The sequence below is a fragment of the Oryctolagus cuniculus genome, chromosome 6 (assembly GCF_964237555.1).
Source record: "Oryctolagus cuniculus chromosome 6, mOryCun1.1, whole genome shotgun sequence".
Lineage (NCBI taxonomy): Eukaryota > Metazoa > Chordata > Mammalia > Lagomorpha > Leporidae > Oryctolagus > Oryctolagus cuniculus.
Genome location: NC_091437.1, coordinates 2,161,981 through 2,298,849, shown reverse-complemented (window position 1 = coordinate 2,298,849; position 136,869 = coordinate 2,161,981). Strand labels below are relative to the sequence as shown.

The 136,869-nt window shown below is 55.7% G+C and overlaps 8 protein-coding genes, 1 long non-coding RNA gene and 1 other non-coding gene across 27 annotated transcripts; 6 read left to right on the top strand and 4 right to left on the bottom strand.

Moving 5' to 3' along the window:
* Window positions 1–1,830: 1,830 nt before the first annotated feature.
* On the bottom strand, window positions 1,831–8,435 carry LOC100343881 (olfactory receptor 2AG2-like). Its single transcript, XM_070075966.1, has 2 exons — window positions 4,228–8,435; window positions 1,831–3,226 (listed from the first exon to the last, which is right to left on the bottom strand). The coding sequence occupies exon 2, from the start codon at window positions 3,197–3,199 to the stop codon at window positions 2,261–2,263; it is 939 nt and encodes a 312-aa protein (XP_069932067.1). The 5' UTR covers window positions 3,200–3,226; window positions 4,228–8,435; the 3' UTR covers window positions 1,831–2,260.
* An 8,703-nt stretch (window positions 8,436–17,138) lies between these two features.
* On the top strand, window positions 17,139–21,001 carry LOC127485500 (olfactory receptor 2T27). Its single transcript, XM_070075967.1, has one exon. The coding sequence runs from the start codon at window positions 18,299–18,301 to the stop codon at window positions 19,235–19,237; it is 939 nt and encodes a 312-aa protein (XP_069932068.1). The 5' UTR covers window positions 17,139–18,298; the 3' UTR covers window positions 19,238–21,001.
* A 2,404-nt stretch (window positions 21,002–23,405) lies between these two features.
* LOC100352638 (immunoglobulin-binding protein 1) lies at window positions 23,406–24,977 on the top strand. The gene is made up of 2 exons (XM_051828562.2): window positions 23,406–23,504; window positions 23,726–24,977. Exon 2 carries the CDS (start codon window positions 23,772–23,774, stop codon window positions 24,666–24,668), a length of 897 nt encoding a protein of 298 aa, XP_051684522.2. The 5' UTR covers window positions 23,406–23,504; window positions 23,726–23,771; the 3' UTR covers window positions 24,669–24,977.
* Window positions 24,978–32,026: 7,049 nt separating this feature from the next.
* Window positions 32,027–37,979, bottom strand: PGBD2 (piggyBac transposable element derived 2). Of its 7 annotated transcripts, none has more exons than XM_070075965.1 (5): window positions 37,717–37,921; window positions 36,710–36,897; window positions 35,198–35,507; window positions 34,963–35,023; window positions 32,027–34,145 (listed from the first exon to the last, which is right to left on the bottom strand). In XM_070075965.1, exons 4-5 carry the CDS (start codon window positions 34,977–34,979, stop codon window positions 32,384–32,386), a joined length of 1,779 nt encoding a protein of 592 aa, XP_069932066.1. In that variant the 5' UTR covers window positions 34,980–35,023; window positions 35,198–35,507; window positions 36,710–36,897; window positions 37,717–37,921; the 3' UTR covers window positions 32,027–32,383. The 7 variants fall into 7 exon arrangements, with proteins under 7 accessions (XP_069932066.1, XP_069932065.1, XP_017195325.3 ...); XM_070075964.1 differs by having other exon boundaries at window positions 35,198–35,399; window positions 37,717–37,908; XM_017339836.3 differs by lacking the exon at window positions 36,710–36,897 and having other exon boundaries at window positions 35,198–35,399; window positions 37,717–37,979.
* A 21,969-nt stretch (window positions 37,980–59,948) lies between these two features.
* Window positions 59,949–67,342, top strand: LOC100355677 (L-amino-acid oxidase). Its single transcript, XM_070075738.1, is given in 8 exon segments — window positions 59,949–60,594; window positions 60,932–60,969; window positions 61,079–61,184; window positions 61,872–61,944; window positions 62,331–62,463; window positions 62,869–63,455; window positions 63,458–66,027; window positions 66,780–67,342. Coding segments are annotated over 7 exon segments (1,596 nt in total). The 5' UTR covers window positions 59,949–60,180; the 3' UTR covers window positions 63,703–66,027; window positions 66,780–67,342.
* A 155-nt stretch (window positions 67,343–67,497) lies between these two features.
* LOC103346383 (uncharacterized) lies at window positions 67,498–70,559 on the top strand. The gene is made up of 2 exons (XR_011389627.1): window positions 67,498–68,884; window positions 69,854–70,559. It is a non-coding gene; the product is annotated as an uncharacterized lncRNA (long non-coding RNA).
* TRNAL-CAA (transfer RNA leucine (anticodon CAA)) lies at window positions 67,665–67,770 on the bottom strand. The gene is made up of 2 exons: window positions 67,733–67,770; window positions 67,665–67,710 (listed from the first exon to the last, which is right to left on the bottom strand). It is a non-coding gene; the product is annotated as a tRNA-Leu (tRNA).
* A 1,668-nt stretch (window positions 70,560–72,227) lies between the features above and the next one.
* ZNF692 (zinc finger protein 692) lies at window positions 72,228–79,495 on the top strand. The gene is made up of 11 exons (XM_008252448.4): window positions 72,228–72,808; window positions 72,930–72,961; window positions 73,162–73,425; window positions 73,701–73,749; window positions 73,842–73,937; window positions 74,170–74,388; window positions 74,474–74,551; window positions 74,967–75,045; window positions 76,090–76,204; window positions 78,808–78,907; window positions 79,030–79,495. The coding sequence occupies exons 1-11, from the start codon at window positions 72,630–72,632 to the stop codon at window positions 79,322–79,324; spliced, it is 1,506 nt and encodes a 501-aa protein (XP_008250670.2). The 5' UTR covers window positions 72,228–72,629; the 3' UTR covers window positions 79,325–79,495.
* A 327-nt stretch (window positions 79,496–79,822) lies between these two features.
* ZNF672 (zinc finger protein 672) lies at window positions 79,823–97,266 on the bottom strand. 9 transcript variants are annotated; one of them, XM_051828568.2, is made up of 4 exons: window positions 87,805–92,058; window positions 83,145–83,250; window positions 82,787–82,831; window positions 79,823–82,187 (listed from the first exon to the last, which is right to left on the bottom strand). In XM_051828568.2, exon 4 carries the CDS (start codon window positions 81,826–81,828, stop codon window positions 80,425–80,427), a length of 1,404 nt encoding a protein of 467 aa, XP_051684528.2. In that variant the 5' UTR covers window positions 81,829–82,187; window positions 82,787–82,831; window positions 83,145–83,250; window positions 87,805–92,058; the 3' UTR covers window positions 79,823–80,424. The 9 variants fall into 9 exon arrangements, with proteins under 9 accessions (XP_051684528.2, XP_051684527.2, XP_051684529.2 ...); XM_051828567.2 differs by having other exon boundaries at window positions 79,823–82,113; XM_051828569.2 differs by having other exon boundaries at window positions 82,787–82,827.
* Window positions 97,267–97,587: 321 nt separating this feature from the next.
* Window positions 97,588–121,221, top strand: SH3BP5L (SH3 binding domain protein 5 like). 4 transcript variants are annotated; one of them, XR_011389626.1, is made up of 8 exons: window positions 97,588–97,745; window positions 98,111–98,693; window positions 105,368–105,430; window positions 105,558–105,686; window positions 107,535–107,696; window positions 108,763–108,936; window positions 114,339–115,253; window positions 117,954–121,221. XR_011389626.1 is itself a non-coding variant. In XM_070075963.1 (7 exons), exons 2-7 carry the CDS (start codon window positions 98,511–98,513, stop codon window positions 114,576–114,578), a joined length of 951 nt encoding a protein of 316 aa, XP_069932064.1. In that variant the 5' UTR covers window positions 97,588–97,745; window positions 98,111–98,510; the 3' UTR covers window positions 114,579–115,924. The 4 variants fall into 4 exon arrangements, 3 of the variants coding, with proteins under 3 accessions (XP_069932064.1, XP_002723793.1, XP_051686764.1); XM_070075963.1 differs by lacking the exon at window positions 117,954–121,221 and having other exon boundaries at window positions 114,339–115,924; XM_002723747.5 differs by lacking the exons at window positions 114,339–115,253; window positions 117,954–121,221 and adding an exon at window positions 109,347–110,787.
* Window positions 121,222–136,869: the final 15,648 nt, after the last annotated feature.

The window sequence follows — 136,869 nt, the reverse complement described above, 5'->3', positions numbered from 1 at the left end:
AGAGGTGGGTGTACACAGACTGAACCCGTGGCAGAAGGCCCAGACCCCAGGGGCTTTTTTGTATCTTATGTGGGCTAGGAGTGGGGGTGTGGGGCAGCAGGCAGAGGTGAATTCCCACACCTGGGAAGAACGAGGGGCATGTGAAACCAAACTGAGATGCAGGGGACAAGGGATAGAACCCTACTTCATCTCTTGGGCAATGAGCTATAGTGGCTGAGGCTTATGTCTTTGTCCCATAAAACACATTTCACTCACACTTCAAACATATCCTTGGGCTGTCACTTCTACCACACTTCCTGTTCAAGTTGTTTCCACTGAACGGCATGAACTCTGTGTGGCTCAAAACGGGCATCTCTGTATTTCAGGATTTTCCTCACACTGACAGCAAAGCAGAGCTTCCTGCCCATGCCTGAGACACTCCTGACTGACCTCATCTCCAGTCAGGGCTGGCCGAGCCAGCTGTTCCACAATCAGCCTGGTTTGCCATGTTCAAACAACCAGAACAGCAAACCCACACTTCTGCTTCTCAGCAAGATAGGCAACAGCATCCAGATGTGCCCTCGTGTGTGTGTGTGTGTGTGTGTCCACGCCAACAGGCTTCAGGACATCAGACACCAGGAAGCGCCTGAACACATCAAGAGGAAGAAGCCTTGAGACACAGGAGGGGTGTGGAGGGGGCATGGTCATCAGTGCAGGGAGTAGAAAGGATTGCAAAGTTCCCAGCACACAGAATCGAGAATGTCTGCGGTGATGGATACGCCCTGTACCCTGATCTGATAACACACAAGGAACACAGGCTTTGAAATACCACATTTTCTCCCTCAACACGCACAATAATTATGTGCAGTTAAAAGATCAAGAGGCAAAACTGGGTCCGTAGCTCCTCTTTGAGTCTGGATTGAGGGGTGATTTCCCTCAAAATTAACTCTCAACGTGCCCCCAGAAAGCAGCTGGACTGCGTTTTAGTTGAGTTACACAGCAACTTGTTGAATTGCTCGCCCAACCTTCTTAAATGAGAAACTCTCAAACAAAACACTACCCAGATCTTCCCCATTTGCCAGATGTGAGCCTACAACATTCCTTTTAATTACACACAGCTGAGACGAGGCTCCAACGGGCTCACTGGAATTTTTCTAAGCCACCCACACTGTCTTTCTCACACCTCACATTTGCTATTTGCTTTCATGGCAAAAACAAGTAAACAGCTATAAACTTGCTCAGAACCTCAACCCTTTCCTTTGGGTAACTACACTGTTAAAATGTGAAAAGTGAGTTCTTTCTATGAATACTGAAGCTGTTCTGACATTTAAAATGCAAACAGTGCAACAAGAGTCCAGCACAAGACCTGCCTCACGGTGCTGCCTGCACGTGGCACACAGCTAACACTGTTTGCCATGCTGCTGCTGTGTGCCTGGCCAAGGACTAACACTGCCTCCTGGGGGGACAGCAAAGCTACTGGACCCCAAGCACTCATATTTAGGAGACGACCTCTAGGGCTACAACCAGACCAAAGGCAGTATTAGACCAGGCAGTACTAGAACCAAGAAGGAAGTGGGCACTTAGCGCAGTTAGTAGCCGATGTCCTCGGCCTCCCAGATACAATGCAGGCATTGCTCTAGATCCTGGGAAAGAGCAGCAAACGCACAGAGACCAGGCCTGGCCTTCTCCGATGTTACTCTTCACGAGACAGAGCATGACAGCAGGAGTGTCAGGAAATGTATGTGCTGATCCATGAGGTGAAATAACAGCTCCTGGACGCCATGTACACACAGACACACACTCACATACACATGCTCCATAAAGCTCATGGAAAGTAGGAGTAAGACAAGCTTTTTGGTGAAAATTTTTTTTTTGAAATTAAAGCATAATATTTTGGGGGGATACACATTGTTCATGAAATTTTGAAGACCCATCTTGTGCCTGTATATATGCCAGGACCTCCCCAAAACCCCACAACCAAATAACATCACATCATTTAATATGAACTATGAGACAGTATAGCACATCCTGAACTATATCACATAACATCAGTTCCACACACTATAGAAACATACAGTGCAGAGACCCAGGTGTGGTGCAGCCACTATTAGTTTCAAAACTGACCATGTCACCTTCCTGCCATCTCAGCAGGGTCTCTAAGGTCATAGGTTCCCAACTGTTATCACACTCAGGGAAACAAACACACCTGATGCTAAGTGTACGCCCACGCAGTATTTGCCTTTTGGTCTAGGGACACGTGTGTTTGCCAAGTGTTCCCAGGCTATTTTGAAACGAGCTGTCTCCCCAGGGCCTTCTTCAGAGCCCTCACTACTTCCTTGTTGCGGAGACTGTAGATCAGAGGGTTCAACAGGGGCGTGATTACGGTATCAAGTACAAAGAGATGTCTGTCCAGCTCTGGGGAAAGAGTAGAACTCGGTGTCATGTAGATGACCATGGCTGGACCAAAGTAGAGACTCACCACAGTGAGGTGGGAGGAGCAGGTGGCCAGGGCTTTGTTCCTCCCTTTAGGGGAGTTCATGTGGAAGACAGTGAGGAAGATGAGGGCGTAGGAAGCCAGGATGAGGCTGAAAGGGATCAGGAGCAATACTGTGCCCGTGATGAGCACCACTTTCTCATAAACGGAGGTGTCCTCACAGCAGAGCTTCAGGAAGGCCATCACTTCACAGAAGAAGTGCTGAATCTCTATGGAGCCGCACGTGGGGAAGTGCATTACATAGATGGTATGGGATAAGGAAGCAAGAGAACTCCCCACCCAGGTCATGGCGACCATGAGCAGGCAGACCCTGGGACTCATGAGCGTGCAATATCTCAGTGGGTTACAGATGGCCACGTAGCGGTCATAGGCCATGAGGGTCAGGAGGACACTCTCTGCTGCTCCTAAGGTCAAGTAGAAGAACATCTGGGTCCCACAGCCGACCTTTGAGATTTGTCGCGTCCCGGAGAAGAAGTCAGCAGCCATCTTGGTGACGGTGGATAAAGTCAAAGTCAAGTCCATGAGTGACAGCTGGCTGAGCAGGACATACATGGGGGTGTGGAGCTGGGGTTCCAGCAGGATGAGGGTGATCAGGGTGGCATTTCCAGAAACAGCAGCAACATAAGTCAGAAGAACGATGGAGATGAGAAACTCGGGGTGCCTGGAGTTGGAGAAGAGCCCCAAGAGGACAAAGCTGACGCTGGCTGTCTTGTTCCTGTTCCCCATCCAGGGTTTTAATTACCTGAGCTGATTCTGATGAGAGTAGGAAAATAAAATGCACCTTAAGGCTTTGTGAACACCCTACATCTTATTCAACCTTTCTCTCTGATTGTTATGGAGATTTAAATAAAGCCAGAGGTCTGGATATAAGGAAATGTTTTCTGCATGTTTTTTCCTGTATTCAGTCATTTTCAAGTGACAACTGAGGGGGACAGATCATGGTACCCGGTTTACACAGCCAACACAGGAACTGGGGTGTTTGTGGACCACAGCATTGTTCCTGTGGAATGCATTTATCATTTCACGGAAAGTCATGGTTGTAGCTGCCTGGTGTTTGCTGGGACTGTGAGACTGCCAAGACCCCAGACATGCCGGCCACTCTATGCCGTGGCCAGGCCAGGAGTGGTGGAGGTGATGTGAGATGAGGAGTGAGATCAGACTGCACAGCTGAGTGTGCTGCGCCTCACCCTGTGCTTTGGAAGGAGGCTTCGCAAGGCAGTGAATGTCAGCGATGATGTTGCCTCGACTCCCAGAAACCTAAAGACACAGCAAAAAGAGCCCCAAAGTTCCAGATGCCTTGCAAAACAAGCTAGATTTCCTACACATAATGTATTGATCCTTCTCTCTGCATATGAAACACCCACCCTCTCCACAAGACTTCCAATTCTCCTCCCCGTGTTTTCCTCTGACTCGATCCTTACAGGATTCTCCCAAATCCTGCTCACTCCTGGGTCCTATCAGACTTGGATCAGATGTGTCACTTGACATCATCTTGCAGGGGTTACACACTCCAAGCAGCACTTGGGAAAGATAAGCCAAGGGAGGAGTGGGCGGAGACCATGATGCACTGCTGTGCCTGATTCATAATCACCGCCAGTGGAGGAGAGGTTTGAGCACTTCCCATGCCCTGCCCAGAATCCTCCCTAAGCAAGAACCTACTCACAAAGCACCTACTGAGGCCCCAAGCACCTACAGATCTTTCCACTTACCAAGCACTTACTGAGCACTTCCTCGTGCCAAGCATGGATACTCACTATTACTCCACCATGAGAGCAGGACCACCTCTGGGGAGACAGCATTCATCAGAATACCAGGCAGGGAGTAGGCAGGCAGGCACACAAAGAACTCCCTGCAGGTGTCATGAGCACGGCGACGGAGGAGCGGAGGTTCTGTAACTCCGTCATGTACCTGTTTCAGATGAGGTGCACGTCAGGGAAGGTAACTCTTAGAAAGCATCCACTCGGGACCCAAAGGAAGAAAAGGCACAAGCTGGCCACTATGAGGACCAGAGGGGAGGGAAGCTCCATGGCCCTGACCTGGGGCTTCTGTGGGTGGCACCTAGAAGAAAGTGGAGGACACGACTTGGTTGGGATTTTTGCTCACTTCCAAAATACCTTAATGAAGGTGCCTGGTGACCTGAAGCCCTGGTTTCCTCATTTGGGAAGCGCATACAACAAAACAATGCTAAAAGACAACAGATTCTGGCCACATGCTGGCTACCGGAATCCTCCACACTGGAGTCCTCCTTCATTGTTCACAAACAACTCTGAGTGGGGGCAAAAGCACAGAGGGCAGCCCACTCATCCCACAGCACACAGCTCCTGACCACCCAGGCAGGGTTCCAACCCATGCAGTCTGGTGGCAGAGCCCCTGCACTCAGCCACTCAAACACCTGCATGATGTGCGTTGCCAGCATGGGATGAGCAGGTGCTTACACAGCATGGGCCACAGAGCCTGGGCAGCAGTAGCGGTGATGGCCAACACTCTCACTGTTCTCTGTGAGTACACAAGAGGGTGTCCTGGCCACGTGCATCACAAGGCAAGGTTTGCTCTGTAGGCGTCAGCCTTGCCAGGAACACTCTGCCTCTCCCCTCGCTCAACCAGCCTATACCTGGATCCTAAGTAGTTTTTCCCATGTTCATCTGGGATAAAACAGCAAATCAAGAAAGGATTTTCTTTCCACTGCATTTCTGTCTCTTCTTCCTGAATCATAACTGCCAGGCCTGTGGTCATCAAAGCTGACTCACGTTAACCGGGAATGTGGTCCAGATGGCATCCGAACAGAGCAATGTACAGAGTCAGGACATGGCTGCCCACCTGGTATGCCGGACATGGCAGGTGGCAGGGAGACCAGAGCGAGGCTGTGAGGCTGAGATAAACACGCAGAGCGAGACTGCGGCTGGCAGCACCCTGCGTGGTGCCCACACGCTCTGAACGGCCCCTGCCTTGGTCAGCACTCCCACCACCCCTGAACAAGGGCTGCTCCCCCAGAGGAGAGACTGGCACTCTGGCACATGATCCGGCCATGCTGTCCCCAGGGAGCTGACCTCATACTTCTCACTCAAGCCCGCAGGGGCAGGCCCTGGGGAGGCGCAGAGACGCACTCTTCCCCTCTGGGCATGAGCTGAGGCTGGCGAGGCAGGAGAACTCGCAGTGCTGGGTGGGTGCCAGGCAGCACCTTCCTGCCTGACCATGCTGTGCCCATGCCCCAGGCACAGCAGGGAGCGCACGCAGGGGATGCCGATCGCAGAGCAGCTATCTCGGGGGAGCGTCCTGGCCCAACAAAACCCTCAGGCGTTAATTATTCCAAGTCCCCAGACCAAGCTGCCGCCATCAGGCAAAAAGTCACACACATGCCTGTGCTCGGGTCTGGACAGCCAGACAAGCGGTCATGGCCCTGCCCCGGCCCGTCCAGCACTGCTCCATGCCCGCCCTTCCCACCCTGGTCAGCCGTGGATGCCTAAGCAGAGACGCGGTGACTACAAACTGTCCTCCTCGAGAGTGTAAGGACAGTGTCAGGCACGTTGATTAGACAACCTGAGGTGGGTGCAGGGAGAGAGAGATGATCTCACTGATGCACTCTATACTTTTTCTAAAGGACATCTCCCTTACTCCCTGAAGTGTCTCTCTTCCTGTATTCAGCTCTGGGCTCTGCTCCAGTGGTTTCCATTTCTCTTTCACACACACACACCCCTAACCACCACCTCGCACATTTTCTGACTATTATCAAACATTGTAAACTCTTTAAAAAATACTTTTCATTTGGAAATATCTTAAAGGCACAGCCTGTTGTATAGAAACCATAACAGATGAACAAGAGATGGGCCCTGCAATGAACAGCCCCAGCAGGGAACGCTGTGGTGGAGTAAGTGGGTGAGGAAAGAGATCCAAGGAAAGCTACCTAACTTTTCTGAGAGCCCAAACCATGGACTGAGGCTACGAGTTATGAGACTCCTGAAAACAAACCCAGTGGCCCAGGAGGCTGAGGTGGCCCCTGGAAAGAAGAGCAACAGATGGAAATAAGGTTACACTGCTATAGACAACGACAGAGAGTCCCACAAGGTCACTGAAAATGTTGATTATTAAAAAACTATGGGGCTGGCACCGTGGCACACTTGGCTAATCCTCCACCTGCGGCACTGGCACCCCAGGTTCTAGTCCCGGTTGGGGCGCCGAATTCTGTCCTGGTTGCCCCTCTTCCAGTCCAGCTCTCTGCTGTGGCCCGGGAGTGCAGTGGAAGATGGCCTAAGTGCTTGGGCCCCTGCACCCACATGGGAGACCAGGACGAGGCACCTGGCTCCTGGCTTCAGATTGGCGTAGCTCCAGCCATAGTGGCCATTTGGGGGTGACTCAACGGAAGGAAGACCTTTCTCTCTGTCTCTCTTTCTGTCAAATAAATTTTAAAAAATTTTTAATTTTAAAAAAAAACTATGCATGGGTTTCCAACACTTTGTACCAAAGTGAACTTATATTTTAATTCTATTTTCTGCAGACTCTTTTTTTTTTTAAAATGATGATGAAATCAGAGCAGACCTATTGTCATGTTTAATCCCAGTGAGAGTCAAGTTGGGAATTGATAATTTCTTTTTCTTTTTTTTACAGAGGATCAGTTTAGTATGCATTAAGTAAGGATTTCAACAGTTTGCACCCCCATAGAAACACAAAGTGAAATATATTGTTTGAGTACTCGTTATAGCATTAAATCTCAATGTACAGCACATTAAGGATAGAGATCCTACATGAGGAGTAAGTGCACAGTGACTCCTGTTGTTGACTTTACCAATTGACACTCCTGTCTATGGCACCAGTAATCTCCCTATGCTCCAGTCATGAGTTTCCAAGGCTATGGAAGCCCTCTGAGTTCTCCGACTCTTATCTTGTTTAGACAAGGTCATAGTCAAAGTGGAGGTTCTCTCCTCCCTTCAGAGAAAGGTACCTCCTTCTTTGATGACCTGTTCTTTCCACTGGGATCTCACTCACAGAGATCTTTTGCCAGAGTGTCTTGGCTTTCCATGCCTGAAATACTCTCATGAGCTTTTCAGCCAGCTCCGAATGCCTTTAGGGCTGATTCTGAGGCCAGAGTGCTATTTAGGACATCTGCCATTCTATGAGTCTGCTGAGTATCTCACTTCCCATGTTGGATCACTCTCCCCTTTATTTACTCCATCGGTTAGCGTTAGCAGGTACTAGACTTGTCTATGTGCTCCCTCTGACTCCCAGTCCCTCCACCATGACCAACTGTGAACTGAAATTGACCACCTTGAACAGTGAGATGGCATTGGTACATGCCACCTCGATGGGATTGAATTGGAATCCCCTGGTATGCTTCCAACTCCACCACTTGGGGCAAGTCAGCCTGAGCATGTCCCAAATTATACATCTCTTCCCTCTCCCATTCCCACTCCCATGTTCAACAGGGATCACATTTCAGTTAATTTTCAACACTTAAGAATAACTGTGTGATAATTACAGAACTAAACCAGTCATATTAAGTAGAACAGATAAAAAAACTACTAAGAGGGATAATGTATTAAGTTGTTCATTAACAGTCAGGGCTATGCTGATCAAGCCACCGTTTCCCATAGTGTCCACCTCACTCCATCAGGTTTCCCTCTTGGTGTTCAGTCAGTCGTCACCGATCAGGGAGAACATATGGTATTTGTCCCTTTGGGACTGGCTTATTTCACTCAGCATGACGTGTTCCAGATTCCTCCATTTTGTTGCAAATGACTGGATTTCATTGTTTCTTACTGCGGTATAGTATCCTAAAGAGTACATATCCCATAATTTCTTTATCCAGTCTATCGTTGATGGGCATTTAGGTTGGTTCCAGGTCTTAGCTATTGTGAATTGAGCTGCAATAAACATTAGGGTGCAGACCGCTTTTTTGTTTGCCAATTTAAATTCCTTTGGGTAAATTCCAAGGAGTGGGATGGCTGGGTCGAACGGTAGGGTTATCTTCAGGTTTCTGAGGAATCTCCAGACTGACTTCCATAGTGGCTTGACCAGTTTGCATTCCCACCAACAGTGGGTTAGTGTCCCTTTTTCCCCACATCCTCGCCAGCATCTGTTGTTGGTAGATTTCTGCATGTGAGCCATTCTAACCGGGGTGAGGTGAAACCTCATTGTGGTTTTGATTTGCATTTCCCTGATTGCTAATGACCTTGAACATTTTTTCATGTGCCTGTTGGCCATTTGGATTTCCTCTTTTGAAAAATGTCTATTGAGGTCCTTGGCCCATCTCTTAAGTGGGTTGTTGGTTTTGTTTTTGTGGAGTTTCTTGATCTCTTTGTAGATTCTGGTTATTAACCCTTTATCTGTTGCATAGTTTGCAAATATTTTTTCCCATTCTGTCGGTTGTCTCTTCACTCTCCTGACTGTTTCTTTTGCAGTACAGAAACTTCTCAGTTTGACGCAATCCCAATAGTTGATTTTGACTTTGACTGCCTGTGCCTCCCGGGTCTTTTCCAGAAACTCTTTGCCTGTGCCAATATCATGAAGGGTTTCTCCAATGTTCTCTAGTAACTTGATGGTGTCAGGTCGTAGATTTAGGTCTTTAATCCATGTTGAGTGGATTTTTGTGTAAGGTGTAAGGTAGGGGTCTTGCTTCATGATTCTGCACGTGGAAATCCAATTTTGCCAGCACCATTTATTGAATAGACTGCTCCAGGAATTAGTTTTAGATCCTTGATCAAATATAAGTTGGCTGTAGATGTTTGGGTTGATTTCTGGTGTTTCAATTCTGTTCCATTGGTCTATCCATCTGTTTCTGTACCAGTACCATGCTGTTTTGATTACAACTGCCCTGTAGTATGTCCTGAAATCTGGTATTGTGATGCCTCCGGCTTTGTTTTTGTTGTACAAGATTGCTTTAGCTATTCGAGGTCTCTTGTGCCTCCATATAAATTTCAGCACCATTTTTTCCAGATCTGAGAAGAAGGTCTTCGGTATCTTGATTGGTATTGCATTGAATCTGTAAATTGCTTTTGGGAGAATGGACATTTTGATGATGTTGATTCTTCCAATCCATGAGCATGGAAGATTTTTCCATTTCTTGGTATCCTCTTCTATTTCTTTCTTTAAGGTTTTGTAATTTTCATCGTAGAGATCTTTAACGTCTTTGGTTAAGTTTATTCCAAGGTATTTGATTGTTTTTGTAGCTATTGTGAATGGGATTGATCTTAGAAGTTCTTCCTCAGCCATGGCATTGTCTGTGTATACAAACGCTGTTGATTTTTGTGCATTGATTTTATACCCTGCTACTTTGCCAAACTCTTCTTTGAGTTCCAATAGTCTCTTAGTAGAGTTCTTTGGGTCCCCTAAATACAGAATCATGTCATCTGCAAAGAGGGATAGTTTGAGTTCTTCCTTCCCAATTTGTATCCCTTTAATTTCTTTTTCTTGCCTAATTGCTCTGGCTAGAACCTCCAGAACTATATTGAATAGCAGTGGTGAGAGTGGGCATCCCTGTCTGGTACCAGATCTCAGTAGAAATGCTTCCAACTTTTCCCCATTCAATAGGATGTTGGCTGTGGGTTTTTCATAGATTGCTTTGATTGTATTGAGGAATGTTCCTTCCAAACCCAGTTTGCTTAGAGTTTTCATCATGAAAGGGTGTTGTATTTTATCAAATGCTTTCTCGGCATCTATTGAGATAATCATATGGTTTTTCTTCTGCAGTCTGTTAATGTGGTGTATCACATTGATTGTCTTGTGCACATTAAACCATCCCTGCATACCAGGGATAAATCCCACTTGGTCTGGGTGGATGATCTTTCTGATGTGTTGTTGCATTCTATTGGCGAGAATTTTATTGAGGATTTTTGCATCTATGTTCATCAGGGATATTGGTCTGTAATTCTCTTTCAGTGCTGCATCTTTCTCTGGCTTAGGAATTAAGGTGATGCTGGCTTCATAGAAAGAATTTGGGAGGACTCCCTCTTCTTCGATTGTTCTGAATAGTTTGAGAAGAATTGGAGTTAGTTCTTCTTTAAACGTCTGGTAGAATTCAGCAGTGAATCCATCTGGTCCTGGGCTTTTCTTTGTTGGGAGGGCCTTTATTACTGTTTCAATTTCTGTCTCAGTTATGGGTCTGTTTAGGTTTTTGATGTCTTCCTGGTTCAATTTAGGCAGGTTGCATGTGTCCAGGAATCTATCCATTTCTGATAGGTTTCCCTGTTTGCTGGCATACAAGTCCTTGTAGTAATTTCTGATGATTCTTTTTATTTCTGTGGTGTCTGTTGTTACATTTCCTTTTTCATCTCTGATTTTATTGATTTGGGTCTTTTTCTCTTCTTTTTTTAGTTAGTTGGGCCAATGGGGTGTCAATTTTGTTTATTTTTTCAAAAAACCAGCTCTTCGTTTGGCTGATTTTTTGTAGTATTTTTCTTGATTCAATCCTGTTGATTTCTTCTCTGATTTTAATTATTTCTCTTCTCCTACTAGATTTGGGTCTGGTTTGCTGTAGGTTTTCTAGATCCTTGAGGTGAATTGAAAGCTCATCTATTTGGTGTCTTTCCAATTTCTTGATGTCGGCACCTATTGATATAAACTTTCCTCTTAACACTGCTTTTGCTGCGTCCCATAAGTTTTGGTATGTTGTGCTGTTATCCTCATTTACTTCCAGAAAGTTTTTGATTTCTCTTTTGATTTCTTCTATGACCCATTGTTCATTCAGGAGCATGTTGTTCAATCTCCATGTGTTTGCGTATGCTCTAGGGATTCCTGAGTTGCTAATTTCCAACTTCATTCCTTTATGGTCTGAGAAGCTGCATGGTATGATTCTAATTCTTTTGAATTTGCTGAGACTTGCTTTATCGCCTAGTATGTGGTCAATCCTAGAGAAGGTTCCATGTACTGCTGAGAAGAATGTAAAATCTTTAGCTGTAGGATTGAAAGTTCTGTATATATCTGTTAGATCCATTTGGGCTATAGTGTCGTTTAAATCTACTGTATCCTTGTTGATCTTCTGACTGGATGATCTGTCTATTTCTGAGAGTGGAGTATTGAAGTCCCCCAGTACTACTGTATTGGGGGTCTAAGTCTCCCTTTAAGTCCGTTAATAAATCTTTTAGATAAACTGGTGCCCTGTAGTTAGGTGCATATACATTGATAATTGTTATATCTTCCTGTTGAATTGATCCCTTAATCATGATATAGTGTCCCTCTTTGTCTCTCTTAACAGTTTTTGTGGTAAAGTTTATGTTGTCCGATATTAAGATGGCTACGCCCGCTCTTTTTCATTTCTGTTGGCATGGTATATCTTTTTCCAGCCTTTCACTTTCAGTCTGTATGGATCTTTGTTGGAAAGATGTGTTTCTTGTAAGCAGCAAATAGATGGGTTTTGTTCCTTAACCCAATCAGCCAATCGGTGTCTTTTAACTGGACAGTTCAGGCCATTCACGTTCAAAGTGACTAATGATAAGTGGTAACTTTGCCCTGCCATTTGCCAAAGATAAGTTCTAATATATGCTTTGAATTCCCTGTGATCTTTTGCTGTGAGGTTTCCTTCCTTGGTTTCCTTCCTTTACCTTCTTTCATATTGATGACCGTGTTTCTGTGTTTCTGTGTGTAACACATCTTTAAGCATCTTTTGCAGGGCTGGACGAGTGGCAACAAATTCTTTCAATTTCTGTTTGCAATGAAAAGTCTTTATTTCAACTTCATTCACAAATGATAGCTTTGCAGGATATAATATTCTGGGCTGGCAGTTTTTCTCTCTTAGTACCTGGGCTATATCTCGCCATTCCCTCCTAGCTTGTAGAGTTTCTGATGAGAAGTCAGCTGTGAGTCTGATTGGAGATCCTCTGAGAGTAATCTGACGTTTCTCTCTTGCACATTTTAGGATCTTTTCTTTATGTTTCACTGTGGAGAGTTTAATTACAACGTGTCGTGGTGAGGATCTCTTTTGGTCGTGTTTATTAGGGGTTCTGTGAGCTTCCTGTACTAGGATTTCTCTGTCCTTCTCCAAACCTGGGAAATTTTCTGCTAATATCTCACTAAAAAGGCCTTCTAATCCTTTCTCCCTCTCCATGCCTTCAGGAACTCCTAGAACCCAAATGTTGGGTTTTTTAATAGTATCCTGAAGATTCCCGACAATATGTTTTAGATTTCTAATTTCCTCTTCTTTTCTTTGGTCTGACTGTATCCTTTCCTGTTCTCTCTCTTCTAAGTCCGATATTCTCTCTTCTGCTTCACCCATTCTGTTTGTAAGGCTCTCTATTGTGTTTTTCATTTGATCTATTGAATTATTCACTTCAGTCACTATCACAGTTTCCTGCTGTACTAGTTGTTTCGTTTCATTTTGATTCCTCCTTAATATTTCATTTTCACGAGAGAGATTTTCTATCTTGTCCATTAAGGATTTGTGTAGTTCCAGAATTTGTTTTTGAGAACTTCTTAATGTTCTTATCAATTTTTTGAGATCTGCTTCTTGCATTTCTTCTATGTCATCATCTTCATAATCTTGAATTGGGGTGTCTTTTTCATTTGAGGGCGTCATGGTGACTTCCTTGTTTTTATTACCTCGGTTTTTGCATTTGTTATTTGGCATATTGGAGATATTTGGTTTCTTCACTGTGGTGCTTTTTCTTGTTATACTATGACTCTAGATTAAGTGGACTATCTGTTTTTGATGGAGCCTTAGGGCTTGAGATGGGTGTGGCCTGAGAGCTCTGTTTGGTGTGCCAAAGGTGACACTCCCAGGTTAGGCGTGGTAAATCTCTCTCTCTCTCTCTCTTTCTTTTTTTTTTGATTCAAAAGGGAGGTAATTCCGCACAGCTCGCGTTCCAGCACTGGTGTGTTGAGTCTGCCGCTGGTGTCCCGAACTGTGGGCTCCCACGCTCTCCACGCAGATCCGCTGTGAGTCACGCGTTCTGGAAGAGTTTCTTCTGCTGTTTCCTCCCCTACTCTTCCTTGAACCTGCAGTATCTCCACTTTTATTAAACTATCTCTCCCCAGACTATCAGTGTGCTCCCTTCCTATTCTGCCATCTTGCCTCCGGGAATTTTTCTGCAGACTCTTTGACTACCCTGGCATTCCCAAGAGCCAACTCCAGAGCTCCCAGTCACAGTTCAGTTCCCTGGGACATCTCAGGCCCCTCCATCAGAAATGGCTCTAATGCATGCCTTGGAGGCCCTGCCTTTGATCCTCTGCCCCGCACTCACTCCCCCAATTCCATGACAAACAATAAGCCACTGTCCATAGTGGGATGTCAATGTGTCTACCCGAATAACGTCCACAAAGCATACACTAATGTCATCTATGAACTGAGTTTCAACATCTCTCCTGTAAAGGAACTCCCAAAGTAACCACGGTTCAAACAGGCACTGTTAAACAAGCATTCCTGCAATCACTGACCCTCGGAGTATAGCCACAGGCCCTGAGATACAGACACTGAGGTACAGAGCTATGCACTGAGGTGCCGGCGAAGATGTTGTATAGGCCTCAGAGAAGTGCCTCTTGTTTTTAAATCAAGCATGCAGCTGTTTAAATCTTGAAAGTGATGGAAGAACTTGTGACGACCATTAATGATGACCTCACTGGGGTCTTGGGAGCACTGTGAGGATTCACTGAGACAACACAGAGACCTTACACGAGTTCCAAGTCTTAGAAAACGCATCATAAGTTAGTTATTATTATTTATGTTGTTGTTATCCCTGCCTTAAATAGAATAGACTGCATTGAAAGGCAGCTAAAATCAACAGAACAATTCGATCAAAACTAAAAACTGGGTATGCGAAGCGTGGTATGACTGTGAAGAGTGGAAATAAATCCCCTCCTCCAAAAAGGATTTGCATCCCTAGGACGTTCCTCACCTTATCTTATTTCCAGTCATGCCAGCGACATCATCCTATATTTGAAGACAATTACAATGCCTGGTTAACTTGCTATTGGGATTTCAGAGTTAAAGCTAATCCTTGAGTTTATTCAACAGATATCAGTGTTAACCTAGCACACATCCAAAGGTGTTTCTGATTGAAAGCATTTATTGGGGCCAGTGCCATGGTGCAGTAGGTTAATCCTTTGCCTGCGGTCCCAGCATCCCATATGGGCGCTGATTCTAGTTCTGGCTGCTCCTCTTCCAATCCAGCTCTCTAATGTGGCCTAGAAAAGCAGTAGAAGATGGCCCAAGCCCTTGTACCCCTGCACCCAGAAGAAGCTCCTGTCTCCTGACTTTGGATAGGCGTAGCTCCAGATGTTGCGGCAATTTGGGGAGTGAACCAGTAGATGGAAGACCTCTCTCTCTCTGTCTCTACCTCTCAAACAAATAAATAAATAATCTTTTTTTAAAAAAGAGCATTTATAAAATACACTGCATGTACCTGGCTACTTAATGCTTACACACACCCAAACAATCACTCCCACATGTACAATCTGGTGAACCAAAGAAATTACCTCTTTTTTTAAAAAAAAATATGCAATACTTCACGAATTTGCATGTCATCTTTCTTTTTTAAAAAAAAGTATTTATTTTTACTTGAAAGTAACAGTTACAGAGAGAGGAGATGCAGAGAGAGAGAGAGAGAGAGAGAGAGAGAGAGAGAGAGAGGTCTTCCATCCGTTGGTTCACTCCCCAGATGGCTGCAACGGGTGGAGCTGTGCCGATCCAAAGCCAGGAGCTAGGAGCTTCTTCTGGGTCTCCCACATGGGTGCAGGGGCCCAAGGACTTCAGCCATTTTCTACTGTTTTCCCAGGTCACAGCAGAGAGCTGGATCGGAAGCAGAGCAGCCTGGTCTTGAACCAGCACCCATATGGGATGCTAGCATTGCAGGAGGTGGCTTTACCCACTATGCCACAGCGCCGGCCCCATGCATGTCATCCTTCTGCAGACACCATGCTAATCTGTATCATTCCAAGTTTAGTATATGTGCTGCCAAAGTGAGCAGGAAAGCACCTCTTAAAGATGAGTCTTTTCCAACTCGAGGTATACCTGAGGTTGAGGGCAGGTAGGAGGAAGGCAGGTGGAGGTTTCATTTTCCTATTGGTTATTTTGGAAACAAAACAAATTCAGGGGCCGGTGCTGTGGCATAAAGGGTAGAGCCGCCACCTGCAGTGCCAGCATCCCCTATGGGGGCCAGTCCAAGTCCCAGCTACTCCTCTTGTGATCCAGCTCTCTGCTATGGCCTGGGAAAGCAGTAGAAGATGGCCTAAGTCCTAGGGCCCCTGCACCTATGTGGGAGACCCAGAAGAAGCTCCTGGCTCCTGGCTTTGGATTGGCCCAGCTCCAGCTGCTATTGCAGCCATTTAGGGAATGAACCGGTGGATGGAAGACCTCTATGTCTCTGCCTCTGCCTCTCTGTAACTCTGCCTTTCAAATAAATAAATAAATAAATCTTTGAAAAAAAATTCAGTGGGAGCAGTTTGAACAAAAAATCCAGGGTTATCTGCAATTAGGAAAAAAGGTGTGGGTTACTGTCCTGAACCTCAGGAGCTACATGACTTTGAATATCGCTCTTTCTGAAATGTTGAGATGACAGAGCATAGTCTCCACCTCACATCATGCTCCTGAGCACACAACAGGAGGTACGTGAAAGCATGGCTCAACTGTACGTTCCAGAACAAATGCAACGTGTTTTCCAATCTCAAATCTCGACTGCAGCCCCACCACATTCCCATGTGCAACTGGCTCAGAGCAGACCTGGAGCAGGCACCCAGGACAATCAAAGGATCTACAGGGACCGGAGAGGGCTTCGAGTCCGTGTTCACTGTGTCTCTTGGGGAAACACAACATAGAAAGGCCAGCTAAAGGTCCTTGTCACTGCAGAGAACTGTGCGGAGAAATGAGTGCCTCCATCAGCTAGATGAAATCCCAAACTATGGAGAAAAGCTTTGCATAAAATCCCACCTAACAATACACAAATTTTCTCATATAGATGGCAAGAAGAAATCATAGCTTCTGTCTACCTGACTTGATGGCCCCCAAGAAAATGGACAAGAGCCAAGACATGCATAGGTTGTCAACCCACATATCCATAGATTTGCCCAGGAAACCAAGGTAAGATGAGGGGGAGGGGAGCCAGTCTCCTTGACCCAAAATCTGTCTTCATTGTATTCAACGTGTGTCATTAGCAGCCTTATTTCAGTGGAGTCAGAAGTCGGTTCTTTGGACTAAGATAAAAAACATTTCACAAACAAATCCAAAGTTTCAGATTAGCTTCTGTTCTGTAAGATGTTTTTACATCGCTGTGAGTTGCCCTTTAAATGACTGCCTTTGAACTAGAAAAAAGGAACAACCCTCATCCTCTTTCTCCCCACTGTTGAACTGACTCAAAAGTGATCCATTGAGGAAATTTCCCCAAAGTGATCAACTTTACAAAACAAATCTTTAAAAATAAGGAAAACTCCAGTAGTGGCCATGGATTATGGGCTCCTCTGGCCATGTGATGTCCATGAAGGGAAGCAGGCTCCACCTGTCATGTCACCCATCAGAAGCTGGGGAGACCCATTTCCCCAACATCAGTGACACACTTTCTGTTCAAATACATTTTCCTCTTTCTGAAAACGATCAGGAAAATCAGACTTTGCTTTTTCTCTGAAAGTGAAGGTGAAAGGAAAAGAAAATTACAGGAAACATGTAAAAGAGGTGACAGCTCACTGGGAAAGGGAAGCCAAAAGAAACAGAAGAACAGTAAAACACCAGGTCTAGCAAAAGAAAAGTGGGCCGGCATGCTGGATACTGAGGCTTACTTCAAGTCATAGATTCCACCCGAAATCAACTGCTGTCAACTGCTATCACCAAGCAGAACGTTGTTCTGCTCTTTCCAGCACCTTGCAGACCGACTGAAATGATCATTTTCCTGACAGTCCTGAAAACTGCTGATCTGCTGAGACACGGACACACCCAAAGCATATACTGACCACGTGCATATGTGCAGACCTGCTTTCAAGGCATAAAAGCTAAATGTATCTCTTTTAAATGGGTATACTTTTAAAGTTTCAAGGAAATTCATAAATATACAAAGCTGTAATACATGAATACTTCACGTATGCTGTAGATGCTAGAAATCTCTACATAATTTTAATAAACTAATAATGTAAAAGTTACACTCAGATTTCTAAATATCCATCCCTTCCTTGTGCAGGAAAGTGAATTACTGTATACTGACTTGCAGCATCTTGTTTGTCCCCTCAGTGATGTGCAAGTAGAAGAGTTAACGTGAACAAGCTGAACACAACTCAAGACATCATTTATAGGAGAGCTCTCACAGTAAGTTGAGGGAATGTGGGAGACCCAGGCCCTTCATGGGTACAGATTCGGGTGGTCCAGGACCAATCATTTAGAGCTTTTGTGACTCATAATTTCTTTATCACCAAGTAACAGGAAGATATCAATGACTGGGGATTAAGAGGGAAGCTGACTCTTAAGGCATCCTTTAAGCCTGAACTTTAAGGGTATGACAAAAATACAATTAATTTGGAGAAGCTTTGTATCAGGCAGGCCCAAGGAGAACCCCAATGATCCTGCCCACTGGTCCCCAAGCCTTTGTGCAATTTCTCCCCAAAGGCTGGACCCATTCATTCAACAATGCTGACCCTAGGTTCAAAAAGACCAGGACTTCCATCTTTCTCTCCCTTTCCCCTCTTTATCTTCCTATCTTTCCTGAAGGAAGCCATATTGTACATGGTGCCTTGTGCCACTCAAGTGCAGGGACTGAGAGACCTCCCGCTAACAGCCAGCCAAGAACTGAGGCTCCCACCCCAACAGTGCACAGGGCTTAACTGAACACTGATGGCAGGTAAGCTGGGTAGCAGCCACTGGAGCACTTCTGAACTCCCCCACTCTCACGTCTTTCCAGGCACGACTAATCTCCACTACAAGCAGTCATGGACAGCAGGAATAAGTCTTCAGACACCGACTTCATCCTCCTGGGCCTCTTCCCTGGCATGAACCACGTCACCCTCCTTGTCTCTGCCATCCTCCTGATCTACACGGTGGCTCTCACTGCAAACTCTGCACTAATTCTTCTGATCTGGGTGGACTCTCACCTCCACACACCCATGTACTTCCTGCTCAGCCAGCTGGCTCTCATGGACCTGACCCTAATCTCTAGCACCGTGCCCAAGATGGCAGCCGACTTCTTCTTGGGGCAGAGAAACATCTCACGGGTGGCCTGTGCAGCTCAGATCTTTTTCTTTCTGACTCTAGGCATTGCTGAGTGTATCCTCATCACCTTCATGTCCTATGACCGGTACGTGGCCATCTGCAACCCTCTGAGATATGCCCTCCTCATGAGCCAGAGGGTCTGCCTGCAGATGGCCGCCGTCTCCTGGGCTGGGGGTGCCTTTTTATCACTGGCACACACTGCCTACGCCATGCACTTCCCAATCTGTGGTTCCACAGAGATTTCTCATTTCCTTTGTGAGGTCATGGCCATCCTCAAGCTGGCCTGTGAGGACATCTCTGCCTACGAGAAGGCTGTGGTGGCGACCAGCATTGTGGTGCTCCTCATTCCCCTGTCCCTCATCTTGACTTCATACGTGCTCATCTTCCTTGCTGTTCTCCGCATGAACTCCCCTGAGGGCAGAAATAAAGCCCTGGCTACCTGTTCCTCTCACCTGGCTGTGGTGAGCCTCTACTTTGGCCCGGCCATGCTGGTCTACATGAGGCCAAGCTCCTACCACAGCCCCAAGCTGGACCAGGTCCTCTTCTTGTTTGGTGCCATCCTCACCCCCATGATGAACCCCCTCATCTACAGTCTGAGGAATAAGGAGGTGGTGGGGGCTCTGAAAAAGGCGCTGGGATGCTGTCCAACCTCACTCTAGACCACAAATATACGGCAAACCTTAGCCACGAGCTCTGTTTCAGCTCAGTCAGCCCTGTTGGACGTCGAGGCCTCTGGTCATGAGGTTGAAACTGCAATGGCACCACTGGCTCCATGGATTCAGGACACACAGACGTAAAACTGGTGGAATGTGCTGTGGCCATTCAGCCCGAGTATGCTAGGTTCACACTCTGGGACTATGATCCTCAAGGAGTGGGCATTCCAGAGTTGATGATGATGGTGACAGTAGTGGTGGTGGTGCCAACGGCATTGCTGTGGGTTTGAGGGGAGTCACTGTGGGAGGAGTAGTGATGGTGATGAGGTTTTGCCAAGAAAAGGATGTGAATCAGCGATGCTTTATTCAAGGAGATATGAATCAAGTCTGGTCGAGAAAGGTCAACCACGACAGAAAGTCCAGAAATGTTCGTTTCCAAACTCTCCTAAAGTGAAGGTGAAAGCTTAAGAGTGTAAAATGAAGGGGCTTTATTAGATGACATCTACGGCATTTCTAAACCTACCCAAAAAACTCATTTTATTTTTAAATACCATGCTGCCTCTTAAATTATTTTGTGTAATTGTCCTTGTTACCAAAAAAGAATATAAAGACCTTTTAAGTTTCTTTAGTTTTAAGAATGCAAAATTATATCAGGCTTGATGGAAATGGAAAGTTATATGCAGATTTACTACTCGTAGATTGCATCTGAGTTTTTTTTGTTTTGTTTTGTTTTTACATTTCTATCACCTCTCTGCCATGTAGTGAATTAACATTCACATTTCAGGAAAGGATAATAAGGTGAATGTGGCTGAATCTACACGTGTAGAAATATTACCATTCCAACACCTGGCAGTGTGAGCATAGACTGCAACTGAATTTAACAGTTCACTGCCGCACCCACCACTAGTTGACTTGGTTGAGTGACCGAATTAGAGAATGGAAAGCTATTTATATGTCATTAGAAATCCAGAAGATTCGCTGAGGAACATGGCTTGCTAAGAATATAACAAAGGACTGAGAATTAGAAAGAATACCCTTAAGTCATCCTGAAATTCCTCTCCAAGAGATGATTGTATTTAAATTCAAAATATGTTGGGCATGGTGGTGGGGGGGGGGTATGTGAAAGAAATATTTTGATCTAAAAATTAATATGTAACAAGCAAAAATTTCTAGGACATTCTTCACATAAGAGATTACTGTAAATTATCCATGCAAAGGAGAAATGAATGTGCCATAAATGGCATATGGCAGGTAGGGCTGGGGGAGGAGTATAAACCAGGGTTCTTTCTGATAGTGGTTGGGTATATAAAAACAATAACGTTTGCTCTACCCCTTAGCACGCACGCAGGTATCAGCCATCATTTCCATTTCTGACAATAAACCTGAGTTCCTTGCACTAAATTAAAGAAAAAACGGGGCCGGCGCCGCGGCTCACTAGGCTAATCCTCCGCCTAGCGGTGCCGGCACACCGGGTTCTAGTCCCGGTCAGGGCGCCGGATTCTGTCCCGGTTGCCCCTCTTCCAGGCCAGCCCTCTGCTGTGGCCAGGGAGTGCAGTGGAGGATGGCCCAAGTGCTTGGGCCCTGCACCCCATGGGACACCAGGAAAAGCACCTGGCTCCTGGCTCCTGGCTCCTGCCATCGGATCAGCGCGGTGCGCTGGCCACAGCGCGCTGGCCGCGGTGGCCATTGGAGGGTGAACCAACGGCAAAGGAAGACCTTTCTCTCTGTCTCTCTCTCTCACTGTCCACTCTGCCTGTCAAAAAAAAAAAGGGGGGGGGGATAGTTTATATAAAGTCTGACCTGTCGGATTAAAAGCATGCTTAAAGACCCAGGCTAGCACTGTCTCAGGGAAGTGATGCCATGGTGTGTGCAAGGCCATGATGATGTTGATTACGTCTCATTAACCACCTGCAGCACTTTGTCCCATCCCATCAACCCACATGCAGGTGCAGCAAAGCAGGGGGTGGATTCCACTGGAACGGGATTCACCCGGAAAAAGGAAGAAGAGCCACGTGTCTGACTCGCTTCTGAAGTCTGTTGGCTTCACACAAACAAAATTTTATATATGCCCTCTTCTGCCAAGCAAGGACAAAATAAGGCTTTGATGTATGTACTTGTTTTTAAGAAAATAAAAGAGAAAAGAAAATCACCAGGAAAAGATCTCTTGTCACCAGGGTCTTGGTGGAAAGGAGGCGCAATCAACTAAGTTGGCAGTGAAGAAAGACAAGGCAGTCCCAGAAGCCCGGAAGAGCCTACTGCCCAGCCAAAATCTCCACAGCCAGCAGTTACAGGGGAGGAAGCAGCGGTTCCCGATATAATTGGAAATCTTTCTTTAGAAATGTCTCACGAAGGGGCTGGGCTGTGGCGTGGCAAGTAAAACCGCTGCTTGTGGTGCTGGTATCCCATATGGGAACCAGTTCCAGTCCCATCTGTTCTACTTCCCATCCAGCTCCTGCTAATGGCCTGGGAAAAGCAGCAGAAGATGGCCCAAGGGTTTGGGTCCCTGCCACCCATGTGGAAGGCCTGGAACCCTGGCTTTGGATTGGCCCAGCTCCAGCTGTTGTGTCCATTTGGGGAAAGAACCAGCAGAAAGAAGATTCTCTCTCTCTCTCTGTCTATCCCTCACTCCCTCCTTCACTCTCTCCCTCTCTCTCCATTACTCTGCCTTTCAAATAAATAAGTATATCTTTTTAAAAAGGAGGTACACAAATGCATGAAGACTCGTTACTGCCCAGAGTATCCTAGGTCCAGAGGTCTCAGTATCGCCCTGAGATTTTCAACTCTCTTAAAAAGAAGAAAGAAAGAAAAAGAACTGTTTGATGAGAGAAGATAGTTATTTTGTGCAACTTCATTACCTAAAGTCCTAAAAAGGAGATGCTTCAAAATATAGGAAACATCAAACAAAAACCTGCCACTTCACCCCACATACACATATGCACACCCATTGAAAAAGCAGCACACGACTGTAAATGTAAAATAGGATAAATCATATAGGACTTCTAAGATGGCCAAATAGAGAGAACCAGCATTCCACTTCTCCCCTCCTCCTACAGAGAGAAGCAAACAGTAAGGAAATGGCATACTTTGAGGTCAGTATCCCAGGGTGGCCCTGGAGCCCAGCAGAGACACACGGACATCTCTAGGGCGGGGAGAACTGGGGTGGCAGTGGAGAGAAAAACACAGCACGCCAGCAGCCACGGCCCTGGCCCCGTGACAGGGGAAGGGGCACCGGGGAGGTCCCTCACAGGCGCCGTCTGCGGACACTGGCAATGCCACCTCAAAGGGATCCACGGGCACCGCAGGTTTGCAGCCCAGCAAGGCGGGGTGGGGGCACCTGGAGCGCTCCCGGCAGCTGTGCTCAGAGAAGGAACGCACACCTTCTTGTCAACCCCCCCAGAGCGCGGGCCCCGGTCAGTAGGGGACAGAGGGCCTGCGTATCCCATCTGCGGGACCCGAAGGTATTCCACTACATCAGGAAGAACCACTCGGGCCTCACAAAGCCGAGTAAACGGAGCAGTGCGGCCGCGATCCCAGAGCCCTGCCTGAGACAGGCGACGGGGGGCTGGCACAGCGCGGGACTGCGGCTCCCCGGACCCTGGAACTCAGAGCCCGTCCCCGTACTGCTCTCCCTCTCCTGCTGCCCCGAGCAGCCTGTACCAACACGGCCCCCACACCCGCGCCAGCCACGCGCGGGCAGGTGCTCCCGCACACCACGGCTGCGGCCTGCTGGTGAGGGCGCGCGTGACCCGTCCGTCACTGATGCCACCACCACCAGCCCTTGGGCGGGGCCGGGACCCCACGCCCTTGCCAGGGCTGCCATCGGCTACACAAGGACAAAACGCCGAGACTACGGCGAGATGTCCAGCTGGAACCCAAGCACAGCGGCCTAGCAGACTCGCCCACGACACACCATCTAGGAAAGCCGCGCTCTGCAGGGACCGAGACGGGGCTCTGCCACCCTCGTCAACGCGGGGACAAGGCCGCGGGGCGTCCCCCAGGAGCGGGGTGACCTGGCCAAGCGCGAGAAAGGGGAGCCCACGACCCCCGAGTACACGAAAGCAGGACGTGGGCGCCGCGTGGCGCGAAGGCGCCCACCGGGTGGCGGGGCGCTCCCGAGGCGCCTGCACTGGGACGACGCGGGGGCTCGGCGGGCGCGGGGACGCGACTGCGCAGGCGCCAGAGGCCGGCCCGGCGGAAGCGAGGGCGCCACGCGCACTTCCTGCGGCGCAACCGTCGGCCTGCGGAGCGGCGCCGGGCGGGAGCGGCTCTCGAGGTGAAGGCCCGCGCCGCGGCCCGCACCCTCCCGGCCCCCTCGCGCCCGAGTGCCCCCGCCACACCGGGCCTCGGGGCCCGCGGGGCTCGGGCGCGCCTCGGGCTAAGCGTGCCTGCTGGCTGGTTGGTTTGGACGGAGGCCTTGCTCTGCGGCAGGCCGTGTGCGGGGCCCGGCGCGCCTTTCCCGTGCCTGCCTTCGCTCACCTGACTCTTCTTTTCCAGTTACCTGTGACCCGGAAGTGAAGCCCCGGCCAGCCTCCGCCGCGAGATGGCAGCGTCCGCGGACAAGGCCCTGCCGCTGCGGCTGCCCGAGCTGTTCGAGGCCGGCAGGCGGCTGCTGGAGCAGGCGGAGGCCGCGGCCGAGCCCAGCGGTTCCCAGGCGGTCCAGGACGCCGTGGCCGAGGGCTTGGAGCTCCTGGGGAAGGCCGCCGACATGCTGTCGCTGCTCGACCTGTTCAGCCGAAACGAGGACGTGGAAGACATCGCCTCCGCCGACCTCAAGTACCTGCTGCTGCCGGCGCTGCAGGGCGCGCTCACCGTGAAGCAGGTGCGCCCCGGCGAGCGTCTGGCCCACCTGCAGCAGGCGCGGGAACACTTCCTGAACTACCTCACGCAGTGCCGGCACTACCGGCTGGCCGAGTTCCCGCTTCCTGGAACCCGCGCCGGCGCAGCCCAACGCAGTGCCGCTGCGCCCCCCGCAGCCCGGCCTGGCCTCGAGGCCATGGCGTCGCAACGCGAGGCTAAGATAGAGAGGTACAGGCAGAGGAAGGAGGCGGAGAGCAGGCTGGCCGCGCTGAAACGCGCTGTGGAAAGCGGGCAGGCAGCGGACGAGCGTGTCCGTGAGTACCACCTCCTCCACCTCCGGAGGTGGGCGGGTATCAGCTTGGATGAGATTGAGAGCATTGACCAGGAGATGGAGATTCTGCGAGAAAAAGACTCCGCAGGAGAGGCGGCGGCGCCTCCCGCATCTCGCCAGGAGAGGCCTCCAGTGAAGCCCTTCATTCTCACTCGCAATGTGACCCAAGCTAAAGTGTTCGGAGCCGGTTATCCGAGTCTGGCAACCATGACCGTGAATGACTGGTACGAGCAGCATCAGAAATTTGGAGCGTTGCCAGATCAAGGAATAGCCAAGGAGACGCCAGAGCCCTCTGACACCGAGAGCTGACTGAAACACTTCAGAACCTGCAATGCAGGTTCCGCTCAGCTTACAGTGAGCTTACATCCAGATAAACCCACTCTAAGTTGACAGTATCCTAGAGCAGCAAGATACAGGAAGACAGGAGGAGGAGCATGGTGAGAACACCACAGAGCAAGGGGTGGGGGGTGACTGGAAGGGCACCCAGGCTAGGGGCTGTGGCAACTGACAGGTTGCTTCCCAAAACTGAGGGGACTGCAGAACACACCGGCCCCACCAAGGAGAACCATGCAGTCCCCTCCCTGGGCTGCTGCCTCAGCTCTGTGAAACAAAGGTAAAGGCTGTAATCTTGCTTTGCATTTAATAAAGTGTCATTGTGCAGTTGTGTCCTAGATGGTGAGCCAACAGTCTTGTTTTTGGTGTTATGGTGTATTCCAGTTTATCACGGGGAAAGAAACAAGTACTGAAAAGGTAAAATTATACAATTTTTATATAATTATTTATATATGAGAAATTTATTCTAAAAATTACTTAATAAATTGCTGTGTGATTTCTCTTTGAAAAATAATAAGCATCCATTCTACTGCAAAAAAGTAGGAAAATAACTCATAATGTGAATGAGAAATTCAGCACAGAGACTGAAATCTTGAGAAAGAACCAAACAAATCTGGATTTCAGAAAGTCAGATTTTAAAAGTCCAGTTGAAAACTTCCAGGACGCTAAACCACACAGAAGGACTGAGCTTGAAGCCAGATCTTTTAAAATATCCCAGTCAGGGGCTGGTGTGGTGGTGCACAGGGTTAAGCTGACACCTGTCACGCAGGCATTTCCTATTGATGTTGGCAGTGAATTAAGTTTTAGTTCAGGTTCTTTTCTCCTGCAGATGTAGAAATACTAAGCAGAGACTGGTATTGCATGTAAACAGAAAATGAGAAAGTGGAGAAATAAGCTTTCATTCACAAGTGAGTGTGGGCTGCTCTACACAGAAATACGCAAAGTGAATGGGCCAAAGAGTTGCTGATAAGTGGGAGGAAAACTGAAAATGTTACCTGTGGTTGGGAAGGTCTGTCTGAGGGCAGGAGAGTGAAAAAGGTACATTGGAGAGGGGCCAGCACTGTGGCGTAGTGGGTAAAGCCACCGCCTGCAGTGCCGGTATCCCGTATGGGTGCCGATTCAAGTCCTGGCTGCTCCAGTTTGGATCCAGCTCTCAGCTATGGCTTGGGAAAGCAGTGGAAGATGGCCCAAATCCTTGGGCCCTTGCAACCACGTGGGAGACCTGGAAGAAGCTCCAGGCTCCTGCCTTCGGATCAGCATGGGTCTGGCTGTTGCGGCCATCTGGGGAATGAACCAGTGGGTGGAAGACCTCTCTTTGCCTCTGCCTCTCCTTCTCTGTCTGTGAAACTCTGACTTTCAAATAAATAACCTTTTTTAAAAATTTTTTTTTGCCAGGCAGAGTTTGAGAGAGAGAGAGACAGAGAGAAAGGTCTTCCTTCCATTGGTTCACTCCCCTAATGGCCGCCAGAGCTGGCACTGCGCCGATCCGAAGCTAGAAGCCAGGTGCTTCCTCCTGGTCTCCCATGCGGATGCAGGGACACAAACACTTGTGCCATCCTCCACTGTACTCCCAGGCCGCAGAAGAGAGCTGGACTGGAAGAGGAGCAACCGGGACTAGAACCCCGGGGTGCCGGAGCCACAGGCGGAGGATTAGCCAAGTGGACCATGGCGCTGGCCCTCAAATAATCTTTAAAAAGAAAAAAAAAAGGTACATTGGAGAACCAAAAAGGCACAGAACCGCAGTACCTCTAAGCAAGATCCAAGATAGAAAGGGCACACTCTTGCCTTCCACCTCCTCATCATCTCATTAATCCAGGTCCCAGATGTAACAGATACATCATGAAAAGGTGAGAAAGTGGGAGGCTTGTGACTTCTGGGTCCACAGACAACTGCCTGCCTGCTTACAGTATATCATTGTGAGTGCCAGTTTGAGTCCTGGCTGTACCACTTCAGATCCAGCTTCCTGCTAAAGCACCTGGGGAAGCAGAAGATGGCCCAAGTGCTTGGGCCCCTGCAACTACGTAGGAGACCCAAAAGAAGCTCCTGTCTTCTGGAATCAGCCCAGTCCCAACCGTTGTAGCCATTTGGGGAGTGAACCAATGGATAGAAGATCTCTTTCAAGTAAGTAAAAATCTTTTTTTAAAGATTTTATTCGAAAGGCAGACTTACAGACAAAAGGAGAGGCAGAAAGGTCTTCCATCCAATGGTTCACTCCGCAAGTGGCCGCAAAAGCTGGAGCTGGGCCGATCCGAAGCCAGGAGCCAGGAGCTTCTTCCAGGTCTCCCAAACGGGCGCAGGGGCCCAAGCACTTGGGCCATCCTCTACTGTTTTCCAGGCCATAGGCAGAAAGCTGGATCAGAAGAGAAGCAGCAGGGCCACAAACCAGCACCCATGTGGGATGCCAGCACTACAGGGGGAGGCTTAGTTTACTATGCCACAACATTGGCCACAGCAAAAACCTTTTTTTAAAAAGGGGATGGCCGGTGCCACGGCTCACTAGGCTAATCCTCTGCCTTGCGGCACCGGCACACCGGGTTCTAGTCCCGGTCAGGGCACCGGATTATGTCCCGGTTGCCCCTCTCCCAGGCCAGCCCTCTGCTATGGCCCGGGAGGGCAGTGGAGGATGGCCCAAGTGCTTGGGCCCTGCACCCGCGTGGGAGACCAGGAGAAGCACCTGGCTTCTGGCTTCAGATCAGTGTGATGTGCCGCAGTGCGCTGGCCACGGTGGCCATTGGAGGGTGAACCAACGGCAAAAAGGAAGACCTTTCTCTCTCTCTCTCTCTCTCACTGTCCACTCTGTCAAAAATTAAAAAAAAAAAAATTAAAAAGGGGGGGGAATAATAGTTTCTGGGGTCTTCAGGGTACCATTAAATGAGCAAATGTTCACATTTGGGGACACAGAAGGCTAAGGGGACAGGCACAGAAAACCCATTCACTGTAAGAACAGCTTGGAACTTTCCCGGCCTTGGAGCAGGGGTGTGTATCTAGGGTCAGGCACAGTTATTGGAAGAATCGCTAGAAACTTGCTCAACCTTGGAGCAGGTGTGTACAAGCAGGGCAGGAGAGATGTGGGGCCTCAAACAGAAAGACCAGATGAAAATCTAAACCATGCCATGTTACAAACTTCAAGAGCGCAAGACAATTCTAAAAGTGCCGAATCACATTTAGGTGAGCCATCCCTGGACTGAGGGCAGATTGCTCAGCAGAAACCTTGCAGACCAGGAGCAAATGCAATTACGTATTCCAAGATCTGCAAACCAAGAATATGAAATCCAGCAAGAATATCCTTCATTTCTGAAGGAGAAATAATTTCTAAGACAAACAAAAACTGAATTCATCACCACCAAGCTGGCCTCACAAAAAAAGTGTTTAAGGGGCTGACACCGTGGCACAGAGGTTAAGGTGCTGCTCGAGACACTGGCACCCCATACCGGACCGCTAATTCAAGTCCCAGCTTCTCACTTCTGTTTCAGCTCTCTGCTGATGTGCCTGGGAAAGCAGTAGATAATGGCCCAATACTTGGACCCCTGCAGTCCACGTGGGAGACCCAGATGGAGTTCCAGGGTCCTGGCTTCAGACTGTCCCAGGCCTGGCTGTTGTGGCCATTTGAAGAGTGAACCAGCAAATAAGGCAGACACAGAAAGGTCTCACATGTTCTCCCTCATAAGTAGAAGCTGAAAAGTCAGTCTGAACATAGAGTAGTGATTGCCAAGGCTAGGAAGGGTAGGTGGGGAGGGAGGCATTAGGGGCTTGGATAACAGCTACCAAAACACAAATAGAAGAAATACGTCAGTGTCCAAGGCACAGTGGGGTGACCGCAGTTCACCATAATCTAGTATATATGTTATGATTAACTAGAAGAGAGGGCCTGGAAGGCTTCAAACACAGAACACATAAGGAGATAGAAATGGTAATGACCCATATTTGATCAGTACACAATGTTTATATGTGTTGAATGTTGAAATATCACACTGTACCCCATAAGTATACAATTCTTACATGTTAATCCAAATTTTTAAAGGTTTTTTATGCATCTAAAATAAATAGAGTGGAAGGGAATCTACACAATGGGGGAAAATATCTGCAATTCCTTTAATAAGAGGTTAATAGAATATATAAAGAATGCCTACAACTTAACAACAAATAATTTTAAAATGGGCAAAGGACTGAATAGACATTTCTCTAAAGGAGATGTAAAAATGGCCAATGAGCATAAGAAAAATATCACTAATGAACAGCCAATTGTCAATCAAAACCTCAAGGACAACGTCTCATACCTATTAGGATGGCCACTGCCTACAGAAGAGAAAATAACAAGTGCTGGTGAGCGTGTGCAGAAGCCAGAGCCCTGCAGGTGGGAACGGAAAGTGGTGTGGACGCTGTGGGGAACCATGGAGGCTCCTCAAAAACTTTAAAATAGAACTGAGATAGAAAGATGCAGTCGTCTCCTACTGGGGACAGGTGCAGAGAACTGAAAGCTGGGTGTGGACGGGAGATTTTCCCATGTGTGTTCACGGCAACATATTTACATCAGCCACCAGGTGTCCCTCGACAGGTGAATGCACTAAGAAAATGCATCATATACCACACAGATGGTTTAGCCTGTAAAAGAACAGAACCCTGCCATGTGCCACACATGGCTGAATCTCGAGGGCATTACCCTAGGTGAAATAAGGTAGGATTCCACGCACGTGCGGTGTCTGAAGACTCAGTCTCACAGAAGCAGAGCAGGATGGGGCTGCCAGTGTTGGGGAAAGGGGAAAATGGGGTATTGTTCACAGTTTGTTTTACGAGATTTGGGGCAGACCTCACTAAGCTGCCTCCAGAAAGGGACAGAGTTACACTCCCTCGGGTACTACGGGAGTCTGCCGGCTTCCCGGCCCCACAATGCCACTGATGATCTGTGACAAACGCATCTGATGAAAAACGGGTATCCAGGACTGCTTGTGACGTCACAGTTATTGCTCCAGGGTCTCACCCTGTCCATTCTTCAACATTTGACTTTTTATATAGCACTGCACTTTTTTTATGCCATCTATGTGTTTATGAGGTCTTTTTCACTTTGGGTATCACAAATGTGATTTAGAGTATATTTTCCCAATGTCTTTGCATTTTAATTTTGTTAATGAAAATAAATCTCACAGCATTTTAAAAACTGCTGATTTCCATCTACTTGAAAGGCAGAGAGAGAGAATGAATATCTTCTATCACTGAATACCTCTCCAAATGCCCACACAGCCAGGGCAGGGTCAGGCCCAAGCCATGAGCCCAGAGCTCCATCCAGGTCTCCCATGTGGGTGGCAGAAGCCCAAACACTAAGCCATCATCTGCTTCCAGATACATCAGCAGGAAGCAGAGGAGCTGGTACTGACCCAGCACTCTGAGACGGAATGTGTAGGTCTCAAGTGGCGGTTCAGTCCATGGCAATACAACACCCACCCCAATCTTTCAGCTGTGTATCGGTAAACCTACTGATGGGTCCTCTTTTATCTACTGTTATTAAAAAAAAAGTTCTTACCCAGAAAGAAGACATTCAACATGCTCTCTTAGATTTTACACTATTTCTCTTTTTGGTTTTGGTTTTGTTTTTTTAGGATTTTATTTATTTATTTGAGGGGTAGAGTTACAGACAGAGAGAGGGGAGACAGAGAGGTCTTCCTTCCACTGGTTCACTCCCCAGATGGCCACAATGGCCAGAGCTGTGCTGATCTGAAGCCAGGAGCCAGGTGCTTCTTCCCGGTCTCCCAGGCAGGTGCAGGGGCCCAAGGACTTAGGCCATCTTCTACTGCTTTCCCAGCCCATAGCAGAGACTGGAATAGGGGCCACCGGGACTAGAACCGGCGCCCATGTGGGATGCCGGTTCCACAGGTGGAGGATTAACCTACTGCACCACGGCACTGGCCCTGCATTATTTCTCTTTCATTCTTCATTTCACCAGGTTTTCATACATAAAAATATTCCCTTGTCCCAAAACATTCCCCTTAAACACGGGAATTTATAAAGGTGGAATTTAAAGCAGTGGTTAAATACATGTAATTGTCAATAGCCACCCACCTGGGAGGAAAAATAGATTCTTACATCATGCTGGTTATAAAAATGGATTCCACATGAATACATGTGTATAAGAAAAATATCTTTATCAGGAAACATGAATCCTGCAGCTCTAGTTCTCTGAATAAACACATAGCAAGTTACCTATCCCTGGAGTTTGACAGCCTTGGCTTAGCGCTCTAGAAGTGTTAGAAATGTGAACAGAAATCCTTCATCATGTTATACTTTTTTTTTTTTTTGACAGAGTAGACAGTGAGAGAGAGAAACAGAGAGAAAGGTCTTCCTTTTCCATTGGTTCACCCCTCAATGGCCTCTCTGGCTGGCACACCGCGTTGATCCGAAGCCAGGAGCCAGGTGCATCCTCCTGGTCTCCCATGCGGGTGCAGGGCCCAAGTACTTGGGCCATCCTCCACTGCCTTCCCAGGCCACAGCAGAGAGCTGGACTGGAAGAGGAGCAACTGGGACTGAATCCAGAGCCCCAACCGGGACTAGAACCCAGGGTGCCAGTGCCGCAGGCGAAGGATTAGCCTATTGAGCCACAGCACCAGCCCATGTTATACTTCTTAACCATCGCCTCCATCTTAATCACAGGGAAGCATGTGGTTCAGTGGGTTAAGCCACTGCTAGGGATACCCACATCTCCTATCGGAGTGCCAGTGTGGGTCCTGTCCGTGCTTCTGATCCAACTTCCTACTAATGTGCAACCTGGGAGGCAGAGAGCAGCCCAAGTTCTTGGGTGCCTACTACCCACCTGGGAGACCCAGATGGAGCTCTTGGAACTTGGCTTCAGCATGGGCCAGACTTGGCTGTTGTGGCCATTTCAGGAGTAAACCCACAGATGGAAACTCTCTCTGCTTTGCTCTTCGTCACTCTTCCTTTCAAAGAAATGAATCTTGGGGGCTGATGCTGTGGCGCAGCAGGTTAAAGCGTTTGCCTGCAATGCCAGCATCCCATATGGGTGCTGGTTCAAGTCCCGGCTGCTCCACTTCCAATCCAGCTCCCTGCTAATGTGCCTGGGAAAGCAGCAGAGGATGGCCCAAGTCTTTGGGCCCCTGCACCTATGTGGGAGATGTGGAAGAAGTTCCTGGCTCCTGGATTGAGATCAGCTCAGCTCCAGCCATCATGGCCATTTGGGGAGTGAACCAGCAGATGGAAGACCTCTCTCTCTCTCTCTCTCTCTCTCTACTTCTCTCTGTAACTCGTGTCTTTCAAATAAATAAAATTTAAAAAAAAAAAAAAACAAATAAATGAATCTTTTGAAAAAATTGTTAAATCATGACATGCAATGGTAAAAGATTTTTATTGTTCATGCAAATTTTTCTTTGATAATCTTCACTGGGAACTCAAATACATCCCAAAGCAAGACTTTTACTTGAATAAGTTTAAATAAATAACAGTACAAAACACAGATTTGCTAACACTTAAGAGTATTAATGTAAATATTAATGACATCATGCATCATCATGATAGAACACAGTAAAACACAGCACTGTTTACAGGGTAGGAGGAAATACAAAACCCAGTCGGCAGGGATTCGGGTCTTTTCTCAACACAACTGGGTCAGAAGTGCTGCAAGTGGTGCACAGAAATGCTGCAAGTATCTCGCCATGACCACAAAGTCCAACAAGCAGGCCAAGGCGTCACCGAATGTGGTACTCCCGGAAGCACTTGGCATGGACACCCTTCTGGCATTTCTCACAGCGGGTGTTGGTCTGGGAGTGGCAGAGGGCGCACCGGGTCCTCTTGTCCTGGTGGATGATCCAGTGCCCGATCATATCGAAGCGGCTCTCCGTCTCCAGCCGCCTGCTGCGCCTGCCCTGTGAGGACGTGTCCGCATTGCTCTCCAGGTACACGCAGGCCACGTATCTCCGGAAGGCCAGGAGGTCCACCTGGGCGTCCTGGCAGCAGATCCTGTGCAGCTGCCACGCGTTGTTGAGGGCGGCATCAATGACGTAGCCGATGAAGCTTGAGTACCACTTCATGCCGCGGATCTTCACCTTATACTTGGCGATGTTCTGGTCCATCCGGCCGACGCCTCCCACCTTCTCCTGGTACAGCTTCACCAGCGACGGCTGGTGCACCTGCGTCCGCGTCTTGGCCGCCCCCGCGTGCCGGCTGGTCAGCCTCACTGGCTCTATGCCCACGGCGTTGGAGCAAATGTTGACCACGCGGCTGTCGTGCCAGCGGCACATGATGATCTCCTCGCTCTCGTCGACTTTGTAATCGAATGAACCCCGCTTCATTTTCTTCAGTTCCTTGGGGTCTTTGAGGGGGCACTGCTCAGTCCTGTACTCACGCACGGTTCCTGTGGCCTTCACTCCCTTTCTCCTCAAAATGGACATCAGTTTGACACTTGTAAAGACCTTGTCAAACAATATGTGGTAGGGCAGAAAGCCGCGCTCCTGCAGCGCGTCCACAAACTTGATGACCATGCTGCCGCCGAGGTCCAGGCCCCTGCCCGGCTTTGTGAACAGCGTGCCCTGCGAGGGCTCGAACCACACCAGGTAGCCCCGGCTGGTCGTGCCGCACCAGATCTTGTAGCCGAGGCGCACGGGCTTCCCGGAGCGCAGCCGCTTGGACCCGCGGTGCCCGAAGTACTCGCACATGGACTCCCCGAAGCTGTAGAACTCCTCCAGGGGCGCGTGCTTCTGGAAGTTGCCGTTCATGCGGACGATGAGGGGCCTGACCTTGGCAAACCTATCGCTCTCGTCCAGCTCGCTGTTATCTGCAAAGTGCAGGTAGGAGAAGACCAGCTCGAACCTGTCCCTCCTGATGGCATCAGCCACGAGATGGTGATGCGAGTCGGGAGAGGTTTCCCAAAACATCCTTCTCCTCGGATAGGAGACGTAGCCGCTCAGGATCAAGATGCCCAAAATACACTTCAGCTCCTGGGCCGTGACGCCCAGGTTCACGTTCTTCTGCCAGGCGTAACGATTGGTTTCGTCGACAATGAAGTTAATGGTTCCTTCGTCAAAGAACAACTCAAAGAGGCCCACAGGACTCAGCTCCTGGCTTTTGAGGTCCTCCATGTGAGGATCCGAGGCCGGCCAGCTGCCGAAGTCCGGCCGGATGTCTCTCTTGGTCCACACGCGCTGCGGCTCCGCCCCCGCCTTCTGCCTCTCGCCGGCCGGCTGCAGCTCTGGGGCTCCGTCCTCCTCGCTGCTGCCAGAGTGGTCGGACACCACAGAGGCGTGCAGCACGCTGCCCGGCAGCTGAGCCCCTGGCCGGCCGTCCTCGTCCCCCGAGTCCTCGTCTGTGAAGTCCCCTGAGGCGTTGTCGGGTGGGGCGATGAAAATCTCCTCCCTGTCGGGGCCAGACTCCTCCTCCTCCAGGGCGCTCAGCACCTCCAGCAGCTTAGCGGCCCTCGCCCTGCGGCGGGCCCCGCTCCCAGAAGTGACACCTCTGCAGCAACAGGAAGGGTCAGGAGGGCCATTCCCAGAGCCAGGGCTGCGTCCAGCGGCAGCCTCACAGGCCTGGCAGCACCAGGCCCGGCACCAGGCCCGGCGCGGGGCCGAGCAGGGCAGGCTTTGGAGGCGGAGGCCATCTAAGCAGGCATCTGCTTCCTTTCCTGCTTTACAAATTGGCGCTGAACCCGGGGGCTGCTGTCAGTCATCAGCCCGGAGAAGGGTGACGGCCGCGGGATGCCGGTCACTGGAGCAGTGCCCACTGCTGTCCCCCGCCTGGGCCCTCGCTGGGCCCCTCCAGCCCTGGCGTGAACCTTGCAGCGCACCAGGAAGTGCTGACCCACTCCAGCCTCCCCTCCCAACGCTGACTCCGCCATCCCCGGGGCTGACCTCAGGGACACAGCGATGTGCCCACCTGAGCTGTGCGTGGCCAGCAGGGGAGGGGAGAGCCGAGAGCCTTTCTGTGGGCCCAGGAGCCGTCTTCACACCTACCCGGCCCAGCCGCCTTGGCTTCACAGGGTGGATTCAGGCCCACAGACCAGGGCTTCTGCGGCCCTAACGTCCCAGCCCCCGCTCTCCCCAGACTGTCAACCCTGTCTGCACGTGGCTGTCCCAACCCTGGCCATGGAAACCTGCTGTGTCCACCATGTTCTCACGTCTGTGGACACATGGGTGCTGCACTCCCATCAGCCTCGCCTTCTGTCACTCCCTCTCCCTCCCCCACCCCTGCCTGCCTCCTTTATTAAGCCCCGTGGACACCAGCGGTTTAGTGAGACGAGAACCAGGGGCTAACAACATCCCAGGCACACTCCTACCTCGAGGCTGAGGCCATGGTGAACTTGGAAGACGAGGCTGCCCTGCCCAGAGTCCACGCATCTGTAAGACAGTGAAAGTCCACTTCAAAGCTCACGTCTCCACCAGCGGCACAGCGGGGTCTTGCCCACCACTCACGGACGAGCACAGGAGCCTCAGGGCCCCACCGCCAGAGGGAGGGGCTGGGCAGACACAGGAAGCAGCTCCCGGTCCTCGCCGGCGCCTCAAACAACATACCTGGGCACCTTCTCGCAGTCGGCACCGCCGGGGCGTCTGTCGTGTCCGTATCCGGTCCTGGGCACCACGGAATGGCCGCCGCAACACGGCCGCCTAGCTGCCAATTCCAAACGCTTTCCCAGACGTCGCCAGATGCCCCGGGAGACAAAGTCGGCCCTGGGTGACGACGGCTGTTCCAGATCAGCGCTGCCCGTGGAGCTCCCTGCGAGGGCAGGAAGCCGTGACGCCACCACGTCCAACACGTGACAGTGAGCTTCCCATTCTAGACGAGCGTCATCAGCTCTGTGGTAAACAGTCATGTGCGGCTGCTCTGTTACAACGAAATCCTAAACTTGTAAAGAACTAATTATGAAAATGCAAAAATAAAATATGTACATGACCCCAGAACAGGGGAGTCCTTCTTGAAGGAAATACCTCAACTTAACTCTACACCTAACTTCATCGTACGTCCAACAGCTCCGCAGAGCTGGTCTCTAAGACAGAGCCCAGAGACACCCCCACCCACTGGTGCTTACAGCCCTGCGCCCTCCTCCTAAGCAGGCCGCCCCGCTCACTGCTGACAGACAGTGCGGCCCAGTGGTGGGAGCAGACGCCCAGGACTGGGGCTCCTAAGCTGCTCGGTCTCTGCCCTCGGTCACTCCAGGAGGTCAGCTGCCGTCTGAGCCGTCGCGGGCAGGGGCCCTGAGCCACCGTGCAGCAGCCCTGAGGACCCCACCAGGTGGGGCCCCGGCCGCAGGTGCCTGTGTGCTCTTGGGCTCCTAAGGGGTGGCAGCAAGGCCAGATCTGCACAGCGAGGGAGGGCAGGGCAGTTCCCCGAGGAGCGGATGACTGGGCAGGGCCACAGGAAGAACAATGCCTGAGTGTGGGGGGGACAGCACCCCAGAGAGGATGAACAGCACAGGAAGAGATGGCTAAGCCGGCCGGGCCACAGGAGGAACCCGAGGGACAAAGAAGTCTGGAGCAGCTGGCAGGGCCCCGAGACTCCATCCAGGGCCCCGAGGCTCCATCGGAGACCCCCAGGCTCCATCGGGGACCCCAGGCTCCATCCAGGGCCCTGAGGCTCCATCGGGCACCCCAGGCTCCATCGGGGACCCCAGGCTCCATCCAGGGCCCCAGGCTCCATCCAGGGCCCCAGGCTCCATCAGGGACCCCAGGCTCCATCCAGGGCCCCCAGGCTCCATCAGGGACCCCAGGCTCCATCCGGGCCCCCAGGCTCCATCGGGGACCCCAGGCTCCATCGGGGACCCCAGGCTCCATCCGGGGCCCCAGGCTCCATCGGGCACCCCAGGCTCCATCGGGCACCCCAGGCTCCATCGGGCACCCCAGGCTCCATCGGGCACCCCAGGCTCCATCGGGCACCCCAGGCTCCATCAGGCACCCCAGGCTCCATCGGGGACCCCAGGCTCCATCGGGGACCCCAGGCTCCATCCAGGCCCCCAGGTTCCATCGGGGACCCCAGGCTCCATCAGGGACCCCGTGTTTATCCTAAGAGCGTGACTGCCAGGTCCATACCTTCAGCAAGCTCCTCTGACAGGCAGCACAGTGTGCAGATGGAAGGCCAGGCCAGGAGCACACAGGCAGAATCAATGAGACAACGGAGGCCGGCTGCAGGCTGAGCTCGGGCTCCATGGGCCTGGGCCACCGAGAAGCCCGGCTGGAGTCACACACAGATCACCCAGGGAGCAGCCCAGAGCCAGCACCTGAGAGGCCAGGGGGCCTGGTCAGGGCAGAGGCCAGGGGGCCCAGAGGACGCTCACACCTGACCAGGACCCTGGCAAGGAGAAAGCACCCAACTCGGGGCTATGCTATGCTCAGGCCCTTGGGGAGAGGGCAGGGCCTGCTGGGCACAGATGCTGGGCCACCAACAGCACGGCCGACTGGCAGACCGGCTCCAGCAGGCCCCGAGATGACCCCGCTGGCGAAGCAACCCGCGACCCGCGACCCGCGTGAACCGCAGGTGGGGAATTCTTTGCACTAGCCTTGCAACTTTATAAAATTATTTCAAGATGAAAATTATTTTTAAAAAGTAACTTATAAATGTAAATCCTTCAACGCCAGATGCAAACCGGCTCAGGAGAGGCCAGTGTGGAACACGGGTAGCCTGCCTACTGCCCATCTTGCATCAAAAGAAAAACAGGAAACAGAGTCCCAGGGATGCCAAAGAGGGGAGGCAGCAGAAGGCCGGACGCCCCGCTCTCCGTAGCCAGGCCCCGCCCCACAACCCCGCCCCCCGTGTTCAGGCCCGCCTACAGCACCCACCTCCTCGGTCAGGCCCCGCCCCCGCCTGCGTTCTCCGTAGCCACACCCCCCAGCTATTCCTCTCCAGCCAGGCCCCGCCCACATCTTGAGCTGAGCCCGGCCACGCCCACCCACCTTGACTGCCCAATGTCCATCCCGCCAAGGCTGGACCCGCCCCTGCCCCGCCCCGCCCCGCCCCTTACTCCGCCAGCCACGGCCTCACGCCGGGAGCGCCCCCTAGCGGCCCCGGAGCTCGGTGCTCGCAGGCCCATTGTCCTCACCGTCCGTGCGCCGCCACAAGGGCGGACGCTGGGCGCCGCCGAGAAAGCGCAGCGCCAGACGCCGCTGCTCCCGCACTCAGGCCAGGGCCTCGCTTGCGGCGCAAGCGGCCCGACGCCTGCCCGCTCCGGCCAGGGAGAGACGCGCAGCCATCGCTGGCACCAGGCGTCGCGGCCGCGCAACGTCCGGCACAAGAGCGCTCGCGGCGCCTCGGCCCGCCTCCGGCCACGCCTCCTCCGGGCCACGCCCCGGCCCGCGCGACCACCGAGACGGCCGGACCTCCGCGGCGCCTAGAGGGGACCCGGAAGTGCCTCGGAGCCGGGCGCCCTAGCGGCAAGGAAGCCCCTGGAGGAGGGGCGCCGTCCGGCTTCCCCGTCCCGCTTTCCCTCCCGAGTCCCAGCCCCCGTTGCTGGGGCGAAGCGGGGTCGCGGAGGAAGGCCTTTACTGCGGGGGGCGGTGCTTCCCAAGCGTAGTCCCCAAATGACAGCAGCATCACCCTGGAGTTGGTAGCCTGCAAGCCCTGGGCCCGCACCCGGAGCGGGGCGTGGGCGTCCGCTCCCTGCAGGCCCTGCAGGCCGTGGCGGTGCCCCCGCCGCTGTGAGGCGGCTGTCCAGGCCTGCGTCTTTCTTCCGTGGCGGGGGTCGCCCGAGAAGTGCGGAGAGCCTTGACACTCAGAGCCGCCCGAGATCAGCGTTGGCCGGGGGTCCCTGCGTTTCCTCAGCCCCTGGCTTCCTGTATTCTTAGTTGCTGAGAATCCGACCTTAGGCTGTGGGCCTGGAGCTCCCGGGCGCCCTCCTGCCTGCTGAGTGGCAGCAGCCCGTCCCAGGCCACCAGCTTGTGCGACCCCCTGGGGAGTCACTGTCCCCGGGAACCTGGCAGCCCGTCCCAGGCCACCAGCTTGTGCGACCCCCTGGGGAGTCACTGTCCCCCGGAACCTGGCAGCCCGTCCCAGGCCACCAGCTTGTGCGACCCCCTGGGGAGTCACTGTCCCCCGGAACCTGGCAGCCCGCTGCGTACCTCCAGCCGTGGGCTTCCCGAAAAGCTAGAAAGCTTTGCCTAGACAAAGCCCAGAGCGAGCTCCGCAGAAAAGGCGGCAGTGCAGGGTCTGACCTGGCCCTCCACCCTGGCACGGAGGGGTTGTTTGCCTGTTCCGGGTAAAGTGTGTGCCGAAACTCCTGGGCCATGGCTGGTGGAGCAGAGACAAAGGCTCAGCCCTTCTCAGCCCTCATGCAAGAGTGGCCCGGCCGCTGGGGTCGGGGCCTCCTGCCGCACGTTCCGCGTGTTCCGTGGATGTGCACGCGGCAGTTGGTCACCCACCTCTGCGGATTTCTCTCTGAACAATGTGGTCTGGCCGTAGGTTCGTATTCTGCCTCCTCTCTGTTCTGCGCCTCTTTTCCTAAAGATGCCCATGTGCGGAATCCATTCAGCCAGGGGGATGGAGGGCCAGCCGTGGGAGGGCGAGGGAGCCGTGCCAGTGAGGCCGGGCCTGGCTCCTAGCTCCTTGCTCCTGGCACCTGTGTGTGCCGTTCGTTCATTCGGCGAGTGTTCCCTGCGTGCCCATCCTGAGACAGGCTCTGCTCTGGCACCACTGCTAGAACAGAGCAGAAGGCAAAGACAGGAAACCCTGAACTCCAGCGAGAGAGCGACAGGAAACAAGTGAGTTTACCCGGGTGGACGTGCTGACCAAACCCCGGAGTCAGGGAGAAGGGTCATTGCTGGGGTTGGAGAGAGAGGGCAAGGGTGCGAGGCCGTGCGGGGACAGTGGGTCTTGTTACAGCCTTGCAGGGCTAAGGAAGTGGGAGCCCTGATCCCGTTAGCGTGCGGTGGTTGGGCCGCTTGGTCACCTGACTTTTGGTTGGCCAGCCTGGATGCTGGAGAGGCCAACACTTACTGTACAAGGTGGAGACCGGCCAGAGCCTAAGACGGCGCTGGTTTCACTCACAAAGGGGATGATCGTGGCAGAGGGCGTGGAGAATGCACTGTGAGTGCTGTGACTGGGGAGGCCACATGGGAAGGTCGTGGCCGAGGAGGAAGCAACGCACAACAAGGGGCAACGCGTGCAGAATTCAAGCAGAACTGCAGGGGCAGAGAGAACGGCATCTGGGAGGTCTCTGAGGTGGGAGCAAGCCCGGGTCACCCAGACTCGGAATGGCTGGAGCCGAGGGCAGAGTTGAGGTCGCTCAGACGCAGAATGGCTGGAGCCGAGGGCAGAGTCGAGGTCGCCCAGGGGCAGAATGGCTGGAGCCGAGGGCAGAGTCGAGGTCACCTGAGGGCAGAGTCGAGGAAAAGCCTGGGGAGGGTGGGCTGAGGCGGAGTAGCTCCTCTGGAGTGAAGCTGATGCGCTCAGGTCTGGTGTCTGCCGCGTGCATGCACGTGTGTTTGCTGTGCGGATGGACGTCTGGCACAGCAGGGTGAGTCACCCCTTGCAACACTGGCTCCCCCTGTTGGAGTGCCTCCTTCAAGCGCTGCCTGCTGTGCTTGCCACCCAGCCCCCTGATGATGGGCCTGGGAGGCCGTTCCTTGGCACCCACGTGGGAGACTTGGAGGGAGTCCCTGGCTCCTGGCTTCTGCCTGGCCCAGCCCTGGCTGCTCTGTTGCAGTTAACTGAAGAGTGAAACAACTAATGAAAGCCTCTCTCTCTCTCTCTGTGCCTTTCAAGTAAAATAAATCATTTTTTAAGTTAATAAAAAGATCAGCACTGCATCTAGGTGTTTATGGAGTTATGAAGAACCCACATAACCGTTTCTAGTGTACTACTTTGAATTAAGCTACATTAATGATTTAATGTCAAATCCTTTGAAAAAAAGTTTCAAAATTTGGTGTAAAGTAGGGGAAAGAACTGTGTAATAGGAGTTAGAAAAAATTAAGGCAGAAGTCTTAGGAAAAACATGCATGTTCTGAAATCATCTGTGATTGAGAAATAGGCTGAATAAGTTTTATAAAGAAAAATTTTGTAAAACTATTAAAATGAAGTGCATTATGTTGTAAAAACTACTTACAAAAATGCAATTAGAGATACTTAAGGAGAGAAAGGACTTGAATGAAACTCGCACATTTGTTTACTTTGCTTCTCATGTATGAACCTATGCACGTCTAGGGTGAGATTTTACCTGTAAACATTCTCATGTCTGTCAAACTAAAGAATATTCATGGTATGGTTGATGCTGTTGCTGAATGATATTCAGCCGAAGTTCAGCTACAAATCGCTTTATTTACATGAAGGTCTTCAACGTCCACAGCAAAATCACAGCCTACCCAACAGTTAAGAATGCCAGATGCGGCATAGTGGGTAATGCCACCGCCGGCAGTGCTGGCTTCTCATATGGCCACCAGTTCAAGTCCCAGCAGCTCCACTTCCGATCCAGCTCTCTGCTATGGCCTGAGGAAGCAGTAGAAGATGGCCCAAGTCCTTGGGCACACACACCTGCGTGGGAGACCCAGAAGAAGCTCCTGGCTCCTGGCTTCAGGTCGGTGCAGCTCTGGTCATTGCAGCCAGTTGGGGAGTGAACCAGCGGATGAAAGACCTCTCTCTATCTGTCTCTCCTTCTCTCTGTGTGTAACTCTGACTTTCAAATAAATAAATAAATCTTTTATATATTTATATATATACAGATATATATAAAGAATGCCACATACATGACGCAAAGTTGTGTAGAATCATAGATAAGTCACTAAACCGTAAAGATGTCATATTTACAAGAACAAGTGATTTTTGGCAAGATGACCCAGGGGAAAGAACCAGAAGCTAGGTGTAGTTTTAGGCTAGGCTTTCATGATGAATGGGCACAGGGTAAGAAGAGGTACACTGCTCAAGTGGCTGCCTGTTTCTTGAAGCTTGCTTGTTGTGAGTGACACTGTGGGTGACCCAGTGCTGATGGAGATGGGATTGTGGGGACACACTGTGCACTATGTGGCTCTCATGCTCTGTGTCAGGAATTACCATTGGTGGAGAACACCCGGGGACAGTAGTTGTCCAAGTACTCTTGTTAGAGTTCTCCAGAGAAACAGAGCCAGCAGGATATGCACACACACACACGCACACACGTGCACATGCACACACGCATGCACACACATGTGCACATGCACACACACACGCACACAACATGTGCACATGCACACACACGCACACACATGTGCACATGCACACACGCACGCACACAACATGTGCACATGCACACACACACGCACACACACAATTTGTATCTGCCAAGAGATTTAGCACGAGGCACCGGCTCATGAGATCACAGTAGCCAAACCTCTGCCGTCTGCAAGCTGACAACCCAGAGAAGCCAATGGTCAGTCAGGTCCCGGTCTAGGTCCAGGTCCAGGAGCCAGGGAAGAAATCCCAGGCCAGGGGTAGGAGAGGACAAGTGGCCCAGCCCAGGCAGTCAGACAGGGAGCAAAGTGGGCAAATTTCTCCTTCCTCCACCCTCTGTCCTATTTAGGATCTCATCTTCTGGGATGTTGCTCTCCATGCTGGGGAGGGCAGTCCTCCATACTGAGTCAACACCCTCCCAGGCACACCCAAAATCATAATTCATGTGGGCTTCCTGGGGCCAGGCACGTTGGCGCATGAAATTAACCACTCAATCGTTCAACATAATATGTGTCATGTAATGTCAGGAGTCCAGCGTCTACACTGGTAATGTATCATCAGCTATGCCAAATGGAATGCACCTGAGTTTGCCTGCTCGTTTGTGCAAACAAATAAAATGGGAAAAGGCACTGAGTGTATGGCACATGCCCTCCAAACAACATGAGCTGGAAACCCTACCGTCAGTGCCGCGGTGTAGACCAGGGAGCCTGATGGAACCCTACCCTCAGTGCCGCGGTGTAGACCAGGGAGCCTGATGGAACCCTACCCTCAGTGCCGCGGTGTAGACCAGGGAGCCTGATGGAACCCTACCCTCAGTGCCCGCGGTGTAGACCAGGGAGCCTGATGGAACCCTACCCTCAGTGTCGCGGTGTAGACCAGGGAGCCTGATGGAACCCTACCCTCAGTGCCCGCGGTGTAGACCAGGGAGCCTGATGGAATCCTACCCTCAGTGCCCGTGGTGTAGACCAGGGAGCCTGATGGAACCCTACCCTCAGTGTCGCGGTGTAGACCAGGGAGCCTGATGGAACCCTACCCTCAGTGCCCGCGGTGTAGACCAGGGAGCCTGATGGAACCCTACCCTCAGTGTCGCGGTGTAGACCAGGGAGCCTGATGGAACCCTACCCTCAGTGCCGCGGTGTAGACCAGGGAGCCTGATGGAACCCTACCCTCAGTGCCGCGGTGTAGACCAGGGAGCCTGATGGAACCCTACCCTCAGTGCCGCGGTGTAGATCAGGGAGCCTGATGGAACCCTGCCCTCAGTGCCGCGGTGTAGACCAGGGAGCCTGATGGAACCCTGCCTTCAGTGCCGCGGTGTAGACCAGGGAGCCTGATGGAACCCTGCCCTCAGTGCCGCGGTGTAGACCAGGGAGCCTGATGGAACCCTGCCCTCAGTGCCCGCGGTGTAGACCAGGGAGCCTGATGGAACCCTACCGTCAGTGCCGCGGTGTAGACCAGGGAGCCTGATGGCAGGTGTTTGGACAGTTGGAGTGTTTCCCTCATGAGAGGATTGATGCTGATTTTGTGGGGCTGCAGGCTGCGAGTTCGCCTTTGCTCTCTCTCACCCGCTCGCTGACGACCTGAGATGATGCAGCAAGCAGGCTCCCACGAGAAGCTGACGCTCTGATCTTGGGCTCCCAGCCTCTAGAACCAAGGGAAATGAATTTGTTCTCATTGCGAATGGCCCAGTCTGTGGTTTTCTGTCAGAGAGGTGTAAGACAGACCCCATCCACATTCAGAAGAGTAAATGGTTCTTTTCCATGTCTCCAATTCTGACAAAGCACACGAAAAGGATTGAAGTGAACGTCAAGAGTATATCTTCCAACATGCCCCTTATACTAAAAAGGTGCGTAAAAGGTATTTATCTGAAGTTCACGTTGTTTTAAAAGATTTATTTATGTGAAAGTCAGAGTTGCAAAGAGAGAGGAAAAGACAGAGTGAGAGAGTCTTCCATCCACTGGTTCACTCCCCAGGTGGCCTCAATGCAGGAGCCAGGAGCTTCATCCGGGTCTCCCACATTGGTGGCAGGGGCCTGAACGCTTGGGCCATCTGCTGCTGCTTTTCCCAGTCTATTAGCAGGGAGCTGGATCAGAAGTAGAGCAGCCAAGACACGAACCGGAGCCCCTACAGGATGCCAGTATCACAGGTGGCAGCTTACCCTGCTACAGCATGACACTGGGCCCTGAAGTTCACACGTAGCCGAGTGTCCTACAGCCCATTGCGTTGTAGCATCCTTACCTTTAGGGAAAGACAGGAGTGAGGCCTGCACTGCTGTGCTGCCAATGGACAAGCAGGGCCCAGGGCAGAGGCAGAGAAGCCAGGAGACCTCGGAGGCTGCAGGGGTGAGAGGGTGGGTGGGGCCAGGCGGGGCCCGGATGTGCTCCACGAGCACAGCTTTGGATTTGCTGATGTGAGTGCATGAGAGGCAGCCAGGACAGCCCCCTGTGGTTTTTTTTTTTTTTTTTTTTTTTTTTTGACAGGCAGAGTGGACAGTGAGAGAGAGAGAGACAGAGAGAAAGGTCTTCCTTTTGCCGTTGGTTCACCCTCCAATGGCCGCCGAGGCCGGCGCGCTGCGGCCGGCGCACCGCGCTGATCCGATGGCAGGAGCCAGGAGCCAGGTGCTTTTCCTGGTCTCCCATGGGGTGCAGGGCCCAAGCACCTGGGCCATCCTCCACTGCACTCCCTGGCCATAGCAGAGAGCTGACCTGGAAGAGGGGCAACCAGGACAGAATCCGGCGCCCCAACCGGGACTAGAACCCGGTGTGCCGGCGCCGCAAGGCGGAGGATTAGCCTAGTGAGCCGCGGCGCCGGCCCCCCCTGTGGTTTTTAAATTATTATTTTTAAAATTTATCTAAAGGGAACAGATTTCTTGCATTTCATATAGACAGCTTTGGGAACATAATGATGTTTCCCACCCTACCCTCCTGGGTTTGATTTGAACAATTGAAAGTATGGAGGTGCCATTCACTAGGGAAGATGGTGACAGACAAGCAGGTCGGGGCTCGGGTGGGCAGAGACCAGGAGCTGGGCTCTGCATGTTCCAGATGACGCTCGATACCACTGGTCATCAGACACAGACAAGTTCAAACCCACTCTCTGGGTGAGTCGGGAGCTGCTGCCTCACAGCGGTCAGAACAGCTATCACTAGAATAATAACAAGCACTGGTGAGGAGGTGAGGGAGTGTGTGCACGCTGTGGGCGGGAGGTCGATTACTGCTGCCATGATGGGAGAAACGGCGGAGGGTGGAGGTTTTCAGAAAATCACAGAGAACTGCCACGTGGCCCAGCAATCCCACTACTGACACATCTCCAAGGGAAATGAAGTCAGGCTTTCCCAGAGACACTTGCACTTGCGTGTTCACGTCAGTGTTATTCTCAATAGCCAGGTTAGAGGTTAACCAAAGGACCCCCAGCAGATGGATGGATAGGGACTATGGTGTACAAATTCTGGCCTGTGTGACGACCTGGGGAAACTCATGCTGGGTGAAATGCGCCAGGCAAGAAAAACAAGTACTGCGTGATCTCACCTGTGGAGTCCAAAAAGGTCGGCCCCAGATGGGCAGAGAGTGGAAGGGTGGTTTCCAGGCAGGAGGGGTGGGGGAATGAGGACCTGTTGTGTGGGTCCAAGGGCACGGGTTTCAGCTGGACAAGATGAGTAGCTCTGCAGAGCTCTGTGCAGCATGAAGACAACGTTGACACTTGGAAATTGCTAAGAGAACAGCGCTCAGATCTTCTCACCAGAAAGCAAGGATAAGTGTATGAGGTGGTGGCTATGCTAGTCAGCTTGGTTTAATCATTTCACAATGCATACATAGGAGAAATTCTTCAAGAGTGCATGCAGGGGCCGGCGCTGTGGCACAGTGGGTTAACACCCTGGCCTGAAGCACCGGCATCCCATATGTGCACTATTTTGAGACCCAGCTGCTCCACTTCTGATCCAGCCCTCTGCTATGGCCTGGAAAAAGTAATAGAAGATGGCCAAGTCCTTGGGCCCCTGCACCCATGTGGGAGACCCGGAAGAAGCTCCTGGCTCCTGGCTTCTGATCAGTGCAGCTCCAGCCATTGCGGCCAACTGGGGAGTGAATCATCGGATGGAAGACTCTCTCTCTCTCTCTCTCTCTCTCTCTCTCTGCCTCTCCTCTCTGTGTAGCTATGACTTTCAAATAAATAAATAAATCTTTAAAAAAAAAGTTCATGGAAAATGGAGTTAAGAGATGTTTATTTTGGTGCAGAAGATTTTTGAAATCCATTCATATTTTCCCATAATACTCATTTCCATGAGATTTTAGAAAACTCTTAATATGCCAAAACATCACATTAGACAACATAAACGTACACAGTTTTGTTTTTCAGATACACCTTAGTCAAGGTGGAATAAACAGTCAAGTGTGCGATGGCTGCTGGGGGACGGGGCAGGAGCTGTGGAGATGTCGGCTGAGCGTATGTAGGTACAGTCGTACATAAAGAATGACTTCCAAAGATCCGCCACTTAGCGTAATGTCTGCAGTACGATGCTGCGCCTTTAAGCGTTCGTTAAGTGGGTAGGTCCCCACCACCCAAGAACCAAGAACAAAACAAGACAACAAAAGGAACTTTGTGACTTTGGGTGATTTCTTAACCTCATTGGGTCTTTATTTCTTCTCTAAAAATTGTGAAGAGACGGGGAGGGGTTTGGCCGTTCAGACTTTTCCATCCCAGGTCAGAGTCCAGGGTTCCAGTCCCAACTCTTCTCCTGATTGCGCTGCCTCCTAATGTGCACCCTGGGAGGCAGCACCCGATGGCTCAAGCACTCGAGTCCCTGCTACCCACATAGGAGGCCCAGAGAGAGTCCCCAGCTCCTGGCTTCAGCCTGAACCAGCCCATAGGTAGTGGATATTTGCCGAGAAAACCAGCAGATGGGAAAATTCTGTTTCTCTCTCTCTCTCTCTCTCTCTCTCATGTGTTTCTGTCTCTCTGCCTCCTAAACAAAATAAATAAAATGAATAAATGGAAATATTAAACCTGTGAGCATAATTCTGCCCAGGTCAGAAGGTTTTTGCAGGGTTTAATGAAACAGAACATCTAACACGCAACACAGAAGTGAATGGAACACCTAACACGTGTTGAAGTCCGGGACGACAGGGAAGGGTGTGGAGAAGCCAGCCATGGAAGGAGGCTGAGACGCGGTTCAGTGCCACGTGGGAGCCTGGGTTGGGTTTAGTGAGTTCTTGGAGAAAGACCTGTGGTTTGGCTGATTGTGCTGCGGCCCTGGTAATTCTAGAAGGCCACCCTGCAGCAATGTGAAGGGTTAGCCGTAGGGTGTGCTCCACCACCTCTGTGACTTTCCTGTAAGCCTGAAATGTTTCCAAGTAAAAGGTAAACGGATGTGTATGTGTGTGTGTACCTATGACGGTGCTTCAAAAAGTTCAGGGAAAACTGGAACTAAAAGGTTATTTTGATGCGAAAAGCGTTGAAACCCATGCCTAGCTTTTCCCCCGCTATGCGTTTTCCACAGCGCTGTGCACCTTGTACTCAGGAGGCACCACCCTCGGCCATCGAGCACCCCGGGCCACGGTGCTCATGCGCTGGAGAAGTTCTGATTAGCCGGCTCCTAGAAGCAGGGTGAGCCCCGGGATGTGTTCCCTGCTGACGGCTCTGCTTATCCCAGGGAAGTAAACATCATTTTTTTAAAAAGTTCCCGATAGGCCCTCCGGGGAGAATCTGCCCAGGCTAACGAGGGCTGCTGTGGCATCCCTGCCGGCACTCCTGGTCCCAGGGCGCCAGGCCGCCCAGCGGGAGTGTCCACTCAGAGAGCAGCGTCTCCCTCAGCAGAGAAGCAGGGCGTGTGAGCCCAGCGCAGGACTCCAGGGAGCCGGGCGCGTTTCACTCTCCACGCACTCCCTCAGCCTGGAAGCCGGGTCTCCCAGCCTCCAGCTCCTCTGCCAGGGCCCAGGAAGACTTCCCCGCCGTGTCAGCTGTGCTTCTGCTCCGTGCTTGAGTTGTGTGACTCGCAGTCTCAGGGAGCAGACCTTCGGATGGGGCAGCAATGATCCCCGAAGGAACCCTGAAAGTAATGAGTCCCTCGGCGCTAAGTCAACAGCGCCCTCGCTTCTCGGTGCCACGCTAATTAGTCTCGGGGCTGAGAACTCGTTCGGGCGATCCAGGTAACAGCACTTCTCCTAACAGTAGCGCACCCAAGCGTCACGCTGGCCGCTTTCCCGGCAGTCCACACATGGGTGCTATTGACAGCGCTGCCCCGTCTTCGTGCTAATAAAATAGGAGCCCTCTGACAGAGCTGGGCACGTGACAGCCACTGAGAGCTGGTGATCTCGGCAAGGTCTTTGGCAACCGCTGTTTGCACAGAGTGTCTTCAGACGGTCACTGAAGGGTGCATACAGGACGGGAAAGCCCACTGGAGGGGACAGTGTGTCCTCGCAGCAGGTCTGAGCGGCGGCTCAGCCTCGATGGTGGAGAGAGTTTCAGGAGCATGTGTTAAAGGGGATGTCACACTGGAACTCCGAATGCTTCAGATGCCCCTGAGTGCAAAGCAGATCTCTGGGTGCAGAATACAAGCTCCACACATGTCAACACGGTGTTGGGGGCGGCATGAGTCCACTTATATTCACAGGGGTTTGTTTCTGGATCAGGACTGGGTATTGGAATGAAGATGAGCACATCTCTGTTGGGCACTGGGTTAGTTTTCCAGTGCTGGTATAGCAAATTAACACAAATTCCGTGGCTTCAAACACCCTACATCTTCTACCTGTAAGTCAGAAGTGTGGCACGGGTCTCGCTAGGAGACATCAAGGTGTGGGCAGGACAGCGTTCCCACAGTGGCTCCAGGACACTTCCTGGCATCCTGGCCGCCCGGCCCTGCTCCTGTGTGCAAAGTGTCTGTGTCAGGCTGGGCCTCTCACACCACGTCAGAGCTGCTCTTGTGTCCCCGCCTTCCACAGCTGGGGACGCTGGGCCCCTGGATCATTCAGAGTCATCTCCTGGTGTAAGGGCTGCAGACCGGCAGCCTCCGTCCTCGGGCAAACCTCGCTCTTTTCTACCAACCGTGAACCACACCCTCAGGCCCTGGACCAGGCTGTGGACATCTCTGAGGAGCCATTACTCTGCCCCTCATGCTCGTCTAAGAGTGGACGGGAGAGGCCTCAGAACTGCTCCGCATTTTCAAGCACGCGTAGGCACTGATCGCCCCCTAACACATTTTGAAGGGCCCAAGAGAGCACATAAAGTTGTGTTGAGCTTTTCCAAAAACGGTGATTGATCCTGTATGGCTTCCAAAAGCAGAAGCAGCAGAACAACCGTCCCCAGCCTCGCGGTCATGTTGACCGAGTCACGTGATGGGGGCGAAGTCCTAAATTCCGTGCTGGACACTGTTGGCTGCAAGTACGAATTCAGAGAAGGAGTGGCTACGTAGGAACTCCTCGTCAGAGAAGGTAGCCTTGTGAATTGCTGATGGGTTGTCTTCTCAGATTAGGAACACAGCACACATTCCTTAGCGAAGCGGGTAGTTCAGGAAGGCCTCAGGAAGCCAGCTTCCGGGATTCCGCAGGTGCCGGACCTGGGTTTGCTTCCACATCGACACACACTGCACACGCAGGTTTTAAACACGAGTGTGACTTCTGTGCTTAGATGCTTTGGGTTTTCCACCTCGATGAGTGCAGTTCCGATCCTCATTTGCATCGCTGAGACATGTCCCACTACTGGAACTGACAGCGATCTGTTTACCAGACCCCCTGGGAGATGAATGTTTAGCTTGTCCCGGTTTTCGCGTGGACAGATTGTCCTCGAGAGCCTCCTTTACACACAACCTTTGCAGTACTTGGATGATTGCTGCCCTGGAATAAATTCCTGGAGGGGATTGCTGGGAAGGAGAGAGGTGGCTTTTAAGGAGCTTACGCAGGTTACCAATCTGCCCTCCCGGAAGTCACTCTCGCTTTCTGGAAGCCTCACGACTGATGAAGAGGAAGGAATGACAGCTAGAAGATTCCATCATGGAACCCGCATTAAACCAGAGGATTTGACAGCCGACTGTCATCCAGGACAGCCGCTGTGGCCCAGAGGGTCAAGCTGCGCCCACGACCCAGTACCCCAGTGTGCCGGGCTGGCCCAAGTGCTCGGGCCCCTGCCACCCTGTGGCAGACATCGCAGGAACTGGAAGCACGGCCCAGATACACCTTTCTTCTTCTGCAGGGGCCCTTCCTGCCGTGTGCATGGCTGGGGCCCAGGCTCACCGCCTCGGCACAGCCTCTCTGGCCCCAGGTCCAGGACTGTTCCACAGCGGCCTCTCCCACGCTTCACGTCGGCCGTGGTGTCTGCTCTGTGCTCGTTCTCCTGCCTGCCCGTTCCCTGGCTGTTGAAAGGAGACACACGCAAGACAGTGCAGGATATCATTGAGCTTTGTTTAAACAGCAGCCCAGTGGCCCGCAGGTGTGAGGACAGATGGAGCAGCTGGGCTCCTACTCCCTGCAGCTGTCCACGGCCTGCCCGTCCGACCTGCGACCGCATCAATCATTTCACGGGCACTACCCTGTGTCTCCTCTGAAATGTCCTCCCCTGGGGAGGACGGTGTCTGCTGCCCCCAGCTAGGTCTCCCTCCTTCCTCCAGCCTCCACTCAGTTGCACCTGCTTCCCAGATGGCCTGGCACTGTGTTGAGAAGTGGCTCAGTCATCCTAGCACTTAATGAGGGGAGTGCAGAGGGGTGGGGGGAACCCAGGGAAGTCTCCAGCCCAGCAACCTGGAGCCCCGAGACTTCCAGGTGCCCTGCGATAACCAGCCCTTCAAGCCGCTCCAGGGCAAGGCAGCCCGGCTAGACTGGGCAAGGCATCCCGGCTAGACTGGGCAAGGCATCCCGGCTAGACTGGGCAAGGCAGCCCGGCTAGACTGGGCAAAGCAGCCCGGCTAGACTGGCCGGCTGCCATGAGGAGGCGGCAGTTATCTCTCGAACAGCCCAGGAGGCCCGTGAGTCAGCAGCTCACTGCCTCCTCCCCCGTACTTCCCTCCCAGCATCTGTCTGGGCAGGGGGCCCCAGCCCTCCACTCTCACAGACCCTGTCTCCAGAAAGGTCGACAGCCTGGGCCACGCCCTCTGAGGATCCCAGGGAGACAGAGTGGAGGCAGTGCGGGTCCTGCTACCCCAGGCCCTGTCTTGAGTGTGAACACGGCTCCTGCTGCCTCCCTGATGCTCCTGCCCTCACTGGACCTGGGGTCCAGGGTGTGCAGCCTCACCCCCCCCCCCCCCACAGAGGCTCAGGACCTGCTCAGGGGACGGAGTCCCACAGGCTGAACCTCGTCCCCCTTGCACCATCACCACGCACAGAATCACAGCGTCAGCTCGTGCTGTGCCTGTCCCTGGGGGCAGCTGTACCTCTTGTGCCCCCCGACTCGCTGGTCCTCAGCTCTGGGGTCAGTGATTTGCTGGCTCACTAGTGCCCAGCAGAACGCGGATGTGCTCTGTGCCCGCCACGCAGGGTGACGCAGCCTGGAGGACCCTGCGTTCACTGACGCACACCGACACAAGTCAAGGCCGAGTCACTCCTCGCGCACACAGCACTCAGCGTGGCCATGTCCCAGAGGCAGAGAACAGACCTGGGGGCCAGCGGCTGCGAGAACAGGGAGCGGTAGGGTGCGCCCTCCCCAGGCCAGCTAGACAGTGCCAACAAGCTACACACTCAGGCAAGCCACACACTCAGGAACACAGAGTCCAGAGGGCCAGCTCCAGCCCCTCTGCCAGGGCTCCCTCTTCCCCCCTCCAGGCACCCAGGTTGAATGCACTTGAAAGGAAGGCACTGGAGACCAGGGGGCCTGGACGAGGTGCACAGGACTCCTGGGGAGCGGGTGCCCAGGGCCAGCCTCCAAAGCCCAGCTCCAGGGCTCCCCACTTGGGCGAGCTGCTTCCTCACTGGGGCTCCTGCTGCTGTCAGGTGGTGCAGGACATCGAAGGCTCCTCCCGGGTCCTGGCACCCCACAGTCCTGACCCTACTGCCTGCCTCCCTGTGCACAGAGCCCTCTGGTATCCCAGCACAGCCTGGCTTCTGAGCATCATGGGTCCTGGAGTCCCCTCCGTGTGCAGAGAGAGGCGGCAGCTGGGGACTGGGGAAGCCAAGACAGCCTGGAGGGCCCAGCTGGCACCCACGCATCCACCCACCAGGCCAACCACTCCAACTCTGACGTGGGTCTCTGGAGAGAGCTCGCAGACACACCAGAGAGAACGCTGTCTGAGCACTGTCACCAAGAGACGCTTCACCAAGGCCACCTGGACCTGGCTTCAGGACTCCCGGGACGACAGGCCGGGCCCACACACCTCAGGACCCCTGGGTACCTGAGAAGCGCGGGGTTCACCTCCTCTGAAGTGTCCCACGTGAAACGTACTGCTGATTTCTGGACTCGGCTTCCTGGCCTCAAGAGGCTTTAACAAACCCGAAGTTGGAGATTCCTTATGGAAAGTTCCAGAAAAGCAAACTTCCAAAGGCCTTGTGGCCCATGAACAATGGTGCTGCGCTTGTATAAATGAGCGGGCTGAGCACAATGAGACAAGACTTACATTGACAAGAATAACTTCACTTGGTCGCCTTTGCTCAGCAGTGGAGGACTGTCCAGACGTGGTCCGTGTCAGTGGGGAGACCACAGCCCTGCCTGCAGGTTCTCGGTCCCCAGCTTCCTCAGCTTCAGGCTCCAAACCAACGTTCCCCACTTTCCTCCCGCCCCCTGACACGGAGTCACTGAGAACTAACACCTCCCTTTCCCACACCCTGCGGGCTGATGCTGGGTGGGCTGGCGTCGACTGCAAGCGAGTGAGCATGGCGGACGCCCTATGGACACGTCTGCTGCGGCACGGCCCCCCAGCGCTGCCCCTGGAGACGTTCAAACTGCAAACCAGGGACTGTATTGCCAACCCGCTGCCCTCGCCCCTCCAGGTGAGGTGCTTCAAGCCGCTGTCCTCTGTGTCTTCCTTCTCATGGACACCTGAGTGCTCGCACCCAGCAAGTGTCCTCCACAGCGACACACGGACCTCCACTGTTCCAGGAGAGCAGACTGGGGTGCTGACAAAGGCTCTCTCCTTCCACCAAGCTGAAGTCTGACCTTGGGCTCTGTCCTTGGCCGCTTCGGTCCACTTTTTGCAAGAACCCTGTCAGGTTGGTTCAGCAGGAGTCCCCCACCCACCAAATCTGGTCAGATCTCCCATCCTCTGCGTCACCCGGGCCTGCCTTCAGCAAGAATCTTGCTGACTCTCCTTTAGCCCTGATGCCTCCTCCAGGTAGTTTTCTGTGCTCTGACCCCCACCCTGCAATGCAGCATGAATCTCTGTCCCTGTTGTATTTGGAGTGGGGCCCAATCTCCCCCTCCTGTTACAGAAACCAAATGTAGGGCACACATGAGGAAGGAACAATCTCTTCAATAAATAGCGCTGGGAAAACCACATTTCCATGTAAAAAGTATTACTTTGGACCCTTATCTTGTTAGGGTCGAGAAACATCCGCCACACAAGGAACGACTCCAAGAGACACTCTCATGCAATCAGCAAGGGGTTTATCAAACCAGCATGCTGGGGCTCTCTGAACACGCAGGAACAGAGCAGCCCCGAGAAGTCAAGGGTCAGGGTTTTTATAGGGTTTTCAGAGACATTGCACACATTATGGTACCATTTAGCAAATCATCTCACACCGCGGGAAACTCATTAGCAAATCAACCCACACCACGGGAAACTCATTAGCACGCGTGGGGAGTTCAAGGGACATCTGGCGGGAATGATGGGTGAGGCAAGGGTTACACAGCTTCGGTCCCTCATCCTCACACAGGTGCAGCTGTAAAGATAAGGAACCGAAACTATACAACCCCTGCCCCACGGGGTTTCAGCTTTGGGGAAGGAGGTTTAGGCCTGCAATTTTAATTCTTCAATCTTACACCATATGCTAAAGTCAGCTCAAAACCTAACAGCTGAAACCATAAAACTCCTAGAAGACAACAGCAGGGGAATCTTCACATTGGCCTTGTCAATCGTTTTTGGCCATCACAGCAAATCCTAGGCTGCAAACGCAAAAGTCACTGAAAGAGGGGGCAGGTGCTTGGCCTGGTGGTCAAGAAGCCCACGTCATGCACGGGAGTCCTTGGCTTTGACCCAAGTCTGGCTCCTGACTCCAGATTCCCACCAATGCAGACTCCGGGAGGCAGAGCTCAGGTAGCTTGGTTCCTGCCACGCACATTGCAGACGAATGAAGCGCCCAGATCCTGGCTCTAGCCCCACCCCAGCTCAAGCCACTGCACGCTTGCGAGGACTGAGTTAGCAGAGGGGAGCCCTGTCCATCTCTCTCTCAAATGAAGAAACAGTAATAAATAATCTTTTTAGAATAAGTAAATAAATCATACCACACGAAACTGGAAAGTCTGCACAGCAGAAGAAGCACTCGGCACAATGGAAAGGCAATCCACACACTAGGAAAACTGTGTGCAAACCACACATCTGATCCGGGGTTAATACCCAAAACTTACACGGAAATCCTTGTAACTCAATCGCAGAAAAACAAATAACCTGACTAAGAAGTGGACACAGACTTTGAAGAGACTTCTCTAAAGAAGACATTTATCAACTAGAAGGTGTGTGAAAAAGAGCTCAGGATCGGACTCGTCAGGGAAACACAGGTGACAACCGCTGCATCAAGCGCCTCACATCATGGCTGTCACCAGAAAGACGGTGACAGCGTGGAGACAAGGGTGCCTCACACACGGCTGCCGGGCAGCAAACGGACGCACCACTTTGGGAAACAGTGTGGAGGTTCCTAAAGTGGAACTCCTGTGTGACCCAGCATGTGGGGCAGTGGCCAAAGGCAAGAGAGATTCCTACGCTCTCACAGCACTTTTTTGTAGGATTTATTTATTTATTTGAAAGGCAGAGGTACAGAGAGGCAGAGGCAGAGAAAGGGGAGAGAGAGGTCTTCCCTCCACTGTTTCACTCCGCAAATGGTCGCAATGGCCAGAGCTGAGCCGATCTGCAGCCAGGAGCCTCTTCTAGGTCTGCAACACCGGGTGCAGGGGCCCAAACACTTGGACTGTCTTCTGCTGCCTTCCTGGGCCACAGCAGGGAGCTGGATCAAAAGTAGAGCAGCCAGCACCCATATGGGAGACCCAGATGAAGCTCCTGGCTCCTGCCTGGCCCAGCCTTGGCTGTTGTGGCCATCTGGGGAGTGAATCAACAGATGGAAGATCTCTCTCTCACTTTCAAATAAATAAATAAGTCTTTTTTTAATGGAAAGCAGATGCTGTTATTTGCAACAGCATAGATGGACTTGGAGGCCACTCTATTGAGTGAAATAAGCCAGACATAAGGATAGTGCACGATCCTGCTTGGGTTCTGTCTTTTCTAAATCTCAACTATACAGAGAGAGAATGGAACAGTGGTTACCAGGGCGGAGAGTGGAGAGAATGGGGAGATGCAGGTCGAAGGATATAAAACAGCAGACAGGCAGGAGGAACCAGTGTAGAGAACCAATGTACAAACAAGGGCTAAAGTTAATCAAATGGGACTGTACCAGGGATTTCTGTTAAGTAGCAGATTTTAGTTCCTTTTGTCACAACAAAGGCAGTGACAAAGTTATCTTAATCGGCTTCGCTACAGAAGCCATTTCATTATCTGCATGCATCTGTAACATCATGTTGTAAGCCACAAAGACACGATAAAACTTGTTTTGAAAGACCCATTGTGCCAGGACAAGCAGTGTGGCGCAGCGGGTTAAGCCACGGCCTGCAACATGGTGTTCCATATTGGCGCACCGGTTGGAGTCCTGGTACTGCACCTCCAATGCAGCTCCCTGCTAACATTCCTGGTAAGGCAGCTGAAGGCCCAGTACTTAGGCCCCTGCCGCCCACGTGGGGGGCCAGGATGGAGTCCCGGACTCCTGGCTTCAGCCTGGTCCAGGCCCTGCCCTGGCTGCTGTAGCCATCTGGGACTGAACCAGCAGCTGGAAGATCAATCTCTCTTTCTCTCTCCTCTCTCTCTTTTTCCATCTCTCTCTCCTCTCTCTGTCACTCTAACTTTCACATAAATATTGTACATCTTTAAAAAAAAAGCCACATTGTATTAAGTCTGTCTTAATGGTCCCCAAAAGTGGCACAAATAACTTTTGTCTTTAACAAGGCTCAGAGCCAAGAAGTGCCCGAGGCAGAGTGGAGACAGCACTGTGTCCAGGCATGCAGAGGGCCCCAGGGCAGAGAGGAGGACAGCCTGGAGCCCAGTGGGGCCCAGGAGCCAGCTGCCCCCCACCCCGCCGTGGCAGACCCCTACAGTGCTCCCCACCAGCCTACCGCTGCTCTCTCTGGAACCTGTCCAGGTGCAGCTCTTGGGAGCGAAGGCCAGGCAAGCCTGGGTGAGGCTGGGTGAGTCCACGCCAGGGCTGGGGTCCCACCCTCTGTAGGAAGCTGGGAGACAGCACAGGCGCTGGATCGCAGAGACAGCGAGGGAGGTGGAAACTGAGGCCTCGTCCCCACCTGGCCAGCCACTGGTCGGCACACTCTTGCACCATGCGCCTCTTGCGTCACTCCAGGATGCCTTCCTGGTTGTCAGGCAGAGTCATGAGCCCCAGCTGGCATTGACAGACACCTGAAAATCCCACCCTCTTCCCTTCTCCTCCCCAAGCTCCCCGGCAGGGCCCGTATATAAGGGGACAGAGAGGCTGGGAAGCCCAGCTGCAGGGAGGCCAAAGCCACGGGCTCGTGAGAGAAGAAGGTGACACACACATCCTTGCAGGGGTCTCTGACCTCCACCCACACTCCCAGAGGCTGACGACTGGCTGCAGCCCTGGCCTTGTGGGCACGGGTGCTGCGGGTCCTGGGCAGGCTCCCAGTTATGTGGCCCCTCACCTGCTGCCAAGGCGCGGCCCTGTGGGGTGGGCACAGCAGAACTGGCAAGGCCCTCTCACAGGCTGGCCACTCCAAAAGGAGGTACACTTGCCTCCCCGGGCCCCAGCGCAGGACGGGGACCCTCCCCTAACACAGCTTCCTGGGCTGCTGGTTTCAGTGAGAGGCCACCGTCTGAGCCCCTCCCTGTCCCCGCCTCTGCCTCCTGTGCCTTCTCCTTCTCACAGGGTGGGATGTTCTGGGATGTTTTGGAGGAGGGAGCCGAGTGTGTGTCTGGGGCAGGGGGCTGTGCTGTGTGCTCTGTGTTCTCCTGGGCCCCTGTTCTGTCTCCCTTCTCTTGCCCGATAGGCAACACCCCTCCACTGCTCCCTGGGGTTCTGTGCATGGTTACAGTGGAAGTGGGGTGCATGGCAGGGACAGAGGAGGTGCAGCCAGGGCTTCCGCCCTCATGCTGTCCCCCACGGCCTACACTGTCCCCACTGTGCCTTTGCCATGCACAGGTCAACAGAGTCGGCAGGTGGGGCGGGGGTATGGCTCAGGGACATGATCGAGAGCAGACTGGGCTCTAGGGTGACTCACGTACCCTAGGTCGGCTGACAAGAACAAAACAGAGCGGTGGCAAGGGCCTGGGGCAGGCACGGGCTCCAGAGTGCCATCAGGCAGGACACGGACTGGGCCTACCCCTGCCGGCCCAGCATTCTGCTCCTGCTAGCTCCTGGACTTGGCTGCCCTCCCGACCAGACCCCGTGCCTGGGCTGCCATGGGGTGCCCACCATGGGCCCAAACTTTGCCCCTCCCATCAGAGGGCTAGCAGAAGACTCTCCCAACCCAGGCCTCCCTTGGGGACCCCTCTCCTGGCTCTGGGTAGATGGAGGGACAGGAAGCTGTGCTGGCCAGGCCCCCAGCAGACCTCACCAGCCCCCGGGCACAAGCGGCTGGGAGAGTGGCCACCGGGCCCACAGGGGCAGCGCCCTGTGCTCAGGATGCACCTGGAGGCCATCCCCACCTTCTGAGGGGGTGCCCGCATCCCAGGCCTGGAGCTCCCTGGGCTCCTCTGGGCATCAGGTGCACACCTGTGAGCACACCTGTGCTGCTAATTCCACTCAGTGGCTGAGTCAGATGTCAGTTTTGTTTTCTCTTGTCCTGAGCGTTCTCCCAGAGGCCAGGTTTGGCGAGGTCTCAGGTCCGGCCCGCCCCTTCCACAGGAGTGGGGCTGTCAGCAGGTCCACGCTCCTGGCAGCCTTGGCTTCCTCACAAGCGGGAAAGAAGACCTGCCCCCAGGCTGCAGGTGAGGGTGAGCGCAGGATCCGAGCCGCCCACGTCCTGGGCCCTGGCAGCACCGAGGGGCCTCCTGGGAAGGGATAGGGATATTAAAAAAAAAAAAAAAAAAGTCTTTGTTGGGCTTTTCTTCTGTTGGAATTTGCGGATGTTTTATCAGAACTGCACATTCCAGGCCAGGGCTCCCGGGATCCCGAGTAAGGCACAGGCAGAGCACGAGCAGGCCTCCCAGGTGTCCCCACCGCCCGCCCAGCCCATGCTGTGCCCAGTCCTGCGGCTTCCCCCAGGGGACAGCTCCTACAGTGATTTCGGCTCCTGCCTCTCCTCTGTTGTCCTCTTCCCACCCCATCCCCCACCTTTTTTAACCTGGAAAATGCAATGTTAGTGTTAGCGCATGGGCACGTATTTATGCTTTAGAGTCTGACCTGAGTTTTGAGAGGTGTGGGGTGTGTGCCGTGCAGTGTAGACACTTTAACCAATGACACACATGTGTGGTCAGTCCAGGGTGAAGACAGAGAACGTGCCCAGCATTGCCTGGCATCCTGGACAAGAACCACCACCCTGCGGTCACTTTCGCCCCCATAAGCAGAGCCGGTCCAGCAGGCACCATTTGGTTTCCCCTGCCCAACGTGGGGCCTGGGGATCTCGGGGGACAGGCCGGGCACTCAGAGATCGGGAGGTGCTGAGCAAGCCCCTGGGGGCACAGCCCTTGGGGGTCGATGCTCTGTGAGACTCCGACGGACGCACACACCAAGTCCCGGGTTCCCCCGTGCAGAGTGAGGGGCTTGGTGCCCGGGGCGGGAGCTCGCAGCATGGAGTTTCCCCCTTCACCCGCTGCGGTTTCCGGCCAGGCCGAGGGCCAGCCCTGCCCCACAGTTGGGCATCAGAGTCTCTGCTGCAGGAAAGACGTGTGAGCCCGGGGTACACAGGAGGCGCCGGGCTGAGCCCCTGAAGCAGATGTCTCGCCGAGGCCAAGCTCGGGGTCTTGGGCAGGAGCAGGGGCCTGGGTCGGGGGGCGGCTGGTGGTGACTCCCCAAGGGGCTCTCCTAGCACGGGGTGGAGAGAGACGGGGTCCTGTGAGGACAGTGCTGTGGCAGCACAGGCATGGACCTCTGGCACGGGTTTGAAGCAAGGAGTCTGGGCGTAGGAGACCAAGGGGACAGGCAGTGACCTTGCAGCTACAAAGCTGGTGGGAGGAAACCTCCACCAAGGAGGGGCTGGGAGCCCTCGCCCAGGAGGCTCAGATGGGCTTCAGGACTCCGGCCAAGGACACTGGCTGGGCCAAAGCCACCCAAGGCAGATGGGGCAGCCAGGTGGGCAGCAGGCAGTTGGAGAGCAGCACAGTGGAGCGTGGCTTCCCCAGGGCCCAGGCCTCCCTGCCCAGGGCTGCCTCGCGGCCCACCCCGTGTCAAGGGTAATTGAAGGGGTGGCAGCGGGGAAGTTTCCAGGTGGGAGGGTCAGAACTCCTCCCCTGACCCTGTCCATCTCTCAGGCAGACCACAGCACCCCAGCAAGACCTGCAACCCGCTGCCCCCCTGGGGCCTGAGAACCATGCTGACCTTCTGTGAGTATCCAGAGGGAACCCCAGCCCTGGCTCCATCTTCCTCTCTCACCCCCACTGCCCTGCCCCTGGTCTGGGGTGACCCTGCCTCCCAAAGCAGTAACAAACAGGTGCATTTGAGAAGGAGCAAGTTGAAGATGTACGATGGACACTTTCCAGATCTACTCCTCACTCAGTTATTCATCAACCAAACCTGACCCCAGGTGTCCACCGAGGAGCCTGGGGCTGGCCAGGGTGGTGGGCAGACTCACCCTGACCCCAGAGTCAGGGACTGGTGGTCGGTTAGCTGGGTAGGAAAGAGAATGAGGGCTATGGGTTTGGCGTTGACTTTGCTTGGCAAACAGCAAGTGCTGTGAGGCACTTGGGGCCAACGCATGCTTCCTGGGCCTGAGTTCTGTGGGAGTCAGGGGCTGCACTGGGGCTGGTCCGAGCTGTACACATGTCTCGGAGGCTGTGTGCCTTAGTGGACAGCGTCCCTCCACGCTGCCATGCTTTAGGGTCTTCTCAGTCTGACAGACATTCTGTCAGTGTGGCAAGCAGCCCCCCACCGGTCCTCCTGGGCTGAGGGCCTGGCCTCCAGGCTAGCTGTTGGCAGGTGTGCAGCAGGGGCGTTAGTCCCCGAGGGAGCATCACTGGCCAGCGGCAGTCTGTGGAAAGCCCCTTGATGGAGGCACCCTCTGGTAGGGCAGGAAAGAAATGGGAGAGCTGGGACCCCGCATCACAGGCCTGGTGACAAAGCCACTCCTCTGTGTGGGGTTGACTGCTGTCTGCACTGTCACCTACCCAGGCTGGCTGGTCCTTGCCCTCCTGTCCGTGCTGAGTTTGGCTACCCAGGACTTCAAGCTTGTCAAGTGCTTTGAGGACCCCCAGTATGAAGAACTGGTGCAGCTGGCCCGAGACGGGCTGGGGAAGATGGCTGAGAGGAAGAGGATTGTCGTGATTGGGGCTGGCATAGCCGGGCTCACCGTGGCCAAGACCCTGCAGGAAGCTGGCCACCAGGTGCACGGCCGGGCTCAGGATTGTCCCTCTGAGCAGAGGGTGGGGAACTCGGCAGAGGACAGAGCTGGAGAGCAGGGTACAGACCCAGGGGGAGGGCTGGGAGAGCAGGTGGTGGGACCCAGTAGTGGGGCAGACGTGGGAACTGGGGTGTGGGGTGTGGGGATGTGGCTGGCGTGGGCGGGGCCAGGACAGGGCTGGGGCCATCCCAGAGGGCGGAGTGGGCTCACAGGGTGCAGCCCAGGGACTCGGGAAGGATGGGGTGGCCTACAGAGGATGCACCCCGTGAGCCCCCATCATCTCTGGGGCTGGAATGGCTGCACCTGATGGCCTGGAGGTCACAGGTCCCAGCACAGTGAGACAGCGCTAGCCAGTGTGGGGGACCATCATGGCATGGTGACACCACAGCAAGGATGCCTGGCCCCCTGCTGGCTGTGCCGCCACTTGCCAGGGCCCCTGGGACTCTGTGCGTGGAGGCTGGGTGGCCGGGTGAGTCCGTGGAGGCAGGAGCAGTGCCCCGGGAGCAGGGCAGGTGGGCGACTCCTCTTCCCGCAGGCTGGCCCTCGGGCTCGTCCGGAAGCTAGGGCTGCCCCTCCAGGCAGCGCCTGGGGCACGTGCAGGCCGACCCCGGGCCGCTGGGCTACCCGGTCAGAGCAGAAAAGGGCAAGACGGCTGAGCAGCTCTTCCTGCAGTCTCTGTGGAAGGTGAGCCCACGAGGGCCGCTGCCGCCGTGGGGCCACCTCTGGTGAGCCTCCGCAAGCGTCTCTCCCACCCCCTCGGGAGGGGGAGGGGAAGGATGGTGGGCCCCAGCCGCAGCCCCCTGCTCAGGAGGCGCCATGCCCAGCAGTCGCCGTGAGCACCTGACCCCACGCTCGGCCAGAGGTGCAGAAGGCAGGCCCAGGCCGAAGCCGAGACTGGGTGTGAGTGTGTGACCGAGCCTGGGCACACGGGGAAACCCTGCCGGCCCAGCCTGAAAGGCCCACCCACCCTTGGCTGTCTGGGTGAGGGTCACCCAGCATGACCAGTGCCTTTGTCCTCCGTGGGACACGAGTTCTCAGGGGAGGCCCTGCCCTGGTGTCCTGCCAAGGAGGTCAGATCCTGTCCAGCCTCACTGAACAGCTCAGGGGGCCCAGGCCCACCCACTGTGGCAACGCGGGCTTCCACCTTTGGGAGCCCGCGGGCCAGTGAGCCTGGGGCCCTCCCTCCGCATACCCCACGACAGGTACAAGACCAGAGTGTCTGGACTCACCAGTCAGTTTCAGGACACAATCCTGGACCCCAGGGTCCACACGGAGCAAGCCCTGAACACACACACACACACACACACACACACAGCCAGGGACTGGGCGGGGGGGTGGGGTGGGCTGCAGCAGACTCTCCGGTGTGCGCAGGTGGCGGAGGAGCTGAAGACCAGCAGCTGTGAGCACATTCTGAGGAAGTCTGGCTCCTTCACCACCAAGGTCAGTCGTCAGCCCGCAGGCCGCTGCCCTCTCCCACGACCATTGTCCCAGTTCCACGTGCTTCTCCCCTGCTGGAAGGCAGGCTCTGTGAGGACAGGAGGGCTAGAGAGGAGGAGAGAGGGACCCAGGGAGAACAGCTCAGGGCTCCCGGCATCCGGGGAGAGCTCACGGCATCATGGGGGGCGACACCGGTGAAGGCCTGCAGAGGCCTGGGACAGCTTCAGCAGCAGAGCTTACCAGTGGGGATGCGGCCACCCGCTGTGTGGCTGGGGTGGGGTCCCACAGAGCAGGCTGTACTGACACAGACTCGGGCTACCCACCCTGACTCCGTTCCTCACTGGCCCTGGCTGGGAGGCCTCCCTGGCCTCTCCCTGCACCCGGCTGCAGGAGTTCCTGTGCACCGTGGGGACCTGAGCCTCGGCACCATGCAGATGATCGAGGACCTGCTGGAACCAGACTCTGGCTACCACAAGGCCTTCATCGAAACCATGCAGGCTTCCATCTCCCTCCTCCAGGACCTCCGGTAGGGTGCACGGGCGTGGGGCGGCCAAGGACAGAGGTGGGGGCAGCCAGAGGGCCAGCCTCCGTGTCATTGGGGAGGTGGGGGGGTGCTGCTGGAACACAGGAGTCCATGGGTCTGGGCCAGGGCCTGCGCTGCTGCCTGCTGTCTAAACCCTGCTCTGAGGACCGTCCAGAGTCCAGGGAGGGTGGCCCCAGCTCCGATTTGGGGGCCCATGCTGGGGTGTGGCTGCTTTTCAGCCCAGGAGGATGGGTCAGGGGTGCTGAAACTCAGGCCCCAGCCACCAGACCCTTGCTTCCCAACCATGCAAACTGAAGCCACAAAGACGCACTCACCACCCTGAGCTGGAGACCCAGGGCAGACACTGCCAAGAGCCCAAAGTTAGCCTCCCCTCCCGCCTGTGTCCAGGTATCGTGAGATCGCTGGGGGCTTCGACCAGCTGCCCCAGGCCTTGCAAGACACCCTCCTGCCCGGGACAGTGCGGCTGTGCTCGCCCGCGCATGAGGTGGACACGTTGGGGGGGCGAGTGCACGTCACTCTCTGGACACCGGACCCACTGCAGCCGGGGGAGCGCCTGGCGGCCGACTTCCTGGTAGTGGCCACCACGGCCAAGGCCGCACGGCTGTTGTGTTTCCGGCCCCCACTGAGCCCGGCCAAGGAGCGCTCGCTGTGCCAGGCGCACTACAGCAGCGCCACCCAGCGCTTCTGGGAATGCATCACCAGCGGCATGTCCACCACCGACCGGCCCTCCCACTTCATCTACTGCCCCAGCCACGCCTTCTCACACACCTCAGACGTCCTGCTGGCCTCCTTCACCAGGGAGGAAGACTCAGCCTTCTTCACGGCCTTGGACAGCGAGCGCATCCTGGACGTGGTCTTGAACGACCTGGCCGCCGTCCACGCATGCCCTGAGAGGGAGCTGTGGGCCCTGTACCCCTACGGCACAGTCAAGCGCTGGAGCCGGGACCCATACTCCATGGGCGGCATCACCCTCTTCACCCCTACCGGTACGTGGACTACAGCCAGGAACTCAGCCAAGCTGAAGGGCCCGTCTACTTCGCGGGTGAGCACACATCCCGAGTCTCCAGGAGTTGGCCCACCTGCCAGGGGTCCCAAATGCCGGCCCTAGGGGACTCAGACCCAGCCCTGACTCGGGCTGTGGCCCAGATGCTCGTGTGGGTGAGGCTGCTGCTCCGGTTCCTCAAACTGGTGATCATTCCTTTAGGGGACGTTCAGCAGTGAATTTGCTACGTGCTTGAGAGGAAACCAGTTCTCAGAATGCCCAGGGCCTCGGTCTGCCCCCACCTGTCCCCGACCCGCTCTGTCTTCTGGTCCTGGCTGCCCTGAGAGAGGAAGAGGCCGACAGGGGTGGCCCCTGATGATGGCTTTCAAGCAGACAGAGTGTGGCTGGTGCATCGATTAAAACACAGCGACACTTTGAGATCAAGTTAGGAGTCTAGGAGCCAGCTGGTGACTGCCTTTCCACAGAGCAAGCCTGGAGAAGGCAGCAGAGTTGCAGCAGTGTGCGGGCGGCGCGGGGTTCAAAGGCAAAACCACATTCTGTTAGTGGCAGTTATCGTGCGGGCATGGTGAGCAAGCTGGAAGCAGTAAGCCAATCAGCAGTCAACACCTATTCCCGCCTGACGTCGTGGCCAGTGCCAGGTGTCCGGCATCTGACGTCCTCCGGTACCAAAGGTTTCCTTAATGTTCAGTCGACACAGCCTACACAGCTTTGCTTTACTTTGGCTTGAGGTTTTAAATTTTTAGAAACCCCACCTTGTCACACAGATGAGGATGTGGTTAGGCGCTCAGGAGGAGGCTGTGACCTGGCCTGAATGTTGTCACGACTAACAGATGGTTGTCTTGTGTCCCCAAGTCCCCTGAGGCCGGGCTCAAGGTGGACTCCGCATGCAGTGGGCTGCAGTGCCCTAGAGGACTCACGAGTATTGCAGCAGGCAGCAGGCAGACCCGCAGGGTGTGGGGGAGACGTCCCTGTGTCCCTCAGGCTTGCCTGCCACACACAGCCCTGAGAAGTGGCCCAGGGATGCAGCACACAGGACCTGCTCATAAGGAGTGCAAGGGGCTGACTCCCTCAGCCCCCGCCCCCCAACACCGTGGTCCTCTGTCTCCTTCCTTACCCACATCCCAGCCTCACAGCCCCTACCTGGTCGCACTGCACACAATGAGGTCACTGGATTAGAACTACTCAGGAGCAGCTCTGAAGCCTGGTGACGGAGACCCAGCCCTGCCCTGGTGAACATCCCCAAATGCCCCCAACTGCCAGGCCAGGGCCAACAAAGCCAGGAGCCAGGACTCCACCTGGATCTCCCACGCGGGTGGCGAGAATCCAAGTACTTGAGCCATCACTCATTGCCCTCCAGTCCCATTAGCAGGAATCTGAGTTGGAAGTGAAATAGCTGGGACTCAAACCCAGCCATTAAAAATATGGGATGTTGGCTTCCCAAGCGTTAGCTTAATCTGCTACACCACAAGGCCATCCCCTAGGCAGCAGATCATTTGGGGGAAAAAATATTATAATTATAGAATCACTGAAGGTTTCAAAGAGAGTACAGGGGGCCCACGCTGTAGTGCAGTAGGCTAATCCTCCGCCTGCGGTGCTGGCATCCCATATGGGCACCGGTTCTAGTCCCGGCTTCTCTTCCGATCCAGCTCTCTGCTATGGCCTGGGAAGGCAGTAGAAGATGGCCCAAGTCCTTGGGACCCTGCACCCACATGGGAGACCGGGAAGAAGCTCCTGGCTCCTGGCCCCTGGCTTCAAATCAGTGCAGCTCCGACTGTTGCAACCATTTAGGGAGTGAACCAGCAGATGGAAGACCTTTCTCTCTGTCTTTCCCTCTCACTGTCTGTAATTCTATCTCTCAAATAAATAAAATCCTTAAAAAAATAAGAAGAATACAGAAAGTTCCCAGTGTAGCCTTCACTTCCAATAATCACTATATATATATATATATATCCAATAATGACATTTTACGTAATTAATATGTAATAAAACCGGAGATATGACATTGGTGTGCTGTGTGTGTACAGCTCTGTCTCGTGTTGTCACATGTACCTTCTTGGAACCACCATCACAATCAGAACACAGAACTACCCCCTCCATTCACAGGCTGCCTTGGATCCCTAGCCCCACATTCCTAACCCCTCTGTCCCTGTAATGTCATCTCCAGGGGACGGGTGGGTCCTGCCATCTCTATCTTGGGAAACTAGCTTCCTCACACATTGAGTGCGTCCCAGGTCTACCCAAGTTGCACGCATCAGCAGTTGATTTGTTGTCTTTGCTAGGCAGTACTCTATAGTGAGCCGAGTCTGTGTTTGTCCTTTCACCTGCTGAGGGACCTGGGATGCGTCCAGTCACCGTGCAATGAGCACTGAGGGACCTGGGATGCGTCCAGTCACCGTGCAATGAGCACTGAGGGACCTGGGATGCTTCCAGTCACCGTGCAATGAGCACTGAGGGACCTGGGATGCTTCCAGGTGTTCGCTTTGTCTCTGCCGAGTGTCAGCAGTTCTCTGTATACCTACGTGTGAGCCTGTGCCACAAATGAGGTTTGCAAGTTTCTTTTTCCTGTCTGGAGCTCGTCTGCTCCTCTTACCAAAGTTCCTTGGGGTGCCAGCGTTCACTGTGGCTGCCTTTCCTGTAGCGGGTTTCTTTCACGCACTTCGCTCTTGGTGTCCTGTGTGAGAACTCTTCTCTAAGCCGACTGCTCTGAAGATTTTCTGCTCTGTGTTTTTTTCGGAAAGTCTGGAAGTTCAACAGTTAAGAATGTTACATCACTATAGTTTTAATGATCTGTGATCATTAAAATTCACTGTATATGGGTGAAATGGTCATTTTTACATTTAATTATTGTTTATAGCCACTGTCTATATTCTCACCAAACTAGGGTCTTTTTGCTTTTTATTTGTCTTATTTGGCGAAGTGTTAACCCTTTTTACTGTAATGTAATTTTAAAATGTTATCTCAAAAGCTTAAAAAAAAAAGGGAGAGGAAAAGGGCGGGAGGAAGAGGGGGGAAGGCGGAAGGAAGGGAATATCATTATGTTCTTTGAATTGTATCTACAAACCACACTGAATCTGTCAAAACTAATTAAAAATTAAAATAAATGTAACATAAATTAAAAAGTCTGGTAGTTACATTTAAAACTAAGATTCATTTGAGCCAATGTGAGTTTACAAGTGAACAAGTGAAGTATATTATTTTGCTACTAATACAGTGTATATACTTTGGTAGAAAATTCACCATATGCATAAAATTTCAACAAAGAAAATTAAAAATTTTCATAATCCTTCCGCTGCAGGCCATCACATCACACATAGACATCTGCGTGCCTCTGTGCTTACATATGCGGGATTCCTGTCGAGCAATTTGAAGAGGTTTCAGACTGAAACGGAGAAGTCTGGCAGGATTCCTTTTTCTTTCTTCTTCGTCATCGGGCCAGTTTGAGAGAGAGAACACCAAAGACTTGGGGAAGACGATTTCTTTCAGCCCGCGAGGAGCAGCCGGGATCGGAACCCCGCTCTCCCGCCGAGGAGCCACCCCGCTCTGGCGCTGGGCGGCCGCCGTGAGGACACGCGGCGCAAAGTCGGGCAAGTTCGACTGCGGTGAAGAGCGGCCGGAGCCCCGGCAGGGGCCCTGCCGGTCCCACTCCTGTCCGGGGACAGTCACCGCGTCCTTCCCGCGCGCCCACGGCCCTGTCAGCCCCCGAGCGGGCGCCGAGTCCACGCCCGGCTACGGGACCAGGCGCCTCCGGCAGCCACGGCCAGGTTTTGCGGGGCCTGTGAGGTTCCTTTAGGTTCACGCACGGTAGGAATCTCTGCTGATGGCTGCCCTGCCCCGAGAGAACGTCCTAGGCTCTCTGCCACTGTGTCTTGTTTTTTAATAATAATAAATGAAAAAAAATTAAGCTTCCCTGACCGGGAATCGAACCCGGGCCGCGGCGGTGAGAGCGCCGAATCCTAACCACTAGACCACCAGGGAGGCGACAAGAGCAGATGCCCTGACGTGACAGACTAAGTGAGGGCGCGTGACGACTGGGCCGCAGGCTCGGCCCGCCCCCGCGCCTCCCGCTCGCCGCGGGCACGAACAGGACTGACCCCCGGCGCGGCCGAGGTCCCGCACAAAAGAGAGCGCCCGCGGCCGGCGGAAGGGCCGAGGTCTGCGAGAAAAGGGAAGGAAAAGGTTGTGTCAGAAGTGGGATTCGAACCCACGCCTCCATTCGGAGACCAGAACGCCCGCAGGCAAGGTGCGCACCTTGAGTCTGGCGCCTTAGACCACTCGGCCATCCTGACACCCGGCAGCCGGGCCGCTCCCGCCGCGCCTGCTGCCTGCGCCGCCCGGCCGCCCGCCGCCCCACTGCGCAGGCGCCGGCGGGGCGGGCCCGGAGCGGGGCTGAGGCGCGGGCGCCGCGGGCCGGGCCGGGCGCGGGGCGAGAGTCGGCGCCGTGCGGACGTCCCGGGGGCCGCTGACGGAGGCGGACGGCACAGAAACCCCGGCCGGCCGTGCGACGCGGCGTCCCTGGTGCCCGCCGGCCGCCCACGGAGGGCGCTGGGGCTAACACAGCTTTCCGAGAACCAAAATGCGTGGTGAGGACGCGGGCCTCACCCGGGGCCCGGGTTCGAGTGCGGCGGCTGCTCTGCCCGGAGCCCGCTCCCCGCTGAGGTGGCGGCTCCGGCGCTGGGCCTGGGCCACCCAGTGGGAGGCCCGGACGGCGGTCCTGGGCCCACGGGGATGCACTAGCGGGCAGGAGCTGTGTCCCTCTCACACTCGCACACGACTCGGGCAAACATGTCTACAGCGTCAACCTCAGCGTTGCAGACTGCCCGGCGGAGGGGTCTGCTCACCCCTACGTTGCAGGGCAGGGGTGAGAGGGTGGGGAATGACGGGTGGAGTCCAGGGAAGGGCAGGCCTTGTAGGCGTCACAGGTGTGGGAAGAGGAGCTGGTCAGACCCCAGAGGAGATGGGGGCTCCGCTGAGTGGACAGACCGGAGGCAGGGTGTGGTCAGCCCAGACCTGTGCAGACGTCCCCGGGAACCTTGCTGGCTGGCCGTGACCGCGAGGAGGAAGGAGCTGGAAGTCTGCGCAGCGAAGGGCTACAAAGCGTTACTTGCTGAGATCTGGAAGAGGCCAAGCACCGGGTTGAGAGAGCCCAGTGCTTCGTTAGTCAGGATGAAGCCCAGCAGCCTGGAGGCCATGCTCATCCTGCCCTTAGTTGCTGTACCCCCTTTGAATTCTGTTAGGATACATTCAAACCTCTGGTCGCGCTGACCTGGCAGGCCGCATAGCGCGCAACGGCAGCTGCTTTCTCGGGCCAGACTCTGGAAGTCACCAGCAAGCGTTACGCATCTTTAGAACAGACACTCTAGCCAGCCGGAAGCTGGGTAGTTTGCTTGTTGTGAGAATATGGTAAGGAAAGAAAAACGTATTCCACGTGGCTGCATTTGCCTTGGCCATACTGTGATTTCCACGCGTGGCGTGCATCGGGACTTCTTTCCTCGCCACTCCAAGCGCGGACACACCGTGCTTCCTCTTCAGCCACTCTGGGGTAGCTTTGGCTTGAACATGACTGCGCATGTGCACGTCTGAACGGGGTTCCAGTTCTTTGGGGGAATATAAATCCGGGTAGCACTGCTGAGTCATGAAGAACCGGCAAGATATTTTTCAGAGTGTCTAAGGCATTTTATGCTTCCATGAGCAATGTAGGAGGTTCTAATTTCTCCACACGTATTTCCCCTTTTTCATAGCCACCCTAGTGATATCATTGTGGTTCTGATTTGCATTTTCCTAATGACTGATAATGTTGGTTACATTTTCATGTGCTTGTTAGTTCTTAGGTCTTCTCTGGAGAAATACCTATTCAATTCCTTTGCCCATTTTTCAGTTGAGGTGTCTCGAAAATATTCCGTCCCATTCTGTAGACCATCTATTTCACTTTCTTCATAATGTCTTTAGTACACAAAAGTTTTAAACTTTGAATAAGGACAGTTTTTCTGTTTTTTTCTTTTATTCATGCTTTTGATAGCCTATCTAAGAATCCATTGTCAAATAAAAAGGAAGATCTATCCTTATGCTTTCTTCCAGTTTTATGGTTTTTTTTTATATTTAGGCCTTTAATCCATTTTTTAGTGTTTATGGTGTGAGGTAGAAGTCAAACTTCATTATTTTTGTATGTGAGTATCTAGTCATGCTAGCACCATTTGTTGAAGACTTTTTCCCAAAATCAATTGACCATAGATTTATAAGTTTTTTTCCCCAGACTATCAATTCTATTCCATGACCCACATGTCTATTTTATGGCATTACTAACCTGTTTTGATGACTTTTGTTGTGGCTTTGTAGCAAGTTGTGAAATTGGGAAATGTGTCTTCCAACTAGGTTTGTTCCCTTCAAGTGTTTGCAGTCCCATATGAAGTAGAAGATTGGCTTATACATTTCCACAAGCAAAACAAAATCAGACATTGGAAGTCTGATAAAGATTGCATTGACTCTATACATTACAGTGAGTAGTATTGACTCTTTAATATTTTCTTCCAGTCCGTGAACATAGGCTAACTTTTCATTTATTTAGGTAATCTTTTTCTTTTAGCCATGCTTTATAGATTTCAATGTACACGTTTTTCATTTACTTGATTAAATTTATGCCTACATATTTTTCATTGGGGTGCTATTGCAAATGAAATTATTTCTCTTGTTCATTGCTGCTATATAGAAACACAATTTAAGGTTGTGTATTGTACTCTGCATTTTTGTTTAATTTATTAGCTCTTGCAGGGTTGGTGTATGTATGTGGTCTTTGGCATTTAAAAAAATATGCAGGATCATGTCATCTACGAATAGTTTACCTGTTCAATTACTTCTTTTTTTCTTACCAATCTAATTTAGTTAGAATTTCTCATAGAATGTTGCATAGAATTTGTGAAAGTAGGCATTCTTGTTCCTGATATTACTTGGAAAATGTTCAGTTTTCTCTATGGAATTTGGTGTTAGCTCTGGGCTTTTCATATATGCCTTTTATCATGCTGAGGAAAAGTGCCATTGTAATGTTTTTAAATGTGTGAGACAAAATATACAGGATTACAAAGGGAGCTAATTATATCAAAATTCTTCCATAAAATATTTTTTTAATTAATTTATTTATTTATTTTGACAGGCAGAGTGGACAGTGAGAGAGAGAGACAGAGAGAAAGGTCTTCCTTTGCCGTTGGTTCACCCTCCAATGGCCGCCGCGGCCGGCAAGCTGCGGCCGGCGCACCGCGCTGATCCGATGGCAGGAGCCAGGAGCCAGGTGCTTTTCCTGGTCTCCCATGGGGTGCAGGGCCCAGGCACTTGGGCCATCCTCCACTGCACTCCCTGGCCACAGCAGAGGGCTGGCCTTCTTCCATAAAATATTAAAAATATTAAATTTGTAACATAGTAATGTGTACTATTTTTAAAGTCACTATATAACAAAGTAAAGTAGCATTCATTTGAATTAGGGAAGAATTTAAATGACGTTGGGAAATATCTGCAACCGCCGTCACGTGTGGGGCTGGAGCTGTGGCGCGGTGGTTAATGCTACCACTTGCCATGCCGGCATCCCACAATGGAGTGCTGGTTTGAGTCCCATCTTCTCTGCTTCTGATCCAACTCCCTGCTGGTGCACCTGGAAAAGCAGTGGAGGATGGCCCAAGTGCTTGGGCCCCTGCCACCCACATGGGAGACCAGGCTGGAGTTCCAGGCTTCTGGCTTCAGTCCTGGCCACTGTGGCCATTTGGGGAGTGAACCAATAGATGGAGGATATCCCTCTCTGTTGCTCTTCCAAATAGATCTTTTACAAAAGTGTAGTGTGGTAGGAAAATATGTGTGGTTTTTATTCATCACATTAAGTCCTGCTACTACTGAGGTGTGTTGCTTAATAGAAGGAAATGCTCAATTGCAGCCAGAAGTTAGTTTAGAAAAAGACATAAATTATTTCCTGTCCAAATTCATGGGCCCCTGGATTCCAGAATCCTGGTTAAGAATCCCAGAAATCAAGAGAAAACGGACGATGGAACACGTGGGTGTGCTGGTGAGACAGAGGTCGCCGTGCCCAGGAATGGCCGCCCCTGGGTGGGAGACAGTGGAAGCAGCACTCAGGGCACGCGCCCAGTGCGCGGCCTGGCCACGGCAGAGGCAGGCGCCCTGGGGCGCGCGGGGCCGGCGTGGGCCGCGTTGGGCAGCCTCGTCGGGCTGTCCGTTCCCTCAGCCGCGCCAACACGGCCGGGGCGCCACGCGGGCCCAGTTCGCACCACACAGGAGGCGCACACGGCGGCAACGCGGCCTCGCGGCCCACGCGTGGCGGCGGCCGGCGGCGCGGGGCGCGCTCCGTGCTGGCGGCAACGGCGGGGGACCCCACGGAAGGCACGGCCCGTGGGCAGAGGGGCTGGGGTCCGCACACGGCGGGAGGCCTCGACCCCAGGCGCGCAGCCCGCTCTCCCACGCCTCTGGTCGCGGGCGTTCGCCGCGGACAGCGCCCACCGCGAGCGCGACCCACGCGCGCGCACCGCTCTCCCGGCAGGCGCTGCGCGGGCTGGCCGCGCGCAGGCGCGCACGCGCGGCCCCGTCCGGCCCGCCCCGCTCGGGGACGCGGTTCCGCTGGAGCCGCCCGTGCCGAGGGGACTGTTTCCTCTTAAAGGAGAAACGGCGCCGCGCGCGCGAGGTGGGCCCCGGCCCTCCGCGGCTCTCCGGGCCTGCGCGCGAGGCCGCGGGGCGCAGGCGCAGTGGGGAGAGGGCGGGTGGGGCGCGCAGGTAAGGCCTTGGCGGGTTGGGGGTCTGCGGGACCGGTGTGTCCCCGCGCTCGGCGAACCTCACGGGGGCGGCCCGGGGTGGCCTCCGCTCAGGCCCACGCCCCCGGCCCTGACCGGGAAGAGCACCCCCCAGGTGTAAACCAGGCCACGACCACTGCCCCCCCAGAACCAGTGAAGGCCCCGTGCTTCTCCAGGGCGCAGCGTCTGTGCCCCCCACCCCAGCTGGCGCTCCCCCGGGAGAGCTTCACGCTCTGGTGCGTGACTCCCGTTGGGTCCGCGGGTCGGTGTCCTGACCGTGATCTCGCGCCAGGCTGGCCGTCCCCCGACGTCAGGACAACTAGTGGCCTCCCAGCGGCCGGGCCCCCGCCCCGCAGGTCCTGGCGCCCATGGCGTCCCCCTCGGGGGCAGACGCCACCCGCAGGCGGCGGGAGCAGCGGCGGCAGCTGGACGCGCGCCGCAGCAAGTGCCGCATCCGGCTGGGCGGCCACATGGAGCGGTGGTGCCTGCTCAAGGAGCGGCTGGGCTTCGCGCTGCACTCGCAGCTCGCCAAGTTCCTGCTGGACCGGTGAGGATCCCCCTCCTCCCTGCCCAGGGCCCGGTGGCTCTCCAGGCCCTGCTCCCTGCGCGGTCCGGGGGCTGGGGGCGGGGCACGCGGGCCTGACCCGCCCGCCCCCTCTCTCTGGCAGGTACACCTCCTCAGGCTGCATCCTCTGTGCAGGTAGGGGCCGGGGCGCCTGAGTGGGTTTGGGAAGCGGGGCACGGTGGTCTGATGGGGGCAGCCCGGACAGGGGCCTGCTGGGTGCACAGGAGCAGCACCAGGCGGCCCAGGAGTTTGCGGCCCCAGGGTTGTGTGGGTGTGGCCCTCAGGGCAGAAGCAGGAGCCCTGGCCGGGCCTGATGGCTTCCCCCACCCCTCCAGGTCCTGAGCCGGTGCCCCCCAAGGGTCTGCAGTATCTGGTGCTCTTGTCGCACGCCCACAGCCGCGAGTGCAGCCTGGTGCCCGGCCTTCGGGGGCCCGGGGGTGCCGACGGGGGGCTTGTGTGGGAGTGCTCGGCAGGCCACACCTTCTCCTGGGGACCCTCTTCGGGCCCTTCACCTCCAGAGGAGCCCAAGCCCGTGCCCCTCGCACGCACTGCCCGGAGCAGCTGTTGCCCTGCGGCCAGCGGCAGGCGGCAGCCTGCAGGTAGGCTGGGACCCTGTGCTGACAAGGGGTCCTCGCCCAGGGAAGCTCGGTGCGAGGGAAGTGGTGTGCTCTCAGGCCCTGCTCAGGAGGGTAGCGTGTGCTGTGCCTCCGTGGAGGGCGCCGAGGGCACCCGGTGCCCTGTGGGGAGACCTCGGTGGCTGGGACCTTCCCGAGAGGTCGGAGGCCCCTCACTCCTTGTCAAGCCCCCGCCACCTCGGTCCTTACAACTGCACCGGAACCAGTGCCTTCCCCTCTGACGCTGCCTGTGTCCACAGATTGGGAACCCGAGCATGAAGAGCGCGCTCAAGAGGCGGGGCTGCCCAGGTACAGGGAGCCTGGGGAGCCCGGGGCAGGACGAGCTGCACCTGCCCTGCGGGGGGGGCGGGGCCTCAGGCTCGGCGTCTTTGCGCCGGCAGGCAGGGAGAGCAGGAGGGCGAGGAGGAAGAGGACGGCGAGGAGGAAGAGGAGATGCTGAGTGACGCCAGCCCCTGGACCTACAGCTCCACAGATGAGCAAGTTGGGCCCCAGGGGTGCTGAGCAGAGCCGGGAGGGGCCCGCAGTTCAGAGCCCTGCACGTGGAACCGGAGGGTGGGCTCTGAGGGCCGACAGCGGGTGTGGACCGCAGCCTGGTGCTGGCCAGGGTTGTCCCAAGCTGGGGATCTTCAGCTCAGGGGTTAGGGTCGGGCTGGGGCTGGCTGAGTGTCCCGACAGCTGATGTCCTCTTCCTCTCGCTTCTCCCTTCAGCAGCGACCCAGATGCCCCCAGACCACGCCCCTCCCCTGCCACCCTCACGCTGGGGGAGGAGGAGGCCCCCTCAGCCCCTGCAGCGCCCCCTGCTCCTGCTACACTCTCTTCACCAGCATCCCCGCTGGGCTCCGGCGCTGCTGTGCTGTCAGAACTCAGGGTGCAGCTGGAGCACGATGGGGCCCCTCGAGCAGCCCAGCAGAGCGAGCCCCTGGCCAGGTAACCTGATGCTGAGACAGAGGGCAGGGGCGTCCTGGGACGCGGCCCCCCTCGAGGCCCTCTGCTCCCTCTTTGCTGCTTGTAGCCCTGGAAGCCAGGCCCTGTCTGCTCAGAGCCCAGCCTGGGATGAGGACACTGCACAGATCGGTCCCAAGAGAATCAGGTAGGCTGTGGGGAGACGGGACCCAGGGGCCGGGTGGGGGCTGGGGACAGCAGGCGGGAGTGCTGCCTCCTGTCTGTCCCCAGGTAGGATGTGGGGAGATGGGACCCAGGGGCCGGGCGGGGGCTGGGGACAGCAGGCGGGAGTGCTGCCTCCTGTCTGTCCCCAGGTAGGATGTGGGGAGACGGGACCCAGGGGCCGGGTGGGGGCTGGGGACAGCAGGCGGGAGTGCTGCCTCCTGTCTGTCCCCAGGTAGAATGTGGGGAGACGGGACCCAGGGGCCGGGCGGGGGCTGGGGACAGCAGGCGGGAGTGCTGCCTCCTGTCTGTCCCCAGGTAGGATGTGGGGAGACGGGACCCAGGGGCCGGGCGGGGGCTGGGGACAGCAGGCGGGAGTGCTGCCTCCTGTCTGTCCCCAGGAAAGCCGCCAGGAGGGAGCTGATGCCTTGTGACTTCCCTGGCTGTGGAAAGATCTTCTCCAACCGGCAGTATCTGAATGTGAGGGCAAGGCAGGGCCTGGTGGCCGCAGGGCTGGGGACGGGCTGCCGGCGAAGCTGAGGACAGCAGTGGGGAAGCGGGCACTTGCAGAGCTCGCCCACGGTTGATAATCCGTAGACTGACGGCTGGTGCCCGAGGCCGCAAAGTCAGTCCCCCAGGCACGGCCCACCCCCACCACTGCCTGTTTCACAGAGCCCTGGCACAGAGCTGGGCTGCTGGGGGGTTAGGCAGGCGGCGTGTGTAGTTGGGGTCCTCACAGCACCCCTAGGGGACAGGTGCTGACGCTGTTCCCGCCCCCAGATGTGGCCCTGAGGCTCCCTGGAGGCTCCTCAGCCCATGTGGCGGTGCACGCCACTTCCCGCTGGGCAGGGGCACACGCCGGGCCGGCCAGAGCCCCACAGTGAGGTAGACCCCAGCCGTGCAGGTCGTGGGACAGAGCCGCGGCCAGAGCTGAAGCGGGAGGAGCCCCTGAGTGACAGCGAAGCCTGAGGAAGGGCGGAGCCTTGCGGGGGGCATCTTGTGCCGTCACAGGGGTGCTGGAGCTCTCCTGCAGGCTGACCAGGGGAGGCGGGGCTGTGCATGGGGCCAGGTGCAGTCAGGTCAGATGCGCCGGGTTATTAAGGCTGAAGAAGCCGTTCCCCCTAGAAGTCTCCAGGCTGGGAGCGTGTCTGCAGGACTGACAGCGCAGCTGCGGAGGAAGGCTGGGCGCTGTCGTTGCACAGGGCTGCTGCTGTGAGAGATAGCAGCTGCACCCACCTGCCCCGTCCCCCTCACACGGGAGGCCACACTTGGGGCACTGGGAGTGTCCCCGAGCACTGTGGAGTGAGCACTGCAGAGCACGCAGAGTGAGGCGGGGGCCAGGCAAGAGCAGAACCGTGTGAGGGCAGGGGTGACGGTGGGGGGAGGCACGCGGGGCTGTTGGCTCTGTCGGTGCGGCCAGGTAGGACGGGGGACCGAAGCCTGCCTGTGGGGTCAGGTGGTCGTCTCCCCGGGAAGGCCATCATTATTTTGCTTCCCACTGCCCACCGCCCGCCTCTGCCTCAGCACCACAAGAAATACCAGCACATCCAGCAGAAGTCCTTCTCGTGCCCGGAGCCGGCCTGCGGGAAGTCCTTCAACTTCAAGAAGCACCTCAAGGAGCACGTGAAGCTGCACAGCGGTGAGTGCGCCCGGCACCTGCGGCTGAGCCTCGGGGACGCCTCCCGGGGCTGGGGAAGGGGACGCGGAGGACGCTGTGAGCAGAGCCCTAAGTGCAGTGGGCCTGGGGCCTGGGCTCCGCCTGCTGACCCTGAGGTGCCCCAGCCTGGCCTGTGCAGGATCGGGGGCCTGGGCTCCGTCTGCCGACACTGAGGTGTCCCAGCCTGGCCTGTGCAGGATCAGGGGCCTGGGCTCCGTTTGCTGACCCTGAGGTGCCCCAGCCTGGCCTGTGCAGGATCGGGGGCCTGGGCTCCGCCTGCCGACCCTAAGGTGCCTCAGCCTGGCCTGTGCAGGATCAGGGGCCTGGGCTCCGTCTGCCGACACTGAGGTGTCCCAGCCTGGCCTGTGCAGGATCGGGGGCCTGGGCTCCGTCTGCCGACACTGAGGTGTCCCAGCCTGGCCTGTGCAGGATCGGGGGCCTGGGCTCCGCCTGCCGACCCTGAGGTGTCCCAGCCTGGCCTGTGCAGGATCGGGGGCCTGGGCTCCGCCTGCCGACCCTGAGGTGTCCCAGCCTGGCCTGTGCAGGATCGGGGGCCTGGGCTCCGTCTGCCGACACTGAGGTGTCCCAGCCTGGCCTGTGCAGGATCGGGGGCCTGGGCTCCGCCTGCCGACCCTGAGGTGCCCCAGCCTGGCCTGTGCAGGATCGGGGGCCTGGGCTCCGCCTGCCGACCCTAAGGTGCCCCAGCCTGGCCTGTGCAGGATCGGGGGCCTGGGCTCCGCCTGCCGACCCTAAGGTGCCTCAGCCTGGCCTGTGCAGGATCGGGGGCCTGGGCTCCGTCTGCCGACACTGAGGTGTCCCAGCCTGGCCTGTGCAGGATCGGGGGCCTGGGCTCCGTCTGCCGACACTGAGGTGCCCCAGCCTGGCCTGTGCAGGATCGGGGGCCTGGGCTCCGCCTGCCGACCCTGAGGTGCCCCAGCCTGGCCTGTGCAGGATCGGGGGCCTGGGCTCCGCCTGCCGACCCTGAGGTGCCCCAGCCTGGCCTGTGCAGGATCGGGGTCCTGGGCTCCGCCTGCCGACCCTGAGGTGCCCCAGCCTGGCCTGTGCAGGATCGGGGGCCTGGGCTCCGCCTGCCGACCCTGAGGTGCCCCAGCCTGGCCTGTGCAGGATCGGGGGCCTGGGCTCCGCCTGCCGACCCTGAGGTGCCCCAGCCTGGCCTGTGCAGGATCGGGGGCCTGGGCTCCGTTTGCTGACCCTGAGGTGTCCCAGCCTGGCCTGTGCAGGATCGGGGGCCTGGGCTCCGCCTGCCGACCCTGAGGTGTCCCAGCCTGGCCTGTGCAGGATCGGGGGCCTGGGCTCCGTTTGCTGACCCTGAGGTGTCCCAGCCTGGCCTGTGCAGGATCGGGGGCCTGGGCTCCGTTTGCTGACCCTGAGGTGTCCCAGCCTGGCCTGTGCAGGATCGGGGTCCTGGGCTCCGTCTGCCGACCCTGAGGTGCCCCAGCCTGGCCTGTGCAGGATCGGGGGCCTGGGCTCCGTCTGCTGACCCTAAGGTGCCCCAGCCTGGCCTGTGCAGGATTGGGGAGGCCAGGAGGGTACAGAGGAAGGAGGAGGGCACTCTGCCTGGCTCTCACTTCAGGTGAGGAGACACCGTCCTGGGTCTGGAGCCGCACAGGGACAGGGCTGGCCCAGAAACACAGAGACCGCTGTGGGAGCAGGGGGCTGCAGCGGCCACTGCAGAGGTGGGCTGGGCTGCACTTGCTGGTTGCAGCCGAGCTGGGGAGAGTGGCTGCCTGGCGAGGGCAGATGGCCACAGCGGGGGCGGGCAGGGGCAGCTGGCGCCGCGGAGGGTTCCAGCTGCAGCAGCCGGGCGGAAGAGGCTGCGGTTTTGTGAGCACCTGTGAGCGGCGGGCTAGGGGACGTGCTCATCAGGCATCTCAGGAGACGTGAACCTGGAGTTAGGGGAGGTGTGCAGCAGGTACTTGGTGCTGTGTGGCTGCAGCACCCTGTCCCAGGGAGGGGCGAGTGGGTGTGGGGGCAGAGAAGAGGGGTGAGTGTGGCACCCCTGCACTTGGTGTTGGGAGAGATCTGGGGTGCAGCACAGGTGACACACTCCAGGCGCCACTGGACTGTTCAGGGAGGACACGTTAAGGAGGGGGTGGCATTGGCTGCTTTCAGCCAACAGCCAGAGCAGGGAGAGGATTCCAGGCGCTGGGGCGTGTCTGCAGGGCTCGGCCTTCAATCCGAATTCCCCTCCCGAGCTCCAGACTTCCGTGTAGCTGCTACCTGTTACTTTGTCCACACACAAGGACCCAGGTCTCCTTTCCATGCCTCTCTTTCGCAAAGACCAGCTTAGAGGCCCAGCTGCGAGGCAGGGAGCCTCCCCTGGGAGCTCAGTGGTTCTGGTGGAACTGGGTGACTGTAAGGAAGGCTCCTTGGTGGTGTCACATTTTCTGTGTTCATATCTCAACCGGCTGTTGTGACCCGTCAGGTCAAGGCCCAGACTAATTCCACGATACGGAACACAAGCAGTTACCACCCAGGCCTCCTGACCCTCAGGAGGGGTGGGTGAGCTGCAGAGGGGCCACGGCCTGGGGCTAGAGCATACTGTTTCTCCTGTGCACCCACAGACACCCGGGACTACATCTGTGAGTTCTGTGCCCGGTCTTTCCGAACCAGCAGCAACCTGGTCATCCACAGACGCATCCACACGGGAGAGAAGCCCCTGCAGTGAGTGAGGGCCAGGGCCACGGGCGGGGGCGGGCCTGGCAGCCGGGCACAGGAAGCAGGAAGAGCCCTGGAAGTCCTGACGGGACGAGGCCGCCTCCTTCCCTTCCTGTCCTTGGCTCCAGGTGTGAGATCTGCGGGTTCACCTGCCGCCAAAAGGCCTCCCTCAACTGGCACCGGCGCAAGCACGCGGAGACAGCGGCCGCCTTGCGCTTCCCCTGTGAGTTCTGTGGCAAGCGCTTTGAGAAGCCGGACAGTGTCGCAGCACACCGCAGCAAGAGTCACCCGGCCCTGCTCCTGGCCCCACCAGAGTCATCTGGGCCCGAGGAGCCCTGCCCCAGCCACTCTGCCCCCGAGCCCCTGGGTGCCACCCGAGGGCCCAGGCCCCCTCAGGCTCCAACCCTGCTCCCCCAGCAATGAGCTGTCCCCTCAGCTGGGGAGCCAGACCCCAGGTTGGAAAAGGATCCAGGAGGAGAGGGACCAGAAGAGAATGCCAGGGGCCTGGGCCCTGGGACCACAGCGGCCCGGAGCGCAGGGCAGCTGGGCGACCTTGGTCTTGGACAAGGACGGAATAAACCGCGTTGTTCCTGGGCACGTGTGGCCGAGCGGGTTGTGTTGGCACCTGAGGTTGGGCCCTTTTCCACGTTTGCCCTGCCCCGAGGGCAGGTTTCCGATGCACGCTGGCACTTCCAATGTGACCGTGAGGAGGGTGCCGGTTGCCCAGGGGGACGCCAAGCAGGAGGAGGCACGCGATCTGGGGCCGCATTGTACTGGCCGTCGGCTCCTCACGGCACAGAAGCAAGGAGTCCTGCGTCCAGGAGGCTGTGCTGCGGTGGGAAGGGACAAGACCTTGAACTGCCAGAGAACCTGGCGTCTGTGGAGACGGCTGCCTGAGGGTTCAGAGGGGCTCTCGGAATCTCAAACCCAAACAAGTCTTTATTTCACCAGCCGTACACCGACAGTCATTGGACACCTGCAGGCCTCTTCCCTCCCGCCCCTCCCCTCTGGCTTGGAAGCCTCTGCCACTCATTGACAACGGCCCACACGGTCCGGCTGGGGTCACGGAGCAGATAGCTCCCTGCCGACTGCAGGAGGCTGAGCCCAGAGCCCCTGGGTCTGCCGGCTGCTTCCCAGGTGCTGGGGAGGAAGCAGGATGACCAGGTGAGATCAAGAGGCTGGTGAGACGGACTGCGGCCACATCTGCTGGACACCTGAGGAGGTGGGCACAGCACACGACGGGGAAGGGGAGGTGGAGACAGGCTGAAATTAGGAGAGGCCCGGGGAGATAGAAGGCAGGCAGGAAAGCCGGAAGCAAACAGTGCAGGGTGGCAGCAGGGGAGGCGTTCAGACCCTGACTCCCTGCACCCACACCCCTAGAGAAGCCAAGAACGTAAGGACCGGGTGGGCGCAGAACTACCGGGGAGGGAGGTGCAGAGGCAGGAGAGCCCAGGGAAGGGCCACCCGTGGAGTCCTTTCCCAAGCCTGCAGCTGCCTGCAGTTGTCCTGGCCTTCCTGTGGCCTCAGCAAGTCCCCCTCCATGGGGACGCAAAGAGCGCTGGCTTTTCCTGTGGGGCTGGCCCCGCAAAGGTGAGGGCGGTGCCGACTGCAGCCTGGGTGGTGGTGGCAGTGGCGGCGGCGGCAGAGGTGCGGGCACGCGTGTGGGCCCGTAGGTGCTGCGACAGCGACCTGCTGTGGCTGAAGCATTTGCCACACTGGGCGCACTCTGCCGGCCGCTCGCCCAGGTGCGTCTTGCGGTGCAAGGCCAGCTTGGAGGCCACGCTGAAGGCTTTGCCGCACTCGGGGCACTTGTGTGGCTTGTGGCCCGCGTGGTTGCGCAGGTGCACGTTGAGGTTGGACACGCATGTGAATCGCTTGCCGCACAGCTCGCAGCCGTAGGGCTTCTCCCCCGTGTGCGTGCGCCGATGCTTGGTGAGGTCCGAGCGGTCGCTGAAGCCTCGGCCGCACTCGGGGCACGAGAAAGGCTTCTCGCCCGTGTGGATGCGCTGGTGCACCACCAGGTCGTACCGCTGCCCAAAGCCTTTGCCGCAGGTGGCGCACGAGTGCGGCCGCTCGCCTCGGTGGCTGCGCCGGTGACGCAGCAGCGTGGAGCTCTCGCTGAAGCAGCGCCCGCAGTCGCCGCACGCGTACGGCTTCTCGCCCGTGTGCGTGCGCCGGTGACGCACCAGCGTGGCGCTCTCCAAGAAGCGCTTGCCGCACTCGGGGCAGGTGAAGGGCTTCTCGCCCGAGTGCTTGTGCAGGTGTCGCGCGAGCGTGGCGCCCTTGCCGAAGCTCTTGCCGCACACGCCGCACTGGTGCGCCTCCGCGGGGTGCGGGGACACGGGTGCACTGTCTCGGGCTCCCCGGGCCGCTGGGATGCGCGCTCGCCGCCGTAGCTGCGCACTGGCCTGGACGGCCCGCGGCGATGGCGCCTCGTGGGGGCGGAGCGCGCTGGTGGCTGGGGAGACGGTGGGTCCTGCGGGGTGCGCCCGAGCCTGATGGAAACGTAGTGCGCTGTCGCGGAAGGCGCGGGCGCACTGCGGGCAGCGGCGCGGCCGCTCGGGGGGGTGGTGGCGGCGCCGGTGCAGAAGCAGCGCCGGCAGGTGGGGGAAGCGGCGGCCGCAGAGGCGGCAGGGGCAGATGCGGCCGCGCCGCCGGTGCGCGCTCAGGTGCAGGTCGAGGTGGCCGCTGCGGCGGAAGCTCTGGCCGCACTCACTGCAGATGTATAGGGTCTGGCCGGCGTGCGCGCGCCGGTGCGTGCGGAGGTCGGCGGCCCGCGCGCAGCGCTCGCCGCACTCCAGGCAGCGGAAGCGGCGCTCGCCGCCGTGGGCGCGCTCGTGCCGCAGCAGCACCGAGCTGTAGCCGAAGCTCTTGCCGCACTCGCTGCAAGCGTAGGGCCTCGCCGCCACCCCTGCCGCCGGGAACATGGCGAGCCGGGCCCGCGGGGAGGCGCGCCGTCCCTGCGCCAGGGAGGTTTAGGGTCCCTAAGGCCTGGACAGAGGGCGCTGCGGGGGGGAGGGGTGGTTGCGGCCAGGCTCACCCCGCACCTGGAGCCCTGTGGGGAGGTCACAGTGAACCCCAGCGAAAGCGCCAGCAGCCCCACCCAGGGGAACGCTGGCTCCGTGTTCCTGTAACTTCCCCGCGTGGTCCGTCTCCGAGAGGATGCAAAGCCGCCGAGTTCCACCTGTGTGAAGGGGGTGTCCACGTGGCACCTGTGAAGGCGGGAGGCACAGCAGCAGGAGACGATGCGGAGCAGGGCTTGCGCTCTGCACAGGAGGCGGGAGGCCTGAGCGCAGGGACAGAGTGGGGATGAGTGGGGCAGACGGGGTGTCCGGCCTGCTCTCTGGCCACAGACTGGGGGTCCCCGCCCGGAGATGCGCTAGTAGAGCACAGGCAATGAAAAATCCCGGGGCTTAGCTCCCCCCACACCGTCCTGTGCCGGGGGAGCCCAGCTAGGCCTGCACAGGACAAAGCGGCACTCTGAGGACGCGCATGGGCCGGGGTCTGGCAGCAGCCTGGGCAGAAGCCGCAAACCTGGTGCACAGCGAGCCGAGGCCTGTGCCGGGCAAGTCTTTGAGGAACCCCAAAACATTGTTCCTTGGCTTTGCAAGGAAGTACCCAGCCCCAGATAGGAGAGGGCAGCTCAGGACCCAGGAGGTGGGGAGAGGAGCGTGCACAGGTCAGTTCACAGCAAACGCGGTCACAAGCTGCTGGCAGCGCCCGAGAAGCACGTCCCCACCGTCAGGAAGGCTGGGAAGGGAAGGGGAGGGGCAGGCTCCAGGAGCCTCTGGGAGGCCGAGTCGTTGGCTATCATTCTGCCCAGGTCCAGGGATCGGAGAACCAGGAGTAGCAGATGAACCCCTTTATGGAGAGCACCCTGCTTACCTCCGGTGGAACCCTCAGATCCGACAGGGTGCTCCTGGCAGCTGTCTGGGAGAAGGGCAGCTCGTCAGCCGGGAAGGGACACTGGCACGCCCTCCCCACCTGCCCGCCTCCCCATTGACTGCTTCCCACAAGGCCAGACTGTGCCCCGGCCCAGTTCTGTGGGCACCGGAGTTCAGAAAAAGTGCCTGGTTCAGCCACCTGCCCCCCGACAGATGGGGTGGGGGAGGCAAACCAATGGTCCGCAGTCATTTCCGTGTTAGTGGATAGAAATCCATACAAATACTCCCCACAAAGATGGGATACCCATTGTTGGGATATAATTGGGGTCAAATTAAAAAAAGCTTTGAAAGCAGCAAACCTGCAGAGGTGAGCTCTGGGGCTGTGACTCCCCTCGGTGCAGGGCAGGAGCAGCCAGCGTGGGAAGTCCTCCTCTGGTGCCTCTGGAGGGGCAGGGGTGCTCTGCCCTGCAGGGGTGAAGGGAGAGGGGGAATGCAGGTTTAATCTGAGCAGGAGACAAGCAGGGAGAGAGAGGGTCTTTATTCTCACTGTGAGAAAGGAGGGTACTTTTTAATGGACATTTTGAAAAGTAAAGTTTAGGAAGGGAGTGGACATTCGGCCTAGCAGTTAAGACACTGGTTAAGATGCTGTGTCCACATCAGTCTAATGCTTGGCTCTGGCTGCTGACTCCAGCTTCCTGCTTATGCAGACCTGGGGAGGCAGCAGGCCTCAGACAACTGGGTTTATGCCACCCATGTGGTAGACCGTGTTGAGCTGGCTCCCAGCTCCTGCTGCTCAGCTGTTGCAGGCATTTTGGGAGAGAATGAGCAGATGGGAGTCCTCCATCCCTCTCTCTTCAATAAATAAAGTAAAACTTAGGGGGAAAAACTAGGAAGAACAGCATCACAACTCACTGATCATGTTGCCATTCTTGTTTCATTGGTGACAGCACTCTTTTTTTTGGGGGGGGGTGCAGTATATTGAATTCCAGACATTTTATTCAAAGAGAATGATTTTTTTAAAAAAGATTTTATTATTTATTTGACAGGTAGAGTTACAGACAGTGAGAGGGAGAGTCAGAGAGACAGGTCTTCCTTCTGTTGGTTCACTTCCCAGATGGCCGCAACGGCCAGAGCTGTGCTGATCCGAAGCCAGGAGCTTCTTCCGGGTCTCCCATGTGGGTGCAGGGTCCCAAGGACTTGGGCCATCTTCTACTGCTTTCCCAGGCCATAGCAGAGAGCTGGATTGGAAGAGGAGCGCTGGGACTAGAACTGGTGCCCATATGGGATGCTGGCACTGCAGGCGGAGCATTAACCTACTGCACCATGGAGCCGGCCCCTCAAAGAGAATGATTTTACAAATGTGTTGGCAAGCAGTGGCAGGAACCTCCTGGTTACTCCAGAAAGAATGTGCACCCAGACACTCCAGGTCAATGGCTGGTCCCAAATGCCCCAGAGAGCAATGCTCTGGCAGGGGTTTCTGGGGATCACAGCACCTCACAGGCCTTTATTTCAGAAGCCACCTTCTCCCAGGGCACATGCCAAAAGAAATAAAAACACAAATAGACACACATAAATTTCGTTAAAATGAAGACAGCATTTCCTTCCATTGTGGACAAGGAATAAGAGAGACTTTGGTCTGGGATGCAGGTTAGGTGCCTGAGTGCCATGGCAGGCTCTTCAAGTCTCTTCTGAACCTCACTCCACGTGGGAGTTTGCCCCAGAAGCAAAGGGGTCTGTGCCTGAGGTGGGCCTGAAAGAAGAAAATATCAACTGTGCTAAAAGAGGATGCTTTCTGGACTATCACAACCACCTCTCTCCTGGCTGTGAGCTTTGAAGTAATCTGCCAAATTTCCAGTACTTTGGGAAAAACATACAGGAAAGCTTGGAAAAGGGGAAGTGAAAAGTCCTAATTGTTGAATCCTTGAAAGTACTTTGCAGGGGTCGGGGGGTGGGCATTTGGTTGGTGCGGTCAGTAAGACACTGCTTGGGATGCCCACATCCCATATCACAGTGCTTGGGCTTGAGTTTTGGCTCTACCTCTTGTTCCAGCTTCCTGCTAATGAGGCAGCTGTGATGGTTCAAGTGGTTGGGTCCCTGCCACCCACATGGGAGACCAGATTTGAATTCTGCACTCCTAGCTTTGGTCTGGCTCAGTCCTGCTTGTTGTGGGCATTTGGGAAGTAAACCAGTGGGTGGAAGATCATATCGTTCTGTCTCTCTGCCTTCCAAATAAAAATAAAGTACCTTATTATCTTCCAAGCATTTAATACTTTACATATAACTAATAAAAACAGGTACTAAGTAAGATAAACTAGTGGAAAATTAACATTCACAAGAGATTCAAGATAAACTGAGTTTCACATATTGCTTTATTTTTTTTCCTCATAGATAATGTAGGCATTTCAGATCATACCTAGTTGGTCACAAATTGCAAACCAGGGCTAGAAGTGGTCATGATGGAGAACAGTTACTGACAATGTGCTGTGAGAGACTTTTCTTCTGCGGTGAGTCCTTCAGGCAGAATGGGCTTTTCTCTGCAGCTGTCCTGCCATGCCCGCATCCCGAGGTGAGATGAGGCTCCAGAAAGTCAGGACTTGCTAGAGGCAAGTGACCACCTTATGATCTCTCCATCTTGAAGTGGAGTTAGGTAGGACTGGTGTGAGCTGCAGGGAGGGGCTGAGGGGACTGTTCAGAGCTGCACTGACCACCACAGTGGCAGAGAGAAACAGGAGGTGACTGAGCACTCGCAGTGTGGCTCATCCAGATTGAGATGGTGCTGTAAGGGCCAAACGCACTCCTCATTTCAGACTTAATATGGGAAAATAATGCAACATATCTCATTAGTAATACTTAATGTTGATGTATTTAGGATTTATTGGGTTAAACAGTACAAAAATTAATTTCACCCATGTTAAAGATAATTCAAGATGATAAATTGGCTCATATTTTATTTGTATTGGACACAGACTGCCTTTCCAAGCCCTGGAACAACTCACAGAGGGTGAGCAGCCCATGCCGGAGCACCTGGAGACTCCGTGGGAGAGGGCTGTGAACCTGCCCGACTCAGGGCCCCTGGGCCCTGCAGGAGGGTCGTTGCTCTCACTTCCCACGCTCTGGCCTCTGATCAGCCCCTCCTGAAGAGTCCACCTCTCTTCTGGAAAGAGGAGGAGACCTGGCTGGGACTTGGGGTCATGACCTATGCAACTTTCTCTCACTGCTACTCAGAAGGTGAAACCATCCCAGGCGTTAGTGCCATCAACATGTTTGCACATGTGTCCCCTTCTTGTATGGGAAGTGGGTGTTACTCGTTATCCCTTATGATCTGAGGTTCCTGTGCAGGCTTGTCCAGAGTCATCCAACACAGGCACACAGTGGGGTGCAGGGACAGGACAGCAGGCCAAGTGGTCTACCTGTCCCTTTCCCCTGGCACCCTCCAAGCTTTCTGAGGCCTGGCCGGTGCATAGAAGCTCACTTAGCAGAGACAACAGGCCTGACTGTGCAGCTCCGTACGAAGCACCAAGCAGCCAGAGGATGAGGAGGTGAGATGCTGCTCAAGCACCCAGGGTGTATTCTGTGGGTATTGAATCAATCTCAGGGCCCTGGGCCAGGAAATAGGACGACTCCCATTAGGAGAGGGAGCAGGAGGGGGCGGTGGGAGCTGTAGCTACATCCTGGAGAGGTGAGTCTCTGGTTTCCTCCTGGGAGCTGAGAGACGCTGTCTCCAGGATTCTGTGACACTGGGAGACCCCTTGACATCCAGACCAGACGGACACAACGGACACACTCCTCACTCTGGGCGGGGGGTAGAGGGCAGAGGAAGGTGTACATGGCTTCCGAGAGCCTGCTTTGGTCTCTTTCCCCTCCGTGAGAGCCCCTTCTCAAATACCCCTTTTCTGGGAGAGGTCCCCCATGCTGCTCTCCCGCCCTTACTTGGCTGTATTCTGAATTAATCAGTGAACGGGGCCCACCCACTATGGGAAATCTTAACCGTGCTCCAGCAGGCAAAGGTGGGGGATGGAATTCAGACCGGGAGTGGCCACCCCTGCATCCTCCTCCCCGTAACAGAAACAGGGTCCAGTTCTTCAAACAGTTGCTCCCTTCAGCTCCAGGTCCACTCTGAGAGGGCAGGGAGCTGGGGTGCTCACGCCTGACTTGATCCGAACGTTCTTTTGTAAGTTGTGGTTTCGCAAACGTTGTCCTTTGAAGTCTGAGAGGTGTGAAGGTATGGGTGAGCACGCAGGCAGGCAGAAACCCACAGAGCAGGAATCCATCCTCCGTCCCTGACAAGGACAAAACCGAGGCCCGCGGTGGAGGGAGCCTCCCGGAACGTGGGGTCTTCTGCCCCGCCAGGGAGGTCCTGGAGGAAGGGCCCCGTTCACGGCACACCCTGCAAGCACTGCTGGGGCTGCCACCGGCCCGGAAGCAGAGGCGAGCGGCCACGTTGCCGGGTGACCTTGGACCGGGCACTCGGCGTGCCCGCTCTCTCGACATGGAAGCCGCCCCGAGTCCAGAACGGTGCTCAGGACCGTGCCTCCCGAGGGGTCCCGCACAGTCTGCCAGGCCGCTGTCAGCCCTCACGCGGGGCAGAGGGGCTCGGGGAAGGCTTGGCCTCGGATGCAGCCCCTGCGGTCTCCGCGCGGTCAGTCCCCGGGCGCGGGGTCAGCTGCCGCCCCTCGCGGAGAAGGCTCTGCCCCGCGAGCCCCTTCCCACCCGGGCGCGGCGGGGAGCGCGGGTCTCTGACGCCCTCGGAGCCCAGCGGCTGTCAGTGCCCCGGGGGCTCGCCGGCCCTGAAGGTCACCCGGAAGGACCGCGAAGACGCGCGGGCCGGGAGAAGCGGCCGCGCGTGGCCCACGCACGCCTCGGGCCAATCGCCCCGCCTCCGCCCCGCCGCGTCACTCGTGGCAGGGCGGCTGTCTCGACGCGGTGGACGCGAGTCTCCGGGGCGGAGGGGGAAGGCGGCCGACGGCTGGGCCGCTGCCCCGCGCCACCCTCGCCCGCCCGGTCCCTCGGGCCCCTCACCGGTCGCCGAATGGCTCCTGTGACGGCGCGCAGCTCCGGCTGGGCGGGCCCGCCGACCCCGCGTCGTGGACCGAGGAAGTGGCTGAGGAGCGCGCGGCCGCCGAGCGGAGCGGCGTCCGGCGCTGGGATGGGGTCACGCTCTCTCCCCGCTGGCCAGTGGCCGGCCCCTTGCGGCCCTGTCACCGGTTGCCGGGAAGACCCGGACGCGCGCCCCCTGCTGACCGCACAGCCCCTGCGGCCGGAGCGGGAATTCCGGAGGGCCCGCCTTCTTCCCACGACCAACCAATCATTTCGAGGGTTTTTGGTCTGCCCGCCCATCCGGCCTCATGCCGCCCAATCAGAGGAAAGGGCGCCGAGATGGGACTCCCGCCGCCGGGGTGCAGGAGCCGGGTCCGCGCGCGCCCGCCGGGTCCGCGGCAGTATTCCCGCGCCTCCTGCTTGTCTGCCGTCGTGCGGACCGCAGCGTGGTAGAGGGCGGGTCTGCGGGGACCAGGGTCTGAGCGAGGAGGGGGCGGAAGTACGGAAAACGCGTCTGAAGTGGAATTTCAGGACGCTCGGAGGACGCCTTCCAAGCCAGAATGCGAACATTTCTGGACGCTTGCTCAGTACTGAGGTCATGCTTTTTGGGACACCGGTAAACAAACACGGCTAATTCCCAGTGGCCAGGGCGGTGACACACAGGTCACGTAATTGAAGGGGCTGGGCTCACTGAACCCGGAAGAGACGCCTTTGTGTACACAATGGCTGCACACATTCTAACCAGCTGCCCGTGGAGTAGCTCCCGGCTAATGCAGGAAGGTGGATTGTTTCCTCTGCGAGTCATCAGCGGCTGGCGATAATCGGAACAGGAATATTGAGTGCAGTGAGAAGTCGAGGTGAAGGTTTGTGCATGTTCAACTACAGACCTGCGCCCGTGAGTGACCGCTCCCAACGTGGTTCTGCAAGTACTCAGGGTATCCACGGAGGGTCTGCTCTAGGTCAGGTGCGGCTCCGATCAAGCGGGCAGACGCGGGTGTTACCCACCAAAGTTCTGGTTCCGGGGTGACATTCCAGGGCCTCTTCTACCTGGTCCAGCCTGCTTACCCAGCCTGTTCTCACTACCACCTGCATTCCTCCGTGTGGAGCACGCGCCAACATCCTCCTTGTCGGCCCTAATGGTCCTCCTGCAGGGCTGTCTCAGTGCCAGCCGTCACCACAAGGGGGCAGTCACGTCTCTCTTCTGAAAACCATCGGAATTGTTCAAGCCATTCTGCATTTACTGAACACTGACTGTGCAGAACACAACGTGCTCCACACTGTCTCTCATCCTTTGCCATGCACGTCGGATACTGTGCAGACTGTCTTCTCCAGTGAACTGCGCAGCGCGTGTCTGAGAACATGTGTGAGTGCCTACTTCTGACACCTGCCGTGTGCAAGGAGGCGGCTAGTGTGGGAGACCAGCTGGAGAGTGAGTCCTTGAAGACTGAACGAGGGCAGACTCCCAGATCTTGCCGCCGTCACCTGAAGAATCAAGTGGTTTAAAGGCAGACAGGAAGAAGTGACCAGCAAACCTCACCGGCCCACAGGTGGCCAGGAGTGTGTATTATGCTCTGTGACGAAGGCAGCCATGACTCATCCCCTTGGAGTTTTCTGCCAACGTAGGTGGCAGGACTGGTGTGGGCTAAACAGGAAGGGACGTGCTCCCAATCCAGAGTGAGGAGAGGGAGAATAGGCTGAGAGGAAACTCGAAGTTTTGGCTTGAAGAATCCCTCCTCCTACAAGCTTTCTGAGGGCCACTGAGCCAGCCCCTGGCTGGGAATTCAGAGGTGCGTGCAACCTCCTGGGCCCAGCACACACCCTGACATGACAGAGGGATCCCTGCCACAATGAGGAGAGTGGGCTTCCCTCAGCGGGCAGGGCCAGAGTCAAGGTGTCTCAGGGTTTGTAGACTAGGAAGTTAGAGCTAAGTGGGGCTCTGGGAGTCGATGGCAGAACCCTAAGCTCCAGTCTCCCGAAGGGGGCACCTGGTGAAGGCTTCGGGAAGGTGGTGAGTCAGGGACAGGGTCCTGCCTTGGGTCTCATTTGAGAAGTGGTGGACACTGCCCAACGCCGGAGTCAGTCAGCATCAAGGCCACTGTCAGTGGTTTGAGAGATTTTTGGAAAGGAAGCAGCTGTGGGCAGGCAGGGCAAGCACACTGCACAGGCTTTGCACTGTACTGAGGGGCAACGGGAGGGCACGTGAGCAGAGCGCAGGCGACAGGACACAGGACACCACTTCAAAATGCCTTGAGAAGTGAGCCCAACAGATGCTCAAATGTCCAATGTCAGAGGTGGAAGGCTTACTGCCTGCCTTGCTCTGAGGATCGTGGCCTACAGGACTAACTACAAAGTTTCCCATTCTTCAGGACCCCAGCTTTAGTTCCATGTACAGTAACAATGTTGGCCTCTAGAGCATGGTCACTTCCCGCGCTTCCACAAATGACTCTACAGGTGTCAGCTGACACGGTTTTCCAACAGTAGAAAGAACCAGGAACAGAGATGTGGAATCTAATAATTTGGAATAATCAGAACAGGAAAGATTGGGTTAACCAAATATGATTTGCAGATTTTATTAAGGATCAAATTGTGAACATATTATAAGGTGAGATCAAAATGGATTTCAGAAAATGAAAGAGGAAAACATGTTGAAATTTACAAACTGCAAAAACACACATTTTAATTTAAACAGCCTGGCACAGATTGTCTTTTTTTTTTTTTTTTTAAGACTTATTAATTTATTTGAAAGTCAGAGTTACACAGAGAGAAGGAGAGGGAGAGAGAGACTTCTGTCCGCTGGTTCACTCTCCATATGGCCACAACAGCCAGAGCAACGGCTGGAGCTGCGCTGATCACAAGCCAGGGACCAAGAGCTTCTTCCCGGTCTCCCAGGCAGGAGCCCAAGGACTTGGGCCATCCTCTACCGCTTTCCCAAGCCATAGCAGAGAGCTGGATTGCAAGAGGAGCAGCCAGGTGTCGAACTGACGCCCATATAGGATGCTGGCACTGCAGGCTTTATCCACTACTTTGTCCACTAAGCCACAGCGCCGGCCCCCAGATTATGACTTTTAAATTAAACCACAATCTTAATAGAATACAACTAGAGTTGTGCTTCCAGTCCAGGGTTAACTTCAAGGTCTCAGGCACTGGTTTCTTGGGACACTGCTCTGTTTTCACATTTATGCAGGTAAGTGAAGAGCAAGTAAGATCGAGGTAAGAAAAGACATGCTTGCCTTGGCACAAAAAGCTTATTAAGAGGGAAAAGATCAATTTCCTTTAAAATACAAACTTTTTCAGGGCCAGTGCTGTGGTGTGGTCACCTTCAGTGCCAGCATCCCATGGGGTGCTGGTTTGAGTCCTGTCTCTCCACTTCCGATCCAGCTCTCTGCTATGGCCTGGAAAGCAGTGGAAGATGGCCCAAGTCTTTGGGTCTCCGCACCTGCGTGGGAGACCCGGAGAAGCTCCTGGCTCCTGATCGGTGCAGTTCCGGCCATTGTGGCCAACTGAAGACCTCTCTCTCTCTGCCTCTCCTTTTCTCTGTGTGTAACCCTGAATTTCAAATAAATAAATAAACATTTAAAAAAAAAACTTTTTTCTAGTCCTTAATGATAAACATAAAAAAGATATAAAAAGTTATGTCAAAATAAAATAATGTTCAATATTGGCCAGCGCCACGGCTCACTAGGCTAATCCTCCGCCTTGCGGCGCCGGCATACTGGGTTCTAGTCCCAGTTGGGGCGCCGGATTCTGTCCCGGTTGCCCCTCTTCCAGGCCAGCTCTCTGCTGTGGCCAGGGAGTGCAGTGGAGGATGGCCCAGGTGCTTGGGCCCTGCACCCCATGGGAGACCAGGAAAAGCACCTGGCTCCTGGCTCCTGCCACCGGATCAGCGCGGTGCGCCAGCCGCAGCGTGCCGGCCACGGCGGCCATTGGAGGGTGAACCAACGACAAAGGAAGACCTTTCTCTCTGTCTCTCTCTCTCACTGTCCACTCTGCCTGTTAAAAAAATAAATAAAACAAAATAAAATAATGTTCAATATCCATATCTAGGTTCAGTGGCTCATAAAGATATAGATAATGAATTTAAAATTATGTACAACTTGCAGGAGAAAAATCTATTTCAAAATACAAAGTAGGACAAAATGAAACCATTTTAAGTGCAGTACTATGAATATTAATGGTATCTCATGCAAACCTATAGCATCTTTTTTATTTTTTTATTTATTTTTTGACAGGCAGAGTGGACAGTGATAGAGAGAGAGAGAAAAAGGTCTTCCATTACCGTTGGTTCACCTTCCAATGGCCGCTGCGGCCGGCGCATCGCGCTGATCTGAAGCCAAGAGCCAGGTGCTTTCCCCCGTCTCCCATGTGGGTGCAGGGCCCAAGGACTTGGGCCATCCTCCACTGCACTCCCAGGCCACAGCAGAGAGCTGGCCTGGAAGAGGGGCAACCGGGACAGAATCCGGCACCCCGACTGGGACTAGAACCTGGTGGCATGCTGGCGCCGCAGGCGGAGGATTAGCCTATTGAGCCACGGTGCCAGCGTAAACCTATAGCATCTTTAAAAAAAAAATTATTTATTCGAAAGGCAGAGTTGGAGAAAGAGAGGGACATGGATCTTCCATCCACTGGTTCATTCCCCATATGGTTGCAATGGCTGGGATTGGACCAGGCTAAAGCCAGGAGCCCTGAACTGCATCCTGGTTTCCCACAAGGGTGGCATGGATCCAAGTTCTTGGACCATCTTCTGACTGCCCAGGCACATTAGCAGGGATCTGGGCTGGACGTTGAGCAGCTGGGACTCAAACCTGTACTCATATAGGATGCTGACATCACAGGCAGTGGCTTAACCAGCTACGCCACAAAAGCAGCTCCATAAACCTATAGCATCTTCAGAAAGAATTTTGATTTTGGTTATTTTCACGAATTGAAACATTTAGAATGTAAGTAGATTTAAACTTAACATGATATACCATTAAAAAGATTTTAAGATTTTAGTACTTTTGTTTTTAAGGCTTAATTGAGGCAGTGTAGTTTATGCCAATGGATTGCCCGAGTTCAGGGACTGGTGTACTTCAGCTGTACCTTGGTTGAGAGGATCAGATGAATGGCCATACTAACTACTCAGAACACTGGTGGGCACAAGGCATACATACTTACTGTTTTTATTTTTAAATGTGATGGGAACTTGGGGCAAAATAACTCACTTCTAGAAATCAGCAGACTTAACAAGGCTAGAAATAACTCAACATTTTAAAATAATATAGACTGTCCTTTTTATTGACATATATTAGATTTTACATTACATCTTTTTGGGAGCAAGTTTCAACCTGATTTAAAAAGTTTACGGAGGGGGCTGGCACTGTGGCATAGCAGGTAAAGCCGCCGCCTGCAGTGCCGGCATCTCATATGGACGCCAGTTCGAGTCCCAGCTGCTCCTTTTCCGATCCAGCTCTCTGCTATGGCCTGGGAAAGCAGCAGAAGATGGCCCAAGTCCTTGGGCCCCTGTGCCCACATGGGAGACCTGGAAGAAGCTCCCGGCTCCTGATCGGCACAACTCTGGCCATTGCAGCCCACTGGAGAATGAACCACGAATGGAAGATCTCTTTCTCTCTCTCTGCCTCTGCTCTGTGTAACTCTTTCAAAGTAAATAAATATAAAAAAAAATATTGTATGGAGTAAAATGTACAACCCTGGAAATCCTCATAAAATCAGGACCGAGAACACAGCCACAACCCACAGCTTCTTTATGCCACCCTCCCCCCACCAATCCAGGGCAATCATGGATCTGCTGTCACCACACATTGGTCAAATGTTTAAAGCAATTGAAGGTGGCATTTATTAAATACTTGAGTGATAGTAGGAAAAACATTAATGAATATAAAAGGGTACTTTCTGTTGTTAGAAAAAAAGTTTTGGGGGCTGGCACCGTGACGTAGCAGGTAGACTCGCTGCCTGTAGTGCCGGCTTCCCAATGGGTGCCGGTTCAAGTCTTGGCTGCTCCACTTCTGATCTAGCTCTCTGCTATGGCCTGGGAAAGCAGGAAAAGATGGCCCAAGTCCTTGGGCCCCTGTACCTATGTGGGAGACCTGGAGGAAGCTCCTGGCTCCTGGCTTCGGATCGGTGCAGCTCCAGCCGTTGCAGCCAGTTGGGGAGTAAACCAGCAGATGGAAGACCTCTCTCTCTCTGCCTCTCCTTCTTTCTCTGCATATTTGGCAAGGCAAATGACATTTCTGTCACTGCAGGAAATGCTATTAGTGGAGTTGGTTTCCAAGACTGGGCTGTGTGACCTAGATGGGAAGTGAGGAGGGTCTCAGCAGCTACAATGCCGATGGGAAGGAGAGGAGGCTCTGAGGCACTTCAGACGCGAAGTGGTGCAGCGCATGCACGTACCAGGGTCTCCAGGTACCCATCCAGGGTAGGTAGGTGGACTGCAGAACGATTCATCAGCATAGCGAATGGGAGAACGGGATGAAATTAGATTTGGACCTAGTGTGCAGGAGGCAGCCCTGGCACAGGCCAGTGATGTCTGGGAGGCTGCTGGGTCTCAGAACATGCTTCATGTGGAGAGTGCTCCAAGGAAGGGACAGGAGCTGTGCTGAGGGCTGCAGCCACACATCTGGGAGAGGACACACAGGAGTAGGCGGTGTCTGGGCCAGGGAACACTGGTATTTAGGGCAGGGTTTTCAACATAGGTCTCCACCAGTATTAAAACCTGTTAATATGGGTGCCGTGGGATGTCATGTTAAATCACCACCTCAATACTAGCATCCTACATGAGCAGTGGTTCCAGTCCTGGCTGCTCTACCTCTGATCCAGCTCCCTGCTAATGCATCTGGGGAAGCAATGGAAGATGACTTGGGTCCCTGCCTCCAATATGAGATGGAGGTGGGGTTCCAGATTCCTGGCTTCTGCCTGGCCAAGCCCTGGCCATTGTGGCCATTTAGGAAGTGAACCAGAGAATGGAAGATACCTCTCTCCCCTGATCTTTTTTTTTTTTTGAAAGAAAGGTCTTCCTTCCGTTGGTTCAACCCCCAGATGGCTGCCACGGCCGGCACGCTGCGCCAATCCGAAGCCAGGAGCCAGGTGCTTCCTCCTGGTCTCCCATGCGGGTGCAGGGTCCAAGGACTTGGGCCATCCTCCACTGCCCTCCCGGGCCACAGCAGAGAGCTGGACTGGAAGAGGAGCAACTAGGACAGAACCGGTGCCCCAACCCAGACTAGAACCCAGAGTGCCAGTGCTGCAGGTGGAGGATTAGCCTAGTGAGCAGCGGCACTGGCCTCCCCTGCTCTCTTTTAAACTCTTCCAAATAAGTAAAATGAATCTTGGGGCCAGTGCTGTGGCTCAGCGGGTTAACACCCTGGCCTGAAGCGCCAGCATTGCATATGGGCACCAGTTCGAGTCCCAGCTGCTCCTCTTCCAATCCAGCTCTCTGCTATGGCCTGGGAAAGCAGTAGAAGATGGCCCAAGTCCTTGGGCCCCTGCACCTATGTAGGAGACCTGGAAGAAGCTCCTGGCTCCTGGCTTTGGATTGGCGCAGCTCCAGCCATTGCAGCCATCTGGGAGTGAACCAGCAGATGAAGACCTCTCTGTCTGTACCTCTCTCTGTAACTCTATCAAATAAATAAAAGAAATCTTAAAAAAGGCTGGCGCCGCCGCGGCTCACTAGGCTAATCCTCCACCTAGCGGCGCCGGCTCTCCGGGTTCTAGTCCCAGTCGGGGCACCGGATTCTGTCCCGGTTGCCCATCTTCCAGGCCAGCTCTCTGCTGTGGCCCGGGATGCAGTGGAGGATGGCCCAAGAGCTTGGGCTCTGCACCCCATGGGAGACCAGGAGAAGCACCTGGCTCCTGCCATCGGATCAGCGTGGTGCGCTGGCCGCAGCGGCCATTGGAGAGTGAACCAACGGCAAAGGAAGACCTTTCTCTCTGTCTCTCACTCTCACTGTCCATTCTGCCTGTCAAAAAAAAAAAAAAAAAAAAAAAAAAAGAAATCTTAAAAAAAAAAAAAAAAAAAAAAAGAAATAGTAGTAAAATAAATCCTAAAGGAAAATATTGGTGGGCTGATGCTGTGGTGTAGCAGGTAAAACCGCTGCCTGCAGTACCAGCATCCTACATGGGCGCAGTTCAAGTCCTGCCCGCTCCGCTTCTGATCCAGCTCTCTGCTATGGCCTGGGGGAGCAGAGGAACATGGCCCAAATGCGTGGGCCTCTGCACCAGTGTGTGAGATGTGGAAGAAGCTCCTGGCTTCCGATGGGCCCAGCTCTGGCTGTTGCAGCCATCTGGGGGGTGAACCAGTGGATAGAAAACCTCTCTTTCTCTCTGCCTGTGCCTCTCTGTAACTCTGCCTTTCAAATAAATTACTTCTTAAAAGGGGGGGAAAAGAAAATGTAAGGGCTGGCATTGTGACACAGCTGCTAAAGCCTCCACCTGCAATGCTGGCAACCCACATGGGTGTCGGCTCACGTCCTGGATGCTCCATTTCTGATCCCGCTTCCTGAAAATGGCCTGGGAAAAGCGGTGCACGTGTTTGAGCCCTGCCACCCTCTGGGAGGCCCCAGTGAAGCTCCTGGCTTCAGCCTGTCCCAGCAGTGGGCACTGTGGCCATGCAGATGGAAAACCTCTCTCTGTCATTTCTCCCTCTCTCTGTAACTTTCAAAGTGAATAAATCTTAAAAAAAAAAAAAAAAAGTTAATGTGCCTTCCATATAGTTTGGGTAAAGATCTTTTTCTGACACTTTTTACAATATTTACCACATATATGTAATTTCCAGGTTGTGTCCCAATTAGTGCGAGTGGATCGGTTTACAAAATGAGCACCGTAACACTGAGACAGCATCGTTTTGGTCATCGCTGTCCAAAATCGCGGCACCTTTTGAAACGCAACAGACCCCAGGACTCGACCAGCCCCCAGGGAAGTGAAGGACACGCAGGACGAGGCAGAAATACCCAGGCCGGACGCCGGGACTTCGCGGGGTCAGATCGACGATCTTAGCGCAGACCAGCTGAGGGCTGGCAGCGGCAGGAGCCAGACGAGGGTCGCGGGGCTGGGGAACCCGGGGGTCCGATACGCACCAGAGGCTGCACGGGAAGGCAGCTGCAGAGCTGCTGTCCAGGATGGAACCGCGAGCCCTTACAGGACAACTACGGAGACGCAACCCGCGCCGCCGCCGCCGGCCGCAACATCAACCGCCCCCGGCGTAGAAGCAGGTGGGGTCAGGCCGCGCCACACTCGAGGGAGCCACGTTCGCTCTGGGGGTGCGCTCACCCCGGGGCTGGGGAGAGGGCGAGGGGCCGCAGGCCCTCCGGACGGCACGTAAGGGAGCCGGGCGGCGCCCCGCACAGCCCCAGGGTCCGCGCCTTACCCCACCGGACGGGAAGCCGCTCTGGAAACCCACTCGGCGGCTCAGCGCTCAGCCCCTCGCCTCAGGCCGCGGCAGCCCCAGCCACGGCAACCGGAAGTCCACGAGCTCATTTCCGGCGTCGCCCCGCCTTCCTGGGCGTTCCCACAGCCGGCGGCCCGGGGCCGTAAGGCAAGATGGCGGCGTCCGCTCCGCGGCGGCGAGCCGCCCGATGGGCTTTATTTCAAACACTTTCCTACTCCTGATTCCTGCCACTCGCCCGGGTCCTTCTCACAACCGCCAGCCTGTATCTTTATTTCACTCAGCACCGGTGGGAAATGGGCTGCACGCAGCGTAAGCTGAGGCTGAGCGGAGTCCTGTACGGAAAATACGGCGAAGGCTGGGCGGGGTGCCGCATCCGGAAACCCTCATGAAGCCCCGCGGGCGGGGGCGCGGCAGGGGCGTGGTCACCCAGTGAGGCACTTCCGCTTCCGGCCGGCCCGGTCGTTTTGGTTGGGCCGGCTTGTTGTGAGCAGGGCGGGGGAAGATTGTTTGCAGCCGCGGAGCTCCGCGGCCGGGAAGGTAAACTGAGGTAAGGCTACGAAGGGAGCTTTCGCGGCGCCTATGCGGATTCCTGGGGCAGGGCTTTGGGGGTGCGGAGGGGTTGCGGTGGGAGGCGGCAGGGCTGCTCCGCAGGCTTGGGGCGAGGGGCGTGGGGCGGGGCTGGGGCGCCGGAGAGCGGGCCCCCGAGGGAGGCGTGCAGGTGTCGGTTGGGGTGAGAGGGGCTGGCGCGGGGCCGGGTCGGACCTGAAGTCCTTGGGGGCCCGGAAGGGACGTGGCGGGTGCGCAGGTGGGAATGCAGGGGTGCAGCCCTGGGAGGCGGGAGGTCGGGAGGGGCTGGTGGCCGCGGTTCTGAGGCGGACTGGACCAGACGCCGGCCCTTTGTCTCCCCTGCAGCTCCCCAGAGACGCCCGCCCCGCGGCCTCTGCTGCGGCTCAGCCTTCTCTCCCGCCGCCGCCACAGCCTGGAGGCGCCGCCCGCCTCCACCCTCCCGAATGGTGCTCCTCTTCGCAGGCCTCGGCCCAGGATCCAGGCCGCCTGTGCCCCCTGCCTCGGAGCCGCAGCTCCGGGTCTCCCTGCGTGGACTCCCGGCGGTGAGGAGGGAAGAAGGTCTGCGCGGCCGAGGCGTTAGCTCCAGCAGGCCCGCCGGCAGCGTGACGTTCCGCCTCTAGTCGGCTGCGAGGCTCTGCCTCCTGCCGCCTCTGCCATCCAGAGCCCCCCAGGCCTCAGGCTGGGGCCCTGGTCCCAGCATGGCAGTCCTGCCTTGTGCCTAGGGCCCTGCCCTCTCCCGGGCCGCATGGCGGAGTTCAGACAGGCTCCGGGGGGGCGGGAGACCCCACAGGGGGAGCTGCGGCCTGAGGCCGTGGAGGAGGAAGTCCCCAGGAGCCCAGGCGCAGAGGAGCCGGGAGGAGGCGGAGGCGGCAGCGGCGAGGCCAAGTTGTCCCCCAGGGAGGAGGAAGAACTGGACCCTAGGATCCAGGTGAGAAGAGGGCCAGCTTCGGGCCTGACACCTGTGCCCCCACGTGCCGGGCGGGAAAGGAAATCAAGGTTGTCAGCAGGCCCTTGGGAAGGTCGCGTGGCGTGTCCAGAGTGCGGTGTGCTGCAGAGAGGCCCAGCCGGGGAGCCTGGAGCGCAGGGTGTTCGCGTCCCTGAAGAAGCGGAGCACCCAGTGGACGGCAGAGGCAGAAGCACACTTCTGCGGGTGGGAGTGGGAGTGGGGAGGGGTGGGGAGGGGACGGGAGGGGGCATGGTGGTGTACTTCCCCGCAGCCAGCAGGGCTGGTGATCAGTAATGCTGTGTGAGTTGCTGGGTGGGTGAAGAGGCCGTTTTGAGGCTAAGGGACTCTTCCCACTTCCTGCCTTCTCAGAAGGGAATGTTTACGTCTGTGAATGGTGAGCCTTGCAGCCGCTTCATAGGTAGCATCAGGGTTTGGCCTGTGGAGGTTTGTGTTAGTCATGGTCCATTTTTGCTGCACATTCTCGCCTCTGTGGACAGTGCATCTACCAAGGGAATGCAAGAGCAGTTTTTTTTGCCTTGGAGCGTTCAGTCTGGTTGGCGGGACAGACAGGTCCCCGAGGAGGAGCCACCCGGCAGCTGAGGCTGGGCTGTGGTGTCGCAGGATTGGGTGAGAGGGTCCCCGGGGCAGCTGCTGGGGCAGGGGATGACGAGGGGCCCCTGGGTGGTCAGGGCCCGGACTGCGTCTCCACTGTTGTGGAAGTGACTGCCCCTGTGCGGTGAGCGGAGCGTCCTGGGCCCCTGTCAGCAGGCCTGGACTGGGCTCCTCCAGTGAGTCCCAGAGAGCCAGAGGCGGCGTGGGCTCGGCTCTGTGTCCGTGCTGCCGGTGGAGCAGTGGCGAGCCCTCGTCTCTGGAGTGAGTCGGTCACGTATTCTCTGCCGCGCCCCGTGGACACGGTGGAAGAGGACCAGAGGCGGCGTGGGCTCGGCTCTGTGTCCGTGCTGCCGATGGAGCAGTGGCGAGCCCTCGTCTCTGGAGTGAGTCGGTCACTTATTCTCTGCCGCGCCCCGTGGACACGGTGGAAGCAGCGCAGCTTCTCCAGACCTTTCCTTTTGGCCACTGAGGGGAGAAGTGGCCGTGCGCAAGCCTTGGGCTGAGCGTCCGCAGCCTCCAGCCCCGTGGGTTGTGATTTTGGGGCAGCTCCTCGGTCTCTTCATCTGTAGAGGGAGATCCAGCTGCTTCACCCGTTCTCACTCTGCTCTGACGCAGGGCCCTGATTCTTCTCTTCCCAAACCTTTTGCGCACAGCTCTTTGGGGAAGAACTGTTCCCGGGGAGGGGGCTGTGTGGTGCACCTGTCGAGGGTCCCTGCAGCATTGGTGGCCTGCCTCACCACGGGGCAGTCTGCAGGGCGGGGCCCCGGGGTCTCTGCTCTCTGCTCCCTGCCTGCTTTTCCAGGGGCCGCTTAGGCAAATGGAAGAGAAGGAAGAGATGTACACTGCGTTGTCAAAAGGTAGCCGCCAGCCGTGTGTGGCCACGTGAATACAATCAATTGAAATTAAATGCGATCCCCTGCACAGTGCTGACAGGGCCGTCCTCAGTGCAGAAGTGGGACGGTCTGGCATCTGGCAGCTCTGCCGGGTGCGGGCTGCCAGTTGCTGGTGCCGTTCTCTCCGGCTGACCTCGCGGCCTTGTGTGGAGGTTGGGGGTGGCCTGGGGAGGAAAGGCCTTTTTGCAGCCTCGCTTGTTCAGTGACACAGGCGTGGCGAGAGGGCTGCGCCCTCAACACCTCCCTGCCCAGAGAAGAGGCGGCCGGTGCCAGGGACGCCCTTTGTGGAGGAGGCGGTGGCATTTCACTTTCCTGGTTGGACTCCTGGTCGACTCCGAGATGAGGGTGTGTGTCTGAGGTTCCCTGGTGGTGACAGTGCCCTGATAATGCTGCTCAGCACTCTGAACAGGCACTGCTTCAGGTGTCGGTGCATTTAGTGGGCCCCACCCACGGACCCATCACAGGGAAACTAAAAACCCGCTCTCCTGAGTTCCACACGAGGATGCCCATGGTCTGGGCAGGGTGAGGAGTGGTCCCGTGAGCAGTCAGGGTGGAGCCCACTGGGTCAAGGGCATTCCGAAGGTGGGGGCTGGCTTCCCTTAGGGTCAGACTCCTGAACTCGCAGGCAAGCAGCTCATCCTCCCATGTCTACTGGGAGGCCTCTCGGAGTGGCTGGGAGACCACTGGCCCCTGGCTGCAGGCTGGTGTCCTCCAGGGGAGGTTACGGGCTGTGTCTCCGTGCTGTCGACCTCACTGGGGAGGTCTCTGTGTCCTGCACACTGCTTCCTTAGAGAGGGTGCCAGTGGAAATGGGGGGGAGGGAGTGCTGGCGTGGGCCTGGGGCTGCTGCCCTTCGTGGTGGGCATGCTCTCTCCTTGGCTGTGCGGATGCACACGCTCAGCCGCTTGTCTCCGTTCTACAAGGGACGGTGCAGCAGTGTTGGTGACAGGACAGTCGTCACCCCAACCCCACCGGCCTGAGTCTCTTGATGGCTGCAGTAGGTGGGGCCCTGAGCTCCGTGGCCTGGCAGCCACGGAATGCCCTGGTGTGCCCCGGGAAGGTCGCCCTCCCCGCTGGCTGCTGGCTCTCTGCTGACTGGTGCACGCTGACTCAGACTCTGTCCTCCCTGAACTCCGTTGTAGCTGGGGGCCAGGAGTCCCTCGTAGAGCGCTCTCCACGGAGTGTGCAGCGGACGCTCCAGATGGTGCCCCACGTGCTCGGTGGCTTCCCCTCGCCCTGCCCTGGGTGTGCTCCAGCCTGGAGCCCCCTCCCCTGCTTCCCTGGCCCTCGGGTTTCCCTGTCCTCGGGCGACCCCCGTGCAGAGCTCCACAGACGGCTGTTCTTCCTTGCTGGGGATGCCGTCGGGGTGCTGGTTCCTGTGGGAGGATCATGCCTGCTCCTGCTGCCGGCTACCTTGTCCTTTTCCAGGGAGGACAGCTGAGGCTGAGACATTCGTGTCCTGGGGTTGAGAACTGGAAGCACTTTGGGCTGTGGAAACGAGTGGGCCCTGACCTTCAGAGCTTGGTTTGCTGATGAGAACGCAGCTGTAGTTTCTGTCCACTCCTTGTTTGCCCTGCAGTCAGTGTGTGCCCATTCCTGAGGCCTGTCCATTTGCAGCACTGCTCTCCCAGGGGTCCGTCCTGGGATAGCCTCCGTTCCAGCAGGTTGGTCACAGTGTCAGAAAAGTGAGACCAGACGCTCACCGCTTGCCAGCACCGTTGTTTCTCATGCGTTGTAAGTGAGTGGATTGGAAAAGTATTCCAGGCAGGGCTGCTGGAGGGACCAGTCCTCTCACAGAGCCCGACACCCAGGCCTGAGCTGCACTGCTGCAGCTGGGCCCACCCCTGATGGGAGCTGCCTATTTGAGGGCCCTGTGGAGTGCGCCCGTCAGCTGATGTGTGGTGGTGTCGGCGCCGCCCCCAGACCTCCTCTGGGGTCTATGGAGTGAGCCCATCAGCTGATGTGATGTATGGTGGTGTCGGCGCCGCCCCCAGACCTCCTCTGGGGTCTATGGAGTGAGCCCATCAGCTGATGTGATGTGTGGTGGTGTTGGCACTGCCCCCAGACCTCCTCTGGGATCTATGGAGTGAGCCCATCAGCTGATGTGATGTGTGGTGGTGTTGGCACTGCCCCCCCAGACCTCCTCTGGGATCTATGGAGTGAGCCCATCAGCTGATGTGATGTGTGGTGGTGTTGGCACTGCCCCCAGACCTCCTCTGGGATCTATGGAGTGAGCCCATCAGCTGATGTGATGTGTGGTGGTGTTGGCACTGCCCCCAGACCTCCTCTGGGATCTATGGAGTGAGCCCATCAGCTGATGTGATGTGTGGTGGTGTCGGTGCCGCCCCCAGACCTCCTCTGGGGTCTTTGAGCTTTGTGGGCTTCTGTGGTTCAGAGAGGTTTGCTGTCATTCTATGGACCGAGTTGTGTGACTAATCTGGCTTCCCGCCCACACCTCCCACTTCCCCATCATCCAGTACAGGAGCCACTGTCCAAGCTGAGATGGAAGCTGAGGGCCAAACGCATGTGTTCTGTTGCTGTTGTTTTAAGATTTATTTATTTGAAAGGCACAGAGTGGGGGTCGTGACAGATCTTCCATCCGCTGGTTCGCTCCCCAGATGGCTGCAACAGCTAGAGTTGGGTCAGGAAGAAGCCAAGGGACTCCCTTGGGATCTCATGGGAGTGGCAGGGGCCCAAGCCCTTGGGCCATCTTGTCCTGCGTTCGCAGATGAACTAGCAGGGAGCTGGATCAGAAGTGGAGCAACCAGGACTCTAACCAGTGCTCTGATAGGGAATGCTGGCTTCACAGGCGGTGGCGTAACCCACTGAACCACAGTGCTGGGCCCTGCATGTGGGTTTTGACTTTTGTAAACAAGTGAAAGCGTGGTTGATAGTATTATTTTATGCTTACTGTATACAGAAATGATAATCCTGCGGATGTATATTAGGGTAAATGAAACATTGTGATCTCACCTGTTTTCTACTTTGAGAAATGGCTGCTAGGAAACTGAACGTGGCCTGAGTGACTCAGGGTGTCCTGTTGGGCAGCCCCCTGGAGAGCGTCCTGAGCAAAACCTCAGCTGCCCCTCCTGAGGCGCGTTTCCCATCCTCACTCCTGGTCCCTTAGCGATCAACACCTTTTCTTGTAAGGGTGCTGGCTCGTGGCCTGTGTTCTTGCTGACTCAAGGCAGAGCTGGGGATTTAGAAAGGAAAGAACTGAACGGGATCACCAGAGCCTACCCAGCCCCTCTGCAGCCGGCTAGACAGCTGAGGGAGCCAGGTGGGGGCCCAGGTCACCGCTGCGTGAATGGGACAGGATGGTGGTGTCGGTCATGTCTGGACAGCAGGCTGGGGTGCTTGGAGAGGGTTCTGTAGCTGAGTGCCAGGCATCTCTGGGGCATCACCCTTGGCACAGGGCGGCCTTGTTCCTCTGAGTGTCCTCAGCTTACCAGCAGCTCTGGGAACTTGGGTGTTTTCCCCGGGCGGGGAGGATAACTTGAGGCCAGCATACCCCACCTCCCCCTAGCTCTCTGACTTCATGGAATGTCAGACCAGCCTGGTAACATCTCCCTAAGCCCCTCCCTTCTCCCCGGGGATCTGCTGTGTCAGGGCGTGGGGTTGCCATCACACATGGCTCAAGTAGGCCCAGAGGCCCTTTGGGGCCTGTGCTGTTCTTGGTCTTGCTCTGATGTCCACCAGACCTTGGGATTCTGTGTCCTGCATGTCCGTGGGGTCTGCTCTCTCCCAGCTGGACTACTGCAGGCAGCCTCCACTTCCGTTTCCCAGCCCCCCTGGGCTTTCCTTTCCTAGGCCCGCTGTCTGCCTGTACCATGGCCTGTGTGGCACCTGTGCTGTTGAGAAAGGATGTTGTCTCCTCCCCAGCCTGCTGGTCTCGCCTGCCAGCTTGTCTGCGTCCCTTCCCTGGTACTTCTGTGAACCTCTGTCGAGTCCTGGCTGGGAGGCAGGCGCTCTAGGCTGCTGCTGCCCACAGGGCCCCTCGGCCCCCCACACCCTTCATGCACTGAGAGGGCTTGCTGCCTTCTTGCTGGGCTTCTTCAGGGTCCCTACCTTGTGCCCTCTCTCTCAGTGTCAGGGTCCATGAGCTGATAAGTGTGCAAGAAACGTGGGTTAAGGGAGGGGCTCTGCTCTGGGTGGGAGGAAGTGGGAGGAAGTGGTGCCATCTGATAGAGCAGAAGAACTCGTGCCATTGCATTGTGTGCATAATAGTGTTGCAGGGGCCGGCGCTGTGGCGTAGCAGGTAAAGCTGCCGCCTGCAGTGCCAGCATTCCATATGGGTGCCGGATCGAGTCCCAGCTGCTTCCCTTCCGATCCAGCTCTCTGCTATGGCCTGGGAAAGCAGCAGAAGATGGGCCAAGGGCTTGGGCCCCTGTGCCCACGTGGGAGACCCAGAAGAGGCTCCTGGCTTTGGATTGGTGGAACTCCAGCCATTTTGGCCAACTGGGGAGTGAACCAGTGATGGAAGACGTATCTCTGTCTGTCTGTCTCTCTCTCTCTCCCCACCAGCCTCGCTCTCTTCCCTCTCCCTCACTGTCTCTCTCTGCCTCTGCCTCTCTGTAGTTCTGCCTTTCAAATAAATAAATAAATCTTTAAAAAAAAAAAAAAGTTTGCGGCCGGCACCGCGGCTCAATAGGCTAATCCTCCACCTAGCGGCGCCAGCACACCGGGTTCTAGTACCGGTCGGGGCACCGGATTCTGTCCCGGTTGCCCCTCTTCCAGGCCAGCTCTCTGCTGTGGCCCGGGATGCAGTGGAGGATGGCCCAAGTGCTTGGGCCCTGCACCCGCATGGGAGACCAAGAGAAGCACCTGGCTCCTGGCCTCGGATCGGCGCAGTGCACCGGCCATTGGAGGGAGAACCAACGGCAAAGGAAGACCTTTATCTCTGTCTCTCTCACTGTCCACTCTGCCTGTCAAAAAAAAAAAAAAATAGTTTGCATTTTCCAAACCTTGCTTTCCTTATCCCTGAAATGGGAAAAAAATGGGTGTTTTACCCCCGATGCGAGGTGGAGCTGTGACGACTCTGACAAGGAGGCCTTCCACATCTCCCTTCCTGGCAGCTGGGTATCCTGCCTGCCATTGCCAAGGCTGTGCAGTTTCGCCAGCACTCTAACTACTCCTCTCGTCTCCATGGCAGGAGGAGCTGGAGCATCTGAACCAGGCCAGCGAGGAGATCAACCAGGTGGAGCTGCAGCTGGATGTGAGTGTTCTTGGGAACGTCCCTCCTGTCCCTCCCACATCGAGACAGTGGTGGGCGGGGGCATGGCTGAGACACAGGAGGGGCCGGGACCCATAGCTGCCTTCCCTCCACTCTGTCCCATTGCCAGGAGGCCAGGACCACATATCGGAGGATCCTGCAGGAGTCGGCAAGGAAGCTCAACGCTCAGGGCTCCCAGCTCGGGAGCTGCATTGAGAAGGCCCGGCCCTACTACGAGGCCCGGCGGCTGGCTAAAGAGGTATGGCCGCTGAGCTGCAACAGAGCCTGGCTCAGACCCTTCATCTCTGTAGGGCTGTGGGGCGGGGTTCCAGACCTGCGTGCAGGGCGCCCTGCAGGCCTGGCTCTGCTCTGAGCCAGCTCTGCAGGCTGAGAGGTTCCTGTATCACCACAGGCCCTGAGTCACGTTCTAGAAAGTGATGGGGCGTGCTCAAGGGTTGGCTCCCTGATGACGCTTGAGAGTCTTGTGTGTGTGTGAGGAACCAGGCTCCATGGTGTATCTGCTTCCCGGATGTCACTCTGACGTCCTACTGTCTTCATCTTGTCTTGTCCTTTGTTACTTCCCTGTGGGCCATGTCTGTTTCTGCAACATTTTTTTGCTCATGCCTCACCTCTACACAAATTATCTGTGTTCCCCATCGGAAGGCTATAACAAGAAGAAAAACAAAATTGCTTCTAATCCTACCTTGCACATTTCAAGCCTTGTGAACTGGGTCTTGGTTTAATCTGTGGAGTGAGTGACAAGCAGGGTCCCCTCTGCCTTGAAGTTTATTCCCCAGGAAGGGACCTGCTGTGCTTCGCTTGGCCACATGGGGGAGCACCTGGGTCAGTCGGGGACAGCAGCCAAGAAGGAAGCGTGGCTCACAGCCTCAGCTGTGGGATGGGGCAGGCAGGCTTTGAAATACAGGGTTGCTGGTTTGGGTAACCGGGGTGGGGGCTATAGGGGCGATCTGCTGTCCGTTTCCTGGGCCTGGGAGGTATGGCTTGGTGTGAGCCAGGTAAAGGAAGTGCTGGGGGATCTGGGCTTTGGTCAGGTCAGACTGCCTGTGAAAGATGGAGTCACTGGGGGTTCAGTCTAGGAAGTGATCAGCCCTGCCGGAAGCAGTCCCTCTGGCCAGGGAGGCCTCCCTGGTGTCACAGCATCATTAAATAGAGAAAATTTAAAGAAAGTTAGTACAGCACAGATAACCATTTAATAGGTGATTTTAGCATATATCCTGCCAGAATGGCTCCATGTCAGTAAGTAGACACCCATGCTGTTGGCTGATGAGCGGCTCCCCCTGCTCGGTGCACTGTTGCTCATGTGGCTGGTTCCTGTAGTAGAAGCTTATTTGGGTTTGTGTCCAGGTTTTTGCTTGGTTGGTACAGGTTGAATACCTTTTGTCTGAATGCTTGAGACCAGAGCTGTTTTTGATTTTTTTTTTAACTTTTTTTATTTTGGAATGTTCATGAGCTATCTTGGGGAGGGGACCTGAGTCTGAACACAGAATTCATTTCTGTTTTCCATTTCTACACCTTACTCATGCAGCCTGAAGGTAACTTTAGGCTATATTCTCCATAATTCCGTGCATGAAACAGAAATGAATGGAATTATCTGCTGGGGCATCCTGCTGGCGCTCGCAGTCTTGGAGCTGGGAGCATTTCCGAGTTCAGGTGTTTGGATTTCAGACGTGTGGCTTTGTTGAATGTTGCTGGCACTTGTCTGGCTGTGGAGTTGACGGCCCAGGGGCACACTTGCTGTGAGACCAGGCCCGTGTTGTAACCACCTTTCAGCTGCATGTGGTCTGGCTCCCCTTGTTCTCCCTGGGCAGAAGGGAGCAGCCTCTGAGCTGGGTTTCACCCCACAACGCGGTGTCTTTCTTTACCCTGTCTGTTTCTCTGCCTACTTCTCCTGGTCCACACCCTTGTGACGTGTCCTTTGGTAGTGTTCTGCCTCGTGGCATTCATCCTGAACACAGTTTGGGAAACAAAGCTAATGTTACCAGTTGGCCTTCCTCTGCCTTGTCCTTACCTCCTTGAAGGGCGGCTGTGGGTGGCGGGAACGCCCCGCCCCCGCCCCGCGCCCTGTCCTGACGGCTGGTGCCTGCAGGCTCAGCAGGAGACGCAGAAGGCAGCGTTGCGGTACGAGCGGGCCGTGAGCATGCACAACGCTGCTCGGGAGATGGTGTTCGTGGCTGAGCAGGGAGTCATGGCCGACAAGAACCGACTGGACCCCACGTGGCAGGAGATGCTCAACCATGCCACCTGCAAGGTGAGGCCGGCCCTTCCGTGGCATTCATTCCCTTCCTCACCTCGGCTGCCCACGCGTCCCCGTCCCCAACCCTCCCCGCCTCGACTTTGATTCAGTTTCAGGCCGACGCATTCTTAGCCCTCTACCCTGTTTGGCTGTGATGCCTCCCACAGTCCAGGCCCTCTGCCTTTGAGTGCCATCTTGGGCACCACTCGTGCCTGGGCTGCGGGGGTGGCATCAGGCCACACAGTTGATCCCTGGTGGGCACCTGGGCTCAGCATTCTTAGCTGTCAGGATACCTTGACTTCTCAAGCACAGTTTCTGTCTCACTGAGAAGCTTTGGAAAGAGGACCCGGGAGGCAGGGAGCAGCAGGGTCTCTGCCAGTGGCTCCTCCTGCCACCTTTGGTCTGTGCGGGGCGAGTGACTGCTCCTGGCCACGTGTCCTGCATTTCTGCATGCTGCACGCACAGAGCAGCCACTGCTTCCTGGGGCCCCTGCAGGCTGGAGCACAGCAGGTCGGAGGAGGCGTTGAAGGGGGCTCTGGTGCGGGTTTGCCCAGAGTGTGGTGCAGTCAGCTGCTCCACAGACCAGGTGGCAGGTCATCACTTGCTCCCTTGCTCAGGTGTGGCTCTGGACTGCACAGTAAGGTGTGAGAACCCAGTACGTAAGTGACTTTTCATACAGGGACTCCTCCTGCCCTTGAGCCCTAACTGCTGGCACTGAGGGCACCCCCAGGATGTTGGTGGCGGTGACGTGCAAGGTGTTGAGAGTAGAGTGGGTGCGAGTGCCATTCCAAGGCAGCAGCAAAGCTGGGGAGAGGTGTGGGATTGTGCCGGCGACACCTGGCAGAGCCCAGGGAGGAGGTGGCCACCACGCCACGTACCCCAGACCTGGTCCTTGAAGGTCACCTGGTCGCCTGCGGATCCTGAAGGGAAGGAAGGAAGCTCCACCGAGGCTCACCAACGCCGCGTTCCTGTGTCCTGGGCTCGGCAGCCGTCAGGTTCCCTGAGGTGACCTTAGATTGGCACCTGGACCAGAAGCATGGGTCCCTGCTCAGTGATGTGTGTCCTCTGCCCCCCGGGCCAGGTGAATGAGGCGGAGGAGGAGCGGCTTCGAGGTGAGCGAGAGCATCAGCGGGTGACGCGGCTGTGCCAGCAGGCGGAGGCTCGGGTCCAAGCCCTACAGAAGACCCTCCGGCGAGCTATCGGCAAGAGCCGCCCCTACTTCGAGCTCAAGGCCCAGTTCAGCCAGATCCTGGAGGTAGCTGAGTGGGAGGCAGTGGAGGGAAGGGAAGCCAGGTGTGTGGGAAGTGAGGGCAGGTGGAGAGGCTGCTGGTGTGCCCCTCTGGGCCATCCTGGTGGGCTGCGCAGGGCAAGGACAGGGACGCCTGTGCTCAGGGTGACCCTGCAGGAGTAGAGGCTAGACCAGGGCTCGTGCTTGTGGAGAATATACTTGCAGAAGGGAGACAAGCTACAGTGGGACTGGGTGAGGACCAGGGGATTGGTTGAAGCCTTGGCAGAAGTCTCTGAAAGGTGGGACTGAGGTCAGAAGTTGGCAGGATTGTGGCCAGGGACAGCACGGGGAGCCAGGATGGCGGTGAGGTGTTGCAGGCCTGTGGGGATACTCGGGGAGAGGTGGCCACAGATCACGCCCTGCCTCGCTCTCTGCAGGAGCACAAGGCCAAGGTGACAGAACTGGAGCAGCAGGTGGCCCAGGCTAAGACCCGCTACTCGGTGGCCCTGCGCAATCTGGAGCAGATCAGCGAGCAGATTCATGCGCGCCGCCGGGGCCTGCCTCTCCACCAACCTGGCCCACGGCGCTCCTCCCCTGTGGGGGCAGAGGCTGGGCCTGAGAGCGTCGAGGACGGGGACAGCGGGATCGAGGGGGCTGAGGGTGGGGGGCTGGAGGAGGGCAGCAGCCTGGGGCCCGGCCCAGGCCCTGACACGGACACGCTGAGCCTGCTGAGCCTGCGCACTGTGGCCTCTGACCTGCAGAAGTGCGACTCCGTGGAGCATTTGCGAGGCCTCTCGGACCATGCCAGCCTGGATGGCCAAGAGCTGGGACCCCGGAGTGGGGGCCGCCGGGGCAGCGATGGGGGAGTTCGTGGGGGGCGCCACCAGCGCAGCATCAGCCTGTAGCCTCTCGTGCCAGAGTGCAGGCTGGACTCCCCCCAGGGGCTGATGGAGGCCCGCAGGTTTCTCCTCCCTCTGCTCTGGGCCCTGTGTTCCCTGAGGTCTCCTTTCCCAGGGCCCTCAGGAGGCAGCTGTACAATGCCTCGCCCATCCTGCTGGCTCCTGGAGTCCGTCTGACACCATTGCTCTCCCATTCTAGCTTCCCTCTCTCCCTCCATCTGCCTGGTGTCTCTTTCAGGGTGCGTGGTCTAGGAGGCCCAGGAGCGGGCAGAAGAGATGGGTGCAGGGCAGAGTGGAGGGCCAGACATCACAGCTGTGGTCCCTGCCCAGCCGTGTGTAAGCGCGAGGTGTGTGCACCTCTGGAAGGTCCTCTGTCCGTGCTCCCCTGCTGATCCGGAGCAGAGCCAGGCCCACACCAGCACAGGGAGGGTTCCCAGCTCCTCAGGGCTGGCAGGTCCCTATGGGGCAGGGTGTGGTGAGGACAGGCTGTGGCCTGCCATCACTCTGGCTGTGGGGCTGCATTTGCCTTTCTTGGGTAGAGGAGCTGAGCCGCAGCTCCAGTCTCCTGCAGGGTGCGTCAGGGAATTTGGTGCTCAACTGCTCTGCCTTGCTCTTCCCCAGCCACACCTGCTCCAGGGTCCTGGAGTGGGGTGCTCAGGTAGGCTGCCAAGCCTCTTGTGTCCCCTGCTGCGGGGGGCAGGGTGGGCTGGACTGTGGGGCTCAACCCTGCTCAGGGAGCTCTTCAGGTGCCCAGTGTGGCTCCAGGGGAGCCAGCAGGCTCTGGGTGCCTTGGGAGAGCCAGTGTGGGGGAAGCCGTGGGCCCTGCATGGGTGCAGCTGTCTCCTGGTGGGAAGAGGGCGGTCACAATGAGAGCCTCAGGGTTTGAGGTGGCCGTGCAGGAGAGCAGGGAGGGGAGGACCTGGCTGTGTGTGGGGATGGTCTGCCCTGGTTTTATTTAAATAAAATAGTTTCTGTAACAGTGATGCTTACTGTCCCTGTTGGGGGAAAGAGGAGAAGGGGCAAAGGTGAGGAGGTGGGCAGGGAGAGAAGAGCAGGCTGAAGTGGGGGCTCTCCATGGAGAGGGGCCAAGGGAGGGTGAGGCCCTGATGGAGCCGGCCAGGCCGTGTGAGGGGTGTTAGAGGGCCCCACAGGCAGGTGTAGATGCCGAGGGGTCAGTGCCCCTGGGTGTGCCGTGGGAGGCGCTGGCTTCTGGGGGCGGAGAGTTTGGGGGCTGAGGCACCTGTAGAGCGGAAGAGGGAAAGGGTGAGGCTGCCAGCTGGGTCGCTCCTGGGCATAGCCCTGTGAGCTTGAGGGAAGAGCGGGGTGTGGTGTCCCAGGTAAGTTACAGCTGCCACCAGCTCCTCGGCGTGAGAGACGGCAGCATTTGTCCTGCCAGAGCTTGGGACGTGCTGAGCTGAAGGGCTCCATCGTGCATCTGAACGTCACACTTCAGCTGGGCTGTCACTGGTTGGAAGTGGGAGGTACTTGAGTGCGCCTGGCCCACAGGGGAGGCACCTGTGCAAGGCGTGGTGGGAGCAGCTTGGGAGGAGCTGCAGGCTTTGGCCCCAGCTGCCCCTTGATGTGCCGTGTGTGCAGCTGGGTGGGGAGGGTCAGCCGAGGGAAAGGGGGGGATGGTACAGCCAGGCAGCTGGTGGGGAAGGCCGCGGGGGGCAGGGTGAAGCCACGATTGAATCCAGGCGGGGCCCCTGTGTGCCCTCGGTGGGAGCCAGCAGGCTCTGAGACCATCTTCCCCGCCACCTCGGAGCCCAGAGGCTCCCTGCCTCACTCTTTCCACGCACTCTGATGGCACAAGGCAAGTGACGGTTTCTGGAGGAGTGCAGTTGTTTGCATTGAAGGGGTACAGCGTGAGGTTTGATGGGCACAGCCAGAGCTGCTGCGCTCAGATCTGCATATTCCTCCCGAGCAGGGCTCTACGCCGCCTTCGTAGTGGCCGGAGCACCGAGGTCTCTGGCGAGTTCCCAGGGTGGGAGGCAGCACTGTGATTGCAGTTCTCTCCAGGGGAGCTAACAGTTCTGACAGCACCGTCCCTGGCTGGGGTGGCGAAGCTCCGGGTGCAGAGGAAGGAGCCCAGGGAGGGCTGTGCCGTGCGGATGGACTCCAGGTGAGGCAAGAGCCAGTGGTGCTTCCTCCAGTGGAAGGGAGCAGAGGCCCAGCAGGCGTGCCACCCCTTCCCAGCAACAGCAGCTCCTACTCCCCACGTGCACCCCAAGGGCCCACACACGCCCAGCACATCATGCATCTGGGTGATTCCTGTGTCCTCAACCAACACAACGCTTGCCCCTCACGGATAATGAACAAAGGTGTGGTTGTCCTTTGCCCTTGGGGCCCTATCTGCGGCTTTAGTGTGCTTAACCTGGGAGGGAGGGAGGGCATTCTAGAAGGCTTGCGTCTCCCTCCTGGTCTGCTTACAGCCTGGCCCCGCCTTCAGGATGTACCCCTCACCCCCACCCCGGCCTGGGAGCGGCACGCATGTGACAGTTTATTAGCAACGGCTGACCGGAATCCATCAGTGTTCAGTGCATGGAACAGTGTGGGAGGGCTCGTTAAGAGACCCACAAACTCACGCCGTGGGTGAGGCTTGCAGGTGTGTGCAGGCAATAAAGATGAGGGACTACAGAGGCCTGCCAGTGGAGGGACTGGGAGGAGAGAACGGGGAATTCCAGCAGGCGCAGCTCTGAGCCAGCCCCTCAGTCTGACTGGTCGCAGGAGATCCCCTCCCATGTCTTGGGGGCCCCTGCTCCATGCCCCTTTCTTGGAATCTGTTCTGAACCCAGCATCCAGACCCCATGTTCTCAGGGCTGGGGACTGGGCACTGTTCGCTGAGCCTCTGTCCACTGCCTGCTTCTGCCTGTGCTTCCCTTGGCATGCATCTCCCCCATCCCTGTGCCCCTGCAGCCTGGGGCCTTGGGCACCTGTGCTTCTGACCCAAACTAGTCTCCAGTCCCCATCACTCGTGACCCCTTGCTCGTGTGACTTTACTGAAGCCCAAGGTGTCACTGGCTCGTGTGTTCTGTTGGTCCTGACTCCATCCCACCCAGCATGAATGTGGTACAGTAGACATCATAGGTGCAGTGACCCAGGTGTGCTGTGGTCTGTCATCTAATCAGGACAGTCAGGTGTGGAGGGGCAGGTGTGACCAGGACACCTGGCTGCCCTCCTCCTAGGCTCAAGGAGCGTGGATTAGTTTTGGAAGCACTGATCCCATGTCCTCCGGCCGGGGGGCAGGGCAGGCAGGAGAGCACTTAGGTTCTCTGCCCGCTCAGGGCGCTCAGCTGGCAGTGGGAGACGGGTGTGGGAGGGGCTGGATGCTTCTGGCTGTGTTAGCAGAAAGGGGGAGGAGAGCTGTGAGCAGGGCCGGGGCTGGGGAAGGCCCAGCCTGTGGCCGCGAAAGCTGCTGCGGGTTTGTTGGGTGCCTGGAACCTGGGTCCGGACGGGCCCTCCTTCCCATGGTGGGGGCACCCAGTGTGGGTGAGTAGGTGATTTCTCTGTGTCCTTGGAGGGCGGGCAGGTGAAAATGGTCTCTGCCCCAGCACAGAAGAGGAGCATTCTAACACAGTGCAGGAGCAGGGCTGGGAGTTGAGTGGAGCAGGCAAAGCCGTCCTTGGAAACATCCAAACATACATGTTTAGCAGAAATTTAAAAAGAAAAACCAACTAAAAATTCATATGGAATATCAGGTGACCCCAAATAGCCAAAGGCATCCTGAAAGTGAAGAGCAAAGGGATCCAAGTATTTGAGCCAACACCTGCTGCTTCCCAGGAGGCACTAGGAGGAAGCTGGATTGGAGCCAGAGGGCTGGGTCTTGAACAGGCAGCCCAAACGGTGGCTTAACCTGCTGTACTATAATGCCAGTCCCTGAGATTCTTTTACAGGTTAACAGAGCGGCCCCAGTATTGTGACACGGGGTTAAGCTCCTGCTTGTGACTCTGCTGTGACGAGTACGGGAGCAGGGCGGGGAATTGAGCAAAGCAGGCAAAGGCTCCTGGCTCATTGCTCCTTCCTGCAGGGTCTGCACAGCAGCTAAGGGCAGGGCCTGCAGAAGGAGCTGTCAGGGCTGCCCTTCCTGCAGGGGAAGCAGGAATCCTCGCAGGGGCTGGGCGGCGGTGCACTGGTTCCCAGGGGACGGGGAGAGGCTGCGGCTGACACCTCCCCTCCCAGCCCAGCATAGCTGCTGTCTCAGCCTGCCCTGCACCCCTGTGGGAGGTGAGGGTCTCTCACTGCCTTCACCTGGCTGCTGCGTTCTCTGGCTAGGACTGCAGAAACTTCTGATCCCCCGCCTCTGTCCCCTCAGAGGGTTGCCGGCAGCAGTAGGGACCATGGCTGCCAAGGTGTGGGGACCTGTCGGCAAGAAAGTGTGGGCCAGGGTGGGCCCAAGAGGGAGCACCCACAAAGCCAAGCTCAAGGTTTCAAAAATATACACCAATATTTTCTCACCTGCTGCTGTGGCTACACATTTTCTTTTTCTCTGAGTATTTTGTTTTTCAAGACTGATTGGTTTATTTGAAAAAGTTTCAGGGGCCGGCCCTGTGGCGCAGTGGGTTAACGCCCCAGTCTGAAGCACTGGCATCCATATGGGCACCGGTTCTAGTCCTGGCTGTTCCTCTTCCTGTCCGGCTCTCTGCTATGGCCTGGGATAGCAGTGGAGGATGTCCCAAGTCCTTGGGCCCCTGCACCCACGTGGGAGACCCGGAGGAGGCTTCTGGCTCCTGGCTTCGGATCTGCATAGCTCTGGCCATCACAGCCAACTAGGGAGTGAACCAGCGGATGGAAGACACCACCCCCCTCTGTGTGTGTAACTCTTTCAAATAAATAAATCTTTAAAAAAAGAAAAAATGTTTCAGACAGATATCTTCCATCTGCTGTTTTACTCCCAGATGTCTCCAATGTTTGGGCCTGGGCTGGGCCAAAGCCAAGAGTCAGGAGCTTCACGTGGGTTTCCCGCAGGGCTCCAAGCACTTGGGCCATCCCCCCGTTGCTTCCCCATGCACTTTAACAGGGAGGTGGATCAGAAGTGGGCCAGCTGGAACTCAGTGGCACCCATATGGAATGCCGACGTCACAGGGAATGGCTTTACCCAGCACACCACCTCGCTCTCCCCTTCTCAATGTTTTTAAACCAAAAACTTTAAAGACATGCAGAGAGAACATGAGAGGAAGAAGACGTCGAGAGTCCAGCGGCGTGAACTGGAGGCGGAGATGGAGGTGGTGGAAGAACTGGAGCTTCCGTGAGGGAGTCCCGGAGGATGCTGACAGCGCTGAGGGAGTGCAGCGGCCGTGGACAGAGGGCCCCTTCCAGGACACCCCGATTTCAGCTCTGACAGAAGAGCTCAAGAGTTGTCACTTTCGTCCTCACACCAGGAAAATGCTGGGCCGAACGGAAATAGTGACTTCCTCAAACCCATCAGAGACCAGAATTTGGAAACAGGTAAGTCCAGAAGACACAGCTGAGATCCGCTGAGCTGGAAGGCACAGAGCCACACACTGGTGGGGACCAGGAGCTGCAGGTGGGTGTGGACGAAGGAGAGGGGCAGAGCCTGCTGGGGCTGCAGTGAGGCACCCCCGGGACCCCCCCCCCCCCCCCCGTTCTAGGATGGAGATCCGAGAGTCTCCTCAGTAGTCGGCAGCAGGAGGGGGCAGGTGCCACCGCCCCGAGCATGTTCCTGCCAACTGGCCTCCAGGGGAGGAGCTCCCACAGAGCCTGTCACTCAGGGGTGTTCTCCCATGCCACCCTCTCCTGCCTTCCTGAACACAGAAATTGTTATGTAAGAAGAAAGAAGATCCCGGGGCCGGCACCGTGGCTCACTTGGTTAATCCTCCGCCCGGCACCGGCATCCCATATGGGCGCCGGGTTCTAGTCCCAGTTGTCCCTCTTCCAGTCCAGCTCTCTGCTGTGGCCCGGGAGTGCAGTGAAGGATGGCCCAGGTTCCCTTGGGTCCTGCACCCGCATGGGAGACCAGGAGAAGCACCTGGCTCCTGGCTCCGGATTGGCACAGCGCTGGCCGTAGCAGCCATTTGGGGGGTGAACCGACGGAAGGAAGACCTTTCTGTTCTGTCTGTAACTCTACCTGTCAAATAAATTAAAAAAAAAAAAAAAAAGATCCTTATGAGTCCTTACAACAAAGAAACTTTAAATAGAGATTCTGACAAGTCAAAAACTAAGGACCAGAGACATAGAAGGCAAGTTAGCACTAAAGAAAGTTTATTGGGGCAGTTATACTAATTTCAGACAGGAAAATTCGAGCCATGAATGTTATCTGGGAGAAGGAGGGGCACTGCTTAGCGATGATGGGATGAGTCCTGTGAGAAGCCCCTGCAGTCCTATGTGTGCACATGCTGACAACAGTCACAACGCGTGAACTCTGCCCCAGTTGGAGACTGCAGCACTTCCTGTGAGTGACATCGCGAAGCAGAAAGTGAATGCGGTGTCACTGACCCTGTATTCACTGAGTTGCTGTCAGCTGGATCTGATCGGTGTTCACGGGGTACTCATTGAGTACTCCAAGCTCACAACAGTCACCGGAAGACCACATTCTGGTCGGTAAAGCGTAGCTCGGCGGTGCCACTGCTGAGTGCACAGGCAGATTGGAAGCGGGGTCTGTGGCGGTGTTGGCGCACTCAGGTTGACAGCAGCAGTGTCTCAGAGCTGAGGTGTGCATCAGGGCCTCAGCTCATTCATCTGCTTTGCAGTGAAGCGGGGCCATGGGGCAGGTGGGCCTCCGTGGGTTGGGGGAGGGCCTGGCGTTTGTCTCCAGAAGGCACGTGAGGTGTTCCTGCGCTCTTTCCCCCCTGGGCAGCTGTGAGAGCTTTGGTCTGGAAGACCCAGGCCTGTCCACAAGCACTGGGGCTGCGCGGGGCAGGTCCCCGCGCCGAGGGACTACAGCTCAACCCAGAATGCATGAGCTTGAGCTCTCCTGCCAGCTTAGACCAGATCTCTGAGGACAACTGAGCACGGTCAGATGTGTAAGGAGATCCGGTGGTTATTTTCCTTTTATTTGAAGAGAGAGGAGAGTCAGAGATGATCCTGCATCTGCAGGTTTAGCCCCTAAATGCCTGCGACAGCTAGGGATGGGTGAAGCCAGGAGCAAGGAAGTCAGTCCAGCTCTCCTACATGGGTGACAGGCCCCAGCTGCTTGAACCATCCCTGTTGCCTCCCAGGGTGTGTATTAACAGGAAGCTGGGTCAGAAGCTAAGCTGGGACTTGAACCAGGCACTGCAGCGTGGATGTGGACAGCCCACTGCTGTGCCAAACGCTTCCTCTCCACCTCCATGATTTTCATCCACAGTGAGGGCTGACACCCTTAGCTGTGGCTCCACACAGTTCCTGCCCTTGAACTCCCACTGCGATCAGCTGTGCAGGAGTGTGTCTGGGAGCCGTCTGTGTCCTCAGTGAGCTGAGAGGGTGTGCAGGTCATTTGCAGAAGGAATCTGAAACTGCATTTCAGGGTTGGGGACCCAGCCCCAACCTTTGCCTCTGGACTAGTCTCCAACAGGAAGGGGCTTACCCCAACGGAGCACCCTCCACGGACCCTGCCCGGTGTGAGGCCTACCCCAATGGAGCACCCTCCATGGATCCTGCCCGGTGTGAGGCCTACCCCAACGGAGCACCCTCCACGGACCCTGCCCGGTGTGAGGCCTACCCCAACGGAGCACCCTCCATGGATCCTGCCCGGTGTGAGGCTATCCCAATGGAGCACCCTCCACGGACCCTGCCCGGTGTGAGGCCTACCCCAACGGAGCACCCTCCATGGACCCTGCCTGGTGTGAGGCTACCCCTAAGGAGCACCCTCCACGGACCCTGCCCCACGTGAGGCCTACCCCATCAGAGCACCCTCCACGGACCCTGCCCCACGTGAGGCCTACCCCAATGGAGCACCCTCCATGGACCCTGCCCCACGTGAGGCTACCCCAATGGAGCACCCTCCATGGACCTTGCCTGGTGTGAGGCCTACCCCAATGGAGCACCCTCCACGGACCCTGCCTGGTCTGAGGTCCTGTGGCTGTGGCCATTGATGACTTGGAGTCGACGAAGATCCTGTCTTGGCTTTGCCCTGTTTGAGCCAATGACGGGTAGTTGCAGCTAAAAGAGCACTGACCTGACTGTCCCCTCTCGATTTCTTCCCATCAGCGTGTGAGTCACTCCCGTCACCCAAGCTCAAGGCCGTGGCACCTTCCTTACTGGGGTTTTCCTGCTCATTTTCTCGCGGTTTCTCCCTGATCCACACCTGCTCACTTCAAAACCCGAACCAGGCTTGCCAAGTCGGTCTCAGCAAAGGCAGTTCACAGACTGACAGCATTTATAGATGAGAGGAAATCTCATATCAAAAGCAATTCCTTGCAGAAAAACTCAGTTCTGAAGTTTGCCTAAATGAATTGACAAGATTATTTACAAAAGCACAAATGGGACTGAATTGCTCTGCTTGCTTGGCGCATGTACTACACAAGTCACACAATTCACACCCACACCTGCTGTTGACATAGGCCTTGCACAAGGTGATGCAGGTATAATCCTTGTACAACATCAAGGTCAGAGGAAGCAGATTACAGGTGGTCCTTTTTCCGTGAGTACCACGTCCACGGTGAGAGCCCTGCCCTGGGAGAGGATTTCTCCTGACCAGACAAGCTGAGCTCAGTTCCTCACGGTGCAATTTTAAAAGGAAACCTTAGGGGTGACTATGCTCAGTGCTTTGGAGCTGAACCGGGGACCCCTTGAATCTGCAGGCTGCCCATGTGAGGACTGAGTGTGCACTCCAGTGTTTACTTTTTTCACACCAAGAAGCTGGAAGTGAGACCCACGTGGCGACAGCCTGAGGCTGGAAGAACACACCAGGCCGCAGAGGAGAGCCTGGATACCAGAAGACCGTGCGTTCCAGAGGGAAATGCAGTTGTGTTTTCCTCGTCCTCCTTTTTAGGCTAACGGAGCAGATTCCAAACTTCCCAGTTCAGTCCAGCTCGTAGCCACGGTAACCAAGGCAGCGTCACTTCCCACTGCACCTGCTGGGGGGTGGTCACTGCCCACTGCACCTGCTGGGGGCATTGTGCCTCACTCCACCTGCTGGTCCTGGCAGATACTTCCCAACGCCCATCCACCCTGCACCTGCCTCCCCTCTTGGGTCACTTTTCTGCTCAGGAACATAACACTGGCCATATGAAATGGACTTAATGGTTGGTTAATGTGGGGAGCAACTCGGACTAGACTAAGTTACTGGAATTAAGACTTATTCTATGCATCTGCTCTCCCACAATATGGCGCTGGGAGAGGAGGAAACAGCTTCTACGCAGCTGCCTCTTGCCAACTTGAGTGATGACCTCCAGGAGCTGATCCTGCTCCTGATTGGAGGAGAGCAGCGTACTCGGCGTGTGGGTAGCAGAGTTGGGATTGGTGGAAGAGGACTATAAAGGAGGAGAGAGACAACATGCACCAGGAACATCTAAGGGGAACATCTATCTGAAGGAACACCTGTGCAGCCCCCGAGAGAGCCGGCCGGCGGTGTGCTGCTCCCCCGCGGAAGTGGGGAAAGTGGCCAGGGGGAACCGCCCTTCCACGGAGGTGGAAGGGACAGTAGCCAACCCGGGAAGAACCAGCAGCAAACCCGGGGAGGGCCGAGCAGACGAAAGAACAGCGCAGGGTCCTGTGTCGTTCCTCCACGAAGACAGGGAGCGACAGGTTAATGTTTATTTAATTTAGTGTTAATTGGTTAGGTTAATAATTTAATGTATGTCAATGTTAATATTAACAAACTCAACTTGGTTATGGGATCTTGGGACTATTATTTTTTCCTTAAAATTCCTTTTCATGTCCTGCCTGCCTCTTTAAAGACCACCTCAGTGGATAAAGGTTTTTACAGAGAATGTATGTTTGGTCCCAAGCTCAGAGTGTAAAGTTCATAAACTCAGAGCATAGAAGCTTCTAGGCAAAATGTGCAACGAGCCCCAGAGGTCCCAGAGCTGGTCTGAGCGTTGCTGGGGAGATAGCCACTTCTATGAGCTGTCGGACGGTTGGGTGTAGGGTTCTGCACCAGGCCAGAGCCTCCCTGCCTGAGTTCACTCCAACCCCTTCTGCAGCCTCTCCTGTGCGCTGTGCTGTTTCCATTCTCAGAGCCTCGGTTGCTCCAGCCGCGGCGGCGGCGACAGCTCCACCACATTGAGTGGTAAGTCTTGGCTGCTGCTGTTATTATTAAGTGCCTTTTTGCCTAGAAGAGGCCTTTGAGCCATGGCAAGGTCAAGGATGTGAAGGACCAACAGGAAGGCGGGCAGGAGAGCGGTGCTGTCGCACAGGTGTGCACAGGGCAGCTCCTTGAGCACGGCCTGGGCCACCGCCTCTGGTGTCTGCCTGCTTCTGCGAGGAGCGTGTGTGGCTGCTGAAGCTCCATCTCTTGAATTAACCCCAAACCCGGGACCGGGGTGGGTGTCCTCATGCTGGTGAGGCCACGCTGGTGGCTTCTGCATACACCTGCAGCACCTCCTGGTTTCCCTGCAGACCCTGGAGGTGGGACTTGGCCAGACAGGGTGGGGCCCAGGCCCATCTGAGTGCCGCTAATGTCCCAGGTCCTTAGCAAGGCAGTCCTGGTGCCCAGAGGGAGAGGACACATCGGGGACTTGGTGCAGGTGCTCAGAGCCCGGGCATCCTGGTCTAGAGCCTTCGTGAGGAAATGTGAGCAGCCTCAGCCCGACGCCGGGTCCTGGTGAGAAGCGCCGCGGCTCGGCTCTCTCCCGTCCAGGCCCTTCCCGGGTGCCTCCCGCTGTGACCGCCTTGTTTGCACCACCTCACAGGACCCAGAAGGGTGTGGTGGTTTGGAGGTGCTGAGTGTGTTTGCAGAGGCTCCACTTCCTCCTCCGCCTGTCCTTGGAAGACATTTAAATGCCATCTGCCCTTATCAGGGTGGGACCAGGACACACCCACCCAGAGATCCTGCTCTGTTGTGGGGGACGGGCAATCCAGGGCCGGACAAGCAGACACATCCATGGGGCTCTGTGGTTCTCACAGTGGGCAGAGGGGAGTGCACCTGGCCGGACAGTGATGACACAGCTTCTCCCTGGCCTGGCGTCTGCCCTCCCTGCCCTCTCTAGAGTGAAAACTTGGGTGAGACCCTTCGTCCTTCTCGCCCATCTCCCAGCCTCCCCCCGAAGCAGCTTCCCTCTGAACAGCGCAGGGGTCGGGTCCCGAGTGTCCCCACCGCCGGGCACAGCCTCTCGCCCATGTTCTGCCCCAGCCTTCCTGCCGCTCCTGCTCCGTCCTGGCCTGCGTGTGGCATCTCGAGGCTGTCGGGGCAGAAGCAGCAAATTCAGGATTCTGCTCTAGCACGAGCCCTCTGGCCGTGGCCAGCAGTGTGGACAGCATGTGGGAGGAAACAGCTGTGTTATCCTGTGTCTCGGGCAGGACAGGCCAGGCTATAGCAAGTGACCCCACGGTGCCAGGAGCTACGAGGTGCACAAGTTACTTCCTGCTTATGTCATCTGAGCTGGCTCCATGCCATCTCACCCTGCGACCCAGGCTGGTGGAGAATTACTGCGTGAAGAATTGCCGTGTATCTCGGTGGAGCCAGAAGAGATCAAGGAAGAGCACACGTGTTCCCTGCGTTTCTGCCCCTACTGCCGGTGTGCCCTGTGCTCATGGCTCACCCCGCAGTGCAAGTCCTGCCGCTAAATCTGACATCAACCTGGAGGGGCCCCAGGGCAAGTCCATGGCTGTTCCTCTGAGAGGACAGTGCTGGACCTTGGCTGGCTGCCCCATGTGGATGGCAGTGGTGTGGGCGCAGTGGGCCCTGGGGGTCAGGACAGTCAGGTCCACTCTCACTTGGCTCTGCTCCAGTTTTTCACCTCGGCGTCTCAGATTCCCGACTGATGATGGCTGCCTGGAGAACTCAGACCTGTCAGGAAAATGGTTCCTGGCCCCGTCGGGAAAGGGCAGGCGCCTCTCCCCAGCAGCCCCCCATGGGGACCGGGCGGTCACTCTGCGCCGTGCCCTAATGACTTCCTCGCCGAGCTTGGGTCTCCTCTACTCTGCTTCCTCAGCGTCTGCTGCTGTCTTTCCTTCGAGTTCTCGCAGTAGGGAGAGTGGCTGCCAGTCTTCTGTGCTTGTGTCTTAATTACTTGAAAGAGGAGAGAGGTCGATCTTCCACCTGCTGGGTCACTCCCCAAATGCCTACAGCAGCCAGGGCTGGGCCAGGCAGAAGCTGGGAGCCAGGGTTCCCCATGGGTGGCCCTCACCTGCCGTCTCCCCGGGTGCACATCAGCAGGGAGCCAGGTCAGAAGCAGAGAGCTAGGGTTCAGACTCAGGCACTCGGGTGTGGGACGCGGGTGTCCCAAGCGGCGGCTTAGCCTGCTGCGCCCCAGCGCCCCCTCCAGCCATTGTCACTTTTCAGTGGGAGCTTTAGATGCTGGTGGTTCACCACATCCTCCTGTGGCAGCCACAAGTGTGTGCGTGTGTAAGGCCACGCCTGGTCAGGTGGGCCCTGGGCATGTGAGGGACAAACGGGAGCTGCCACCAGGTCTCGGGTGTTGTGGGGAGGGGTTGCTGCAGCACCGCCCAGACACATGACAGGGACCCAGGGTGGGCTCGGGGGGACTCATGTCCTGGGGCCCCGTGCCATCAACTCCTACCCACTCACCCGCCAGTCTGGGTTGCCGGCTACTGGGCTGCTGCTTCCGGGGACCAGCCAGGCTGCATCTGTCAGCAGGGAGGTGCCGGCCCCACCGGCCCCGCCGGGGCCCTAGGGGTTGGGGGCCATCGCAGGGAGCGGGAAACCAAGATGTGGGGCAGCCTTGGGGACAGTCCTGTAGGGGTGTCATCCCACAGCCCTGGGAACTCCAGAGTGTCTCCGTGAGTGTGTGACTGTGAGAATGAGTGAGCGTGTATGTGAGAGTGTTGTGTGTGTGAGTGTGGATGTGAGGTGTGAGTGTATGCAGTATGTGGGTGTGTGAGTTTGTGAGTGTGGTTGTGTATGAATGTGAGTCTGTGAGCAGGAATGAGTGTGAATGTATTAGTGTGTGTGTAGTATGTGGATTGTGAGGGTGTGCGTATGGTTGTGTGTGAGTGAATGTATGAGTACATGAGTGTGAATGAGTGTGATGTATTTGTGTGTGAGGGTGTGAGTGAGTATGGTTGTGTGTGAGTGAGTGTATGAGTACATGAGTGTGAGACTGTGAGAATGAGTGTCTAGTGTGAGTTTGTGTATGTGTGAGTGTGGGTGAGTGTATGAAGTATGTGAATATGAGTGTGGTTGTGTATGAATGTATGAGTGCATGAGTGTGATGTATTAGTGTGTGAGGGTGGATGTGAGGGAGTGAGTATATGCAGTATGTGAGTGTGAGTGAATGTATGAGTACATGAGTGTGAATGAGTGTGATGTATTAGTGTGTGAGTGTGGATGCATGTGTGCACATGCATGGCTCCTGGGTGTGGTCTTTTTGTTCTGTTCCCTGCGTTCTGCCCCCTGGATGCTCACGTGGCTGCGGCAGGAGCCCGTGTGGGCACTGGCAGGGGAGGCCCCAGGCACAGCCTTTAGACTGCAGTGGTACCGTGCTGGTCCAGCCTCCAGAGACGGGGCGGGGAAGCCTCTCACCCCCTCAGGTGGCAGTGGGTGTGCCCTGTGGACACTGCTGTCCAGGCCTGGATCTTCCAGGCTGTGGGCCCTGGTGGGTGCCGTGGACCCCATGCCCCGTGGGACTGAGTCAGTGGAGTGACAGGGCCGAGTGCAGCGCCTGCTGCTCAGCACACAGGAGTCCACGTCAGAAACACTGGGCATAGGGAGGGAGAGAGGGCCTGGGGGGGCACGGCAGGGCAGGTACAGGAAGCCTGGGGGAGAGGCAGGTGCGGTGCTGGCCCTCAGGTTGTGGAGAGAGGCTGCGTGGGTCCTTTCAGAGGTCATCCTGGCAGGACAACAGCGTGGGCTGGCAGGCTGGGGAGGGGGGTTGTCTCCTGCAGGCACCGTGCAGGAGCAGGAGGGGCTGGCAGGGGTGGGGGAATGACCCAGGTCTGGGGTCTTCACCTACCATGGCAGGGAAGGGGCCAGGCTCACTGGAGTCCGTGGAGCCTCAGTGGGTGGTCACGTTGGGGCAGGGGGAAGGTAGAGGCGAAGGAGGTGCACTCAGGAATGGGGGAGGTTGAGGGTGGAGACCGTGAGCCACTGGCTCCTTAGTGATTCGTTACAGGGTGTACCCCTGTGTGTATCCCCCTGTGTGTCCCTGTGTGTATCCCCCTGTGTGTCCATCCCCATTTGTGCCCTTGTGTGTGTCCTGAAGCAGGTCTCTGTGTGTCCCCATGTGGGTCTCTGTGTCCCCGTGTGTGTCCCCATGTGGGTCTCTGTGGGTCCCCGTGTGGGTCTCTGTGTGCCTCCATGTGTGTCCTCATGTGGGTCCCCGTGTGTGTCCCCGTGTGGGTCTCTGTGTGTCCCCATGTGGTCTCTGTGTCCCCGTGTGTGTCCCCACGTGGGTCTCTGTGGGTCCCCGTGTGGGTCTCTGTGTGCCTCCATGTGTGTCCTCATGTGGGTCCCCGTGTGTGTCCCCGTGTGGGTCTCTGTGTGTCCCCATGTGGTCTCTGTGTCCCCGTGTTTATCCCCATGTGGGGTCTCTGTGTCCCTGTGTGTCTCCATGTGTGCCTCCATGTGTGTCCCCTAGGTGTTCTGTGGTACCCCATGTGTCTCATGTGTGTCCCCATGTCCTGTGCCATGCAGCACCTTCTCCAGGTCTTCAGTGCCAAGCCTGACATGGCCCAGCCTGGCCCTTGCCACACTTTCCCTTTACACCAGGGCCCATGATTTGATTGTGGGGCTGTGGCCAGGAATTCCCAGAGGAGGCCTTCCCTGTGCCTGGCCCCTGACTTCCCAGTGACTGTTGTAAACGGAGGGGAGAGGCTCAGTGATTAAGTGATTAGCCTGCCCCTCCCACCCTAGGCACGCTCAGGGAGTGGGGGGGGGGGGGGCTGGGCATGGGGCAGGTGTGGGGGCTGCGGGGGGGCTTGGTTGTCAGGGGCCCTGCTCTTCTAGCTCTTCCCTGCAGAGGCCTGGATGTGTCCCGTGTGACGCCCCCGTGCTCAGCAGACACGACCTAGAGTTTGTAATGGGGGCCAATGCTCTGGACTTGCTTCAGTTCTTTCTACCATGAGAGGAAGCAGGTGAGGCCACAGTCAGCAGGGAGATGTGACCCAGCTGGAGACCACCAGGGCAGGACAGCTGGCGTTAGCCCAGCTCCCAGTGTTGCGCCAGAGCCTCTCATTGCCTGAACCTGCGTGGAAGTGTTACCGGAGAAATTGCAGGGTGTGGCAGGCCACGTGGACTGGATAGAGTGCAGAGAAAGGCCATGGTCCCCCATTTACAGGGAAGACTGCGCATACCGGGGCCTGGCAGGACTGGCCGTGGGGTTGGGTAGGTGCACCTTCACCAAGAGTTCTGGGAACCTCCTATAATTCAACCAAAGCCAGATCAATCAGGACTGCTGCAGACACTCAGTCAATTAAAACAGATGGTTGACTTTAGCTCCTTTCCAGATTCAGTCCTCAGACAATCAAAGCTTAGCAACAGTAACAGTGCACAAAAACTTTAAGATGCACAAGAGCTACCATAAGCTGCAAAGACGGAAAACCTTCTACCAGGTTGGAAAGGGTTAACTGGTAACAGCTTTTCCCCAGGTGGAGAGACCTGTGGAATTCCCTCTCCCTTTCTCCAGGCCAGCAGTAGAGGAGAGCAAAAGAGTGGGGGAGGGAGCCCCGGGAGGAGGAGGAAGGCAGAAAGTGACAGAGGACAAGATGTGGGTGACTGCCCTCACCTTCCCCTACGAATCTCAGCTGGAGGAGAGCATAGGGAAAGGCCCTGATGTCTGGGGGCTGAGTGGCTATTCGAAATCTCCTATCGCTCAAGATTGCCCTCTACCTAGTTGTCCGAGTTTACCTGGAGGGCAATATTAGCCTCCACCGAAGCTAAGCCCTGCTCGCATAGCAGTAGGCAGCGTGACCAGGTGTCCCTCCAAGAGAGAGACCTGGTCCTCGGGTCGCATTCCGGCCACCGGGAAGCCAAAGCGAGCTCAGGGGGTCTCCAGGCTCTCAGCCAACTGCCCTTCCTAATCTCCCTCCTGTTCCTTACAATCCCTCTGGAGTTTCGGCCGTAGCTAAGCCGTGGCCGGGGGGACTCCGTGTTCTCAGAGAGCTGTGGGGTGCTGGACACTCAGTGGTCACTTCCACAGATCCAGTCCCGCTTGAGGGAAGGAATACTGACCTCCGATGTCTTCTCAAAATCCCTTCGTGGTTACCAAAATGTTACTGGAGAAATTGCAGGGTTCTTGTCTTTGTGCAAGAAAGAATTCAGGCCTGAGACAGAGTAGTGGAAAGTAAAAGTAGCAAAGTTTATTAGGGAAGGGACATCCGTAAGAACGGATGGGCACCTCTCCAGACAGGACCTGGGAGAGAGTGCAGTTGCTCGGACTTGGTTGGGGGGGGGGAGGAGCAAGGATACAAGGTTGAGTGGAGAGAGTACACCGAGTACACCTGGCCAGACCAGGTGAGCGGCTCAGCAGAGGCAGAGGGCTGAGTGTGCAGTCCAGTTGAGGTGGGGGGGGGGGTGTTTAAGGAAATGGGTCTTGCTTCCCCACCTCTGCTCCTCTTGGAACAAAGGGCTTTTTGGATGTAAATAGAAAAACTTCTCAGTTTTCCCCTGAAGGTATCAGACAAGAGGAAGGCTAGCTGGCGCCTTCCTGAGTTCAGAGGAAGGGTGAGCAAGACCCCCTGGAGAATGGGGGTCCGGAGCAGGGTGTTTGAAATGCAGGTATTGGGCTGCATCTGGGAGACTGTGGAAGATTTGTCAGGCAGAAGGGGGGGGGACCTCCACCTGGCAGCTTATCAGGTAGAAGGGGGCAGGGCAGGATGTGAATACCGGGCTGCCCCTGAAACATTGTCAGCAGATGCATGTGCTGGACATAGATGTCTTCTCTTTAGGCCTTTATGTCACACACACATAAGCTCATAACTGACTTCCTACCTAACAGAAGTAGTGGGGTAGGATCCCAGGAAACAGGCTTCGCAGGGGAGGAGGGAGAGGCTTACAGAGCTAGGGTCTACAGATCCAGGCTTCCGGTGTAGGGTCTGTTGGAAGGAGCTGCAGTGACAGGATGACCAGCACACACCCTGCACCTCATCAACGCACAGGCAGGGAGGGGCACAGCTGCAGGTGACTGTGTGGTCCCTGCCAGCACACCCCAGGTTCCCACCAGCTTCACTGTTGATGTCCTACAGGCTGGGGCTTTGGACAAATGGGCACTGACACTGCTGTTATAGTATCACACATAGTGTCTCTGAATCTTTTTAAAATTGTTGTTTGAAAGGGGACAGAGTACACACTCATATCTGTTGTTTCATTTCCCAAATGCTTGAAACAACCAGGACTGGGACAGGTTGAAACCAGGAGCTGGGCACTAAGTCTGAGTGTCCCATGATGGTGCAGGACCCAACTACTGGAGCCATCACCTGTTGCCTCCCAGGGCTCACAGGTGCAGGGAAGCTAGAATCGGAACAGCAGCTGAGCTCCACCCAGCCCCTCTGATATGGGATTCTGGCGTCACGGATGGCATTTTAACCCCTGTGCTGAGTGCCTGCCCCTCTGGAACTTTCTGTTAAACTGCCAGCCCCTTGCAGCTAAGGACTTGGCCTTCCCATGAGCTCTGAACGAGGAGCAGTGTCAGAGCTTGGGCCCCTGCTTCCCAGGCAGCCGGGATAGGAAGGGTTGTTGGGATAACTAAGACAGGCGTCTCGGCTTATGGCTGAGAAGTCTGGGTTTCCAGAGGGCCAGCGGTGGCTCCCAGGCCACCCTGAGAGCCCAGGTGGGCCTTTCCCAGGAACTGTGGAGGCTGTCCACTACTGGCAGGTGTCCACCAACGTCAGTGTTGAGTGTTGGCCAGGGTGTGGGCCCTGGTGGCTGGCATGGAGAGCAGCCTCTCCCCATCCCTTGTGTGCAGGTGAGGGCCCACCCAGGTGTTAAAGTCAAACCTCCAGGATGAAAGGTGACAGAGTCCCTACCATGAGCCAGAGGCCAGGCTGGGTCTTCGAGCCTCACCCGGTACTGCCCAGTCTCCCACCCAGCCACTCCCTGGCCGCCATGCCCTTTGAATTCTGCAATTGCTGCCTTTCCCAGCTCCAGGAAGAGGACAGGGGAATGCTGGTGGCCAGGAGGAGGGGCAGCAGCTGGGACCTGTGCATCTCTGCTCCCTGACTGTGAGAGAGAGAAATGAGAACAGCGCCCTCCCATGCCCCACCCCCTGCCACGGCTGGCTCTGGCTGAGGACCTCTGCCAGTGTGTGGCTGGCGCTGGGCAGGACAAGCCCTCCGCCTCCCCTGGGGACCCTGGGGACTCTTCCTTGCAGGTTCTCCCTCTTCCACATCTTGCACGTCCTGGGGTCGGTCAGTGGTGATTCTGTCCGACCCACGCGTGCACCCTAAGGCCCATTTGCTAATCTGTTGCCAGCAGTTGACCTGGTAAACCACAGGAGCACGTAGGTGTCTGCTCAGGATCTAACAAATGACATTGCCTTTAATATGTCAGTGTCGGCTGTGAAGGAAACAAAACACCTCTCAATATTCCTAGGGGCTCCAAGCCAGTCTTACAGCTTCTCCTTCAGCAATGTAACCTCTTCAGTGCTCAGAGAAGGCGTGCAGTCTTGGAGTCCACAAAGAAACCCCATAATGCCTAGCTGTGAACCGATTCCCCCAACTCTGTCTGTATGCTTGCCTGCCCTGGGCATGTGGTGTCCGCGGAACCACGCAGTGTGTGGTTCCCCTGTGACGGGCTGATTTCTCCGATGTTTTCAAGGCTCGTCCACGCCGTACCTTCTGTCAGTAGTTCAGGCTTTTATGTCTGTGTAAGATCCTTTCGCACGATAAGCCACATTTTCTGGGGCTGTCCGACAGTGGATATGTGGGTCGTTTGCACCATGATTACTCCCGTGCGCGTTTTTGTGGGGATGTTTTCAGTTCACCTGGGTGCACACCTGGGTGTGGAATTGCTGGGCTGTGAGGTAGCTCTGACTTCTCAAGGAACTGCCAGGCTGTTTTTCAGAGTGGCTGCACCACTGCGCGTATCTACCAAGGAGAGGAGTTCCCAATTTCTCCAAATCCTTTCCAGCACTTGTGTTTCTGCTTTCTCTTCTCTTCCTCCTGGGCCGCCGCCTCCTCCTCCTCCTCCTCCTCCTCCTCCTCCTCCTCCTCCTCCTCCCCCCCCTCCCCTTCCTCCTCCTCCTCCTCCTCTCTTCACCCTGGTGGGCATGGAGTGGTATCTTGCTGTGGTTTTCATTTGCTTTTTCCTGATCACTAATGCTATTGAGTGTCCTTTTGTGTGTGTTGGCTGTTGGTCTGGAAATGTCTGACTCCTTCGCCTCTTTTGAACTGGGTTATCGTCTTTTGATGGCTGAATGGTGAGAGTCAGTTACACGTTCCGGCTACCAGACCGCAGCAGAAGCATTGCGGACACTGGCCCCTGTCTGTGGGTTTCCTGGAGGCACCGTGAACAACCTTGGATGCAGAGTTCTGCTTGCTGGAGTCCACGTCACACGTGTTTTCTTTTGTTGTCCTTGTTGTTGCCGTTCTATTTGATAAACCCTTGGCCAATACAAGCCCACAAAGGTTTGTACAACTGTTTCTTTCTAAGACTTTTCTAGATTTTGCTCTTACACTTAGGTCTCTGATTCATTTTGAGTCCATTTTTCTATCTTGCATGAGGTATGCATCAGTTAAGTCGTCTGAGTGGAGGGGCCAGTGGTCCTGGCACCCTTTGCTGACGCAGTGTCTTTGCCCTGCTGAGGGTTTGGCACCCTCATCACAGATCATTAGACCGTGCGTGTGGGAGCTGCTTTCTGAGCTCTAGTCAACTCTCTGGTCCGTAAGTTTGAAACCAGGGAATGTTATACCGTCAACTTTCTTCATCGTCATTTTCTGCTTCTTTTTAAGATTTATTTTTTTAAAAGGCAAAGCAATGGGAAAGGGGGAAAGAGATATGTTCCATCAGCTGGTTCACTTCCTAAATGGCCACAAGAGCCAGGTCTGAGCCAGGCTAAAGCCAGGAGCCAAGAACTCCAACCAAGTCTCCCATATGAACCCAAGTGCTTGGGCCATCCTCTGCTGCTTCTCCCAGGTGCATCAGCAGGAAGCTGGCTGGGAAGTGGAGCAGCCAGGACCTGAACTCGCACTGGGATACGAGGCTCCAGCACTGTAGGAGGCAACTTTACTTGACTTTACCCTAACACTGGCCCCTGCTCTTCTTTTTCAAACTGTTTCATTCTTCAAGGTCCCTTGAGATTTCCTATGAATCTTAGAAAGGTCAATCTGTATGAAAGATACAACTTTTAATTTGGTAACAAATGTATCATTTCTGTGGGTCATACTGGATGGTGTTGCTCTTAACAATATTGTCTTCTAATTCATGAGCCTGGGTGTCTTTCCTTTGTTTGTGTTCCCTCTAATCACATCAGCAATGGTGTTTCCAGAGTGCAGTGTTTTCCCTCATTGGTTGAGTGTATCGCCCAGTGTCTGTGCCTTCAGATGCCATAATGGAGTTGATTCTCAATTTCTAATCAGAGTGTTCATTGTCAGGGTGTTATTATTCCTGATATAATTGTAAATTAGATCATTTTATTGTAAATTAAATCACTTTTACTGTCAGACTGTCATTAGTGTTTTGTAAACGACAGTTTCCTATGTTGATCCTGAACCCTGCAGTTTTGCTGAGCCCTGAGTGGTTAGTGAAGTTTCCTCTACGTCAGGTCATGCCCTCTGTGTACAGATCTGTTGCTCCTCCCTTGGAAGCTGGATGCCTGAATTCTCTGTTTCCTCTCATTGCTGCAGCCAGGACTTCCAGCCCAGGGCACCCTCGAGTGGAAGTGGCCAGAGTGGGCTGAGGTGCCGTGAGCTCTGGCCTGAGCAGGGTCACTGCATTTTGTGTCTGAACGACCTTTAGTCATTGTTTGTCCCTGAGTGTCCTCTGTGTTTCTACCCATTGGCACAACTGCTCTCTGCTCAAACACTGGCCTCTAGGAATGGTATCATGAATTTATCACTCAGTGTTTACATGAAGTGCTGGGATGGTGTGTTCTATTCCCCCTGAGATAAGGGTGATTAACCTGGCTTGTTCTGGCTTCTGGAATTAACTTGGCTTTGTAATGAACTCCCAGCAGATGTGGCTTTTGCCTTTGTAATCTTACCCCTGAGTACAATGAAGGCCACATGGTTTGGAGATCACATGCCCCCCACCTCCCTCCCCACCCCCCTGTGCCCTGAGACTTCGGCGTCTTCTGTAACTCGCTGTGCCACTGTCCCAAGGATCACAGCCTCCTTGGTACCGAGAGCTTCCGTGTGTCTCCAGTGTGGGTTGTTACCTGTGGGTGTCTGTGAGGCCCCACAAAACACACCAGGCACTGGGGTTAAGGGAAAGGTTTGTTGTCAGGTGGGGGAAGCTCGAGTGGTGGCGGGGGTGGTGAGAGAATAAGAGGGGGTGGGGAGAGGTATCAAGAGAGAGCACGTGTGTGAGGAGCAGGTCCTATTATACCTTTGTGGGGGTGGTGGCAGGGAAATAGGAGCAGCAAATCCCATTAGAGTGAGGGTGAAATTCTAGCAATGGCAGCAGGGCCAGAGCCTAGGATGGTGTCCGGGAAGTGTATCGCGGCACAGATAAGACCTGCCCCATTTTAATAACATTTTCCATAAATGTCTTAAGTTGGATTGGTGAAGGTCATTTAAAAAAAAAAAGGTTTATTTATTTATTTTAAAGTCAGAGTTACACGCAGAGAGAAGGAGAGGCAGAGAGAGAGAGAGAGATCTTCCATCCACTGGTTCACTCTTCAAATGGCTGCAATGGCTAGAGCTGTGCCAATCTGAAGCCAGGAGCCAGGAGCTTCTTCTGGGTTGCCCACACGGGTACAGACCCCAAGGATTTGGGCCATCTTCCACCACTTTCACAGGGCATGGCAGAGAGCTGGATCAGAAGCGGACAAGCCAGGACTTGAACTGGCGCCCATATGGGATGACAGCACTGCAGGCCTGGGCTTTAACCTGCTGCGCCACAGGGCCAGTCCCTGAAGCTCCCTTCTATGTGAGTGTGTCACATGATTTTTTTTTTTTTTTTAATGCAAGGGAATTGGATTGTGTAAAACAATTTTCCGGGCCGGCACTGGAGCGTAGTGGGTTTCCCTGGCCTGAAGCGCCAGCGTCCCATATGGGCGCCGGTTCTAGTCCCAGCTGCTCCTCTTCTGATCCAGCTCTCTGCTATGGCCTGGGAAGATGGCCCAAGTCCTTGGGCCCCTGCACCCACGTAGGAGACCCGGAAGAAGCTCCTGGCTCCTACCTTTGGAGTGGCGCAGCTCCAGCCTTTGCGGCCATCTGGGGAGTGAACCAGCAGATGGAAGATCTCTCTGTGTCTCTACCTCTCTCTGTAACTCTTTAAAATAAACAAAATAAATATTAAAAAAAAATAAAAACAATTTTGCTTTGGATCATTTGAGATTATCGTGTGTTTTTTTTTCCTCAGCTTGTTGTTTTGGTGTATTACCTTCATTTTGAACAATAGTTAACTTGATTTTTTTCAGAGCGTTTTCAGGTGTATGTAAAATGTGAAGAGAAAACATGGAAAGTTCCCTGTGTCCCTGCCTCCAGGGCACGGACTCCTTCCTCCACTAGGAATTTGCGTCAGGGTGGGAAGGCGCTGTGCTGGATTAATCAGCATTGATGCACTGCTGTTAGCCCCACAGTGTACCATGCTGCTGGACAAACGCATGATGCCAGGGGCAGCCATCATGGTGTCCTAGCGGGCTGACTCGGCCTGCGGTCCCAGTGCCCTGCCGCCCCTCCCTCCCCCACCAGACCTGGCAGCTGCGGCCCTTCTTCCTCCTGCAGCTCTGCTTTTCCTGCCACCGCCCCCCGCCCTGCCTTGGCTGCACCTGGACTGTGGATTTTAGCGTCCTAGCAAGTGCCCCACTGTCTTATTTGCAGCTTGTTTGATGTGGGTGTTGTCCTCAGTGCTGAGAGGCCTGATCAGCCCTTTTGCCCACTACTACACTGAGTGCTTCATTTTGTTACTGTTGATTTGTAGACTTTGTTTTTGGTATATTTTTGGGAAAAGTCCCTTATCCGGTATGTTTTTCACAAATATTCACTCCCGGTCTGTGACTTCTCATTCTTTTTACAGTCTCTCGACAAAACAAAAGGTTTTAATTTTAATGAAGTCTGACATCTCTTCTCCCTCCCTACTTCCTTCTCTCCTCCTCTCTGTTTGATTTGGTCAGGTCAGTAGTAATATCCTCATTTTTATTCATTATCTTGGTAATTTGAATATACTTTCCTCTTTTTCTCTCAGTATAGCTAAAGGTTTTTTTTTCCTCCAAGGGCGAATTCCTAGTTTAGTATATTTTCTGCATTCTACACAGTTTTACTAAGCACCATTTGTTTAACTTATACCTTAATTTCTGTTGTGTACTGCCTCCTGTTTGCTTTAGGATTAGTTTGCTCTTCTTTTTCCCATTTTTCCTTTTCAAGGTTTATTTATTTAAAGGGCAAAGAGAGAGGAAGAGACAGAGGAGATGTTCTGTCTGCTGGTTCACTCTCCAGCAGCAAAGCCTGGACCAGGATGAAGCCAGCAGCCAGGAACTGCATCCCAGTCTCCATGTGGATAGCAGGGACTCGGGTACTTGGGCCTTCTGCTGCTGCTTTCCAGGCACATTAGCAGGGAGCTGGATGGGAACGAGAGCAGCAGTTGGGTCTCGAACCAGCGCCCATTTGGGATGCCAGTGTGGCCGGTGATGGCCTAACCTGCTGCACCACAAAGCTGGCCCCAATCCATGGAAGTTTTGAGACATCTTGTATGCATAGCTTTCATTTATTCTTGAACCAAACTAAACTTTCTCTCTCTCTGTCTCTCTCTGTCTCTCTGTCTCTCTTTCTGTGTCTCTCTCTCTCTGTCTCTGTCTCTCTGTCTCTCTCTGTCTCCCTCTGTCTCTCTCTCTCTGTCCCTCTCTCTCTCTGTCTCTCTGTCTCTGTCTCTGTCTCTGTCTCTCTCTCTGTCTCTCTCTGTCTGTCTGTCTCTCTCCCCCTCTCTCCCTTATTTACTGTTAAACCAGAGTACTTTTATTTGTAGAGTTCTCAAGTCGAAAGTCGCAGTTTCCCATCCGGATTAGCAGAAAACCCAGACCATCTGCTGAGTGGGCCCTCCTCTGAGGGGACCCGTCTCTCCCTATTTAGGTGCTCAGTGTTGGGGCCCACCACCTACAGAGGGCTCATCCCTTCCAGAAGACATTGTCATGGAAATGCCTAGAATCAGGTCTGACCAAATATCTGGGTGTCCTGGCCCAGCCAAGTCGACACATGGACTCAACCACTGAGGGGTCCGTCCACTTCCGCACATTTATTGGGCACCAAATCTGCGCATTTGTTGATCTCTAGGTGTATTCCCTGTGGTTCAGCAGTGCCGGTCTCCTGGAGCCAGGCTGTGCAGTCCCCTGTACACAAACACCTTCTCCTGTCAACCTGGCACCCACTCCACATGGAGGCGGTGACTCTGGCAGAGCCACCAGAGGAAACTGGCCGAGACCCTGAGCCCGACTCGGCCACCACCCTTGGGGTCCGTGGCCCATGGTCGTTTCCGGCTCCACTTCACCCTCTAGAGGGAGGCAGCAGCTTTCCCTCTCCCCAGGGTGGTGGTGGGGGGACCAATTCTGCAGACAGGGACAGCGTGACCCAGGAGAAACGTGCATACACGGCGGTGCACTGCAGCACCAGGTTTGCCAGCAGGCCCTGAGCTCTTTGCCCACTGTGCAGCTGCTGGGGGAAGAACCAGTGTAGGACCTGGAATCAGTACAGGAGGAAGGGTATGAACATGACCTTCTAATTCTTGTATAAACTGGGAGTTCTTCCATAAACTTTGAAGTCTCCAATAAAACTTTGGTCCATTCCTAGAGCAAGACACACTGCTCTGTGTCCCGGAGCTGACGGCGCTCATGATCTGGTTCTCTTCCTGGAACTGCCCGGCCTGCCTCTCGCCCGCCCCGTCCCTGCTCACCCTCAGGCAGGGCGCCCCGACCCACGCTGCACCACCCCCACCTCAACCCCGAGTTTCCCGCCTCTGCTCCCAGCACACTTCCGTGTGCTTCCTTGGTACTTTTAACTAAAATCTCTTTACTTGTTTTCTATAGTTGTTTTTACTTAACTTCATGGGGTCCAGGGCATCTCCATGCCCGTGCCTGCTGGAAAGGCATGGACACTCCTTTGTTGGATAAATGAGCGCATTTCAGATCCCTGGGGGAGAGGGACAGGAGGGAGGACGCAGGCCTTGGGCTCTGTCTCACACGGAGGTGCTCTCTTAGCCTTTTTGGAATCTCCACCTTGTTTTTCACAAGGGCCCTGTTCACAGGGTACAGTCTGATCTCCACACCCTTCCCAGCAATTAGATTGTTTTTTATAAAAAAAAAAAAGTTTATTTATTTATTTGAGAGATAGTGTGACAGATGGAGAGACAGAGAGGTTGTTGTGCAAAGATCGTCGGACCCCAAATGCCGCCAGAGACTTGAACACAGCGAAATGCAAGAGCAGGGTTTATTTCGGAAATACAAGCTGCAGCAGGGCCCCTGTCTACTCAACCGTGCAGCGGAGGGCAGACGAAGGCCCCGAGCCATGCTTGGGAGCCTCTTTTAGCCCGGTTACGTCATCGAGGTTTGTGGGGTAACAGTGGATTTGCTGGGGTCACCTCTGGTACTTCCTGATCTAACACGGTTGTTCCTGATTGGGTCAGACCTAAGGGCTTTCCTTATATGGTGAACCCTAGCAAGCTGTTCCGTGGTAACTTTCGGTTTCCCCAGAGTGACGCTGCTTTTGGGGAAGTTGGGCCTGCCTCTCCAAATGGAGGCACTTTTTTGAAACATAGTTACTCCGGCCCTTCAAGGTTCCATCCACTGGTTCACTCCCCAGTGGCCACAGTGGCCAGAGGTCAGCCGATCCAAAGCCAGGAGCCAGGAGCTCTTTCCAGATCTCCCACGTGGGTGCAGGGGTCCAAGCATTCGGGCCATCTTCTACTGCTTTCCCAGGCCACAGCAGAGAGCTGGATTGGAGGAGGAGTGGCCAGGGACACAAACTGGTGCCCATACGGGATGCTGGTGCCACACGCAGGCAGAGGCTTAGCACTGTGTTGTAGTACTGGCCCCTAGCCATCCTTTTTAAAGATTATTTATTTGAAAGGCAGAGTGCAACAGACACACACACACACACACACACACGGACACACACAGAGATCTTCTATCCACTGGTTCACTCCACAAACGCCACAGTAGCCAGGGCCATCAGGGTCTCCCATGTGGGTGGCAGGGACCAAGCACTTGGGTCATCCTCACTGCTTTCCTAGGCCATGAGCAGGGAGCTGGATCCTAACTGAACAGCTGGGGCTCAGCTAGTGCTGCACCGTGGGTGCCCACATTGCAAGCAGAGGCTTAGCCTGCCGCGCCATCACACGGCCCGAGAATGGCCGTCCTGAACTGTGGTTTTGACCTGCCTTTCCCTGACACCACCGTGGTGCAGCCTCGGCAGGTCGAGGGGGTCCTGAGGAGGGGAGGCGTTGGTGAAGAAAGAGACGGGAGACGTGGTGCAAGGAGCAAGGGGAGGCCTCGTTCTGCTGCTCATCTCATAGCTTTACTTTACACTCTCTGTACACATAGTTCTCATTAAGCTTTCTTCCTCCTAAGCCTCCGTTCTCTCTGAGAAAGAACACATCACAAGCGTTCTACGTGTCCAAGCAGGGGTGTGACGCCCTAGCCTTTGTCAGAACGGCAGTGCTGTCCACCCATCCACTTGCTGTGATATTAACTACGCACCTACCGTTCTCATCACACACTCCTGGGTGACAGGGGGGCTGTGGGAGCCACTCCTCATCACTCATGGTCCTCATGGCATTGTGCTCTGGACAAAGTTTAGGAGAGTCCCTCTATTTCTCCAGTCACCTCCTGAAACTCATTTTTTTTTTCACAAGGAACAACAAATTCACCTACATGGATGTCCATGATTCCCACACCAAACCCAATGACTACGTCATTGT

Bases quoted from the DNA above. Each gene is read 5' to 3' on its own strand.
- LOC127485500 (XM_070075967.1), top strand. From the start codon at position 18,299: ATGGACAGCAGGAATAAGTCTTCAGACACCGACTTCATCCTCCTGGGC.
- ZNF672 (XM_070075962.1), bottom strand. From the start codon at position 81,828: ATGTTCCCGGCGGCAGGGGTGGCGGCGAGGCCCTACGCTTGCAGCGAG.
- PGBD2 (XM_070075964.1), bottom strand. From the start codon at position 36,826: ATGGAGCCCGAGCTCAGCCTGCAGCCGGCCTCCGTTGTCTCATTGATT. The intron at 35,400-36,709 runs GTATGGACCTGG...CTGCCCTCGCAG, and splicing joins GTCAGAGGAGCTTGCTGAAG to GGAGCTCCACGGGCAGCGCT. The intron at 35,024-35,197 runs GTATGTTGTTTG...ACTGTCTTACAG, and splicing joins GACTGCGAGAAGGTGCCCAG to ATGCGTGGACTCTGGGCAGG.
- ZNF692 (XM_008252448.4), top strand. From the start codon at position 72,630: ATGGCGTCCCCCTCGGGGGCAGACGCCACCCGCAGGCGGCGGGAGCAG. The intron at 74,389-74,473 runs GTAACCTGATGC...TGCTGCTTGTAG, and splicing joins CAGAGCGAGCCCCTGGCCAG to CCCTGGAAGCCAGGCCCTGT. The intron at 74,552-74,966 runs GTAGGCTGTGGG...GTCTGTCCCCAG, and splicing joins ATCGGTCCCAAGAGAATCAG to GAAAGCCGCCAGGAGGGAGC.
- SH3BP5L (XM_002723747.5), top strand. From the start codon at position 98,511: ATGGCGGAGTTCAGACAGGCTCCGGGGGGGCGGGAGACCCCACAGGGG. The intron at 98,694-105,367 runs GTGAGAAGAGGG...TCTCCATGGCAG, and splicing joins AACTGGACCCTAGGATCCAG to GAGGAGCTGGAGCATCTGAA. The intron at 107,697-108,762 runs GTGAGGCCGGCC...CCCCCGGGCCAG, and splicing joins TCAACCATGCCACCTGCAAG to GTGAATGAGGCGGAGGAGGA.
- LOC100343881 (XM_070075966.1), bottom strand. From the start codon at position 3,199: ATGGGGAACAGGAACAAGACAGCCAGCGTCAGCTTTGTCCTCTTGGGG.
- LOC100352638 (XM_051828562.2), top strand. From the start codon at position 23,772: ATGGCAGCGTCCGCGGACAAGGCCCTGCCGCTGCGGCTGCCCGAGCTG.